This window comes from Schistocerca nitens, chromosome 8 (genome assembly GCF_023898315.1).
Source record: "Schistocerca nitens isolate TAMUIC-IGC-003100 chromosome 8, iqSchNite1.1, whole genome shotgun sequence".
NCBI lineage: Eukaryota > Metazoa > Arthropoda > Insecta > Orthoptera > Acrididae > Schistocerca > Schistocerca nitens.
Genome location: NC_064621.1, coordinates 456610408 through 456754586, shown reverse-complemented (window position 1 = coordinate 456754586; position 144179 = coordinate 456610408). Strand labels below are relative to the sequence as shown.

At 41.0% G+C, this 144179-nt stretch overlaps 1 protein-coding gene across 1 annotated transcript; it reads right to left on the bottom strand.

Moving 5' to 3' along the window:
• Positions 1-68704: 68704 nt before the first annotated feature.
• On the bottom strand, positions 68705-139432 carry LOC126199613 (angiomotin-like). Its single transcript, XM_049936540.1, has 5 exons — positions 139429-139432; positions 136096-136296; positions 97087-97278; positions 78042-78176; positions 68705-68850 (listed from the first exon to the last, which is right to left on the bottom strand). The coding sequence occupies exons 1-5, from the start codon at positions 139430-139432 to the stop codon at positions 68705-68707; spliced, it is 678 nt and encodes a 225-aa protein (XP_049792497.1).
• Positions 139433-144179: the final 4747 nt, after the last annotated feature.

Genomic DNA, 144179 nt, shown 5'->3' with positions numbered 1-144179 from the left:
GCAATCTGGCATTTAAATGCCACACCATCCTTTTTGCGCCATGCAGAGATAATGCACAGCTTTCTTTAACTACCTGTGTATTATTTCATACTTCTTTGTTTTATCGCTTCAGTGTTTCCTAACCTGTATCTACTATCGATACTCATTTCTCTGATCGTGTTTGTTATTGTTTTCGAGCGTTACTGGTTGTACTTAGAGAAGTTTGTTTTGAGTGCAGTACGTGTTGATGTGTATTTACTTTCGTTCCGCTTGTTTTCATTAAAATGCCGCGAATAAAGAAATTCTCGCCTAAGATAAAATTCAGAGAAAATAAGTACATGAAGGTAAATGAGGTTAGTGGGTCAAAAGACCCAAGAATGTTACACATAAAGAAAATCAACACATCAAAAATAGAAACTGCAGGGTCTTCAAGGCATTTCCTCCCAGTCAGCTTGTGGAGATGAACGTTCGTTTGGAAATGTTATGGTGAACCGTAGCATGCTCTGGGATTTCATTTCCAAAAATACTGTTTGCAAAATATGTGGTGGTGACGTATTTCTGGGTGAGAATCAGCATCTTCGTAAAGGGATTGTGTCAAACCTGACATTGAGTTGTACAAAATATGGTGCCATTGCTACAACAATTACATAAAAAATAGCAAATAATAATTTATATGAGAACAACATAAGGCTAGTTTATGATCTCAGATCTATTGGTAAAGGGATGGAGTCAGGCAGACTCTTATTTGTATTACTTGACATTCCAAATCCTCCTATAAATTTATGACTTACAGTAATGTTATTGGTAGTGCTGTTTCTGAAGTTTGTAACATCTCAATGAACGAAACAGCTGAATAATCACTGAATGAAAGTGATGACAGTGAAAGTGGTGATATTTGTCCATGTTTTGATGGCATCTGGCCGAAACGTGGACACACTTCACTAACTTGTGTCGTGATAACTACATCATTTGACACCGGCAAGGTAATTGATGTACAGATTCTAAGCAAGTAATGTCAAACTTGTGGCGGTGGAACTGAGGAAGAGCATGAACATAACTGTCAGGTGAATTATACTGGTCCAACTCGTGGAATGGAAGTAGCAGGAGTTCTCTGGATTTTTAATCGTTCAGTGACAAACAGAGGAGTCAGATACACACAGAAATTATAGGATGGTGACAACAAGGCTTATGACCGGGTATGTACCGAATTACCCTATGGTACTGATGTCACAATTTCTAAATTAGAGTGAATTGGGTGTGTCCAGAATGGAATGGGGTCCAGATTGAGAAGATTATTGAAAGAAAAGTAAAAAATAATATTGGAAGATGGTAAGAAGATAGGTGGTAAAGGTCGCCTGACAAATGTTGAAATAGATAGATTACAGAATTATTATCGCTCGGCCATAAGAAGAAAAATAGAAAATCTAGAAAACATAAAAAAAGCGGTATGGCCTATTTTTTCCGTAAGCTTTCCACAAATGAAAATCCAAAGCACAATCTTTGCCTGAATGATTCTGACACTTGTTGCAAATACAAGGGAAGTGCCAGATATGACCACAAACATTCTTTACCTGCATTAGTAATGAATGAAATTAAACCCATATTTGGAGACCTTTGTAAAGAAACCTTGTTGAGGAAATGTCTCCATGGGAAAATCCAAAATTTAAACGAATTTATGAATTCCGTTATTTGGAATGGGTTACTGAAAACTGTATTTGTTCAGCTTCAAACCCTCAAATTTGGTGTTTATGATGCTGTTTTATGCTTCAATGGTGGTGTAATTAGAGAACCGTATGTTTTGGAATATTGGATATAAGATCTAGTGGATTTAGTGCAAAATCCTTGGTGCAAATAGATAAGAAAGAATCCGCAAAATGCATATTGCAAATTTAAATGCACAAAAGAAGCCAGACAGAAAAGAAGAGGGACCACGAGAAGAAAAGAAGATCAGTATGATTCAGATGATGCTCAGTATGGTGCAGGAAAATACTAGTGGTAAGTATTTCGCATCAATAACTATTCTAGAATTGCAATATTAAACTTTAAATCGATTTATCTCAAAACTACATGTTCTTATTTTCAGGTACCATTATTTGATAAACTAATGGGGTTAGAAACATGACGTTTGGTCAACTTGTACGGCAGATAATAGTTAAGTTATTATAAGTAAATTGAGAACCACCAAACAATCAGAAACTGTTTTACAATAATTAATGTCCAAAACTAGTTAAATTTTGCAAGTGAGAGAATAAAAATTTTTTTTCTTCGAAACCATTATAGGTATTATGTTAATTTTACTTTTAAATCAAGGCACATATATGTTACATATATGCAGTAAAAATTTCATTGTTTAGGCAATTACAGTTCTTTTGAAAAGTGTACCTATTCAAAGGGTAAAACAGCATTGGCAGAATAGGGACAAAAATTGCGTTCCATCTCCCCTTAAGCAAACATTACGTTAAAGCAATCTTCCGGAGATGTACAAGAGCTTGTGCTCATCACGATTCGGTAAAGGGTAATTGGGATCACGGAACACTTGAATCTACGGAATTCCTTGGCAATGTGGCAAAGTCGCATAAATTCTAGTGCCTGATTCCACTCGTCGTATCTAAAGCAAAGCCGATACATGTAGGCAATCTTTGAAAGCAAAGGAGCATAATCGTAAACAAAAGAACGTAGCAAGCGATAAAATTACAATCACGTTTCACGCAGTTATTTACTTAGTAATGAAATATATTTAAGCTAATTGAGTATAGAGAAAATAAATAAGAACGTGGGTTAGAAATAAATTCTCGGGTCTGATAGCACTTGTTCTCGTAATTTATGCGAGTAGAAAAGCATATAGGACCTTTAAATTACATTATAGCAAAGCGCATGGTGAAGTTATACTATTATAAAATAACGTCAATTTTAGTAATAATTATTGAATCTAGCGGAAGAAGCCTTTTGGGCAGGAAGAAACTACACTATAACAGAAAAAGGGGAATTGGAGTGAATGACGACAAATACCAAATAGCAGCATGAAGTGCGGAGAAACCGACACACTAAATTCTAAATGAAAAGTCAGATCACAACTAACGAAAATATAGAAAAAAGAACGAATATTGGAATCGATAACTAGAGTCAACCTGTATAAGTACATTCTAGTTACCGATTCCAACCGTTCCATGATTCGTGGACAAATTATTTTTACAGGAGTTTTATGCACTGAAACGTAGTAGTATTTTTACACTAGTAATTTCTCTTTAAAACTACTGCCGTGAAATAACAGAAACAGGAATCTGTAACTACAACTGACCGTCTATATAGGTCAATTCAAGTTACCCATTCCAATATTAGTAACTATTTCGTAGTAGTTAAGAGTCCGCAGCTCGTTATCTCGCGGTAGCGTTCTCGCTTCCCGAGCACCGGGTCCCGGGTTTGATTCTCGGCGGGGTCAGGGATTTTCACCTGCCTGGAGATGACTGGGTGATGTTGTGACATCTTCATGATCATCATTCATCCCCATTACGGTCGGAGGAAGGCAATGGCAAACCACCTCCGCTAGGCCTTTGCCTAGTACAGCGATGCAGGTCTCCGGCATCGTCCCCTACGCTCTGTCAAGTAGTATGGGACTTCATATGTTCCAGTGGTTAAGAGAGAAATTGCAGGGGCAGCTATCCATATAGGTTACATTTTATTGCATACACCTGCTGAAAAAACTAGCTAATTAATGAACAATCGAATGGTTGGAATCGGTAAGTAGAGTTGACCTGTGTAGGAGGTCAATTCTGGATACCAATTCAAACTATTCGGTGGCTTGTAAGTTTGGACACTTTCGCAGTAAATCTCTGTACTAGGTTCTTGTAGAGTTTCTAGATTTCTTATTGATCTCAGAACTACTAAAAAAGTAACAAATATGGTATTACAGATTTCAAATTTTTCTCTTCTTCATAGCAGTAAAGAGAGTATTACCAAATGTAGAAATCATGTAACACTTTAGTGCACACTCTTGTTGGTAAAACGGCCCAAATAACGAACCGTGGAATGGTTGGAAACGGTAATTAGAATTAACCTATTTATGTCGTTCTAGTTACCGATTCTAATATTAGTAATTTTTTCGCACGATTTCGGAGAGCAATTAAAAATACAGAAATCTTATTACGCTTCAGTTCACATAAGTGCTGAAAAACGAACTAAGTAATGTACCGCGGAAAGGTTGGAATCGGTAACGAGAATTTACCTATGTAGCTTCATTATAGTAAACAATTCCAATATTTGTTAGACCCTTCTTTTTGTGAATTTTCGTTACTTTTTTACTAGTCCCGTTAGATTCAATAACAATTATTAAAAATTAACGTTATTTCACAATACATGCGCTACACAGAGATGGATTTAGAGGTTCTCTGTGTCTTTCTTACTCGCATAAATTACGATAATTTACTCCATACATGCATACTTCTCTTTTTCTTTTCTTATTTACTCTCATTACCTTCAGTTCTTTTCTGTATAATTTACGGCTAACTAAAATTAGAACTGTGAATGTAATTTTACCCTATGCTACATTCGTTTGTTTACGAATATGATCAGTCGCCGACGAGCGGAATCGGAGAGTAGAATCCACCCGCAAAGCGTACGTTCGTCAGACCACATGCTCAGAGCGTGAGGCCTGGCCAGTCCGTTCTGTCCCCTGTTAACCGTTCCAATTCCCTGTGATATACTACGTTATCAGTTTGCATCTGAGCTGTTGAATCAGAAACTGAATCGCTCCCCTGGTTGGCACGTTTTCACTAACAGACATTTTGCTTGTCTGTTATCACCAGAAGTATATGGTATGCCCTTGCGGAAATTAAAGGAAAGGTAGAAAGCAACAGTACGGACTCATAAAGTTTAGTTTCAACACTTACTTGGTTTCCTCTAGTTAATACTGGTACTGGTGAATCACTGCCGTTTGAGACGCCCCCTTATAAGCCACTTAATATTTTAACAAAGAATTCCGTTTTTTAAAAGTAATTCTGCATTTATATCATGAAGATGGATGTCGCCAAGAGTGATATAACTTTTGTACAGTGCATTTTCGTCTAAGAGTAACAACACAGGAAGGAGCCAGCGCTACTGATTTTTTTCATTCTTCATTCTACGAGGTGTGGCTAGAAAAAAACCGGACTAGTACTGGTGAAACAATAAAACGAATGCAACAGGGCTGAAAGTCGCGTGGCCTGTCACGTGACTCTCGCTCCGCCTACTGCTCGAGTTTCATCTGCCTCCTGCACTCAGTCTGCCCGTGGCGTCTGTTTTAAGTAGTTGACGTTTTGTCTGTGCGTCGGAAAATGTTGAGTGTACAGAAAGAACAGCGTGTTAACATCAAATTTTGTTTAAAACTAGGAAAATCTGCAAGTGAAACGTTTGTAATGTTACAACAAGTGTACGGCAATGATTGTTTATCGCGAACACAAGTGTTTGAGTGGTTTAAACGATTTAAAGATGGCCGCGAAGACACCAGTGATGACACTCGCACTGGCAGACCCTTGTCAGCAAAAACTGATGCAAAGATTGAAAAAATCGGTAAACTTGTTCGACAAGATCGCCGTTTAACAATCAGAGCAGTGTCTGAGTTAACAGGAGTTGACAAGGAAAGTGTCGAACAAGTTTACCGATTTTTTCAATGTTTGCATCAGTTTTTGCTGACAATGGTCTGCCAGTGCGAGTGTCATCACTGGTGTCTTCGCGGCCATCTTTAAATCGTTTAAACCACTCAAACACTTGTGTTCGCGATAAACAATCATTGCCGTACACTTGTTGTAACATTACAAACGTTTCACTAGCAGATTTTCCTAGTTTTAAACAAAATTTGATGTTAACACGCTGTTCTTTCTGTACACTCAACATTTTCCGACGCACAGACAAAACGTCAACTACTTAAAACAGACGCCACGGGCAGACTGAGTGCAGGAGGCAGATGAAACTCGAGCAGTAGGCGGAGCGAGAGTCACGTGACAGGCCACGCGACTTTCAGCCTTATTGCATTCGTTTTATTTTTTCACCAGTACTAGTCCGGTTTTTTTCTAGCCACACCTCGTATGTATTTAGTTACGGCAATGAATCATTCATCGTAGTTTTTTTCTGATGAGATTACATATGAATGCACTTTTTTTATTAATGAATTTAAGTTTCTTTCTCTTACTGGCATAATATAAATCAGAAGAGCTTTATTTAACCCTTTAACTATCTTAAGGACTTAAAGTTAAATGTGGCCACCGTAATTCTACTAGTGGAAGCTAACGTGGATTCGCGTATTACAGTTAAAATTATTTTTTTCTTCGATAGCAATTTCTTGTATCTACCGTTTTGCTGAACCTGCACATAGTTTTGTTGCTGTGAAGTACCATGTTTTTATTAGGTCACGAGATCTAAATTAATTTCCAGTAAGTATATTTTTCAGACGCAACCACACTAGCCGGAGTTACTCACTAACTTCGTATTGAGCAGAAAATCTGTGTGTTTTGGGAAAGAAAGATATTAAATTAGTATAAGAGTGAAAAAGGGTTTCTTACCTGTAATAATTGCTGATAATTCAGTGATTCCGTCGGAAATATCATTTAATTCAAATCATTTTCTCACTTGCGACGAATTTGTAGCTGATCCTCACGAAATATTACAACAGCCAAATAAAATAAAGTTTTCTCTACTTTCTTGTAAGATAAATCAGATATCAAAAGAGGTCAATTACAAAGTGACAACCGTTCGAGTACACGAAAAACGGACAGAGCTTTCGAGGACAGGAAAAACGGACAGACACAAATATAAGACGTATGTGTGGTGTACTCTTTGTGAAATAATTTGTTTCTGTTTCTTGTAATACAGCACACGAGAATTGGACTGAAAATGAGTGTGATAGTCATTTGAGACTAGGAACAAGAATACGATTTTGGAATTGTCCAATAATTTCACTATTTCCACGAAACTGCAACCACGCATACGGTTTGTGATAAAGTTAAAGATATCAATGCTTGGCCCTTTGTGTTTGCGAACCGTAGATAAGGATAAAGTAACAGAAGATCAGTGGTGCATAGTGCTTTTCTCACAATTTTTTTCTTTTTACAATTCTGAACTTCGGATTCGACGCAAACACAAGATGGCTGTTTTCTGCTTTTGTTTCACAAAAATGGAAAGGATAGTGAATATTGATCATTGAACCTTTACCACCTATATTTTGTAACATTAGAACATCTATTATGTCTCAGTAAGCATTTTTAACACTGTACAATAAGGTATACTGCTTGTGTATATTTAAATAGATTATGTTAAAAGTGGTCCAGTTGAGAAATATGGACTCAGCAATTGAGGATACGAACCAACATTTTTTAGCAGAGGAAACTAGAGGAAAGGAAACGGAAGCCGGCAATTCTAATGGCTCTGAGCACTATGGGACTTAACTGCTGAGGTCATTAGTCCCCTAGAACTTAGAACTAGTGAAACCTAACTAACCTAAGGACACCACAAACATCCATGCCCGAGGCAGGATTCGAACCTGCGACCGTAGCGGTCTTGCGGTTCCAGACTGCAGCGCCTTTTAGCCGGCAATTCTGAAATGATTCAAATAAAGTAACTTGTATTAGACCTATTTGAAAACTTTCTACTTGAATTCTACAAATGCCATAGGAAGTTGTTAGGACAGTTGGATAAAAGTAGAAAATAAACTCCTCAGAACATTGGTAGACATCAAAAGGAACATTCCGAGCAGCGGATAAGCGTACAAATACCATTTTAATAATCTTTGCTAAATAGCAAAAGGGAAGTTTAGAAGAATTTGTTAAAAAACGGTAGGAACATATAAAATAATCCAAACACATTTTTGAAGGTATCCAGGGCTAAATCACCCATCTCAAACAACCTGAAAAGTAGTACATCTGGACACTGAGCTGCAGAATGTGCAATCAGCACGAGAGAAAGTTGTAAGGGACTTACCTGAAGAGATACAAACTTCATCATTAGAAAATATCCAACAAATTCAAAAGCCGTTTGAAGAACATGAACAGAAAGTGGTAATTGAATTCGATAAATGGGTAGCACATAAAGACACACAGCTAGCTGAAAAGTCATATAATGTGTTATCTCTGGTCATACAACAAATTAGTTCACAGACAGTTCTACGTACAACAGAGAATTCAGAAAGCATAAAAACCAAATTATATTAAGTTATCAGTAAAGTAAAAGAATTACAAAAGGACGTACTGGAAGTTAAGAAAATAGGATACGGATATACACCCATACTTAAAAGTATAAATGTACATTACGGTAGTGATCATTTTCAACATATTGAAGATGCAGAAAATCTAAACGTGTCAAGTAGCCCTTCTTGTGGTACTGTGAGTGATATGCCCGTAGTACCCAGCGCAGTGGCGTAGGAACGTTTGCTAAAACACAAGCTGTTTCGCGTATTTACCCCAGATCAAAACGGTCCAAATCCTGTTGTAATCATACAAGCATTTCAAGGTTTCTCACAAAAAATATACCGAGGAGCCAAGATTTCAATCGCTGCAGCTTACATGCATTTTTGTAGAACATCTTAGTACTAATTAATAGCCGACCGCTGTGGCCGAGCGGTTCTGGGCGCTTCAGTTCGGAACCGCGCGCCTGCAACGGTCGCAGGTTCGAATCCTGCCTTGGGCGTGGGTGTGTGCGTTGTCCTTAGGTTAGTTAGGTTCAAGTAGTTCTGAGTCTAGGGGACTGATGACCTCAGCTGTTAAGTCTCATAGTGCTTTGAGCAATTGGAACTATTTGAAATAATATCCAGGAGAGATAGTGGATCATGTTTTCCTAACCACCAGGGAGTTTCGTGGAGTTAGACACGTTGCACATAGAACTGAGAGGACTAGGTATATTAATAAGTACTGGAGGACCGATAGTAAAACAAAGATCGTCTGTTGGGAGCCTAAAATGACACGTTCGCTAAGAATTAGGCAAGCTCATTGTGTTCGTTATTGGGGCAGGGCCACATTAAGCATGACTGTCGAGGGTAACTCGGCAAAAGTGAATCAAGGAAACGGCACCGTAAGGGCACAGTTTGGTTGAGTGGGTCAGTCGCATTGTTGGGTGAAGGCAAACGTATGAAATCTCAGTGAAAGTGTTACACACTGTTGAAGTGCTGCGAAATTATTGACGAGGCACTTGGTGCCCTTTTGAATACAGGTACTTCTGTTACTGCCTTGGGGGGGAACTGCATCCACCACATTAGTCTGTGTGCGGATGACTGGAGGTATACCCGGATTTGGTCTTATTCATTGCTGCTAGGTCCACTTCATTGCTTCTTTTAGGATTGGCAAGGACCAAATTACGAATCAGTGATTTTAACTGGGAGGATAAAGTATGAGGAGCGCAGGAATTGTCTCCAGATTCCATCCTAGGTCCGAATGTTACCCGTATTACAGAGTCCGTCCCGAGACGGGGGACGAGTACTTCACATTTAAATTTTGTACAAAGCGTACCTTTTTCGTTCTGCAAACATGTGGGATTCCTGTTAGTATCTTCCCAGGTAAAGAAAGAGGACTCATAAGGAAAGGTTCAGCGAATTATGTAATTGATTTTACTGACGTGTTCATTATTGTAAGTCATTCAGCATAGGATTGAGTTCACGGATGCCGTTCCTTTGAGGAGAACACCGTATCGGTTGCTTCCTCTGCGAATGAAGGAACAGAAGATACACATACAGGAAATAATACAAGAGACCGTGATCTGATCGTCCAAATCTCCCTATTTGGCACCGATGTTTAACATGCTGGAGCTTTCTGGTAAATCTCGACTGGTATTGGGTTACAGTGTGCTGAATAAGGAGGTGATTTTAGATTTTAATTTGCCGATTTGCTCAGATTCTTTGGTTGCCTGATGGATATGCAAATTTATACGACATTTTAACTCAGCAAAGCTTAATATCACATATTGCTTAATGAGCCTCGTTCGTGACTGATTGGAATCTGTTCAAGTTCAAAGGAACACCGTTCGGCACTGCTACCGGATCCGCCGTTCTGCTCCATTGAGTGGACTCAATATTTCCGGATATCAGACTTAAGTATGTGTACCATTACCTTGATATTTGGGTTACTTTTAGCAACAAATGGTCAGAGCATGCGTATCACGCGAAGAAAGTATTCATTTGTTAAGCAGAGCAGGTTTATCAGTAAAACCTAACACGGCTAAACTTGTGTTCTCGGAAATCACTTTTCAGGATATGTTGATGTAATTAGGGCTGACCCTAATCAAACGCAGACGGCTGGGGATTATCCATCCTCAAGAAAGCCGAAATATTTGGCGAAGTGTACTGATGTTTTTTCATAGAATTCAGTCTCAGTTTTGCGCAGCAAGCCACGCCCCTGAACGATTTGAGAAAAACAGACCCAAATTACACAGGGGGTGGGGGGTTGTCAACGAGCTGCTTTTCAAGGAATTTCGGAAGCTCTGGTGTATGTTCCATTGTTGACAGTCTCTGATTTGGATACATAAATTATTGTTCAGACTGATGCTACACTGACTCGCGTGGCATTTGGTTTGCTGGAAGAAGTGCATGGGGGAACGCAGCCTGGGGTCTCAAGGGTATAATAGCAAGATTGGCTGCTCGAATATCTGCCTTCCAGCGTGAACACAAGCATGTGAGACACGCAGACAATGCTATCGCCAACGGATTAAGCTGAATATTTCAGGATTAAACTCAGGGTGATGGGTGCGGCGGATTATTCGAATGGCTCACCAATTCTCAAAATGCTAACGGCATTTTGGGACAGGTTCCTGCTCATTTCAAAGATATCAGTAGGTGCCAGACATTAATCCCTGAGGCACACAGGAAACGGCTAGTGAGTGGGGTAGGTCTTCTACCGTACTGGCAGAAACATGTACTGCAGGCTCAGAAGCGATCATCCCTTAGAATCGTGGTTTTCATCAAACGAATCTTGATACTTTTTGCTACTGTCATGAGTCGCTGGTGGCCAGACGGCGGATATGTATCAAACTCGAGCGAGTTTGCGTGAGGAGTTTACTTCCAAGGACATGGACTGCAGCATTTGGACAACAGTACAGCCTTGCGAAATGTTTTCGACTAGCCACAGAACACTAAGCAATGTGTGTTAGCCACGTATCCTACAGAAAAACAATTGGAAAATATTTATATGGATTTTGTTGGGCCATTTTTTTCGGTTGTATGTGGGAATCAAATACGCATTTGTTTGCACTAATGTGTTTCCGAGGTTTTCTTGGCTGTTTCCCTCCTGTGTAATCATGCTCAGAGGGCTATTGGCAGTTTGAAACGCTTGTCTGTTACCTTTAGTCCTCTCAGGTTCTGCAATCAGATGACGCTACGGCGTTCACTTCTAGGTTTTTCAAACAGTGCTGATATTCCAGAATGATATTTTCAATCTGCAGCGGAGTGTGCGCTGATATGAAACTTCCTGGCAGATTAAAAATGTGTGCCCGACCGAGACTCGAACTCGGGAGTTCGAGTCTTGGTCGGGCACACAGTTTTAATCTGCCAGGAAGTTTCAGTGCTGATATTATTTTGAATTAGGGGTGAACGACTTGGTATTATCTAAACCCGTTATTTGTTGAGAGTGTCAGTCGAAATTAGTCACTGTTAATTACATTCTGTTCGAGATACCGCATGACGTTAGAGCTCAATATGTTCTAAAATTGTACGAAAATGTATGTTATGGATAATGGACGCTAGTTCTGCAGATCAGTAATACTGCCATTTTCTAGACGCGTATGGTCTGCTTTCTTCCCAACTACTGGGCTATGCTTTTCTCCGGGAGGTCTATGGTAGATTATTAATTATAAGGGCTTTTTCAGACGAAAATTGTGTATAGAATCTGACAGGGTTCCATCGGGCACTGGATCTTTATTCGGTTTTAACGATTTCAGCTGTTTCTCAACACCATTAGCACTAGTATCTACGAGTATTTCACTCATCTTTTCATTGGTACTAGGGTTAAAGTGAATCATTTCTCCTGGGTTTTCCTTTCCAAACGAACATCTGAAAACAAAGTTAAGCGTTCCTACTTTTACATTTCTATCCTGTATTTCAGTCCCTTTATCGTCCGTGAGTGACTGGGCGCTAACTTTTGTAACATGTACAGCCTTTATATGTGACTAGAATTTGAATTTTGTGAAAGAACCTTCGACAATATTCTGCTAAGGCAATCACTGAAGGCTTCACGCACCACGGTCTTGACATCGAAACGCGTTTCATTCAGATTTCTATTTATGGCCGTCTGCTTCGATTAAACCCATTATGCAGTAATCTTTGTTTCCTTAGGGTTTTATTTACAGTGAGTGTATACCATGGAGGGTCACTAATTGTTCTACATGTACATACCTGCCCATTGCATGGTCAACTATTCTTTTAAACTGGAGTGATAGTTCCTCTACGTGCTTCTGCACTGAGCTAAGGGTTACAGGTCGCTCAGTAACACGCGACACTACTGGTTTATAGTCTGTTTTATTGAACATACAAATATTTCTAATCGTATTCGTTGAGCTTTGCAGTTTGGCAGTCGCTGTTACTACAGCTGCCTCGTGGTCACTGATACCACTTTCGATGTCGACATCCTCAAAGATATCGTGTATAGTGGTTGCTATTACATCTAATATGTCTCAGTCTTGAGTGGGCTTCCAAACCATATACTTGTTGCCATTAGATTTTATACATTTCAGTCATGAGTGGGTTTACGAACTATCTGTTCTAGGTATGTTTTAGAGAAGCTATTTAGTAATGTTTCACAGGTTGTCTTGACACGCCCACAACCAACAAGAGTGTTGCCACACCTCTTGATAGTTGGATGATTAAAGCCTCCTCCGAAAACCAGTGTTCTATTGGGGAACATATGCGATAATAAACTATGATTTTCTCTAAAGTTTGGGAATACATCAGGAGGTGAGTGCGGTGATCGAGAAAAGGATGCAGTTACAACGTTATTGGCTTGTCACTTTCTTATGACCTGACGTTGTTTATATTTTCGGGTAACATGGGTGTATGAAAGGGATGCTTTGAGTTAGTCGAGCATTTTGATTTAAGCCAGATGTGCAGTGTGAATGGTAGATTACGTCGTTGTTAATTTGTGAGATTAACATTTTAATTTTAATATTATTCTACGCTTCTTACGTTAAGATTTTAGTGTTACCTTCTTCATAACTCTCTGACTGAGAGTTTCGGGTAGTATTGAGTTAGAACTCATTACAAATTATGAGACTGTGTCGTATGTACTGAGAGATTTTTTTTCCATGGCTAGTGAACTACTGGTAATACTATTTCGCCCAATGAATCTATATTATTGTTTTGGGAATTCTTTTTCCTTATTTTAAACCAGTAAGAAATTGCTGCTGTTACTGTTATCTTTTAAGGTAATTGTTTCTAAAAATCTTATGTACTCGGAGAGTGACTGTGATCAATAGTAGTGTCTTAATAAACGGTAACACTGCGAAACCGTCGTTAGATCTTCACAACCTCCAGCTTCCTCCAATCCATTGACATTGTTGCTGCTGACGCCAATTCCTCGGCATCAACCGAGATTTTTCATTATTGTACTAACGATTGAAATAGTGGTCAAGGAAGTCAAACACCAATATTGATAAATAGGTAAAATGAGAATAATTCGTGGGGATTTGTACTCTATCAGTTTTATATCGCACGTAAATGAAAAGAAGTCGCAGAATGCTAAAACATTTTTATTTTGTATAACTTTTTGAAAATTGTGTGTTATCAGCAACAGTCGTCGTTGACTGATAAATTGCTCAATGTGGGAGAGTCTCTATGTAATTTTGTAAGCCGTCTGCAAGCTGTCTTATTAACATCTCCAGTTCGCCGCCCACCAATGAGCTGAAGCTACCCAGGCCTGTGTACGAAAGTTTTTCACAGACCCAGTTATTCACATGTGACCCGTAGTTCTTCAATATCTCGTTCACCATCTTCGCAGTCAATTTCACTCCTTGTCGCACCATGAAGTCTTGCGTCCTCGGTGACATGTTCAGATATTTGTCGATGACGGATCTCACAAGCTGGTACTTCGCAATGAGATCCTCGACACTCCTCCGACTTCGCGTATGCGGGTCATCCAAGTGTTGTAGGCCCTCTAGTTCAAACGAACGTGTTATTAGTGACTACGGTAACGGTTAAAGTGTAAAGTTCTCATCAGTGAAACACCTACAACAACGCATTTACTCACCAGGTGAAGGGTAATTCACATCTTCAGTGAGAGGTTCGGTGTTATCTTCCGTGTGGAAGCTTCTACCAGAACCGAATAGATATTTCGGTTTGTATTGTAATTTATTCAGCAATAAAGCGCTGATGGGTGCGAGGTACTGGTCCATAGGAATGCCCGGTGGTAAATGCGACAACGTTTGAATAAGATCTGTAAAAAACAACACCGCTTTAGCATCACCTGATGTCAGTATGAGGCGAAATGAAATTGGACACAAAGGGTCTAGTTTAATATCATCTACTGTGTAACATTTGCAAGTTAACGATCACAGAAGCCAATTCGGAGAGACATGACAGAAATGAGAAATGAATGACGTTCCAGGCGACATATGGCGACAATCTTCTACATAGGTGCTCAGCAGCTTGTAACAACTGACTATATCTTCAGGTTTTATTCCATCAGTAACGGCGAATTTCACGAGCGCATTAATGAGATCCAAGACAGAGGGAAGAGCGTCATAAGCAGTAAATTTTTAAAGTGTTTAATGACGATCGATTCCAGTTATTGTATAGCTATCTTCGCTGCAGTCATATCCAATGCATGACGACTGATAGTAAATAAAATCGCACGTGGCACCAAATTGCCATAACAGATAACAAAAAGTTAAACTGGATGAGTTTAACTGTTTGTTATCTATAACGGCAATGTGGTGCCACGTGCGATTTTTCTTTTAAGACGAGCAATCTTGACTTAGATATAATTGCACTGAAAGTAGGTACGGACAGCTGAAATCTATATGCATTAAAGTCAACGAGAAATGATGCCTTTCCTCCTGTCTTGGCTCTGGTTGAAAATATGTAAGTTTACGTAAGCTTCCCAGATGACAGAATTTTTTCTATTGGTTGTTCAGCTAGTATCGGGTGCACGTGTCCATCATTAGCGAAAAGTTATACATTGACTGACAAAAAAAGTAAAGCAGAAAGACGACATGGGCGGATGTCAATGAAGCTTCGTATACGTACACATCATCGGCAACAGTGCAAATTATTATAGAGTTCTAAACACATATAACAATGCATGTACTCACCAAGTGAAGGATAATCCATATCTTTAGTCAGAGGTTCTGTATTTCTTTCCGTGTCAAAGCGTCTTGGAGAACTGAATCGATACTGTGGTTTATTTTGTAAACCATTCAGTAATAAAGAGCTGGTGGCGGGTGCGAGGTACTTATCCTGAGGAACGCTCGGTGGGAAACGTGGTAATATAGGAACAAAATCTGTAAAGAACAGAACCGCTTTAGCATCTCCTAATGTCCTTACTGGATGAAATTAAATTGAAAACAAAGACTATGGTTTAATATCCCGTACTGCGTAACATTTAAGAGTTAACGACGACAGAAGCCGGTTTGGAGAGACATGACAGTAACTAGAAATGAATGACGTTCGAGGCGAAATGTGGCGACAGTCTTCTACATGGGTGCTCACCAGCTTTACAACAGAAAAAACAAACAGGTTTCATTGCATCAGTAACTGTGTAATCTACGACAGTATTAATGATATCCAAGATAGGAGGAAGGACATTATGAGTAGCAAAATTTTTATCTGTTTAATGGAGATCGATTCCAGTTACTGTGAAGCTATCTTCAGAGCAGTCATATCCAAGACATGATGACTGATCGTAAATAAAATCGCACATGGTACCACTTTGCCGTTGTGGGCAATAAACAGTTAATCTCAATGAATTTAATTGTTTGTTATCTATAACGGGAATGTGGTACCACGAGCGATTTTTATTTTTAAGATGAGTGGCCTTGACTTGGATGTAATTGCAGTGAAGATAGCTACACATAGCTGAAATCGATCTGCATTAAAGTTTATGACAAACGGTGCCCTTCCTCCTGTCTTGGTTCTAATTGCAAATATGTAAGTTTACGTAAGCTGCCTAGTTGACAGAATTTCTTTCTATTGGTTGTTCAGGTAGTATCGGGTGCACATGTCCATCATTAGCGTAAAGTTATACATTGACTGACAAAAAAAGTGAAGCAGCCAGTAGACATGGTTGGATTTCAACGAAACTCCGTATACGCACACACCAAAGGCAGTTGTGTAAATTATTATGGAGTTGCTATCCTTTGTTAGAGGTATATTTATTAAATGGACAGTACGCGGTATCAGTCGGCCGCAATCGTAAACAAACCCCCCTCCCTCCTCAAGGGCTGCCATCGTACGTCCGCGTTCTGTGGTTCCACAAAAGCTAAACTGACCTGACTGTCATAGGGAGCGGTGATTCGTTTTGTTGTGGCGAGAGTCACATTCGAATCCCTTTATGCTCCAGAATTAGTCTCTTCACTCATTTCAAAATAAGGAAAAAAGCTGGCTGCAGTTAAAATCAAATTTGAGTAACAACGTATTTGTTAGCAGCTATAGTGCAACTGTTTGGTGCGGTTGGCATTGGTAGTTTAGGACCGACGTCTACCTTTATCTTATCCAACAGTAGTTCAGAACACTGTACACCTAAAACTGCCACGGAGTCCGTATAGCAGTCTTGTTCACGTTTACTGTTGTTACTAAGCCTGGAAGGGTGTATGTATGTAGGGTGTGATCCGCGTCAGATGTTGAGCGGTCATTGTGAAGATTGCGTAGGAGCTGCGTACTCGTTTGAGGCAGTATTACCAACAACTGACAACGATTGAATGAGGTCTGATTGGGAATCTCCAGTTGGCTGGCTGGTCCAGTAGTCCAGTATGAAGCGTTCGGATGTGATAGTGGTCCTATTTTCGACTGCGTGGGAACGTGAATCAAAGTTGCGGGCTACCGATCGTGGTGGCCCAGTGATTAGCACACTGGATTCCGCTTCGGGAGGACGATGGTTTCAAATCCGCGTCAGGCCATTCTGAATTACTTTTTCCGTGATTTCCCTAAACTGCACAGCCAAATGCTGCGATGGCTCCTTTCAAAGGACACGGGCGACTCCCATCTCCATCACTACCCAATCCGATAGGACCGATGACGTAGCTGTTTGGTCTGCTCCCCCAAATCAGCCAAGGAAGCAACCAAGGCTCCAGTCGACCACATATGATCACGACAAGGGGGTATAGCATTACTGTGCACGAGCATATCGTAAGCCCTTCACACTGGAGCTTTCATCCGATAACAGGTGAAGGCCATGGGTGTGTGAGTGTTGTAATTACTAAACGTTAGATTAAGCAGTGTGTTAGCTTAGGGACCGATGACCTCAGCAGTTTAGTCCCATAAAATCTTACCGCAAACAACCATAAAATGCATGATTTCCATGATAGAGACCATTTGTCCAATCATCCTTTGTCACAGAGACTACGGATTAGCACGCGCTGTATTATACAGCCACAGTTACAGTATGCATCATTTCCTCCTGGAGGGTGGTACTACTCCTCATGCGTCATGCCCTAGCGTTCTCTCGTGCCATGGTAATTGGCAATGTTGTGTGCAATTCACTTCTCTGGCTGACTCATCCTGTAGTGGATGTGATGCAGCGCTGTACACAATGGTTCCGTATTCGAATCGAGAGATTACCGCCATGGGGTTCACATACGGAAAGTCAAATGGCAACAGACGGTGTGTAAGAAGACCATATCAGGAGACTTATCGCAGCCGACAACAGCCGCATCATTCCACGTTTGCTGTATTGTTTCGCCGTTGGTCAGAGTCAGGGTCGTTTCAGGTAGCAGGAAATCATGTAGGGCGTACTGAAATGGTCGGACACCAGACTCAGAGGAAGGCGATCTTCGTGCCAGTACCAGGCAGTTGCTCTGCCAGTACAAGGTAAATCAGGCGACCGTGTGGAACATTCTCCGTGACAATTGTTACCACCCTTATCACTTACAGCGTGAGGGCTTCCTAGCGACAGAGTTTCCTCATCGGGAGCAGTTTTATCACTGGTTTCTTCACCGGCGACAACGATTCGGGGTCTGTGCCACCCATCCTATTCACAGATTCACGGACTGGTATCTTCAACATTCATAACAGTTATCTGTGGTATAGCATGCAGAACCCCCATGGTATGGTGACAGCATCAGTGCAGTCGGACTGTGTGGACCGGGATGATTGGCGACCGTATTTTGGGACCAGCTACAGTGCATATCAGGCCGAAACTATCAGCGTTTCTTGTGGGTGGCTTTGCGTCCCCTGCTGGAAGAAGTGCCATTGATGATTCGAAGGGTTATGGCGCTGCCACATGACAGTGCTCCTTTCCACTTCGCCGTTAATGCCCGTACGATGTTCAAATGTGTTGTAAGACGTCGTGGTCTCCTGACCTTCATTGCTTACATATTCCGCCCTCACAATCATATTCCACACATCAAGACGCTTCATTCGAACCTGAACTTGATAAGATAAAGTCAGTGTTGTATGAATTCATGTAAACGATATGCAAATAACAAGTGTGCACCAGGGTTGAAATACTCGAGGCTGGTGTACACACATACAATCCAGACACGACGGTCACAGGAGCCTTTAGTTCGAGAGAGGCAGACGACACACCGGGAGGGCGGTCCCTTCAGATGACGAGTCAACCTCGGCCACCTGTGGAGCAGACAGTGTGTGCCCGAGTGAAAGTGGGAACGACCCCATGTTTGGCTTAAAAGCAAATTCCACTACATTGTGTGGGAGCATTCAACACATAGCACGCACTTTCAGAGATTTTCACAGGGAGACAGCAAACGCCAAACGCTGATACTACAGATTTCCGGATTGGTCACCTTAAACGAAACGTCATTCTCCCGTTTTAGAAGAGCAATGCTGATTGGCAGACGATATTTCTGACGCCTTGAGCAGAGGGAGTAATGGAAGAGACTGAAAGATATACCCCTTCACGTCTGGCATGGAGAGGCGCCGTTCCATTGTTGCTCTTGGAGCGAGGAACAAGTCTCTCCTCAGTACTTCACTGGGATAGCACCTCTGTCGAGAGCGAATCGAAGTGCAGCTCTATATTGAGTCCTGGCAATTAAGCGTTGTTCACTTTGTTGGCCGACACACTTATTGTGCGGTGTGAATGGACAGAGTTATAGTTAAACGCCTGTGAGTGAATTTTTGAGTGGCATCGCGGTGGACTGGTTATCTGACCAGAGTACCACGCCAATAGTTAGAATAGGGGCGAATAGGAATCATTGACTTCATCAAGGCGTAGGGAGAGTTTGATTGGCGAAGGTCAATCCAGATAGAACGAGAGTTATCTTATTTGTCAGCAGCGAGTGGCGCAGACAGCAGTCATCGCAGCTTACAGTACTGTGCGCTACAGCTATTGCGAGCCCCATATTTCCTACACAACAGTACACTTCACTGTATTTCACACATGACAGCCTCAACCGTATCTAGCAACTTTCTAAAGGGTAATTATTCAAATTGAGAAGGCGGGCCTCTCAGCCATTCTGCAAATTTGATAACAATCTTAAAATTTGTATAGAAATTTCATTAGCCAATCCTATCCTTGAGAGGTAACTTCACATTCGAAAAAGAACCAGGATATAACTTGTTCAATTCATAACTAAAAGTGCCATTGTGATTTCTCAAAATTTTTAGAAAATAAATTATAATTTTCGTTAGATTCATGTTTTTCTTACACTAACAAGCACTACTCCAGTACTCAAGTATCCCACTAGTTACGTAAGAAATTTTGTGAATTTTGTGTCATTTCCTTACAGTGGACGACTCCAGAAGATATTTATTGCTGAACGTTTTCCAGGCATTTCTCTTTAGAACGTTAGGAGCGTCTGTCTGACTTCTGTAGTAGTGTGGGGGTGGAAATTGCATCTTGCAGGAGCCACAGGGTAAAGGGTACATCTCAGATTAATCCGTTCCGCAGAATAACAGAATAGCAGATCAACCCCACACCACAGAGTGTGTGAAACCTTATGGGACTTAACTGCTAAGGTCATCAGTCCCTAAGGTTACACACTACTTAACCTAAATTATCCTAAGGACAAACACACACGCCCATGACCAAGGGAGGACTCGAACCTCGCCGGGATCAGCCGCACAGTCAATGACTGCAGCGCCCGAGACCGCTCGGCTAATCCCGCACGGCAATGCCCGGACGCATCTAAATCGTGTCTTCCCAGGTCGATGGATAGGACGAGAGGGACCAGTTGCATGGCATGCTAGTTTACCGGATCTCAACCAGTGTGATTTCTGCTTAGGGGGCCATCTCAAAGTAATCGGGTATGCAGAGCGCATTCCAGATGTGGAGACACTGGAGCAGCGTATTCATGCTGCCTTTGACACTATTCGGATGCAACCTGGTCGATGTGTACGCGTGAGATAGAACGTGCCATGGCGCATGCAGACATGCGGTGAGGCATATGCAAACAATTTTCGACACATACTGTAACTGTGCCTTCAGGGTAAAGCGCGTATTAGACCACGGTCTCTGTAACAATATATGACTGAATAAATTGTCTCTAGCATGCAAACCATGCATTTCCAGACGTGACTTCATAGGCCTTGTTTGTTCCGTATTCTCTTATCGATCAATCCCTAAAGTTTGTACGCGGTGGAAAAAAATCACTTTGTATGTTATGTAGTGACGGATATTCCTGATTTTCTATAGAATGACATTACAATATCATGTAGTCAGACTTTAGTGATTAGGTTGCCAGTGAGAGGGCAAAAATTTACAGAGGCTGACAGACGGAAATAATTGTTCTATGCATCAAGAAGCAATATGTGCTAAATCCGCAGGCATGGAGGACGTTAACAAATTAGTGTTACAAATAGTTAAGTTTATAACGACGCGCCCATTATTCCACTATCAGTGGTAATAGTTTTCGATGGAACAAAACAATGGGTATGGAGACCATATACTGCTGCAAAGTATGTTTGTTAAGTCAAGCGGCATGCGTGGAGTGATTATTCAAGTTAAAACACGCTACTGTTGATTTTATTATGGAAAAAGGAGTGCAGAAACGGAAATGAGAACATCCGGAATCGATTGCCAACCTCGCCCTGAAGTGGACTTGACCACACCGTACCCACGTAACACATTGCAAGGAGAGAAACAAAAAAATTTCTGATTTGATGGAGATGCATTTAAAAACAAAATCGTGATGTGGAAGAAACACATTGAGACACATAGTCCAGTTCCCTAAGTTCACTGGCGTTAAAGGAAATACGAGATTTGAATAATTCATTGTGGCCTCAAATTATTACAAGGATAGTTTAATAAACGTTTTGAGGACAGTGCCAGTCTTATATCATTTTCTAATTGTTTTCGAGACATTTTTGCGGTTTCAGTTGAAAGCACCCCTGCACATGCGCAGATGTAATTAATCGGTCTGCAAGGCACACGCCATTCCTTATCTTTAAAAATGACAAATCCCTTTAAAGATAAAACTGTCTAGGTTGTCTACGTAGCTATCCTCAAATACATTTTCCACGTCGTAATAATGAGGTTGCAAAGTTGCTACATAATTTCGATCGATGTATGTGTGTGGTAGAGGTTTCAGCGATTATGAAACTAAATAAGAAACAATTATGTGGAACCTGAGGGAGAAAACATGTGAAATTTCCCGTGTCTGTCCGTGTGCCTACAATTCGCACCAGATCGAAATTATGTGTCTGCAGGGCACCAAATCAAGTCTTATACAATGCGATTGCATTGCCATTTAAACGCGGCGCGTTCGGAGTCTTCGCCTCCCCCCCCCCCTTTCAACCTCATCATGCTCAGACAGACTGGGGTGACAGTGGGACAAATGTGCCAAGCTGGCTGAGTGCTATGAATCTCACTCTCGTGCCAGGGTAGAGCCTGCAAACGAAGTTCTTGGCCACACCTGCTCTAAAACTTTCTTCAACTATTTCTCCATTTCACCCGCAGGTCTCTGAAACAAGATCCCTAGAAACTCGCTTCAGTTGCAAAATCATCTATCTTCCGTTAGCTTAGTAAATATCAGCACTCTGTGATCATTATTAGTATCGGGCTTGATCATACACTGCAGAGTCAAAGAAATTGGTACACCTGCCTAACATTGTGCGAGTACGCAGAAATGACGCAACTCGACGCGGCATGGACTCGACTAACGTCTGCAGTAGTGCTGCAGGGCTGTCCATAAATCCCTAAGAGAACGAGGGATTGGAGATCTCTTCTGAACAGCGCGTTGCAAGGCATCCGAAGGATTCTCAATAATGTTGAGTCTGGGGAGTTTGGTGGCGAGCGGAAGTGTTTAAATTCAGAAGAGTGTTCCTGGAGCCACTCTGTAGCAACTTTGGACGTGTGGGGTGTCGCACCGTTCTGTTAAAAGTGCCCAAGTCCGTTTGAATGCACAACGGGCATGAATGGATTAAGGTGATGTCACAGGATTCTTGCGTACATGTCACCGGTCAGAGTGGTATCTAGACGTATCACGGTTCCCATACCGCACCAATTGCACACGCCCTACACCATTACAAAGCCTCCACCTACTTGAACAGTCCCCTGCTAACATGAAGGGTCCATGGATTCATGAGGCTATCTCCATACCCGTACACGTCCATCCGCTCGATAGAATTTGAAAGAAGACTCGTCCGACCAGGCAATACGTTTCCAGTCATCAACAGTACAATGTTGGTGTTGGCGGACCCAGGCGATGCGTAAAAGATTCGTGTCGTGCAGTCATCAATGGTACACGAGTGGGCCTTTGGCTCCGAAAGCCCATATCGATGATGTTTCGTTGAACAGTTGCACGCTGATACTTTCTGATGGGCCATCATTGAAGTATGCTGCAGTTTGCGAAACGGCTGCGGTTTCGTCACGTTGAACGATTGTCTTCAGTCGTGTTTGGTCCCGTTCTTGCCAGATCTTTTTCAGGCTGCAGCGATGTCGGAGATTTGATATTTTACCAGATTCATAATATTCACGGCACACTCGTGAAATGGTCGTACGGGAAAATCCCTACTTCATCGCTACCTCGAAATGCCGTGTCCCATCGCTTGTTCGAGTTAAAGCGCACTTCAGTCTTGATAACCTGCTATTGTAGCAGCAGTAACCGATCTAACAACTGCGCCAGACACACTTCGTCTTACATAGGCGTTGCCGACTGCAGCGCCGTATTCTGCCTGTTCACTTATCTCTGTATTTGAATGCACATATCTGTACTAGTTTCTTTGGCGCTACAGTTTATATCTGTCTTTGTGTGCTAAGCAACCGAGTATATATTCCTTTACCTAATGATGATGTAATGGAGGCGAGATCATACCGCAACTCGTACTATTCTTCATCACCAGTAATATCAATAGATGATTCGCACAACCAGATGGAATTTGTCACAGACCTCGAGAAGCTGTCATCTCATTTATTTCCCTGAAGCCTGCCTACATTCATTAAACATTGTGCCATTAACTCTCTTGTTTGTTACGAGTTCCATCATTTCTGGCGAATTATTGTTATTCAGTTTTCTCTGTTCTCTCATGGGTACTGGAGGTAGAGAGGAGGACCACTATGTCATTAGAGACGGATCACAAGCTCGGATTAGGGAAGAGTGGAGACGGTAAGCGGCCGTGCCCTTCCGGAGGATTCATCCTGGCATTTGACTTAATCGATTTAGGGAAATCTCGGGAAACCTAAATTAAGATGGCCAACTGCATGTTTGAACCACCGTCTCCCCGAATGCGTGTCCAATGAGCTAACCACAGCGCTAACCTCCTCTGTCTCGTGATACTGTACAAATCAACAAAGATTTTGCATTAGCATTATGTCGGGTGTTTGTGTTGCTATTGTGAATTCCTGTACTGATCGGATGGGCACACCTGACGTACGTAGTTTCGAAACACACATACCGTTTCCTTAAAGGCCTAGTTCGCGTAGAACGCTGCCCTCGAATGGATTGCAGTACGTCAGTTGAACGTAAAGCACCAAGAGGAACGCATTATAGACACCTGTGGAACAATATAATGAACATCAATAATGCCACGAAGGACAGTCACCGAGCGAGGTGGCGCAGTGGTTAGACACTGGACTCGCATTCGGGAGGACGACGGTTCAATCCTGCGTCCGGCCATCCTGATTTAGGTTTTCCGTGATTTCCCTAAATCGCTCCAGGCAAATGCCAGGATGGTTCCTTTCAAAGGGCACGGCCGACTTCCTTCCCCGTCCTTCCCTAATCCAATGAGACCGACGACCTCGATGTCTGGTCTCCTTCCCCAAAACAACCAACCAACCAACGAAGGACAGTTCCGAATAATGACGGCGTCCACATCATCAAGTAATGCGTAGTACGCTTGTCAACCACTAAATTTGATCGAGGTATGCACGGGAATCAAAGTGATGTATTACAGCCATGGAATGGTAGCAATTCACAGGTGTTGTTGAACACTTAGACGTCACAGTTCGTTCTCGTTCGTCCACATTCGACTGGTGCACAAAACGATCGATATCTACAACTTTTGATTCACGGCAAGCCTGGGCTGATCGCTCAAGAACGGCTTTCGGCATTCTGTGAGACTACAGGACGTCATGTATCTTATCAAAGTGTTAGACGATACGACGTTGCAAATCTCTATTCCACACGGCTATGGAGAGCACCATGTCGTGCACTACTCCACCATGGACTCAGAGATGGACAAGAAAACGTGCCGAATATACGCCCCAATACTGGCGCACTGATTTGTTCACGTCTGACACTCGGAAGTGTTTGTACCCTGATTATGGCAGACAGTGTGTTTGGAGACAACCTGGTAATTTCTGACACCTACAACTATATTTTTCACGTATGATACAAGCTGGTACTGGGCTGATGTTCGGGGTTGGCATTATCTGAGGCCACCGTACATCTCTCGTCGTTTTTGAGGGAAATTTTACTGCTCGAGAATACAGGGACGAGTCTGTGTATCCGATAGTGCCATCGAAGCACCAACATTTTGCTGACACCTTTACCTTGATGGATGGTAACTCGCTTTGTCTTCATCATGTTCTCGTAAAACTTACCTAGGATTACAAGAACGGAGTGCTTGCGTATTCTCCGGACAAGACCCCAATCAACCACGTGTGGTATCGATTAAGACGAGATGTTTTTGGATGCCAACAGCGACCATGTACACTGCGCTACTCACGCAGAACAGACACTGAAGAGTGGACAATTTGACGCAGGGCTCTAACTTGACGATGTACCACGAGAGATTCAAGTCAACATCCGAGCAAGGTGACGTTCTGCCACGTACTGACGTTTCTTAGGAGTGCTGTAAAACCCCTGTCCTGCCCCCACGATTCTTCAATTTCACACATGTCAAATGAATATATACGCAAGCCTCACAGTCAGTTTTAGTTTTCTGTGCCATGAATATCGAAATATAGGAAGGATGCAAAACTTTTGTTGCTGTGTGTATTCCTCAAATGCAGTTTGTGATGTGGGTATCATGCCCTGGCGTATCATTGTCACCAAGATGAGGAAAGTGAGTGCTACGCTGTAGAATGTACATAAAACTAATTAAAATCTGAGTTTGTATCCTTCGCCATTGGTAGTGGGAGGTAAGAGACGAAGCTGATGTAGAGCTTACTATAAGATTCATACGTAATGACATTAATCATTGCAAGAAATGATACTTATTGTGGTCAGTGAGTGAGCCTTTAACTATTTCATGTGGTACCTGGTTTACGCCCCTGTGGCCGTAGTGGAAGTCCTAATGTTGCACCTTCAGCCGACACTAGCGATGATGGCCTCGCAACTCCAGCAGACAATCCAGGCCGATTATGAGAAGTGTGTGTGACTTTACCTGTAACTAAGAACATAAAAATTTGTTATTGAATCCTTCAATTATTGCCGAGTCTATACCTTTCACAGTTTGCAGACGAGACGAAGTTCAAACAGAGTAAAATTAACAACACTACTATACAAAGCTTAACGTCGAAACAGATCAAGTAAGGTAAGTTATGAACAACTAGCCGGAAATTCATGACACTCCGGCAGAAAGTTGCCAGTGGTCTCCCACTCGTGCACAGAAAACTGGATGACTCATGGCGTGAGGTCATACTTAAAATAGTGCCAAACGGGGCTGGCCCCACAACAAAAGGCAGTAGAAGGAACAGGGAAAGACAGTGTGTGTCATGAGCGAGCAGATGCGGTGTACTGCAGTGGTGTTCATTAGAAAACGGCCCGGAACAGCATTTGGTTGACTTAACGTGGGGAAGAATCATCAAGAAGCTAGAGGAAGGACGAAGTGTTGCGGGTGTCTCCCAAGAAACTGGTATTGCTCAAATTATTTTTGTTTCACATGCATGAGCAGCGTTCCAAATTGAAGGCACTGCTGCCCGAAGCAAACGAGGTGGTCGGCTGCTGTTAATTACAGTGGCGAATGATCGCTAATTGTGCAGCGGGCATAGAGGAACCCACGCCAAACCGTGGGTGCAACTGCAATCACAACAGAACCACAAGGCACTCTATGTCATTTGCACGGTGACTGCGGCGGTCGGTCTCTCTGCCCGACGACCTGTAGGTTGTGCTCCAGTGATACCCGCGTATCGGTGACACCGGATGTGATGGAGCGAAGTGCTTGGGGACTGGACCAAAGGGGACTGGATTGGCATGGGGATCACATACCCTGTTAAGCACAATGTCCCTCCTTCTGCCGTGTACAGGGGACCACCATTAATCCCGGTCACTTCAGTATAATTAAAGTCTCCGAATAAAAATATCATTTGTGTTCGTCTCGTTCTCCTCTACTATAATGTAGCTGGTCTCTCTATGTATGATACGAAGTTCATCGAGATATGTTACTTGGCAGTGACACAACAAGTGAAAATTACTTTCATCCCTGAGTTCCGCTATCCACCGTATTTACTGGAGATTACATTAATCATGGGACGAAGTGCCACATTATTACAGGATGGTGGACGAATATAAGACTATTTAGTATCATACCTGGACGTGGTTTTTGTGTGCGTTTTCCTTGCTTTGATGGACCCAGTATAATGTCTGCACTCGTCAGTCGTGATGGCTTTGCCATAAATCCCGGAATAATTTCAGGGATTTTCGCAGATGTCGGGATGGTGATATCTGAAATAATGCATATCACATATTAAAAATAAATACTTGAATACGGGATTAAACACACCGAAAATCCGCGGCATCCTATATTATCACGTAGTCACCGCTTCTGCAACATTCTACGACCGATAAAATGTTAGGAAAAAAGTTTGTTTCGACATTTTCTCGTTTTCGACAGTAGTCCTTCTAAATGTATTTAATCCATGAATTGTCACAATGATAATCCATTTTTTACTTTCAGTGTCCTTTTAGAAATTATAATTACGTTGCCAGCATTTGTTGAAAGCGAGAACAGTGAGGTATTCGTTATTAGGTAGAATGCAGCTCTCCTGATCTAATCTCATAAAGAATGACATGAAATCATGGCAAGCTTGGCCTTAGACCATTACTAGAAACAGCTGATTGAAGTAACTGACCTATATCAGTCAAAGCAGAACTTAGAGGCTCCACAATTTACCACCTAGTTTCCCACAAATAACGACTCTTTAATTAACATGAATCAAAATTGTAGAAAGCATTCTTTCACTGGCCAATAGACAGCGATCGGTGAAAATATTTTAAGAATTTAGTGAAACCGTTTTCATTGCCACCGATGTTTACTTTGGTTGACAGAAGGCTTGCGTCTATAATTTAGACCATCTTCAAACAGTAGGCACCATGATGGCGGATGGTGGCGGAAAATGGAGGAAGATCCGTGAGAACACGGATCAAAAGAAACATCCTTTCTGGTCAAGACTGTTTTACTAAATTTATAAAATTTATTAATTAAAAGACTCTGTAGAAGTACTGATTAATTTTCTTATACTTTGAATTGACGAAATATGACAGCCGATCCTAATTTCTTAGTGCACTGTTTCGTTAGATATGTGTGGTATCGTCCAGAGTCGTGGTGCTAAGCCAGACTTGGCAAAGGGAATTGATATCACAGAATTTATCGGGGGCTCACCATATTCCGCAACAACCAACAGGAGACACTTCAGAAGACTTCCATCCAGTCACTCACTGATCAGACTGGCCTGGCAACGGAAGACAGCAAAACGAAAGCTGAAATTTTAAATTTAGCATTTGAGAAATCTTTCACGCAGGAGGATCGTACAAACATACCACCGTTTGAGTCTCGTACAGATTCCTGTATGGAGGACCTAGTGATAGACAACCCTGGGGTTGTGAAGCAGCTGAATGGGTTGAAAATAAATAAATCGCCAGGTCTTGATGGGATTCCAATTCGGTTTTACAGACAGTATTCTACTGCATTGGCTCACTACTTAGCTTGCATTTATCGCGAATCTCTTGCCCAACATAAAGTCCCGAGCGACTGGAAAAAAGCGCAGGTGACGCCTGTATATAAGAATGGTAGAAGGACGGATCCTCAAAATTACAGACCAATATCCTTAACATCGTTTTGTTGCAGGAGTCTCTAACATATTCTCAGTTCGAATATAATGAATTTCCTTGAGACAGAGAAGTTGCTGTCCATGCATCAGCACGGCTTTAGAAAGCATCGCTCCTGCGAAACGCAACTCGCCCTTTTTTCACATGATATCTTGCGAACCATGGATGAAGGGTATCAGACGGATATCATATTCCTTGGCTTCCGAAAAGCGTTTGACTCGGTGCCCCACTGCAGACTCCTAACTAATGTACGAGCATATGGGATTGGTTCCCAAATATGTGAGTGGCTCGAAGACTTCTTAAGTAATAGAACCCAGTTCGTTGTCCTCGATGGTGAGTGTTCATCGGAGGTGAGGGTATCATCTGGAGTGCCCCAGGAAAGTGTGGTAGGTCCACTGTTGTTTTCTATCTACGTAAATGATCTTTTGGATACGGTGGATAGCAATGTGCGGCTGTTTACTGATGAAGTTGTGGTGTACGGGTAGGTGTCGTCGTTGAGTGACTGTAGGAGGATACAAGATGACTTGGAAATGATTTGTGAATGGCAGCTAACTCTAAATACAGAGAAATGTAAATTAATGCAGAAGAATAGAAAAAAGAATACCGTAATGTTTGAATACTCTATTAGCAGTGTAGCGCTTGACACAGTCACGTCGATTAAATATTTGGGCGTAACATTGCAGAGCGATATGAGGTGGGACAAGCAAGTAATGGCAGTTGTGGGGAAGGCGGATAGTCCTCTTCGGTTCATTGGTAGAATTTTGGGAAGATGTGGTTCATCTGTAAAGGATACCGCTTATAAAACACTAATACGACCTATTCTTGAGTAATGCTCGAGCGTTTGGGATCCCTATCAGGTCGGACTGAGGGATGACATAGATGCAATTCAGAGGCGGGCTTGTTACCGGAAGGTTTGATCATCACGCGAGTGTTACGGAAATGCTTCAGGAACTCGGGTGGGAGTCTCTGGAGGAAAGGAGGCGTTCATTTCGTGATTCGATACTGAGGAAATTTAGAGAACCAGCATTTGAGGCTGAGTGCAGTACAATTTTGCTGTCGCAAACTTTTATTTCGCGGAAAGACCACAAAGTTAAGATAAGAGAGATTAGAGCTCGTACAGAGGCATATAGGCAGTTACTTTTCCCTCGTTCCGTTTGGGAGTGGAACAGGGAGAGAAGATGCTAGTTATGGCACGAGGTACCCTCCGCCACGCACCATATGGTGGTTTGCGGAGTATGTATGTAGATGTAGATGTAGAAGACAAGCCCTCCCTCTCAGCAACTTCTGCCTGAGATCAATATACCGTCGAGCATTCAAGAGAATTGAATCAACATTATAGTATAGTACTGACGAGATGTTAAAGTTTCTGTTGAACTTACGCTTTATTAATGTTGAACAGTGTACCTCAAGAGAACAGTTTGTTACCTTTTGCACCAAGTGATGCTTTGCTAGCCAATAACAGTTGTAAGCTACCCAGTGCTCCTGCGGCCAAGATGTGCGTCAAAGTTAAGTACATCTTTTATTCATTAATGCAATAAAATGAACTAATGTTTCATAAGTTATTCCGGTCTACCACGGCGGATGTCATGAAAAACATTAGAGCCCAAGCTTCTAGTCCTCCCAAGCTGTACGGAATATCTAAAGACCACTAAGGAAATATTCCAATGTAATCAACCCTTTGCGCTATTGATTGTCCTACCTACAGGCTAGCCAAATATTTAACTGCGTCGATGACTCCGATAGTTGGCCGCTGCGAACTTTACATGAAAAACTCTCAGGCATTTATTGAGAAAATTGAACAGATTAAAGCTGGCCCAAACCACTTATAGTCAGCCTGGATGTGGACTCACTATTTACAAAAGTTCCTGTGGAAGACACGTTGAAACTATTAGCAGAGCATTTTCCTCTTGAAACGATAAGGTTGATCCGAAATATTATGACGACCACGTGTTTCTTGTATAGCGGTAAATTTTTGAAACGACGGGTCTAATGGCTATGGGTGCTCCGTAGTCGTCATCAACGGTCAACATTTTTATTGAACGTTTTGAGGAGCATGGATTAAATTTGGCTTCCCTTCGTCCATCTTCAATTTATAGCTACGTTGACCACAAGTTTATTGTCAGACCACAAGGCGTAGCAGCCCTTGCGCACTACCAGGAACATACGAGCACCATGCATCCAAGTATCCAATTCATTGCCGACATAGAGGGAAAAGGAACGCTGCCACATTTTAGGATTTTTAGTACAACAAAAACCGGATGGACGTCACGGCCACACAGTTTACCGCAAGCCTATGCAGACTGACTTACATCTTAGCTCCCAAGATTTTCATCATACAGTCCAGAGGAGGCCAGTTTTAAAAACTGCTACTGACAAGAACCACTTGGATTCCGAAATTAACCATCTGAAGTGTATGTTCCGAAAGAACGGCTATGGTTCTCGTGATGTGAAGTCGGCGTTCTCCAAGAAAAGTAAATGTACAAATGTCGAACATTTGCCTGATGAGCCACCCACTGTATTCCTTCTTTACTGTGGTGCTACATCCAGCACGGGGTAAAGTCCTGGGTAGACGAGATTAATTTTCCGACCTCTTAAGAAGATAAAGGATATGCCAGGCACTGTAAACGACGGTCACAGCTTCAGTATCACTGACACTGATAACATTCCTTGTGAGTGCTGAAGAAATTACATCGGTCAGTCCATCTGTACTACACTACCGGCCATTAAAATTGCTACACCACGAAGATGATGTGCTACAGACGCGAACTTTAACCGACAGGAAGAAGATGCTGTGTTATGCAAATGATTAGCTTTTCAGAGCATTCACACAAGGTTGGCCCCGGTGGCGACACCTACAACGTGCTGACATGAGGAAGGTTTCCTACCGATTTCTCATACACAAACAGCAGTTGACCGGCGTTGCCTGGTGACTGTTGTTGTGATGCCTCGTGTAAGGAGGAGAAATACGTACCACCACGTTTGCGACTTTGATAAACGTCGGATTGTAGCCTATCGGATTGCGGTTTATCGTATCGTGACATTGCTGCTCGCGTTGGTCGAGATCCAATGACTGTTAGCAGAATATGGAATCAGTGGGTTCAGGAGAGTAATATGGAACGCCGTGCTGGATCCCCACGGCCCCGTAGCACTAGCAGTCGAGATGACAGGCATCTTATCCGCATGGCTGTAACGGATCGTGCAGCCACGTCTCGATCCCTGAGTCAACTGATGGGGACGTTTGCAAGACAACCATCTGCACGAACAGTTCGACGACGTTTGCAGCAGCATCGACTATCAGCTCGGAAACCATGGCTGCGGCTACCCTTGACGCTGCATCACAGACACGAGCGCCTGCGATGGTGTACTCAACGACGAACCTGGGTGCACGAGTGGCAAAACGTCATTTTTTCGGATGAATCCAGGTTCTGTTTACAGCATCATGATGGTCGCATCCGTGTTTCGTGACATCGCGGTGAACGCACATTGAAAGCGCGTATTCGTCATCGCCATACTAACGTATCACTCGGAGTGATGGTATGGGGTGCCATTGGTTACACGTCTCGGTCACCTCTTGTTTGCATTGACGGAATTTTGAACAGTGGACGTTACATTTTAGATGTGTTGCGACCCGTGCCTCCACTCTTCTTTCGATCCCTTCGAAACCTTACATTTCAGCAGGATAATGCATGACCGCATGTTGCAGGTCCTGTGCGGGCCTTTCTGGATACAGAAAATGTTTGACTGCTGCCCTGTCCAGCACATTCTCCAGATCTCTCACCAATTGAAAACGTCTGGTGATAGGTGGCCGAGCAACTGGCTCATCAGAATACGCCAGTCACTACTCTTGATGAACTGTTGTATCGTGTTGAAGCTGCATTGGCAGCTGTGCCTGTACACGCCATCTAAGCTCTGTTTGACACAATGCCCAGGTGGTTGTTCTGGGTGCTGATTTCTCAGGATCTATGCACCCAAACTGCGTGAAAATGTAATCACATGTTAGTTCTAGTATAATAAATTTGTGCAATGAATACCCGTTTCTCATCTGCATTTCTTGTTGGTGTAGCAATTTTAATGGCCAGTAGTGTATTTCCGACCACTGTGCAGAAAAGTGCAAACTGCTGAGCGCGGCCTTAAAAGCAAACATAGAATATTGTTCGACAAAACGAAAGTTTAGACCCGTGCGGCTAGATACTGAAATTCTGTATTGGAACAGACTGTGTAAGAACTTCAACCGTGACAGCGGATGTAATCTTAGCGGTGCCTGCAAGCGATAATTATGTCTATGGAAGAGAAGAGGCAGAAACATCTGTCGCAATGTTTAAACTACTACCGGAGCGGTGGTGCTACCAACTCAGACGTTGACGCCATCTGCGATAACATTACGCAATTGTCAACCAATCACAAGTCGTCTATGGACTATATGATCCTGCCACAGCAGCAGTTTACAGTCAATGGCTCCTGACGAATTCGATGACGGTAATCGTCGAAAGCTCAAATTTTTACCCCGAACTGAAGCAGCAAGTATTCCGAGAATGTTTTACACAACAGTGCCGTCGCGAAAGACTTTATTTTCACTGCAGATTCAGGTAAGTCGAAAGTTTTGTTAGGATAGACTGAGAAACACCTGTGGGGCATGATATTCTTTCCGTTTCTTCCTTGTCCACTTTACCTGAAAACTCGTCAGAAATCTGATCGTCTTTGAAAAAAAAAATCCTTCATTGAACTGCTCATCAGTCGTCTTAAAGTACACTGGATATCGACGAGTCAAGAATTAAATTAGTTACCCAAGCTTTAGGTGCAGGTTCTAGGATTTTTACGTGCCGCTATTTTAAGACTGTATTGTGAGTTCTTCAATTCGAAGAAAACTGACACCATCAGCTGAAAATGCCGTAAAACGCTACGAGTTGCTGAGATGGGTCACCGTCAGCCATCCCAAACTCTGACTGCCGGGAGACATGCCACAGTGATGACATTTCATTGTTTGGTGACAAGTAGTAATGGGTAACCGTACTCTTCCGAAACATCGCGCTACCGGGTGTAGATGCAACTCACCGATCTTCTTACGGCTCAAAGCCAAGTAAGAGTGCACGACCATTTCTAGAGGTCCTCGAACCATGGAAAAATGTCACTGCATTGCATTTCGGTAAACACTGTTGGTAGGACACTAGTGCCCCGAAAACTTCATCACCTGAAAAATAGGCAGCTGACGTTGCTGCGCTCTTGTGGAAGACATATACACTGCGTGTTTTCGGGTGCTACTTACTGTATGTATAGCTACAGGGGTAGGATCCAAATATGGAAACACTGCAAGAAATACATGCTTCACCATAAATGCAGGTATAAACCAAGCCTGAAGGTTTCACTACGAACCGCACTTGTGCAGTATCCTCAGCACGTTGCAATTGTGTCAGTCGTGTACAGAACACTGATGTCTGCATTTGAGAGTGTATTATATCACTTTTAAGTGAATTCCAACATGGGCAAATCGTTGGGGGTCGTACGGTGGGTGCTCCCGTAAACAGAGTAGCGAAAGTGTTTTGTGTTTCAAGAGACGCCGTACTGTGGATCTGTACCGCATTCAGTGAAAGCGGAACTGCATCATCCGCCTGGTGACCACGCGGACGAAAGTATGTGCTGAGAGACCGTGACACAGTGTCATTGAAGTGAATTACGGTAAAAAACAAGAGGACGACAGCTGCAAGAGTCACTGCAGAATTCAATTTTGCTCTTCCGGAACCTGTTTTTTTTTATTAATATTAAATAAAGTAACGGCAAAGGGAGTTCCAGAAGCAGGGAACTGGTGGGCGAGCTGCAAATGCCCCCAATAGGAAGACTGACTGTCGAAGGCATAAAATCTGAATTAAGGAGCAATGAAAGGCGGTAACTTGGTTGTACCAGTATTGTTTCATATTTTTCCCACATCTGGCCGTGTTTACGTCCCAACAGTGAAACATGCGGAAGTTCGGTGAAGAATTAGGCAGCCATATCGTCTTATTCCGTAGACTACGTGGTTATTCTCCAAGGTCACATTACGGCCACGGATTGTGGGATTATGTTGTCTGACCAAGTGCATCCAATGATACAACCTCTGTTCCTCAATGGCGAATCTTTGGTCTAAGACGACAGCGACCCGGTTCACACAGCTCTTCCCATTTCACCACAGCCCACAGGATCGCTGTAACATTGAGATCTGTTGACTACTTTTAAGAAGGGTGAGTGATTGCTGTACACATAGATCATCGTCACCTGAATTTGACGCTATTTGGCAGAGACAATGATACTAGATTCCCTAAACTACACTACTGGCCATTAGAATTGCTACACCAAGAAGAAATGCAGATGATCAACGGGTATTCATTGAACAAATATATTATACTAGAACTGATGTGTGATTACATTTTCACGCGATTTTGGTGCAAAGATCCTGAGAAATCAGTACCCAGAACAATCACCTCTGGCCGTAATAACGGCCTTGATACGCCTGGGCATTGAGTGAAACAGAGCTTGGATGGCGTGTATAGGTACAGATGCCCATGCAGCTTCAACACGATACCACAGTTCATCAAGAGTAGTGACTGGCGTGTTGTGACGAGCTTGTTGCTCGGCCACCATTCACCAGTCGTTTTCAATTTGTGACAGATCTGAAGAATGTGCTGGCCAGGGCAGCAGTCGAACATTTTCTGTATGCAGAAAGGCCCGTACAGGACCTGCAACATTCGGTCGTGCATTATCCTGCTGAAATGTAGGGTTTCGCAGGGATCAAATGAAGGGTACGGACTAACGTATTGTAAGCTATTTCCTTTGTGGAAGGACTGCATCGCTTCAGGATTCTACCAATAAACCTCACTCTAGAGTTAGCCTTACCCATTACTTGTGTAATCTAATCATACCATTTGAGATAATTTCGAATAGTCACACCCAGAAACTTGACTGATGTTACCGCTTGCAAAGACTGATCATTTATTTTTTACTCATACATTAATGGGGATTTTCGACTTGTTATACGCAGGACTTTACACTTACTAATATTGAGAGATACCGTCTGAGCCAGATGCCTTTCTGGCGTCTAAGGATCTTAACCAGTTTACAATCCTAGATACACTAAACACTATTTCAGCCACCCTTTTGGCTGTTCGATAATTGCAAGGGGGAATGGTGCTGTAGTCCTCTATCGTAAACTAGTTTTTGAAAGCTAGGTTTAGAATTTCAGCCATCTGTTTATCATCATCAGTTATATATCCCGTACTGTCAGCAAGAGAAGGTACTGAATTATTTGTAGCGTTCATAGATTTTACGTACGACCAAAATTTTTTGGGATTATTTTTAGAATCTGCAGATAAAACATTGCTTTCAAAGTCGTTAAAAGAGTCTCTCATTGTCCAGCTGCTTTCATTTCGCATAATTTCTGTTTGTCAGCGGGGCAGTCACTACGTTTAAAACGACTGTGCAACATTCTCTGCTTTCTCAGCAATTTCTAAATATGTTTGTTGTAGCAAGGTGGATCCTTTCTCTCCCCTATGCTTTCGCTAGGCACATACTTCTCTAACAAATGGTGGACAATACCTTTATATTCCAACCAAAGATGCTCAATAGCTTTGTTTCCCATGATGAATGCTTGGAGCTGACTATGAAAATATTCATTACCCTAATACCCTCTTCTAGATTCAAAATGTTCAAATGTGTGTGAAATCTTAAGGAACTTAACTGCTAAGGTCATCAGTCCCTAAGCTTACACACTACTTAACATAAATTATCTTAAGGACAAACACACACACCCATGCCCGAGGGAGGACTCGAACCTCCGCCGGGACCAGCCGCACAGTTCATGACTGCAGCGCCTAGACCGCTCGGCTAATCCCGGGTTCTTCGAGATTAACTACCTCAAAAAGATCAGCTCTGTTTGTCGCCAAGATATCTAATATGTTCCCATCTCGAGTTGATTTTCTAACCAATTGCTCAACGTTGTATGTTGAAAGCGCTCCTAGAAATACTTCACACGAATCTTTGCTTCTGCCCCCTGTAATAAACGTGTAATTTTCTCAGTCAATGGATGCTAGATTAAAGTCTCCACCTATAACTAATGGATAATTTCATTATTTACTTCCTATGTACTCAAGACTTTCCCTGAAACGTCCTGCGACGTTTGTTGTAGATGCCAGTGGTCTATAAAAACATCCTACTACAGTAGTCAATCCTTGTCTGATTGAGAGCTTCATGCAGACTTTTTCACAGTCCGACACAGTATCGATCTCAACTGCGTTTAAGCAGCTTTTAACTGCAATGAACACACCATCAGTCCTATCCTTCCTGAACATTGTCCAATCAGAGTTCAAAATTTCACTGCTTTTTATGTCTGGTTTCAACCAGCTTTCGGTACCTAATACAATATTGGCACTGCTACTGTTTATTTCGGAGATTAGCTAGTGGATCTTGGTACAGACACTTCGACAATTTACTAACATGAGATTAGGCATATTTAAATTCTTTGGAATGACTTGTTTAGGCGTACTAACAATTTTTACAGTTGGCACACCCACATCACTGTCATGAACCGGTAATTCTTCGGGCCAGCGGTTTGTTTCCCATGGCGAGGAACCTAATCTAAAAAACCCCAATGTGCACGCCAGAAGTACTGTGCTACCCATCTAGCTCTTCCTGTGTCTAGTGCACCCCTGATATATCGAGGGGCGTCCTACAACCTTCCACCCCATAGCGTAGGTCAAGGAATCTACAACCATTTTTGTCACATAGTCGACGTAGCCTCTGGTTTAGATTCTCCACTCGATTCCAGACCAAAGGACCCCGGTCCACCCTGGGTACGATGCTGCAGATCGTCTGCTTGACTTACACTCCTCGAAAGATGGAGGCCTCCTTCACCAGTTTAGCCAGCCGTCGAAAGGACCCAAGGATTTCCTCGGAACCCCGACGACAGGTACCGTTGGTTCCAAATGCGCAACGATCTGCAGCCGGCTGCACCCCGCACGCTCGATAGCCGGCGGAAGAGCCTCTTCCACACCCTGGACAAGGCCCCCGGCAAGCACACCGAGTGAACGTTGGACTTCTTCCCCGCCCAAGCCGCTATGTTCCTAAGGGGCTCCGTGACCCGCCTAACATTGGAGCTCCCAATAACTAACAAACCCCTACCCCCACGTGCCTGTCCGGACCTTGCTGAAGAAGCAGCCACCATCCTGGATGAAGGTTCAGTCTGATCCGGCTCTGCAACCCCCCCCCCCCCCCCCCCAGCATCACATAGCACACTGAATCAATTAGCAAAGTGCATGGGATATGGCAGGAGCCTGCTTCACCCATGCAGCCTTTGCCTTGAGGCTCCTGACCTCGACACAGTCCGCCACCCACACTTGAGATGAGAGTGGGCCAGCCGGCTCAGTCGCACCTGAGGTCAGCTCAGTGACAGAGAGCTGTGACATGCCCCCCTGCACACTGCACATCTAGTACAGCAGAGGCTGCCCCAGGTACCCCATCCCCACCGCACCTCAAGGTGGCACTCTGGAGCTTGTTGACTGTGGCCAACAAAGCTTCCTGCTGCGTTAGAACTTTAACCAACTCCTCCTGCATCCGCACACAGCAGATGCAGTCCCTATCCATCTAGCTACTAACACATTTACTATAAAAACTTAAGGAAACCTACTGTCACACAAGGTTAAAGGCTACACTCTAGTTGGCAGAAAGAACACTCAATAATTAAAATAAAAAATTACGTTAGAAACGAGATCTGGTGCTTATTTTTCTGCTAGGAGCTATTTAGTTAATACTAATGAATAAGACAGTGGCCTACAGTTAACTGCTAGGGGTTATCTAGTGAATATTATAAACGAATTAAATAGTGACCTACGGTAAGCTGCACCTTCTGCTTTCTGTAAATTATAGAAAGTGAAAGCTAATTTCAGTGTAAACTGAGCACAACTGAGTGACTCGGCCACTGTAGGTTTAAATATTAAAATCGCAAATATGAGGACACAATATTTCGCACATCTGTAGTTGACTGTAAGGAAGATAGCCGAGTTAAGTTTTTCATAGTTCATCACACATTTATGATCACATACACTTCTTTTTCTCTTTTAAAACCATTTTCAGTAACAGACAGACATCATGATCGATAACTACTAACTAATTCAGGATGGGTCGATCGCGCGCAAAACAAATATGGAACTCGAAGAAGACGTTAAGGCTCCGCCAATGACTTCATCAAAGTGTCCACGGTTTTTAACAATCTAGAAGTGAGCCTGGAGAGGAAGACCAGACAAATCACGTGTTACACTCTGGTAAACACCATTTATCGCGGAATCTCTGAGCCTTTTTGCATGTATGGGAATGTTAGACATGGGGAGTATCTCTTCCCCCACTGTAATTTTTCTGCCAGTGCTCTCATGTGGAAGATACGTACATGATTAGGAATCAGGGTCTCTGATACGTCAGGGACGAGCTCAGCCCCGAAGTTTTTACACAACAATGGGCCACCAATGTTCCTTAGAAGCGCCCAGCAGATACATGTGTACTTTCAGAAAGCTAGTGCAAAACCTTGCACTTTTAACTTTGTGTTAGAATTGGTTGAGAAACGGCGGTCGGGGTGGCCGATCGGTTCTAGGCACTACAGTCTGGAACCGCATGACCGCTCCGATCCCATGTTCGAATCCTGCCTCGGGCATGGATGTGTGTGATGTCCTTAGGTTCGTTAGGTTTAAGTAGTTCTAAGTTCTAGCGGACTGATAACCTCAGAAGTTATACAGATTGAATAACATCGGGGAGAGGCTACAACCCTGTCTCACTCTTTTACCAACCACTGCTTCCCTTTCATGCCCCTCGACTCTTATAACTGCCATCTGGTTTCTGTACAAATTGTAAATAGCCTTTCGCTCCCTGTACTTTACCCCTGCCACCTTCAGAATTTGAAAGAGAGTATTCCAGTTAACGTTGTCAAAAGCTTTCTCTAAGTCTACAAATGCTAGAAACGTAGGTTTGCCTTTTCTTAATCTTTCTTCTAAGATAAGTCGTAAGGTTAGTATTGCCTCACGTGTTCCAACATTTCTACGGAATCCAAACTGATCTTCCCCGCGGTCTGCTTCTACCAGTTTTTCCATTCGTCTGTAAAGAATTCGCGTTAGTATTTTGCTGCTGTGACTTATTAAACTGATAGTTCGGTAATTGTCACATCTGTCAACACCTGCTTTCTTTGGGATTGGAATTATTATATTCTTCTTGAAGTCTGTGAGTATTTCGCCTGTTTCATACATCTTGCTCACCAGATGGTAGAGTTTTGCATGACTGGCTCTCCCAAGGCCATCAGTAGTTCTAATGGAGTGTTGTCTACTCCCGGGGCCTTGTTTCGACTCAGGTATTTCAGTGCTCTGTCAAACTCTTCACGCAGTATCTTATCTCCCATTTCATCTTCATCTACATCCTCTTCCATTTCCATAATATTGTCCTCAAGTACATCGCCCTTGTATAAACCCTCTATATACTCCTTCCACCTTTCTGCCTTCCCTTCTTTGCTTAGAACTGGGTTGCCATCTGAGCTCTTGATATTCGTACAAGTGGTTCTCTTCTCTCCAAAGGTCTCTTTAATTTTCCTGTAGGCAGTATCTATCTTACCCCTAGTGAGACAAGCCTCTATATCCTTAAATTTGTCCTCTAGCCATCCCTGCTTAGCCATTTTGCACTTCCTGTCGATCTCATTTTTGAGACGTTTGTATTCCTTTTTGCCTGCTTCATTTACTGCATTTTTATATTTTCTCCTTTCATCAATTAAATTCAATATTTCTTCTGTTACCCAAGGATTTCTATTAGCCCTCGTCTTTTTACCTACTTGATCCTCTGCTGCCTTCACTACTTCATCCCTCAGAGCTACACATTCTTCTTCTACTGTATTTCTTTCCCCCATTCCTGTCAATTGTTCCCTTATGCTCTCCCTGAAACTCTCTACAACCTCTGGTTCTTTCAGTTTATCCAGGTCCCATCTCCTTAAATTCCCACCTTTTTGCAGTATCTTCAGTTTTAATCTGCAGTTCATAACCAATAGATTGTGGTCAGAATCCACATCTGCCCCTGGAAATGTCTTACAATTTAAAACCTGGTTCCTAAATTTCTGTCCTACCATCATATAATCTATCTGATACCTTTTGGTATCTCCAGGATTCTTCCAGGTATACAACCTTCTCTTATGATTCTTGAACCAAGTGTTAGCTATGATTAAGTTATGCTCTGTGCAAAATTGTACAAGGCGGCTTCCTCTTTCATTTCTTCCCCCCAATCCATATTCACCAACTATGTTTCCTTCTCTCCCTTTTCCTACTGACGAATTCCAGTCACCCATGACTATTAAATTTTCGTCTCCCTTCACTACCTGAATAATTTCTTTTATCTCGTCATACATTTCCTCAATTTCTTCATCATCTGCAGAGCTAGTTGGCATATAAACTTGTACTACTGTAGTAGGCATGGGCTTTGTGTCTATCTTGGCCACAATAATGCGTTTACTATGCTGTTTGTAGTAGCTAACCCACACTCCTAATTTTTTAATCATTATTAAACCTACTCCTGCATTACCCCTATTTGATTTTGTATTTATAACACTGTAATTACCCGACCAAAAGTCTTGTTCCTCCTGCCACCGAACTTCACTAATTCCCACTATATCTTACTTTAACCTATCCCTTTTTAAATTTTCTAACCTACCTGGCCGATTAAGGGATCTGACGTTCCACGCTCCGATCCGTAGAATGTCAGTTTTCTTTCTCCTGATAACGACGTCCTCTAGAGTAGTCCCCGCCCGGAGATCCGAATGGGGGGACTATTTTACCTCCGGAATATTTTACCCAAGAGGACGCCATCATCATTTAATCATACAGTAAAGCTGCATGTCCTCGGGAAAAATTACGGCTGTAGTTTCCCCTTGCTTTCAGCCGTTCGCAGTACCAGCACAGCAAGGCCGTTTTGGTTAATGTTACAAGGCCAGATCAGTCAATCATCCAGACTGTTGCCCCTGCAACTACTGAAAAGGCTGCTGCCCCTCTTCAGGAACCACATGTTTGTCTGGCCTCTCAACAGATACCCCTCCGTTGTGGTTGCACCTACGGTACGGCCATCTGTATCGCTGAGGCACGCAAGCCTCCCCACCAACGGCAAGGTCCATGGTTCATGGGGGGTGTAAAAGAATATAATGTGAGAATACAAAGTCACGACCTAACTCACCTCAAATAGCAACCTCGAATTTAGCACAATGAAATAACATTGAACAGTTTCATCGCTAATTTTGCGCTATGGATAAAGTATTGAACATCACAGCTTTACAGAAGGGAATGATAATTTCATTAGAATAGTACGTTCTATCAAACGTATTCGAAAACTAGCCGTGCCTTAACGCTGCTAACACTGTATGCGGGAGATGCAACTAGAACCAGAATTAACAGTTAATAAAATAATTCCAGGCTATTATAACGTGGTCAATTGGATTACTCTTTAAAGCGCAACGTTTCGTCCCCACGTGCGTTGTCGGTTGCCGTCATCCAGTGTTGCTGTCACCCCGGGTTGGGAGACTAGTACAGGTATTAATATGCTCCGGGATCCAGATGTCATTCAATTACTCGCCAGCCTCCATCTTCCCGAAATACTTGGTGTGTTTAATAATCTCTATACAGCCTTGCATGGTATCGGCTTCTAGCTGCCACTACTTGCGGCTGATGATCAGCTGATCGTCAGTTCCGTTGAGGGCAGCTAAAGGAATATCAGCTCCTGCTGTGAAACCAGCCGACAAGACATATGCCTTGATCGATAACCATGGTCCTATGAGCAGCGACGAAAAAGAAACCATTAGAAGTGGAAGACTTTTAGAAAGTCACAGAGGAGACAACCGTATAAATCTCAAAATGTCACATATGTATACAGGGTGGTCCATTGATAGTGACCGGGCCAAATATCTCACTAAATAAGCATCAAACGAAAAAACTAAAAAAGAACGAAACTCGTCTAGCTTGAAGGGGGAAACAAGATAGCGCTATGGTTGACCCGCTAGATGACACTGTGTAGCGGGACTTGTGATTAAGCGTCTCGCTGCATAAAGTGTGTGCTACTTAATAAAGTATATAAATATTTAATGTAAAGGTTCAATAGCATAGAAGTCGTAGTGGTCATAAGGCGCTGTTGTGCAACAATCATGAGACGCAGCTCGTATAGTAACTAAAGTTAAATACATATATATATGGACCTCGGTACAAAATAAAGTTTACTCATAGATCTGCAAATGACTCCCAAACTACTACACGCCGTACCCAATGCTGGTTTTTGTCCCAGTGTTTCTTGTTGTGAAGAGCTTGCTTTAAGGTTTTCAGTCGGAACCAGCGGTTTTGCTACCGTAAGTACAGGAGCTAAAACTGGGATCTCTGCAGATAACAGTCCCGTTGCACCTGAAATAAGAAAAATTAAATATTAATTTCAATTTTATTAAAAATGGGAAGGAACTCTTCCTAATGTTGGCAAAACTGCATTAATTTGCTCACGAACTGGCTTTCCGCTTCTCAAGCCACCTTCACGTGACTACTGAATGTCGCAAACATCGATAAATATGATGTGCGACGTAAGACAGACATTATTAGTACAGAAGATACAAAAATGACAGGGTGTTTACACTGGAAAACGCTACAGTACTTGTCACATAAATTTAAATACGTTAACGAAAAAGGAAGTAAACAAAGTTATCACGTGGAAGTAAATTTATAACTGAGAAGAAATAAGTTGAATCCAATATTCGTAATGAAAAATTAATTGAACAATGGATAAAATGTAAATTGCAGCTGATCATGTAATACTATATTCGCTGACTTCCAGTATTTCCAACACGGTAATGATGTTGAATGTGAGGTTTAACATTCTATCAAGAAAAACAGAAAGATGCACCTGCAGGATATACTGAAAATAAACAAACATGTGACGCACAATGCCACATGTTGTCACCTGAAGATTGTCTGAAAGACAAAAGGCGTTTCATGACCAAATGAGTATAATTTAATAGAACTTTAGAAAGATTTTTCCATATTGTCTGAAAGACAAAAGGCGTTTCGTGACCAAATGAGTATAATTTAATAGAACTTTAGAAAGATTTTTCCATATTTCTTTAATGTTGTTATGTTCTGCCAAGCACCGAGCGAAAATTAAGTTTATAAATATTAACTGCTGAATCCTTCGAATCAAGGGACAACGTATAAGCACCGCTAAACATTTTGATAAATTATCAGAAATTCGCAGCTTTTAACATTCGAAAATCGATAACAAGTTTCTGTTCGATGTCTGATTGACAGGTTCTGATGAAAGCGTCTCTGATACTCTATTCATGAGTTAAAACTTCGTTTTCATGCTATTTAAGAAATTCAGTCGACATCTAGATTTTATAGTTGGATGCAAAAAAAATTATAACGGCCATGAAAGAATTACTAACCTATACACATAGCCCACACTTTCAATCTCTTGCGTGCAACAGGTAATAAGGGGCCTGCATGTCTATTGTCATTTACAGTATACGTATATCAAGGGATTCATGAAAGCACCCGGGTGCCACAAATTTGTGTTAGCTTCACGGTTATAGCACTCCGCAGCTCGACGAGGCCTCTTAGTAAAAATAACATTTACTCACAGAAAATGCAATTGTTAAGCATCATCATTAAAACCATTCCGATGCCCTTCCAGATTTCTCTCACGGTAAACGAATAGAATTCCCTGTTGCTGTGTCACTACACGTAAATACGTAACTCACAACATGTAGTCACATATGTAGCAACGGGAACCCTCGTTACCTTACTTTATTTAATGGCTGAAAATAAGTAACTGCTTTGCAGAGATGGTGCCCCAATACCTATCATTTGTTATTTGCTTGGATTCTTGGTATGTAGCTAGAACAAAGAAACATTCTTTTTGACCAGAAATAGTCCAACCTTAAGTCGACAGAATGGCAGCGCCGTATGTTCAGACAATTTAAACACAATTTGGAAAAACAAAATCAACTGTCTAGAAATAATCCTGCAACACGCGCTGTTAAAAACGAGAATATTGCTCCTCATAAACATTGACACAAATTGCAAATTTGCTATTTAAAATGTGTGCATATTCAGTATCACTAAGCAAACGTAAGTCATCGGAACCACAGTGCAATATAAACTTACCTCCTCTTTCACAAAAAAAGTTATAATGTAAAAATTAAAAACAAAACAGAATGACAATAATTTATAATTGATGAAGTAATTAACTTCGCAATGCTTGATAAATTCGCACCCTCTCTCAGCCAATAACACTACAACTGAAGATGTGTGAAACAATACAGTGTGAGAATACAAAGTCACGAACTAATTCACATCAAATAGCATCCTCGAATTTAGCACAATGAAATAACTTAGAAAAGTTTCACCGCTAGTCATTGGCAATGAACGAAGTATTCAATAACACAGCTTTACGTCAGGGAATGATAATTTCATTAGAATATTAGGTTCTATCAAAAGTAGAACGAAAACTAGCCGTGCCTTAACGCTCCTAACACTGTACACGAGTTAATAAAAAATTGCAGGCTGTTATAACGTCGTCGACTGGATTACTCTTTAAAGCCCAACGTTTCGTCCCCATGTGCGTTGTCGGTTGGCGCCATCAAAAGTTGCTGTCACCCCTGGGTGGGAGACTAGTACACGTCTTAGTCTGCTCCAGGATGCAGATGTAATTCAATTACTCACCATCCTCCATCTTCCCGAAATACCTGTGATGTTTAGTAATCTCTAAGTTCTTTCTGTATAGCTTCGCATGATATCCGTGTGTAGCTGCCAGTACTTGCGTCTGATGATCAGCTCATCTTCAGTTCAGTTGAGGTCAGAGAAAGGAATACCAGCTCCTGGTGTTAGACCAACCGACAAAACATATTCCGGCTGGTGTGGCCGAGCGGTTCTAGGCACTTCACTCTGGAACCGCACAACCGCTACGGTCGCATGTTCGAATCCTGCCTCAGGCTTGGATGTGTGTGATGCCCTTAGGTTAGTTACGTTTAAGTAGTTCTAAGTTCTAGGGGACTGATGACCTCAGAACTTAAGTCCCATAGTGCTGAGAGCCATTTGAACCATTTGAACAAAACGTGTGCCTTGATCAATAACCATGGTCCTATGAGCAGCGACGAAAAAGAAATCATTAGAAGTGGACGCCTTTTAGAAAGTCACAGAGGATACAACCGTATAAATCTCAAAATATCACGTATAATCTGGGAAGCTCGTATACCTTCAGTGCATGAAGGTTGGTAATAGAATGGCAAGTTTCCGTCTGATGCCCATATTAGCCGCTTGGGTGCTGATGGACCCAGTGGTGCACGTCTAATGATCCATAATACTGCCACCAGCTCTGTACTGTGAGAGCCCTTTGCGTGTAGGATGGCCGGCGGTACCTGATCAATCCACTTGCGCTAGTAGTCACTACACTAAGACCCCTTCGTTCATGCTTCATCCTGGTTGACATTGAGGTAGCTGCACTTCATGTCTTGTTGCAATATTTAAATCTGCCCTCTTACACTCTGACAAATACAAGTTAAGTATATCTTCTATTTGTTATTTTAACTTTATCACTAACCATTTCTGCTCCTGTCCAGCATTTCTACGGCAGTTGCAGTACCACTCTGTAGCCAACATATCCTTACCATTGTATATGGAGTCATACATAACACATAGAGATGGAACCAGAAGACGATGTTAACGATCAATGCGTTTAACGGCAGGATTTCCACCCTCACGTATCCCTCTGAGTCTATCGATGGATAGACCGATTTTGACACATCATACAGCTGAAATACCACAGGAAGACTGGGGAACTAATGCGAGTCACTTACACTTACGACTGTGGGCGCTTATGGATAGCGAAAATCTTTCCGGTTAGGCGGCTGCACTGGATTTCGTAGTCTACCTGCAATTCATTCCATATGAATTTCTATATATATGTCTCGAAAATATGAAAATGAACGGTAGTGAATAAGGTTTGCGTATTGACGTTCATGAATATTTATGAGAATTAAGTCGGAATTACACCTAACTGAGGCCTTCTAAAATAATGGTAAACGAATGGACCTGTGCTACGAGTAAAGGAAATTTTCGTTTTCAATAAAATTATTAATTTCTGTAAGTTATAGAAAGTGAAATGTAATTTCAGTGTAAACCGAGCACCACTAAATGACTGATTACTTTATTCTACCACTGTAAGTTTTAATATTAACATCGTAAATATGAGGACACATTATTTCGCACATCTGTAGTTGACTCTAAGAAAGTGAGCCGACTTAAGTATTTCATAGTTGATCACACACTTATTTTCACAAACCTTACTTTTTCTCTTTTAAAACCATTTCCAGTAACAGACAGACATTATGATCGAAGACTGCTAACTAACTCAGGATGGGTCGATCACGCGCATAACAGATATGGAACTAATATGTTATACACTTGTAAACACCGTTTATTGCGGAATCTCTAAGCCTTTTTGCATCTATGGGAGTAATAGACACGTGGATTATTTCTTCCCCAATCTGGAATTTTTCTTCCAGTGCTCTCATGTAATCAGTGTCTCTAATATGTCTGGGATGCGCTCACCCCCAAATTTTTTACACAACAATAAGCAACCAATGTTCTTTAGAAGCGCCCATCAGACACCTGTGTACTTTTCGAATGCTAGTGCAACACTCTGCACTTTTAACTTTGTGTTAGAATCGGTTAAGGATCATTTCTGGCTTAAATCCAACTGAGAAATTGGAATTCCACCGTGTGGAAAGCCATGGTTCAATAGCCAAGCCAGGTTTGTGAATTGGGATGGATGTTTATGTGACTGCGATTAAGTGTCTGGTGGCACAAAGTATGTGCTATATACTGCAGTGTACAGATATTTAACGTAAATACTCAACTGCATAGAACTCGTGGTGCTCATTAGGCGCTGGTGTGCAACAACCATATGACGCAGCGCGTACAGAAACTAAAGTTATATATATGTATGTTATCACATTAACCTCCGTGCAAAATAGATTTTACTTATAAATCTGCAAATGAGTCCCAAACTATTACACGCCATACCCAATTCTGGTTTTTGGCCCAGTGTTTCTTGTTGTGAAGCCCCTGCATTAAGGTTTTCAGTCAGAACCTGTGGTTCTGCTACCGGAACTACAGGGTTTAATACAGGGATCTCGGCAGATAACAGTCCCGTTGCACCTGAAATAAGAAAAAATAAATATTAATTTTAATTTTATTAAAAATGAGAACAAACTTTTCCTAATGTTGGCAAAACTGCATTTACTTGCTCACGAACCTGCTTTCGGCTTCTCAGGCCACCTTCAGGTGACAACTGAATGCCGCAAACATCGATAAATATGACGTGCGACGTAACACAGATGTTAATAGTACAGGAGATACAAAAATGACATTGGAAAACGTTACAGTCTCTGTCACATAAAATTAAAATAAAAAAAGTAGGTAAATAAAGTAATCCTGTATAGGTTAATCTATAACTGGCAAGGAATTAGTTGAATCCAATATCCGTAATGAAAAATTAATTGAACAATGGGAAAAATGCAGATTGCCGCTGATCATTTAATGCTGTATTCGTTGACTTGTATTTCCAACACAGCAATGATGTAGAATATGAATTTTTACATTCTATCAAGAAAAACAGAGATGAACCTACACGATATACTGAAAATAAACAAACACGTAACGCACAATCCCACATGTTGTCACTTGAAGATAGTTTGAAAGCCAAAATGCATTTCGTGACCAAATGAGTATAATTTAATAGAAGATTAGAAATATTCTTCCCTAATTTTGTTTTGTTATCATGTTCTGCCAAGCACCGAGAGAAATTTAAGTTATTAAATATTAATTGCTGAATCCTTTGAATCAAGAGACAACGTGTAACCAATGCTAAGCACTTTGGTAAATTCTCAGAAATTTCCTGCATTTAACATTCGGAAATCAACAGCAAGCTTCTGTTCGATGTCTGATAGACAGGTTATTATGACAGCCTCTCGGAAAACTCTAGTCTGCCTTTAAAATTAGGTTCTCATACTAATTAAGAAATTCTTTCCACATCAAAAAAGATTACATGGACTTGAATTTAAAGTATATATGTATAAATGACTATCAGAGAAAGTGATGAGCGAATCTTGATTTTATAGAGATATGAAAAAGAAAATTATAACGGCCATGGAAGATTTATTAAACTATACACTCGAACTAATCTGCTAAGCTGTTACAAAAACATCAGAAGTAATGTTCCTTAGTGATGTTACACTAAAAATGTTTTACAATTTACCGGTATAACCATTCAGTTACCAGCTAGTCAACAACATAGTTGTTTAAGCTGAAGCACTACATGCGTCACAGTCCATACTTGCTGGAGGGCAGTATACAATTACAGGCATTGAAGAAAAGAAAGGAAACTGGGAAAAAAAGGAAGGAAACATTGTTTGGGAAATGGAATTTTTATGATGAGGAGAGGATCTCACCACTGAAAGTAAATTAATGACTTCTGCTCAAAATTGGCTGGTTAGTAAAAGCTAAGAAAGAGTTATTAGACTTGAACTTAACATAAGGAAACATATTAAATCTCACAGCCTTTGGAACACTAATGCCGATGAGCAGATTCATGGACAAGGCTGCTAAAGGAGAGGCGAAAAGTAACTAGAAGAACGGTAAAAAAACCTTGATGAGATTTCGGGAGGATTAGAAGGCTGCAACCATCAAGCTGAATGGCAACAAGAACTCTCCTTATTCGAAGAAAATAAGTAAATAAATAGAAATAAAATAACTCTCTATTCTGACACGTAGATTCCCAGAAAAATGACACCATAGTAAATGTGAATTAATTTAAACTCTAACCCCGCTAGCCGGATCAGGCAGGTCACCGCCTGATGACAGCATAACCGCTGCAATCACTGCAAGTAGATGTTTCAACATTACGCCACTTATCAGCACACAGATCGTTTGTACAACCACCATTGGACAACCAGCGGATATTTGGGCTGCCACTTCAGTATTACGACAGGGTGACAATGTGAATGCTGAGATGGTCTACAGCAGAATATTCCTCGTAGGTTTAGCGTCTTTGATCGATAATAGAAACTTTTCGGTCCCGGGTTCGAATTCCACCGCTGCTTAGTTGTGTATTAATAATAAGTATTGTCGGTCAAAGACTTCCGGCATAAGAAGTCACCCTCGTTCTGCCAACGGCCTTTTCAAAGAGGGTGGAGGAGCGGACAGAGGATCAGGGCACTCTCTTGTCTTAGGGGTGGGAAACTGTCCCTAAAGGTGGAAGAATCAGTAGTAATCAACGGCATGAAGATGCAGATGGCAATGAAAACCACTGCATTAAAGGAACGTAACGTGTATCCACAGAACATGAGGCTTGTAACTGAAAAATATCATTATGATCTCTCCACTGCCAGAAGATCCCAGAATAGACCCCCATTCGGATCACTGGTAGGGGACTGCCAAGGGGGACGTGACCATGAGAAAAATATTGAATAATCAAAGGAATGATAACGTTCTACGAGCCGGGGCGTGGAATGTCAAAAGCTTGAACGTGGTAGGGAAACTAAAAAATCTGATAAGGGAAATGCAAAGGCTCAATCTAGATATAATATAGGCCAGTGAAATTGAAAGAAGACAAGGATTTCTGGTCAGATGGATATAGAGTGATATCAACAGCAGCAGAAAATGGCTTAACATGAGTAGGATTCGTTATGAATAGGAACGTAGGACAAAGAGTGTGTTAATGTGAACAGTTCAGAAACAGGGTCGTTCTTATCAGAATTGACAGCAAACCAACACCGACAACGATGGTTCAGGTATACATGCCGAAGTCGCAAGCTGGAGATGAAAAGATAGAGAAAGTGTATGAGGATATTGAAAGGGTAACACAGTATGTGAAGGGGGATAGAAATCTAATAGTCATGGGGGACTGTAATGTAGTTGTATGGGAAGGAGTAGAAGAAAAGGTTACAGGAGAATATGGGAATGAGACCAGGAATAAGAGAGGACAAAGTCTAATTGAGTTCTGTAACAAGTTTCAACTAGTAATAGCGAATACCCTGTTCAAGAATCACAAGACGAAGAGATATACTTGGAAAAGGTCGGGTGATACGGGAAGATTCCCGTTAGATTACATCATGATCAAACAGAGATACCAGAATCAGATACTAGATTGTAAGGCGTACCAAGGAGCAGATATAGACTCAGATCACAATACAGTAGTGATGAAGAGAAGGCTGAAGTTTATGACATTAGTCAGGAAGAATCAATACACAAAGAAGTGGGATATGGAAGTCTAAGGAATCACGAGATACCCTTGAAGTTCTCTATAGATACAGCTATAAGGAATAATGTACAGGAGACTGGAAAAAAAATTGAGGATGCGCTAGGTGACGATCAGTTTGGCTTTAGGAAAAGTAAAGACACGAGAGAGGCAATTCAGACTTTTCGGTTAATAATGGAAGCAAGCCTGAAGAAAGATCAACACACGGTCATAGGATTTGTCAACCTGGAAAAAGGGTTCGACAATGTAATTTGGTGCAAGATGTCCGAAATTTTGAAAAAAAGTAGGGGAAAGCTATCGGGAGACATGGGTCATTTATAATATATATGACAGCCAAGAGAGAATAATAAGAGTGGACGACCAAGAACGAAGTGCTACGATTAAAGGCGGTATAAGACACGGATGTAGCCTTTCGCCACTTCTGTCCAATCTTTACATCGAGGAAGCAGTGATGGAAATAAAAGAAATGTTCAGGAGTGGAATTAAAAGTCAAACTGAAAGGATATCAGTGATACGATTCGCTGATGTCATTGCTGACCTGAGTAAAAGTAAAGAAGAATTACATGATCTGCTGAACGGAATGAACACTCTAATGAGTACACAGTATGGACAGAGAGGAAATCGAAGAAAGACGAAGGCAATGAGAAGTAGTAGAAATGGAAACTGCGAGAATCTTAATATCAGGATTGATGGTCACGAAGCAAATGAAGTTAAGGTATTCTGCTACCTTGGCAGTAAAATAACCAATGATGGACAGAGCAAGGAGGGCATCAAAAGCAGACGAGCAATGGCAAAAAAGGCATTCCAGGATAAGAGAAGTCTACTGATATCAAACATCGGCCTTAATTTGAGGAAGAAATTTCTCAGAATGTACATCTGGAATATAGCATTCTATGGACTGCGTGAAAACTGGAACATAAAGAATCTAAGCATTTGAGATGTGGAGCTACAGACGTCTGTTGTAAATTAGGTGGACTGATAAGGTAAGGAATTAGGAGGTTCTACGCAGAATCGGAGGGGAAAGGAATATGTGAAAACCACTGATAAAGAGAAGGGACGAGATGACAGGACATCTGTTAAGCCATGAGGGAATAACTTCCATGGTACTAGAGGGAGCTGTAGAGGGCAAAAATGGTAGAGGTAGACAGAGATTGGAATACATCCAGCAAATAATAGAGGACGTAGATGCAAGATGAAGAGGTTAGCACAGGAGAGGAATTCGTGGCGGGCCACATCAAACCAGTCAGACTGATGACAAAAAAAGGGGGTACGTATAAACAATAAACAAAGCCGGCCTACCTGGATACCGACTGACCCTCGCTATGGTCCGGAATAGCATCGCCTCTCGATCGCAATCCGATGGCGCATCGTTTAAGCTGCTGCCGAGGCTGCCTGCTCAGCAAGCGCATTCCGCTCCTAGTCACAGTGTGTTGTTTACAAGCGTAGCTGGGATTGCTTCAACATACCACCACGAAGGACCTTATGTTCGACGCCCTTTCTGCCTCCTCGGTGCGAGTCTGGAGCAACACTGTACTCACTTGGAATCTAATGAATACGTAGGGTGTGTCACAAAGGGTTTTACACTGTTTTAACTTTAATAACTCGAAAAAAAACTGAGAATTTTTTGTCTCGTTGGGGTCACGATATTTCTAATACTGTTTTACTACTGAAGATGTTCAAAATGTTCTCCTCCGGCAGCAAAACATCTACTGAAAAGCTGCGGAAAGACTGACGCGTATGTGTTATTGTTGCCATTTGCAGGCAGTCACAGTCGCCCATTTCCTGTCACCCGTCGTATGTGGCCTCATGCCGTAGATGATGTCCGCGCAGTAGGAAACCTGACGGCGGTTAGGCAAGGACGCTTCCTCGTCGGCCTTTCCACCTCTCAACAAATGTTTCATCCGGGAATTGCCGCACGTTTGGATGATATGTGACGGTGCACCATCTTGATGAAACAAATAATTTTCATCTCGTTAAACTTGGTGAAGAATTGGTATCATTTGTTCATGGAACATGGTAACATAAGTTCATGGAACTTTACACATGTTAGTTCTCCTTCGAAACAGAACTATCTCTTTCCCAGTACACACAGTTATGACGATTGACACTTCCATTCCGTTTTAACGTCGTCTTATCGGTCCAAACAGTTCATTACCACCAATCCATTGATAAAATTCAAGGTGAATATCCAGATCATCCTCATGCATAGCCTGAGGCACCCTGGGGTTCTCGATTTTCCACACTGATTGCTTTAAGTGCGATGTATACTTGATTGCAGTCCACTGATTAGGGCACCGACATCGCCATCTGCCACATAAGACAATATCCGGTCAATCAAGGAACGGGTTCGTGGCAACAGGAGATTATTGTTCGATCAGAACTTTCACACCGGGATTTTCGAATGGCTCCAATATCAAGGTGCGGATTTGTAGTGTCGAGAAATTGAACAATAGGCAGAATGTTTCAACTGCTTCTTTACAGAGACATCGTGACTGTATCGAAATTTAGTGTAATGTGTCTGTGTGAGTTAGAAGCGTAGAGCTGAATCCAATTAAACTTATCTACCCTGTCAAAATGTTAAGTAACTTCCTTTTTGAAATAACCTCGAATGAAAAATTTAGTAACTGAATTTCGATATCGAAATTAAAATAAAGTTTTGTGGTGCTTACATACATATATTAATGATTTTCAGGTATAAGCTCTTAAATAAAATCCATCACAGTGATCCCTGAAAACCAGTCATTAGTAGGAGTTAAAAACTGTTAGGGTTCAAATGTGGCGTGGGTGCTACTAGCCTAATATTTTGATGAACCGTTACAACTTTAAGTATAGTGTTTTTGTCTTAGTTGATTCCAGAATTTCGCATTGGCTACCAACATACACTTTTCATTCACAAAGTGTAACCTTAGGACTGAGGAGGATAAGAAATCATCAATCAGTAACTTTAGAGTTTCTCTTCAAATTCACCTTTGTTCTCTATCAGAATTTTTTTAACAAAAAATATATAACAATTTGGTCTCAGTGTTCTGCACCTATATTTGTACTAATATGGAATAATGAATGTTATTTTCCTTCTGGTGTTTTGACCATGTATATCACTGATGCGTTTGAACTGTAGTGGTATGTTTGGAATAAAGATTATGAGGAAAAAATATAGTGTGAAGCCGTATCCAAAATGCCGAAAGCCTTGAACAATAGTTGCAATGAAAATATACTTCTGTTAAGATGAGTTATCGCAGAGCATTACTCCATAAGATACTGCTGAATGAAAATGCAGAAAATATGTTAACTTTGATATTTGTCTCTCTCTAAGTTTTCCAATAAATCTAAGTGAATTTGTGGCTGAAGTGTTTTATCTTAGGAGCCGAAAACTGTAATTTTTTAAGTTAAAAGTCTCACCACTATGAATGCCTAAAACGTTTAAAATATGCACCGTCATTATTTAACCATGTGTAATATTTATCTTTGGTATAGTACTTCCGTATGTGTAGAACTGAATATATATCTTTGGTATAGTACTTCCGTATGTGTAGAACTGAATATGTCATGTCCTATACGAAGTTAGAGTGAGACCATTTGCAGAAAAATACTCAATATAACTTTAAGAACATTATTTAGCATTCCTTCTGTTAGTGTCTGCATGTTAAAGTTAATTAGAATATTTGTTTCCTCTGATAAAAGAACAAATTATGGTTGTTGTATATTACGTGGAGGATTGTTTACATATTTAAAAAAGAAAAATGGTCCTAAGATTGAGGTCTGTGGAAACTCGTGGGTGATAACTCTTCAATAAGGAGAACCTCTCCTGTTTTCATTGGTTGAATTATTAAGCAAAATTTTCTACTTTCTTCTGGTCAGTATCACATTATCCATTTTAAGCTATACTACTATTACCAATAAAACCTAAGTTGGTCAAGAGAGTGATTGTGATTCACACAAACAAAATCCTCGGATAGGAGAAAGGAATTACCAACCGTTTCCTTTTTGTAGCTTAATTCTAGTAAAACGTGGTAAAAGAACTTGTAAAGGTCGTTACTAAGTGTGAAGCTCCTCTGAAATCCTGAGAGAGTTGGTGTCAGACTGGAGCCCAATTTTTTATTGTGCTATATTTAGTGATAAATATAATTATGCCCAAGTCAAATGATATAAAGAAAGCAATAACAGGTAATGTTTAATTAAAATATTCTTAGGGAATATGTGAAGCTGAAAGAAACTTGAATCGGTCGTTGGAGAAAGGAACTAAGTTATTAATCACATAATTGTATTAAAGAGTCCAAGACACACCTTACTGTCATCAAAGGAACTATGTTTGGCTTCTTCCTGTGGGAATGACACGAGGTCGATTTGTTACGTGCTGAAGAGAACCGAATGAAGTCAATGATTTAGTTCCTTTCTCCGCCACACGTCGCGTCCTACCAACAGACAGTACTGTCGGTAAGCCTGTACTACGCCACATTCGAAGTAAATGGCGTTGGCTTGTATCGCGCAGGCGCAGAAAGCGTAACAAAACACTAGCCCGACGTCAACTTCGTGATTTGTCACGGTTATTGTTGATTGTTGTTGTAAGTTATTGAACGCCATCTTTCGAAATGTCTCCCAAACGAATGCGAAATAAAAGTGAGTACAAGAAGAGAATCAATGGGGCTAGAGTTCACAGGTTGCCACATAATGACTACAATGGGAAAGCAGCTTCTGGAAAATTTATCGGTGCTAATTGCAGGTAAAGTATCATGACTGACATTCACCCATTCAACAAGTTCAGTGTCATATAAATTCCATAGCATGTGCTACATGCTTTGCGATTACATCATAAATTACAGATGCCGAATGGAATGTTTGCAACGTATCAGAGAGGATAATCGTATCGAGATACTTTCACACTTCTTAAACCAGGAAAAAACAACAGTGAGGATATTTATCTTCAAGGGTTAAGGGTGGCGGCTGTCATTACGGAAAGACGCCCAATAAAAGTTGTCAGTGATATCTATAGCATCAAGAAACAACATTTCTTTGTTTACCATGCCATTGTTTGTGGTAGAAGAGTTCGTGTCTGCAAAAGTGCTTTTCTCAGTCTTCGTGCTAATTACCAGTAAAAGGTAAAACTCCAAAGGACTTGCGTGGATCAAATCCATACACAATCAAAATTTCGGATAATGCAATAAATTTGATAGATACTCACATCACATCTTCCCAACTCAAAGAAAACCACAATGCTTGGAAGGATATGAAACACCTGGACGAATGCATGGATCTGTAAACTACGCACGAAATACTCCTTACGAAGTAACCATAAGTAAATGTGAAATACCACTTCTACGGCAAACATTTTCGTGAAAATTATAATTTCCCACTCGGTCGTTCCAAAATTGATATACGTGGCAAATGTGAGGAACTTCAGGCAAAGTTAAAAAAGTCCGTATATCTCTGACAACAGTAGAAGATTTCCAGAATGATATTTTCACTCTGCAGCGGAGTGTGCGCTGATATGAAACTTCCTGGCAGATTAAAACTGTGTTGGTAGAGCACTTGCCCGCGAAAGGCAAAGGTACCGAGTTCGTGTCTCGGTCCGGCACACAGTTTTAATCTGCCAGGAAGTTTCAGTAATAGAAGAGTCGCACAACTTGAGTTGGATATTCACAAGTGGCGCAGCAGGACATTTTACAAATTCATTAAAATAACTGAGCTAGAATGTATGGGCAGGGATGACATTGTTGGACTAGCTTTCGACTTCACGCAAAACGTGCCTCTGCCAAATATACCAGTGTTGGAAACATTCTAGTTTCGTAAGCTGTGGGATAACTATTTCTGCATTTGTGACAAACTCCTGGCGTTCCACGGTGTGCCTGCGTTCTGAAGGTGAAGCGAAATAAATGACGTCTCTTCATACCTGTATCGCTACATTGAAACTATGTATCGAAGTATGTTACAGAAGTACACCTGTCCTCAGACGGAGCAACTGGTCAAAATAAAAATAATAGCATAGTAAGGATGTACCTTGCATTGACAGATACTGAAAATTTTTAAAAAATAGCTCACAGATTTTCCGAGAAAGGTCACTCGTTTCTCCTTTGTGACCGTGTATTTGGAACACTGACGAGACAAATACGGAAATGTGACCGAGTTTGCACTCCGAAAGAATAGGTGGAAATCATAGCAAACAGTTTTTATGAAGTTACAGTCGTTATGGTGGCAAGTGAAGACATAATGGTCTTTGATACGTGGTGGTCTCGTCATTACAACAACAAAAAAAACGCAGTCTAGGGAAATTGCACATCTCAAGGCGCCTCGTCAAGGAAAACTAAATTTTTCTTTGGCAGTATTCAATGAATTTCGTTATGAAATAACGAAACTGAGTCGTGACTGCCATCTCTTTCATAAACCGTTGTGTCAGTAACTCCTTTGATCTGGCAAAAACTAAACTTGTTTCGTTTCAAATTGGTTTGCAAAGCCTATGTGAAGGGGAAAAGGTTAGAATGAATAAAGAAACTGAAGAGATCCAGAAACTGGTTAAGTACATCCATGAAGACGGTGATATTTTTTTACGAGGAGATATTGCAATGGCCGACTACGATTTATAACTCACTATGAGAAATTATGAACTCTGCAGAACTTTGAATTCTATGTAGTTGTTTTCATGTTCAGTAGAAGATCATTTTCCATTAGTTAATCAATAAATTTGAAATTTAGGCCAGAAATATGTAATTTTAAATGTGTTATACTCACGAAAAGTGCTAAAGTCCGTTGTTAACTGGAGTAAGGAACTATGTCATAAATTTTCAATTTTTTTTTCGGAAGACACTTTTTACAATACGTGGAAAGTATTTTCATTCACAGCATGTATGGTTAGCCTGCAACCAATGTCGAAAATATCAATATTACCTGTCAATTAATTTAACAATAAGACAATTTCTTGTTTCTCCTGAAAAGTAAGGAAAAGTGATATAGTTCCTTTCTCCATCGACCTATTCAATTCTAATGGTATCCGAATGATATATTTCATCGCTACTGACGCCAGAGATCAGCCATCAGATGGAAGATGCGAAATTTAAAAGAGGATGCACGAAATGAGTAGCAAGACTGTTAATATTTCAATGCATCGTAACTATTTTTAAAAGTTATAGGAGAATCTTAAATAACATCTGTAGAAAATAATATTATCAGTCGTTTTTTTTAAGATATTCTGCCTCGTTTGAGAGTTATATCGGTGGTCAGGATATAATGTTTTAGTCTGCTGTATTTAGTGATAAATACAACAGCCCCTGTGAGACCCAGAAGAAGACCGAAACGTTGATAATTCTCCAACAACAGTAATTTTATACGTTATGACGCGGTACTACACCCAGAAAACTTTTACGTCGACTGACTCCGGCCGCAAAAGCCGACGCATCCTTAATATAATTATGTCTTAGCTAACGGACTGGCCGCAGTGGTGTCACCGTTTCCCGTCAGATCAGCGAAATTAAGCACTGTCGGGCTTGTCTAAAATGTGGATTAGTGACCGTCTGGGTCTATCGAGCACTGTTAGCAAGTGGGGTGCACTCAGCCCCTCTGAGACTTTTTGAGGACCTACTTGACTGAGAAATAGCGACTCTGGTTACGAAAATTGACAATGGCAGAGAGAGCGTTGTGCTCACCGTACTCCCCGCATTACCTCCATCCAGTCACGCCTGTCGGCTGAGGATAACACGGGGGTCGGTCGGTATCGTTGGAGATGGAAGGAAAGCAGTAACAGGTAATGTTTACATACCGCAAATTGTTTTATGAACTATCTGTAAACTCCGAACATCTAAATGTTGTCTTTCATTACTTGTTTATTGCCGTGAGTAATTTTTAAATATATCATTTAAGATATCTCTATTTAATGATAAAATTTTCAATTTTAAGGAAAACGATCATAAAGTTAATTTATTCTTAAAAGAAAGATACATTAACTGGTATTACAGCATTTTTCCAAGATTTTGCATGATAACTGTAGGTTTAAGATCCACTGCATTTCTTTGTATAGTTGTCTAAGAAGGTTCTTGATAGGAAAGTTAAATTCCATTCCTAAATTACGGAACTGGTTTTCAGTTTTAAATTTTCAATATCTTTAATACCAAAGTAACATCGGATTTTTAGCTTTAGCTCACCCAATACTTTCGTAAAGTGCGGAACACAAATTAATTGAGGATTAGCAAAAATATATTCAGTTTGTTAATAATTTGAAATTACTGAATTTACTAAGAGAGATGACTACAATAATTTGTGGAAGACGCACTAAAAGACGTGAAAAACGCTGATTACTTGATTGAACCCGACGTGAAACAATAGCACAAATCCATGTGGGACGTGTGGTAAACGTATTCGTTATGGCGGTGGGTTAAAATTTGCGTTTATAAGCTAGAGGCGTGTTCTAGGCGTAGCGTCTTTGATTGGCAATCAAAACATTCTCGTCCGTGGGTTCAAAACCCGCCACCGCTTAAGTTCTGATTAGTGATGAGCTTTGGTGGCCGAAGACTTACAGCAAGAAGTTACTTATTCCGCCGAAGGTCTTGTCAAAGATGGAGGAGGAGTGGACAGAGGTTCAAGGCACTCTCTTGTCTTTGGGATGGGAAACTGCCCCTAATGGCGGAAGAATCAACCATGAACAACGGCATGAGGATGCAGAGGTCAGTGCAAACCACTGCATTAAAGACACATATCGTGTATCCGTAGAACATGTGGTCAGTAATTGAAAAAAGTGCTATGACGATCTCTCCCTAGGAAAAAGATTCCGTAATATTCCCCATTCAGATGTCCAGAAGCGGAATGCGAAGGTGGACGTGACAGTGAGGAAAACACTGAATAACCATCGAAAGAATAACGCTCCACTAGTCGGGGCGTGGAATGTTATAAGGTAGAACATGGTAGGGGTCCTAGAACTTTTTAAAATGTTCGAACTAGATACAGTAGGGGTCAGTGAAGTGAAATGGAAAGAAGGCAGGAATTCCTGGTCAGATGAGCATATGGTAATATCAACAGCGGCGGTAAATGGTGTAACGAGAGTAGGATTCATTATGAACAGGAAGATAGGCGACGTAGTATGTTACTCTGAACATTTCAGTGACAGGATTGTTCTTATCAGAATCGACAGCGAAACGAACACCGACAACGATAGTTCAGATATACATACCGACGTCACATGCTGAAGATGAAGAGATAGAGGAAGGGTATTGAAAGGGTAATACAGTACGAAAAGGGACAAGAAAATTTAATAGTCATGTGGGACTGGAATGCAGTTGTAGTGGAAGGAGTAGGAGTAAAGGTTGCAGGAGGATATGAGCTTGGGACAAGGGATGAGAGGAGAAAGATTAACTGCGTTCGGTAATAAATTCCAACTAGTTATAGAGAAAATTCGGTCAAGAATTACAGTTATAGCAAAAGTTGGTCAATAATTACAAGAGAAGGATGTATGTTTGCAAAAGACCGAGTGTTGCGGTAAGATTTCAGTTAGGTTACATCGTTGTCACACAGGGTTCTGAAATTGAATACTAGATTGTAAGGCGTACCCTGAAGCAGGTGTATCCTCAGATCACAGTGTAGTAGTGATGAAGAGTACAATAAAGTTCAAGAGATTATTCAGGAAGAATCAATACGCAAGGGAGTGGGATACGCACGTACTAAGGAATGACGAGATACGCTTGAAGATCTCTAATGCTGTACATACAGCAATAATGAATAGCTCAGTAGCCAGTGGGGTTGAAGACAAGTGGACATCTCTAAGAAGGCCAATCCCAGAACTTGTAAAGAAAAACATAGGTACAAAGAAGGTAACTGCGAAGAAACACTGGCTAACAGAAGAAATACTTCAGTTGATGGAAGAAGGATCCAGGGAAATTCAGAAATTTAGAAATACAAGTCGCGGAGGAATGAAATAAATAGGATGTGCAGTGAAGTAAGATGAGATGGCTGCATGAAAACAGTGCGAAAATCGAAAACGAAATGGTTGTTGGAAGAACTGATTCAGTATGTAGGAAAACCAAAACAACCTTCGGTGAAATTAAATGCAAGGGTGGTAACATTAAGAGTGGAACGATAATTCCACAACTAAACGCAGAGGAGAGAGCGGTTAGGTGGAAAGAGTACATTGAAAGCCTCTGTGAGGGGGAAGATTTGTATGATGTGATAGAAGAAGCAAAAGGAGTCGATTTAGAAGAGATAGGGGATCCCGTATTAAAATAAATATTTATGAGAGCTTTGGAGGACTTAAGTTGTAATAAGACAGAAGGGATACATAACATTCCATCGGAATTTCTAAAATAATTGGAGGATGTGGCAAAAAACGACTGTTCACGTTGGTGTGTGGAAGGCATGAGCCGGGTGACACACTATCTAACTTACAGAAAAATGTCATCCACGTAATTCGGAAGGCTCCAAGAGCTGACAGGTGTGATAATTATAGCACAATCACCTTAACAACTCACGCATTGAAGTTCTTCACAAGAAAAATACACAGAAGAACAGAGAGGCAACTGTGCAAAAATGGTTCGAATGGTTCTGAGCACTGTGGGACTTAACTTCAGAGGTCATCCGTCCCCTAGAACTTAGAACTACTTAAACCTAACTAACCTAAGGACACCACACACATTCATGCCCGAGGCGGGATTCGAGCCTGCGACCGCAGCGGTCTCGCAGTTCCAGACTGTAGCGCCTAGAACCGCACGGCCACTCCAGCCGGCGAGGCAATTGTGACGTTGAGGTTGATAATGGAAGCAAGACTGAAGAAAAATCAAGACACGTTGTTAGGATTTGTCGAACTGGAAAAAGCGAATGACCGTGTAAAATGGTGAACGAAGCGCTAGGATTAAAAAGGGTGTAAGACATTTATATAGTCTTTTGCCTCTATTGTTCAGTCAGTACATCGAGGAAGCAACGATGGAAATAGGAAAAGTGCATGAGTGGAACAAAAAATTGAGGTGAAAGGATATCTCTGATATGGCTCGCTGGCGACATTGTTATCCTGAGTGAAAGTGAAGCAGAATTACATGATGTGCTGAATGGAATTAACAATCTAAGGAGTACAGAATACGGATTGATAGTAAATCGCAGAAAGAAGAAAGGAATGAGAAGTAGCAGAAATGCCAACAGCGAGAAAATTAACATCAGTATTGATTGCCATCAAGTAAATGGAGTTAAAGAATTCTATTTCCTATGTAGCAAAGTAACCAGCTATGGACAGAGCAAGAACATCAAAAGCAGATTAGCACTGGCAAAGAGAAGTACTAGTACCAAACATACGCCTTAATTTGAGGAAGATATTTCTGAGGCTGTGCGTTTGGAGCACAGCATTGTATGGTAGTGAGATATGGACAATGAGAAACAGAAATAGAAGAGAATCGAAGCGTTTGAGATTTAGTGCAATAGCCGAATGCTGAAAATTAGGTGGACCAATAACATGACGAATGAGAAGGTTCTGCGCAGAATCGGAGAGGGAAAGAATATGTGTAAAACACTGACAAGTGGAAGGCGCAGGATGATGAGACATCTGTTAAGACAAGGACTGCCTTCCATGGTACTAGAGGGAGCTACAGATGGAAAAAACTATAGAGGAAGACGGATATTGCAATACATCGAGCAAACAATTGAGGACTTTGGCTGCAATTGCTAATTCGTGGCGAGTTGCTTGAAACCATTCAGAACACTGATGGCTGAAAACAAAAGAAAAAGGATAAGGCAGCAGATGACAGGCACAAGTACCTCTGCTAACAAACAGCACAACGCTTGATGCGCATCTCCTGGCTACGCACCAATCGGTTGCAGCCTGGAAGACTGAAAAGCGGTGTCCTGGTCAGATGAGCCCCGATTTCAGTTCGTAAGAGGTGATGCTAGGTTTCGAGTTTGAGCAGACCTCACGAAGCCGTGTACCCAAGAGCACCATGCAATTTGGTGGTTCAGATGTGTGTAAATTCCTATGGGACCAAACTGCTGAGGTCATCGGTCCCTCGACTTACACACTACTGAAACTAACTTAACTAAGAACAGCACACACACCCATGCCCGAGAGAGGACTCGAACATCCGGCGGGAGTGGCCGCGTAGTCCGTGATATGGTGCCTCAAACCTCGCGGAATTTGGTGGTGGTTCCATAACGGAGTGGGCTGTGTTTACGTGGAGTAGACTCGGTTCTCTAGTTCAACTAAAGCGATCACTGACTGGAAACGTTTATTTTGGGGTGCTTGGAGACAACTTGCAACCATTCATGGATTTCACGCTGCTTAACAATAATGGAATTTTGAGGGATGCCAATGTGCCATTTTACCGGACCAAAATTGTTCGCAATTGGTTTGAAGAACATTTTGGACAATTTGAGGGAGTGATACGGCCGTCCAGAATATCTTACATGAATCCCATCGAATATTACAGGACACAGCAGAGGTCAGTACCAGCAGAAAATGCTGCACCGGCAAAATTTTCATAATTGTGGAAAAAATACAGAGGTAGTGTGGCTCAATATTTGCGCAGGGTACCCTCAGCGCCTTGTTGAGTCCATGCCACATCGAGTTGCTTCAGTATACCGGGCAATAGGAGATCCGACGCTGTATTAAGAATTATTCCACTGCTTTTGTTCAAATGGCTCTAAGCAGTATGGGACTTAACATCTGAGGTCATCAGTCCCCTACACTTAGAACTACTTAAACCTAGGGACATGACACACATTTTGACCCAAGACAGGATTCCAACCTGCGACCGTAGCAGCAGCGCGGTTCCCGACTGAAGCGCCTAGAACCGCTCGGCCACAACGGCCGGCATGGCTTTTGTCTCTTCAGTATATATGCTAAAGTAAACAACGAAACACGGGTACGAAAATGTCCACCGGGTTTTGCTAGCAGTCATTATCTTAGGAAAATAATTTACATGCACAAAGATAGCTTCTCTTCCCTCTCATTCCATTACATCGCAATCCATATATTCACTTACTGAAATAATGTTCATACGTTTGAACTATTTCTTGATATAATCTCGTTGCTTATTACCAGATCCGGGTTTTGGCAGCTGAACTTGTTAAATGGTCCTCAGTGTTATCTAACTTTTAATTTACAATTTAATAATTTTATCACTATTAAGCTCATAGTAACTCATACTGTAAACAAAATTTCAGCTTATGAAAAGTCATCATTTATTCATATTGTAAGTATAACCCATACTATCTGAGCAGTTATTTATGTTCACTAGCTTCGTTTGCTCTCATCCGTTCCTTGTATAAATTCCTCGTTTTCCCTGATATGTTGCAAATTTCCCACAAGAGCCCTTTTTCTACTTTACTTGGTCGGATTCGTGAAAAGTTTGCGTATTTTGTTGTTATTTGGCATTGTTAAAAATGGAAACAATCGATAGGTAATTTTAAAATGCGTGGAGTAAAAATCCTTGCTCCAGATCGCTAAAATATTCATATCGATAACTAGTTCCATCTCACTGACGAACCATCTTCAAATCTAAAAAACAGAAACAGGCCTATAGGAGATTACCAATAACAAGATTCATTTGATAATTGCACTTACATTGTACAATACATAAGAATGTGAAATTAATATTTTGTTCAGTGTGTGTAATATCCAGCAGGCATTACATATCGTCATAATCTGTTCAGCTAGATCACTCTTATTGAACTGAAAGGCGTATGGGTTTTTACATACAGAAAAATATATTAAATCGTGACAAAAATAGAGAAATACAAACGTATATTTGGCAAATGATAAATTATTGTCTTACCTAAAGTAAAAGTTTGTCATTGGCAAATGATAAATTATTGTCTTACCTAAAGTAAAAGGTTGTCATTGGTTACAGTCTCTTTTTTACGACGTTTGCCATTTGTCATACATAGATACATAGCTCTTATTGCCACATTTGTTCGTTAACACACGGCGATTGACAGCGGTAACAGTTACATATCCCGTATGGGGCTGTAAAGACGTTGGCTACAACAAGTACAAAAACTTGTCCGTAGTTAGCGTTGCTAGAGAAGTGTCTTTTTTACAGCCCCATATGGGATACGTAACTGTTACCGCTGTCAGTCACTGTGTATTAACACACAAGTGTGGCAGTATCGACAAATTCAAATGGCTCTGAGCACTATGGGACTTAACATCTATGGTCATCAGTCCCCTAGAACTTAGAACTACTTAAACCTAAATAACCTAAGGACATCACACAACACCCAGCCATCACGAGGTAGAGAAAATCTCTGACCCCGCCGGGAATCGAACCCGGGAACCCGGGCGTGGGAAGCGAGAACGCTACCGCACGACCACGAGATGCGGGTGCAGTATGGACACTGGGTGTATATACGGTAAATGGCAAACATCGTGCATTTCTCTCTCTCTCACTTTTTTATTGTTATTTTTTAGGTATTGACAACTTTTTACTTTAAGTAAAGTACCTAGTATAATAGTATAACGTAGTATGTCTTATTTTTTGTCTCAGTGTAATATATTTTGCAATATCTCCATACCCACAAGAGGGCTAGTTTAATAAGAGAGATTGACAGTGGCAACAGATTATGACTACGTGTAATGTATGCGTGCTAATACACAAGGAGCCACATAATAATTTCATTTTGTATTTATCGTATGGTGCCATATCATATATTAATGATGTGTTGTTATTATTACTCTCTTATGTGAAAGTTCCTGAATTTTAGATCTGAAGATGGCTCGTCAGTGACCTGAAAGAAATTATCAATATATTTTTTGTGATCTTGACGTAGGATATGTAATAAACATAATTTTCCTCGAAGTTGTTGGATTCTTAACAAACCACATCGTGACTACACTTACAAAAAGGTTTCAGCGAGACACTATGTCACTTCCGGAAGGTTTTATGAAGGAAATGGTCCTTATACGAATGACGCAGATATCATAAAACGTTTTATTATTAGCATACTGTTTGTTTCCTCGATACGGTTTAGTCTTCCTTGAAATTCAAGGTACCTGCGAGCAAATTTGATAGCCTATTTTGCCTCTCACAATACTGGTCTCCAATGCTCTTGATCACTGACGCACCGTCCTCATTTAGGAGCAGTACTCGTTACATAAAAAATATTTGACCGCCTTAGTAAGGGTTAAATTAGAATTGGTTAAAATGGAGCAAGCTGTCTCCTGATTGCACTCATATACGCTAACTCAATAGCCACTACCCCCAACTAATTAATTTTATAACGTTAAGCACTTGCGAAGCATTGCTTTTCGTCTTCAGTGCAGCAATCACGTATTCTAAAGCAGACACACGTTCATTATTTACATTCCTTCTTCAATAAAGAGTGACTTTCCGCATCAGGGCCTCTTCTGTAGCCGTAACCAGTCGTACTAGCGATACTCGACCGAGAAATCAGTAATGTAAACGGGATATCATGATATTTATAATTTGAGTCAGAAAGAAAATCGAACACATATTACCCAAGAGGCCCGAAACCTATCCAGTTCTTGAATGAATCATATTCCTGTAGACTGCGCGATGTTTTTGGAACTTTCTGCCACATTAAAACTGCGTGCCCGACTGCAACTCGAATAAATAGTCTTCCCATTCGGTGCGAGTGCTATAACCGAACGATCCATCCACACACTGTTCACCATCCGTTGTCACAGCTTTACTTCCATCCAGACCTCTCCCATATCGTTCAAAATTCACCTACGTTCACTTGCACCCCTTGCTGTTCTATCGCGTACTCGTGGATCCGTATTGGCAGCTTGAGTCTGGTCTCGTTGGTGAGAATTTTGCTGGACAACAGCATGGCCCGAGCTTACAATTCCAGTCCGACAGAGAGTTACGATCTGCGAGGAAGTTTATTACGTACACTTGATTCTGCATGCCCAACAACGGTGTAACTCCATTTGAGGAATTCCTCTGGTACTGGGGTTTCTACGTTCTACTCCATCAAATGGGTCACGAGTACCTCCGTACGAGGAAAAGTGTAGCTGTTTGAGTGACGTGCCGTGATATATAATTTTTGCTTATAGTGGTCGCCGACATCTGTCTTAGGTAATTATTGTAGACAGACAGTCCACATTGTTCCTAATCACTCACCACTTCAACATATGGGTAATCGTAACATCATGTATCCATAAATTTATAGAGGGTTCAGACCATCTTGCACATACCACAAAGATAACATGGGTGTACGAACACTACCATAGGACGCTGGAAGATTAGACAAAGACCAATGGGCTTCCCATTGGTGCAGTGTTCAGAGATGGTACATGATGATGGCACGTTACGAGCACCTAGGAAACCTTATGGCACGCAATTAGCACACTGTACTCTGAAACGTAGACGTTTACGGATTCTCGTAAAATCGCCTATATGCAAGCACTGGTTGGAGAAGTTATCCGGCAGATGGACCCTATTGCGCTCGTTGTGTGCATTTGATAGCCACTTGATCTGCCACGTACCTGTCACCGTTTCATAGGCTATGGCCAGGCTGTGGGTTTCTAGGGTCTCAGTTGTCTTCCCATTCCCCCCCCCCCCCCCCCCCCCCATAGCAGGGCACAGCGAGTGTAAAAGCGAGTCTTATGACATGATACAAACCCATTTGCCGAAAGGTGGAGGATGTCACATTAATGCGGTCACCTGTCAAAAAGCTAGATTGTTCACCGTTTGGAGCTCGGACTAGCAGGAAAAGAATCCACGAGTTCCGAAGGTACCGACAGCGATGTAGAGCCATTGTGGCTCCAGTGCTGCTGCCAGCTGTACTATGCTTCTTGGTTGAGGATCCGTTTTGCGAACAGCCCCATCGAGGTGGTCCAAGAGATTCTCAATTGGCTTTAAATCCGAGGAGTTTGGTAGGCAGAGGAGTACGCCACACTGAACCTTGCACTCTTGAATCCACGGTCAAACATTGAGAGGTGTGTTCGTTCTGAACCCATGGGGCTGCATAGCTGAGACATGCTGTGATACCCGGCTGCTTCAAGCTCCTTTATGATAATCTCTCATTTATGGTCCAGACAGAACTATTGTTACCTCGTCATCGGTATAGGACGGCTCCATATTGCTATCCGCGGTGTACTTCAACCACAGCAGCATGCGAACCATTTACTAACTCAGCCATTTTGGAAATGGTTCCACCCTTGCGCAGAAAGCCAGTGTTCATGACGTTTTTGTCGTCAGACAGATCGTTGCGTTCCCTCATTGCAAAAACGGCTGCGCCGTATTCAATCCCCCACCGCTAGTGCTACCACCAGTCGTCTGTGAGTGGCTCATGCACATTGACGTCGAACATTTACGGCAGTGACATTAATGTGACTAGACCATGTATTATCTGGAATATAATATGTGCATGCTGTGAAATAGGCCTTCTGTTACGTTTTCCGTTGAATGTCACCACAGAACAGTAAGGGCATTCGATGAGGCGCAAGCTGTCGTCCTCAGCAGCACCCTGCCGTGAGCTGTATCTACAGAGAGATAACCGCAGTAATTAGGTAGAAACGTATACGAAACACTGAACATAACGTTTCGTCTTCTCCTCACTAGGAACGCAACGTCATTTACATTGACATATTTTCAAGTCATCGAGTGATAGGCCGAGATCCTATTACCGATCTAACATTTCCTACATTAGCAGATATTGAGATATCATGGATTAGAATATCTATACATTGGCTGTAGGTGTTTCATATCATGTTACGTCCCCATTGCCACCGGAACAAAAATGAGTGTTTCACCGTAAATGTAGATTTCTATAATTCCAATTGTCGTAAATACTTAGAAGAACTCGAGATTACGTATGTGAGTCATTGTGAAATATTTTCACAGTCAGAACGGATATAGATGCTGAAAAGCGAAGCAAACGCAATGATATTAGTCCTTGAGAAAGCTAGGGTTGCTCATTGCTGCTAAATGAGTCACAAACTATACTATGAGGTATCTGATCCTGGTTCTAGTCCAAGTGTGCCTTGTTGTGGAAGTCCTGGTGTAGTGTCTCCAGTGAGCACGGGGGACGGTGCCGCCACAGCTCCAGGAGTAGATTCGGGAACATTAGCGGGTGATGGTGTAGCTGCATCTGAAATAAAGACTATAGTAATTAACTTTACTGAATACATGTACCTAGAATTATGTGCGTCGACAAGGCGAAGTACTGTGATAAATCCTTCCGATTTCCACGCGCCATTACTTACTCGATTGCTTCAAGTTTCTTTACTTCTTTCACCTAAATTGATTAATGTCTGCAAGTGTACCTCAGGGTGTTAATTCAGGTACATTTGCAGATTCCGGCATGATTGTAACTGATACGTGCAATAATAAATCTTAATAACTGAATCCATGAACTCAGGATTAGGCACATTAACAGGATGGAGCATTGTGATAAATTCGCCCGATATCACAGCTGCTAACATTCGAGGTCCAGAAGCATGCACTCGATCAACATCTGTACAGCTTCTGTTAACTGCTGTAATTTTTTTCTCTGAGATAAATTTTCATGTTTTATTATGTGGTTCCAGTGTTATGTACGTAGAATAGACACTTTCGATTATAAAATGGGATGTTTCTTTCAATGAGCAAATTTTGACTACATTTGCTAAATGAGTTGTCGTTATATGATTCAAATATTTATTTTGATTTCTATTGTAGCTTGTACCAAATGTTGTTAACCTTCATTGAGAAGCATAATAATATTTTATTCGTCGTAGGATAATACACTTGGGGAAGGATAGTGCCTAGTTCTATCCTCTTCAAACTGGAAACACACTGAAACTCGAAAAAGATGGGTTCAGACAATTTTTATATATTATTGAGTTAATTACGTAAACCAGTCGAAGTTTCTTAGCATTCGTCCACTCTGGAATTATGTTGTGGTATGACGACACATGTCAATAATGACAACGAATCTTTACCATTTCTCCTTCAATAACTTTTTATTCAATGCAGTATTTTAAATCACAAATAAATCTAGGATTTTAAGAGGAGAAGCTCAAACAATGTTCAAATTGCAATTAAACTTCTTGACAGACTTGTACATCCGATGAAGCTGACGCTATGCGAAAGTAATATAGCTGAACCATCCTCCCTGAGAAATTGTATTTGATAACCCAAAGGTTCTTTAATAAGTATCGTCTTTTCGTATGTGAGATCAATTTCTGAAAATACTTTAAAGCATATTCATTACTGATTTTCCAATGATGCCAAGAAAACGGCTTTATGATGAAGGCTATTTTTTTATGAATCACTGGAACTTGAAATGAGTGAACTGCAGGTCCTTTTGTTGTGGAGAAAGCACTGCAATATCTGAAGCAAGTTATCATTTCTCTGTCATAGAACTCGTATCTTTATCAGAAAGTTTCTCTATCTTTTGCTAATTGTTTGGGACTGTATCTAGCCTTGAGAAAAGAGAAGAGTCTTGTTTCTTTATTTCTACTTTCTGTTTGAGAGTGCCGGCATTTTTGCTGAATCCTAACCTTATATAGGTTGCTAGATGCCTGATCAGTTATAATTGATTGTGATTCTCCACTGCTAGCGCTGGCTCGCCAATCTTTCGGATGTAGTGAATAAGCCTAGAATTTCAACTGCCCCCACAGAGCAATTTTCTTTGGACAAGTGTATGGTGTTATGTTGCTGACGGCGCAAAGATTCTCCTTAAGTGAACCCCTCCATCTTCTTCAGACCAGCATCCAACGACAGGTTGATGGCTGCCTTCAGTCTTCTTACGAAAGCAAGTGAGTTTTGAGTTCACCATGGAATGGTACGTTCAAGGTAATTAAATTTTATTCAAGTGATTCATTGCTCTTATTATAGATTTCATTTCAGTGTTAGCATCGTATCATCAACTTTCTTTGTCAGTTTGATCACATTTGAGTGTGTAAATACGAATTATAGGAATTTCTATAGCAGACTGCTTTCAACTTCGTTCCCTTCCAGCATAAAGTTACCATACCTTTGATTACTAATATTCAAACTAATTTCACTATCAGTGCACAGAGGAATCTAAACGAAATAACTGCTGTTACCATGGTATCTTGATCCACGACAATTTCGCGTAATGGGGAGCTTGGGAGACTAGGACTTTCTTCAATCCGATTTTCACCTCAGAATATTAGAAGTCACGGGGTGTGATTTTAAAATCAGTAACAAGTGGTCTATTTTTTACGTTTGTGAGTTGAGTGTTTGCATATCCGTTTTTAACGTAGTTTTGTGGTGAATACATTAGTTGCTGTATTTCTCAGACGCTGATGCGCTCCCACATGTCCAATAAAGTTTGTGTAACCATCAACAGTGGCGTCCGATAATTAGATCACAACATTCTGAGCATATCTAATACCTGCATTCCTGACATTTTTTTATTGATTTCTGACATACGAAATTAAGACTGTTTTCATCCAGTTTTGCTCAAATTCTCGCACATGTCCATACAAGCTCATGTAGCCTACAACAGTGTTGCTAAATGAATATATCTCAACTTATTCAATATATCTAATACGTATATATAAGCCCAATTTCATTCGTTTCGTGATTTTTGAATTAATGAACTCTTTTGCATCGTGAAACTTGTCAGGGAACACAGGTCAGTTTACTGGCGAAAGTACTTTAGTGTTCTCCTATTCCGATCTGAAGAAGGGAGAATGCCCTTGCAGTTGAGTTTCTTGAACGTATGTTTGTATGACTGTTGGCTACTTTTCGACGTCAATATACTCGTATGTTACCACATGGCTATCCTAGAACACACGATGCAGTGTGGTACTCTGAATGAATACGTGTAATTTAGAGGTACATTCCAAAAATTTTACTGACTTCTTGATTGTTTATTCCCACGTTGGGAACAGAATTCATTACATGACTAACTACTGTTTTTTTTTTTAAGTCTAGATATGCTACTTTTATGTTCTTGCACATGTTGCCCCTTCTTTTAACTTACTGATTATAGCCGGATAGAGATGTAAAGCGGATTTTTCACGACTATCTATTGCCTTCATGAGGTCAGTGTGTAAGTCGTTATCCTTTGCCTCTTTTAGATTACACTGTATTCTCACTAACTGAACTAGCGAGTCCTATTACAGTAGTTGTGCATTTGAATTTCGGTCGTAACAGTCAAGCTGTTCCGAAAACATCTATTCTCTTTTACGAGATCTCACAAATAAGTCAAGCATAATTGTCGGTTACGTTTTATTTGTAAATGTCTCTTTGGATAGACTTTTTTCATACAGTCTACCAATTGATTCCTGTCTTTGACTTTGCCTTACCCTGTAACGTTTCGTATTGTTTATGTGGCAGCAATTTACGTGTCCTGCCAGAATCTTCCGTAAGGTAGACGGTCCTCATCGTTAGGAAGCAGGTATCTTTTACTCTTCATGTGATGGCTATCTTAAATTTGTCGAGACGTGCCAAGACGTATTATACCTACCAAAATGAAATCACTAGTTATGTTTTCTTGGACACTCAGCCAGGAATATGCGGTTATATCATTCAGTTCTTCTAATAAGCAGCCAGACACAGACGTATCTATATGTGAACAATATATAGCTAATTCCTTTTCAGATGTATATGAGCGTTGTTTATTTTTTGCAATGTTTTAATGTGATTTTACGTGTCTTGGCGTATATGTTGCTAAAATATGGTGGATTTTGTGTAACTGAGGGGGAAATTATATGTGTGATGAATTTTAGAAGTGAGAAAAATGTGGTTAGGATAATTCTTAGGAAATGGCTTCGACAGCTTTTTCTCTTAGAGAACTAGTTGAGGTTTTACAATTATTTTTCTTTTTCTGTGACTAAATTGTTTGAGATGGCCTTTCATCATAGGTTAAAGAGCAGCTGTAGAAAAGTAAGAGATGGGGATGAGGAAGAGATTGTAGGCATTGAAGTAGGGGTTGCGTGAACCCTCGGGTACGTATGAGTAGAGCTGTCTGTGTTAACAGACAAACAACACTACGTGAAACAACCGGATAAATCAATGTGGGTCATATAATTAACGTATCCGTTATGAGAGGGCAGCGAAATTTGACGTTAACAAGCCAGCGAATGGTCTAGGGGTGACGTCTTTGAATAATATTCAAAACGTCCTCAGTTCCAGGATCGTAATCCACCGCTGCTTAATTTTTCAGTAATAATCAGATTTGGCGGCACATCTGCAAGACCGAGAGCTCCGGCACAGAAGTTACCATCATTCTGCCAACGGCCTTGTCAATGAGGGCGAAGGAGCGGTCAGAGTTTCTGACCACTCTTTTCTCCTTGGGTTCGATAACTGCCCCTACACGCTTAAGAATCAACAATGATCAATGGCAAGTCGATTCAAAAGGCTACGGAAACCACAGCTATAAAGACACGTGCGTGTATCCTCCCAGCGTAGCATTTGAGACCAACGTTCTCAGTTATTTGCTGGATGTATTCCAGTCTCTTTCTTCTTCTACTCCGAGGATATTGACTTCTACGTTACTTATGTTGGCAGCTGTTCTCGATTCGAATTTTGGAATATTCGCTTCGTCTTCTTTTATGGACGCATTTCACTAGGCTGTGTGTAATAACTCTGCTTTGGCAGCACTGTCTTCGATAGTATCTCCATTGCTATCGCGCAGAGAAGGCTTTGATTGTTTCTTGCCGCTACCATACTTCACATAGACCAGAATCTCTTCGGATTTCCTGCCCCGTTTCGAGACAAAGTTTCGTTGTGGAAGCTGTTATAAGCATCTCGCATTGAAGTCCGCGCTAAATTTTGAGCTTCTGTAAAAAATCTCCAATTTTGGGGATTTAGCGTCTGTTTGAATTTGGCATGTTTGTTTCCTTGTTTCTGCAACAGTGTTCTAGCTCGTTTTGTGTACCAAGGAGAAACAGCTCCGTCTTTTGTTAATTTTTTGGTATAAATATCTCAACTGCTGCCGATACTATTTCATTGAATTCAATCCATATCTGGTCTACACTGATACTATTAGTTTGGAATGAGTGGAGATTGTCTCTCAGAAAGGCGTCAAGTGAATTTTTATCTGCTTTTTGAACAGGTATATTTTTCGCTTATTTTTGTAGGATTTGGGGATTACAATATTCAACTTCGCTACGACAACCCTGTGTTTACTAATCCTTGTATCGGTTTTGATGTTCGTTATTAACTCAGGATTATTTGTTACTAAGAAGTCAACTGGATTTTCACAATCGTTTACTATTGCGTGGGTTCCTGAAGTAACCGCTCGAAATAATTTTCAGAGAATGCGTTTAACACAATTTCGGATGATATTTTATGCATACCTCCGGAATGAAACATGTATTTTCGCCAACATATCGAGGGTAAATTATAGTCACCACCAACTATTATCCTGTGATTCGGGTACGCGTTTGAAATCAAACAAGTTTTCTTTGAACCTTTCAGCAACTGTACCATCTGAATTGGGAGGTCGGTAAAAGGATCCAATTATTATTTTATTCCGGTTGCCAACAATGACCTATGCCCATACTAACTCACAGGAAGTATCTACTTCAATTTCGCGCCAAGTTAAACTACTTCTAACAAATACGCCACCGCCAACTGTGTTTAGCCTATACTTTCGGAACATCGTTAGATTCATCCCAAAAATTTCGGCTGAGCTTATAACCGGCTTGAGCCAGCTTTCAGTGCCTATGGCGATTTAAGCAGCAGTGTTTTCCATTAGCTCTTGGAGCTCTGGTACTTTCCCAACACAGCTACGACAATTTACAACTGTTATACCAATGGTTCCCGTATCTACGTTCTTCCGGTGTTCAGCCTGAACCCTTTGTGACTGAGACCACTCTTGTGTTTTCCCGAGATCCTCTAACCTAAAAAAACGCCCAGTCCACGCCACACAGCCCATGCTACTGATAATTTGGAGGTGACCAAGAGAAAAAGATTGAAGCACCCACGTAAGGATAACGTTCTATGAGTCGGGGCGTGGAATGTCAGAAGCTTGAAAGTGGTAGCGAAGCTAGAAAATTTGAAAAGAGAGATGCAAAGGCTCGATCTGGATATAACAGTGGTCGGTGAACTGAAATGGAATGAAGACCAGGATTTCTGGTCAGATGAGTGTAAATTATTATCAACAGCAGCTGAAAGTGGTATAACGGCAGTGTAATTCGTTATGTATGGGAAGGTAGAGCAGAGAGTGTGTTACTGTTAAGAGTTTAGTGATAGGGTTGTTCTCATCACAATCGACAGCAAACCAACACCGACAACAATAGTTCAGGTATACATGGCGACGTCGCAAGCTGAAGGTGAAGAGGTAGTGATAGTATATGAAGTTACTGAAAGGCTAATACAGTACGTGAGGGGAGATGAAAATCTAATAGTTATGGGGGCTGGAGTGCAGACGTAGAGGAAGGAGTAGAAGAAAACAGGTTACCGAAGAATATGGGTTTGGGACAAGGAATAAGAGAGGGGAAAGACTAATTGAATTCTGTAATAAATTTCAGCTGGTAACAGCGAATACTCTGTTCAAGAATCACAAGAGGAGGTGGCATACTTTCGAAAGACCGGGTTGTTCGGGAAGATTTCATATACGTTACGACATGGTCAGACAGAGATTCCAAAATCAGGTACTGGATTGTAAGACGTAACCAGGAGCAGGTATAACCTCAAATCACTATGTAGCTGTTTTGAAGAGGAGGCTGAAGTTTGAGAAATTAGTGAGGAGGTATCAATACGTAGAAAAGTGGGATAAGAAAGTCTAAGGAATAACGAAATACGCTTGAAGTTCTGTATGGCTACAGATACAACTGTAAGGAATAGCTCTGTAGGCAGTATAGTTAAAGAGGAATGGACACCTCCAAAAAGGGTATTACAAAAGTCTGAGATAGAGACACAGGTACAAACAAGGTAACTGCGAAGAAATAATGGACAACAGAAGGAATATCTCAGTTGATCGATGAAAGAAGGGAGCACAAAAATGTTTAGTGAAACTGAAGAATACATAACTGTGATTGACGTAGGAAGCAAATGCGAAATTGCTGTGTGAAAAGTGAAGATATGATTGTCGGAAGGACTGCCTCAGCATAAGAAAAAATTGAAACAACCTTCGAAAGAAATTAAAAGCAAGGATGGTTAACATTAAGGCTGAAATGCCTCTCTTAAACCCAGAGGAGAGAGGAGAGGTGAAGAGATTACACTGAAGTCCTCAGTGAGGGGGAACACTTGTCTGATGACGTGATAGGAGAATAAACAGGAGTCGGTATAGAAGAGATAGGGGATCCAGAATTAGAATTAGAATGTAAAACAATTTTGGAAGACTTAAGGTCAAGTAAAGCAGAAAGGATAGATAACATTCCATCATAATTTCTAAAATCGTCGGAGAAGTGACAACAAACTGAATATTCACATTGCTGTGTAGAATGTATGAGTCCGGCGACGTACTATCTGACTTTCGGAAAAATATCATCCACACAATTCCGAAGACTGCCAAAGTTGACAACTGCGAGAATTATGGCACAATTAGCTTCACAGCTCACGCATCCAAGTTGCTTACGAGAATAATATACATAAGAATGCGAAAGAAAACTGAGAGTGTGGTAGATGATGATCAGTTTGGCTTTAGGAAAGGCAAAGGCACAAGAGAGGCAATTCAGACGTTGGGATTGATAATGGAAGCAAGACGAAGGATATGTCAAGACACGTTCATAGGATTTGCCGACTGGAAAAAACGTTCGACAATGTAACATGGCGCAAGATGTTCGAAATTATGAAACAAATGTGGGTAAGCTATGGGGAGAGACGTATGATATACAATATGTACAAGAGCCAAGAGGGAATAATCAGACTGGATGAACAACAGTGAAGTGCTCTGATTAAAAAGGGTGTAAGAGAAGGATGTAGTCTGTACATCGAAAAAGCAATCATGGCAATAAAAGAAAGGTACAGTACTGGAATTTAAATTCAAGATGAAAGGATATCAGTGATACGATTCGCTGGTGATAACGAAAGTGGAGAAGAATTACATGATCTCCTGAATGGAATGAACAGTCAAATGAGTATAGAACACGGATTGGGAGTAAATCGAAGAAAGTCGAAATTAATGAGAAGTAGCAGAACGAGAAGATCGAGAAAGTTAACATTAGTACTGATGGTCACCAAGTAAACGAACTCAAGGGATTGTACTACCTAGGTAGAAAAATAACCAATGACGGACGGAGCAAGGAGGACATCGAAGGCAGACTAGCACTGTTAAATAGGGAATTCCTGGCCAAGAAAAGTCAACCAGCATGAAACCTAGGGCTTAATTTTAAGGAAGAAATTTCTGAGAGTCTGCGTTTGGAGCATAGCCTGGTACTGTAGTGAAACATTGACTGTTGGAGAACCGGAACAGAAGAGAATGGTAGCGTCGAAGGTGTGGTGCCATAGGCGGATGCAGAAAGTTAGGTGCGCTGGTTAGGGGACGAATGTGGAGGTTCTGCGCAGAATCGGAGAGGAAAGGGATATATGGAAAACACTGACAAGGAGAAGGGACAGGATGATGTGGCAGCTGTTATGAGTATGACATCATTGATACTAGGTGGAAATGCAACGGGAAAAAACAGTAGAAGAACAAAGAGACTGTAATACATCCAGCGAATAACTGAGGACGTAGGTTGCAGATGCTACGCTGGGAGGAGGTGGTTGGCACAGAGAGGAACTGGTTTCGTGAACCATCAAACCAGTCAGAATACTGACGGCTCAAGTTACAAAAACAAAAAAAGAAAAGGATTTATGTGAGTAGACCATGCATTATGCGGAATATAAAATGTGCATGCTGTGAATTCGGCCTTCTGATATGTTTTCCAATGAATGTCACCACACAACAATAAGGGCAGTCGATGAGGAGTAATCTTCCGTCTTCAGCAACACTATGCCGTGAACTATACCTACAGAGAAATATCGCAGTAATTTGGTAGAAACGTATACGAAACACTGAACATAACGTTTCTCCTTATCCTCAGTAGGTACGCAACGTCATTTACGTTCAGATATTTGTATGTCAAAGAGTGATAGGCGCAGTCCTATCGGCGATAACTGTTCCAGTATTAGCAGATACAGAAATATCATGTATCAGAATATATGCTTTTTCGCTCATCCTCACTGTAATCGGGTCGAAAGTGACTCTTTCAATAACGATCTAGATCTGTATCATTCCAGTCGTCATAAATATATAAGTGAGTCATTGTGAAATATTTGCACGGGCAGAACGGATACAGATACTGAAAAGCGAACCAAACGCAATGACATTAATCCTTGAGAAACCGAGGGTTGCTCATTGCTGCTGAATGAGTTTCAAACTGTACTATGAGGTACCTGATCCTGGTTCTAGTCCCAGTATGCCTTGTTGTGCAACTGCTGGTGTAGTGTCTGCAGTCAGCACTGGTGAAGGTGTTGCCACAACTTCAGTAGTAGGTTCAGGCAGATAAGCGGCTGACGGTGTAGCTGCATCTGAAATGAGAACTATAATCATTAACTTTACTGAATCCATGGACCTAGAATTATGCGTATCGACAAGACGAGTACTGTGATAAATACTTCCGATTTTCCCGCACCTATTACTCGCCTAATAACTGCAATATAGTTTACTTCTGTCATCTAAATTAATTAATGCCTGCACGTGGAATACTGTTCCATAACTCAGTGTGTTAATTTAGGTACATTTGCAGATTCCGGCAAGATTGCATGTGATACACGCAATAATAAATCTTAATAACTGAATCCATGAACTGAGGATGAAGCATATTAACAGGATGGAGCATTTTGATAAATTCGCTTGATCTCATAGCTGCCAAGATTCGAGGTCCAGATGTCAACATCTGCTCATTTGCTGTTAACTGCTCTAATTTTATTTCTCTAAACTAAGTTCTTGTATGTTACTATTTGGTTCCAATGCTATATACGTTGAACAGACACTTCCGATTATGAAATGGGATACCTGAATGTTTTTTTTTTCTTTGAATGTCTAAAATTTGACTACATTTACTCAGTCAATTGTCGTTATAAGATCCAAATATTTATTCTGATTTCTATTGAAATTTGTACCAAACGTTGGTAACCTTTATTGAGAAGCGTTGTAGGATAATAGACATGGTGAAGGATAGCACCTAATTCTATATGACCGAAACAGGAAGAACGTGGGTTAAGATAATTTTTATATATTACTGAGTAATTTAAATATACCAATAGAACAAATTTGTTAAGGCTTTCGTGGCCACTTGTTGACAAACTGCCTATTGGCTTTTGTCTCGAGTTCTTCTGCCGACGTTCATCCAACGATTTTACTGGCGTTCCGCCAGCACGAGTGGGTGGCATTGTCGAGCTTCACCCTCCATTGCCGGTGGTGAACTGGAGCCGAGCTCGTGGCCGCAGACTATATGTACCTGGCGCGCCAACGTCCGACGGCTTCTCCGCGGTCATTTACAGTGCGGTTCTCCTCTTGCTACCTGCGACGGTCGTTCGCTGCAGTACGGAAAGCCATGATCCGTTTACCTTAAGGCTTTCCTCTTTCTTGTTGGAGCTGTTCGCGTGTTTTTGTATTTCTACAGCTTCTCTGAACACGCGCGTGTGATAGTGCTTCTCTGTAGTCAGAACTTCCGTGTCGGCGAATTTTGTTACGTGGTCCGTCTCTCTCAGTGCGTGCTCTGCCACGGCCGATTTCTCCACCTGCCCCAACCTGCAATGTCGCTTATATTCTTTGATCCTGGTATACGGTACATTCTCGACATTGAAAGTGGGTCCCTTTTCTCCTTTGCCGTTCTAAGTCACCCTTTGATCTTCCTCGCCGGTTTGAAAATCGTCTTTACGCCATGTTCGCGCAACATACGGCCGATTCGTTCCGTCATTATGGGAATGTATGGCAGGAAGGCCGTACCCGAGATTTCTTTTTCGGATTCCTTACTTTGCCAAGTGTTTCAGTCTGTTACACTTCTAATATAATTTGTGGAGTACCCATTGCTCCTCAGAACACTCTCAAGGTGTTTTATTTCGCGTCTTTGGTGCTGCGACTCACATATTCGTCCTGCTCGCGTTTCGAGCGTATTAATCATGCCTCTTTTCTGGCTCGGGGGGGTTTGATAGTTTGTGCAGGTATCGGTCCGTGTGTGTCGGTTTTCTATACACGCTGTGTCCCAGGTTTTCACCATCCCTTGTGACCAGCTTTTCTAGAAATGGCCGTTTTTTGTCCTTTTCTACTTCCATGGTAAATTTTATGTTTATATGGAGGCTGTTAAAGTGTCTTAGGAAGTAAGCGAGCTGTTCTTCAACATGGCTTCACACAACGAAAGTTTCATCGACATATCTGTACCACACCTTAGGTTTGCAAGTCGCCCATTCCAGTGCCTGTCCTTCGAATTGTTCCATGAAGAAGTTAGCAACCACTGGATTAAGAGGATTGCCCATGGCGACGCCTTCCTGCTGCTCTTAGAAATCATCATACCACGTGAAATAGCTCGTGGTGAGACATGCATGGAAGAGCTTTGTGATGTCTTGCGAGAAACTGGAACCAATATGTTCCAGTGCGTCACTGAGTGGCACTTTCGTAAACAAAGAAACAACATGAAAGCTGACCAGGATGTCGTTTGGTGCAAGTTTCACTTTCTTAAGCTTGTCAATTAAATGTCCTGAGTCCTTTATGTATGCGTCGGTCTTCCCCACGTGTGGCTGGAGTAGAGGGGCAAAGTGTTTTGCCAGCTTATTTGTCGGTGAGCCAGGAGCGCTAACAACCGATCTTAGTGGAACGTTGTTTTATGGATCTTGGGTAATCCATAAAGTCGAGGTGGTACGGCTTCTGTGTTGCGCAGGTTTCTCTGTATGTCAGCCGGCAGAGAAGACGCCTTGATTAATAGATTCGTATTCCGTGTGATACGCTGCGTCGGATCTGCGCTTAGTTTTCGATACGTCGTCGGATCTAATAGGTCTCGGATCGCCAGTTTCGTAAGATTTTCATGCAAAAGTTGAAACTAATATAGTTGAATCATCATTGCTGAGCTCTGGTAGCGGATAATCTCTGCAGAGTGAAAATCTCATTCTGGAAACATCCCCCTGGCTGTGGCTAAGCCATGTCCCCGTAACATCCTTTCTTGCAGGAGTGCTAGTCCTGCAGGGTTCGCAGGAGAGCTTCTGTAAAATTTGGAAGGTAGAAAGCTGTGAGGACGGGGCGTGAGTCGTGCTTGGGTAGCTCAGTTGGTAGAGCATATGCCCGCGAAAAGCAAGGGTTCCGAGCTCGAGTCTCGGTCCGGCACACAGGTTTAATCTGGCAGGAAGTTTCATATTCTTTAATGATTTTCAGATGGTGCCAACAAAATTGCTTAATGATGAAGACTAATTCTTGTAACTTCACTGAAACTTGGACGTAATGAGTGAACTTCAGTTACTCTTATTCTGGAGACAGCATTGAAATATTTTAAATATATCTATCAGATTTCTTTCACAGAATTCGTCCAGTTTTCGGAGAAATTCTCTGCATTTTGCTAACTGTTTGAGATTGTAGCTAATCTTTAGGAAAGAAAAGAACCTTCCGCTTGAGAGTTCCAGCATTTTTGCTGATTCCTAACCTGATGTGGGTTGCCAGAGGCCTGATAAATTTTAGTTGAATGCGACTCTCGCATTGCTTGAGCAGGATTGACAATTTTTTGTGATGTAGTGAATAGGCATAGAAGCTTAACTGCACCTACAGGGCAATTTTCTTTGGTCTTGTGTATTGTGTTAAGGTGCCGACGGTGCGAAGATTCTCTTTAAGTGACCCCATCCATCTTCTTCAGATAAGCATCTAACGGAAGGCTGTTGACCAGGTCAAGTCTTCTTACGAAAGGGAAGTAAAGCAAGTGAGGTTACAGTTCATCATGTAATGATACGACGAAGGAAATGAAATGTTATTTAAGAGATTCATTACTGTGATTAACGATTTCAGTTCAGCGTTAGTATCGTAGCATCAACTTTATTTGTCAGCTGGAGCACATTTGAATGTGTAGATACTAATTATAGGAATTTCTGTGGGAGACTACTTTCAACTACGTTCCGTTTTAGTGTAAAGTTACCATGCCTTTGATTAATGATTTTCAAAATAACTTCACAGTGATTGTACGAAGGAATATAAAAGAAATTACTGCTCTTAACACGGTACCTTAATCCCTATTTTCCGGTATTGGGGAACTTGGAAGGCTAGGACTTGGTGCCAATCCATTTTTTACTTCAGAATATTAGGGGTCATGGGGTTTGATCTTAAGATCAGTAACAAGTGGCCGTATTTTTTGCGTTTGTGAGTTGAGTGTGTGCCAATCCGGTTTTAACGTAGTTTTGCGGTGAACATGTCCACCAAAGTACGTTTAACCACCTACAATGATGCCACATAATTAGATCATAATTTTCTGAGCATAACTGATACCTGTACTCCTGACAATTTTTTTATTGATTTCTGACATACGAAATTATGACTGTTTTCATTAAGTTTTGCTCAACTTCTCACACATGTGCACCCACCAAATGTAACAATCAATATTGTTGCTAAATGAATACATCTAAACTGAATATATATATATATATATATATATATATATATATATATATATATATATATATATACGCTCAATTTCACCCATTTCATGATTTTTAAATTAAATTAATGAAATCTTCTGCACCCTGCCACTTGTCAGGAAACAAACCAGGTTACTGGCGTTCTTATTCTGGTCTGGAAAACGGAAAACTCCTTTGCAGTTCACTTTGTAGAACTTATGTACGTATGATTGTTTACTAATTTTCGCCGGTAATACACATTACCACATGGTTATCTTAGAAGACACGGTGCAGTCTGGTACTGTGAATGATAATGCGTAACTTGGAGATAGATTCCCCAAATTTTACTGAGTATCTGTTTATTTCCATGTTGGGAACAGACTGAATTATATGGCAAACTACTGCTTTTTTATTCTGCAAACTCGTTTATTGTTTAATACATCTTGTTTGAAATTTCTTGTAAATCGAGATCACCTATTTTCATGTTCCTGAGCCTGTTGCTCCTCTTTTTTCAACTTTTAACTGGCTCCAACCGCTTTGTGTAGTTTGAAAAGAATGTGAATTCAGAGACTACTGGCTGGTCTAGAAGAAAAGCAAATGTTTCAGGACTACATCTTGCCTCCATGAAGTCAGTATGTAAGTCATTATCCTTTCCCTCCTTCAGATTCATTAAGGTGAAGCTGTAGTAACTGAACTGTCGAGTTCTGTTACAGTAGAATTGCATTTCCATTTCGGCCATAAGGGTCAAGCATTTTCAAAAAAATCTTTTCTCTTTTATGAGATCTCACAAGTAAGTCAATCTGTTTGTCGGTTACGTTTTATTTCTCAAGCTCTCCTAGAATAGATTTTTTGCATTCGGTCTACCAAGTAATTCATATATTTTACTCTGGCTTATGCTGCAACGTTTCGGTATTGTATGTATGGCAACAATCTTTTATTTGCGTGTCCTGCCAGAATCTTCCGAATGGCAGTCAGTTCTCACCTTTTGGAAGCAGGTATCTTTTACTCTTCATGGGATTGCTGTCTTACATCTGTCGAGACGTGCCGAGACACATTATATCTACAAAAATGAAAATAATAGTTCTGTTTTCTTGTATACTCAGCCAGAAATAGACATTCAGTTCTTCTGATAAGCAGCCAGATACACACACATATATATGTATACAATGTATAGCCCATAAATTCTATTTCAGATTTAGATTAGCGTTGTTTATTTTCTCCATTGTTTTGGTGTGGTTTTATATGTCTTGGTGTAAATTTTGCGAAAATTTTGTCAATTTTGTGCATTTGTGTAACTGAGGGGATAATGATATGTGTGACGAATTTTGGAAGGGAGAAAACTGTAGTTATAGTAATTCTGAGGAAATAGCTTCTGCGTCTTTTCTTTTAAAGACCTGATTGAGGTTTTGCCTTTTGTTTTCTTTCTCTGTGGCTAAGTTATTTGGGACGAATTTGCATGTCAGATAAGTCGCCGGAGACTACTAACGGGACAATGTGGTTCCGACTACCTGACTATAATCCATAACCAACACCCAAAGTTACCTTAGAACTGAATGGTACGCAATTTCCTTTCGAAATTCAGCAAATAGTATAAGTAATGTATCCGGGTTTCCCGTCCTCACTTCCTACTCCCAGACTATACAAATGGGTATGCAATATGTCGCAGCTAATGGGTTTACTAGTCACGAATCCTTAATTGGATGTTTCCGGAGATTTGCTGTTAATATTTTCATTTCAGTCATCAGTGCTCTGACTGACTTGATATTTTCGGCAGGAATTCCTCGCCTGCGACAGTCTCTTCATCTCAACGTGCACCTTGCGTCCTCAGTTATTTGTTGGATGTATTCACTCTTTATCTTCCCCCATAGTTCTCGCTCTCTAAGGTTCCTTGTAGTACCATGGAAGTTACTCAGAGCAGGGCGCAACAACGAAACAAGCCTGCCAAATTTAAAAGAACATAAAATCTCCAAGAATGGTGATGTTTTACTGACATTCGAAATTTAGCGCGAACTTCAACGAGCAATGCTTTCACTACAACAAAATCTGACGGAAAATTCCAAGAGGTTTTGGTCCTATGTAAAGTACACCAGTGGCAAGAGACAGTCAGCACCTTCACTTCGTGATACCAATTGTAATATAACCGATGACAGCGCCACTAGAGCGGAGTTATTGACCAAAGTTTTCCGAAATATCTTCACCAAAGCAGATAAAGAAATATTCCTCAATTCTAATCAAAAAAGCTGTCAATGAGTAACTTAGAAGCAGTTGTCCTCGGTGTACAAAAAATTGGTTCAAATGGCTCTGAGCACTATGGGACTCAACTGCTGTGGTCATAAGTCCCCTAGAACTTAGAACTACTTAAACCTAACAACACCCAGCCATCACGAGGCAGAGAAAATCCCTGACCCCGCCGGGAATCGAACCCGGGAACCCGGGCGTGGGAAGCGAGAACGCTACCGCACGACCACGAGATGCGGGCTGTCCTCGGTGTAGAAAAGCGGCTTAACTCAGCTAACAATGACAAGTCATCTGGTCCAAACAGTATACCAAGTAGGTTCCAATCATAGTGTGCTGACACAATAGCCCATACTAAGCAATCGTATACAATCGCTCACTCCACGAAATATCCGTACCAAAGGAAAGATACTTGCACATATCACAGCAAATCTGAACAAAGGAAATAATAACAAACCACTGTATTGCAGACCCATATCAGAGACGTCGAATTGCTGTAGAGTTCCGGAACAAATACAGTATTCGAAGATAATGAATTACCTCGGTCTATTGACACGTAGACAACACAGATTCATAAAGTATTGTTCTTGTGAAAGACAGCTACCTCTTAATTCACGTGATCTAATGAATGCTATAGACAGGAGATCTCATATCGATTCCACATTTATTGATTTCTAGAAGGATTTTAACCCCTTTCTTATCGAGACACGTGTAACCAAATAGCCTGCCTACTGGGTACTGCTACGTTCTGCGACTGGATTCGTGATTTCCCATCGTAAAGGTAGCTGTACGCAGTTAATGACGGAAGATCATACAGTAAAACACAAATGATAACTTGCCTTCTCCATGGAAGCGCTATGGGCCCCTCTGCTATTCCTAATCTACGTAAATGATTTAGAAGAAGATCTGAGCAGCCCTCCTCGAATTTTTGCCGATGATACTGTCGTTCATCGTCTAGTTAAGTCATCAGAAGATCGAAAACAACTGCAAAATGACTTATACAAGATATATGTATGGTGCGAAAAGTGGCAATAATCTCTGATTAAGGAAAAGTGTAACGTCATCCACACGATTACGAAAAGAAATCTGGTACATTCAGGCCACAAGATAAATCGCCACAAATCTGTCAATTCAGCTCATATCAGACAAATCTGTCTATGCAACTAGATACCTAGGAATTACAAATAGGAGAATTTAGATTGGATGAACAACCACATAGATAATTTTGTGGATAAGGTAAACCGAAGACTGCGTTTTATTGACAGGACACTTTGATAACGCAACAGGTTTACTAAAGAGACTGTCTTCATTACACCTGTCACTCCTCTACTACTGCTGTACAGTGCAGGATCTGCAGTAGACACAAAACTGACAGAGACCAACGAAAATTTCGTAAGATGGGCAGCTCGTTTCTCGTTTTTACTATTGCGATTCAGAAGAGAGATATATGATAAACAAGTGTGGGTGGAAATCATTAAAACAAAGGCGCTCTTCGTTGCGGCGAGATGTTTTTTTTTTCCGGTCTTCTGACTGGCCTGGTGCTGCCCGCAACGAATTCCCCTCAAGTGCCAACCAACTCATGACAGAGCAGCCATTGCAACAAACGCCGTCAGTTATTTAGTTATTTGTCGGTTATACTCCAGTCTCTGTCTTACTCTGCAATTTTCGCCCACTACTGTTCCTTCTAGTACAACGGAAATTATTCTGTGATGTCTTTAACAGATGTCCTACAACACTGTCCCTTCTTCTTGTCAGTGTTTTCTACACATTCCTTTCTTCGCAAATTCGCCAGAGAACCACCTCATTCCTTACCTTATCAGTCAACCTAATTTTCGACATTCTTCTGTAGAATCACAACTCAAATGCTTCGATTCTCTTCTTTTCTGGTTTCCCACACTCCATGTTTTTCTACCATATAATGCTGCGATCAAGATGTAAATCCTCAGAAATTCCTTCATCAAAGTTAGACCTATGACTGAGACTTCTCTTGGGCAGAAATGCAGTGTTGACAGTTCTCATCCTCGTTTTATGTCCTCCTCGCTCCGTTCGTCAATGGTTAGTTTGCTGCTTAGGTTGCAGTATCCCTAAAGGTTCTTCTATTTCGTGATCACCGGTCCTAATGTTAAGTTCCACGCTGTTCTCATTACTCCTATATCACATTACTTTCGTCCTTCTGAGATTTACTCTCAGTGTATATTCAGAAATTATTGGACTGTTGATTCCGTTCAGCAGTTCCGGTAATCCTTATTCGTTTTCAGTGACGATAGCAATATCATCAGGGAGTGTTATCAATCATATCCTCTGAATTTTAATTCCATTTTTAAAACTTTCCTTTATTGCGTCTTTGTTTCTTCGATAGACTGATTGTATCTACATAAAAAGAAATGATCATCGAAATAAGGAAGATAAATCAGAGGTCGTACAAAATGATTTCAGTGTTCATTTCCCTCACGCAATGTAAGACAGTGAAAAGGCAGAGAAGTAGCCTGCCGATGTTTCGAAGAACCCCCTGTCAGGCATTTAAGTGTGAGCTACAGCGTTATTCTTTGTAGATGTATAATTGCTTATATTGCTAGTGCTAGTGAAAATTTTACATCTCCTATATTTCGAAGATCGTTACTTATTTTTGCAACCCAAGAGACAAAACACATATCCTATTTGTAGAGTCTCCTTCCGTAACCTAATGCCATCACCAGCTCTGGATTAGTTCCACTATACTACATTGCCTTTTTTCGTTTTATTGACCTTCACCTTATAAACGCACTCTTCATTCCGTTCAGCTGACTTTGTAAGTCCGTTGCCACGTTTGACAGGTCTGTAACATCATGGACAAAACTAATAATCTTAATTTATTCTTCCTGAACTTAGGCGATTAGGCTACAACCCTGTCTCACTCCATTCTCATCGACAGTAATCTTTTCACGGTCTCATAAATGTCGCATGATATCTGTACTAGTTGAAGACAACTTCTCGTGTCCGGCAATTTATCTCTAAGCTATAAATGTACGGTTTTCGTCAGACAATCGTCTAATATTACTAGCAAATTCACTAATTTCCTCGTGTTTTGCTATAACTCCTCAAAGCTGAATTGCTCTTCACTGAGTTCAACTTCTGCTGCCGTTTACATACTTACAGAAGTAATTCTTGTCAGCATCTCACAATCATGACTTACTAAACGTGCTTTCGTAGCATTCAAACGTTCCAGAAAACCTGGAATAAAATCAATGGTATAGTTGGATGGTCCGAATGGCAGAATGCCTTATATATGATACCTGGTTCTTGTGCCGCTCTGCAACTGAGGCTATACCTACACCTGGAAATACCGTCTGGAAGAAAGCGCTACCTAATTTTCCTCTGATTCTCCTTTGAGGTTTGATGGCTGACCATGCTGATGAGCCTCCGAGTTAGCTGTCTGTGAATCAAACCTTACTGATGGTGCCGAGTCTCTCGCTGAGATTGGACCTGGACATCGTGACGTCACTTCATGCTATATCACGGTGAGGAGCCTTTTCGTGACGTGAAACACAAAACAAGTTCTGCGATATTTTGGCGACGTGTGACGTAAAGTACAACCACTAGGTATCCATAACGTTCCCTACGTCTGAAACAAGAAACTTGAGGCCCGCTTAAAGCAAGACGCCGTATTATAATTGTCGCGTTTGGAAGAAGCCCGTATTCGATAGGTTTTACATTACACCCAATGAATATACGTTGATTGTATGCACAGCACGTTCAAAGTGGGAACGTATCCCTATTGGTTTGATCTTTTGTAACAAAAAGATGGCGTACTAATGATTTAAGAAGTTTCGTATTTACCTGTTACCGCGTAATTACTCGCGTCTCATTAGAATAAGCAGTTCTAACGCAATGGCACATTGAACATCCGCAAAAAAGCGTGTCGTTCTTTTCAGGATTTCATATAATTAAATGTAAATTCATAATATTTCGGCATTAAGTCCTGTAGAACACAAAAAGCCAAAATAAAACTCGCCTGTAACGGAGGTACAGCATAGCATAGTGAGCAGAGTCACCAACTTTCAGAGCAGAAGTTAGATCGATACAGCATCCTAGGCGTATTATATGCAATTTTTTTAAAACTTCACTTTCTCCAAAACGTTGTTTCTTACGAAGCTAACAGGAAGGATTTCTTTAATACTTTATGTTATGTGAATATAACAGCATTCTCTGTCAGGCGTGTGTTTGTTTGATCTGGTGAACGTTTATAAACTGATGTACTTGCTGACTGGACTCGTATCTATCCTTTCTGTCTGATTACTTGTCCATGAGTACTAAAGTTTATATTTATGTATACCACAGACAGAAATACATGAATTGCACTTGGACAAGGGAGGAAATGTGCTTGTTAGTGGAGCTAATGTAAGAATTTTACGTGTGTCCGTTTTCGTAAACAAACTTTATCGTTTGTGAGTAAAATGAAATGAACAACTGCCACCGGAGGGAGCTGACAGTGTAAAATCACGTTAACAAGATCGTCCCGTGTGGCGATGGCGCTGTTTCTTGTGACTCGGCACACCACTCTCATTAAACTTTGGAAATACCCACTATCTAAATTTCAGAACCCGTAAGAGTTTTCCTTCCAGCAAGAGCATAACATATGAAGACCTGCAGGTCGAAGAGGTTGACAGTTAAAATTTCTGGGATTACAACTCGATAATAAATTCAGTTGAGAAGGGCACATAACTGTATTGCTGAAGCACCTAAACCAATCTGTATTTGCAATGAGATTGTTGTGAGATTTAGGACATACAAAAAACTTGCACACTTTACCGTCTTACATTCTATTACATGATACGGGATCAAATTACCGGGTAACGCATCGAACCGAGCAAATGTTTTTAAGGTGAGAAAGCGTGTAGTAAGAATTATTTGTGATGTAAATTAAAGAACATCGTGTAGAAACCTGTTCATGGAACTTTTTGTTTCAAACCCTGGTTATTAATGAAATTTGTTGCAAGTAATAATACTCTATTTCCAAACAATAGCTCAATACATAGTATCAATACTAGGGACAAGAACAATCTACATGAACACTTAAAATAACTTTCCTTGATCCTAAAAGGGGTCCAATATTAAGGAACACACATATTTAATAAACTGACAGCAACCATTAAAAACTTGTTTTCAGATAAAACACGTCATAAACCGAGTAGGGAAGACTTTCTCATTGGCAACTCCATCTACTCTATAGATCAAAATCTTAACTGAGACTGTTGTACAGGCTCAAGTAAAATGGCTGTTACATTTCAGTTTCGACAGAACTTCGTCACAGTTTTTTGCGTGATAGATTTATTAAAAGTGCATTCCAATGTTTCATTCTGACAGTGAATTATTTCTGTAAATATTATCGGTTCCAGTTTAGTGTAGTATATTCATCAATTATAACAATCTCCTGGAAAATTATCTGAGTCGTAACCATTGTATACAAATGTTTTCTGTTTTTCACGTTATACTTTCTGACATGTTAAACAACGACGAGAATCATCTCTACAGCTACATCTACATCTACATTTATACTCCGCAAGCCACCCAACGGTGTGTGGCGGAGGGCACTTTACGTGCCACTGTCATTACCTCCCTTTCCTGTTCCAGTCGCGTATGGTTCGCGGGAAGAACGACTGTCTTAAAGCCTCCGTGCGCGCTCTAATCTCTCTAATTTTACAATCGTGATCTCCTCGGGAGGAATAAGTAGGGGGAAGCAATATATTCGATACCTCATCCAGAAACGCACCCTCTCGAAACCTGGCGAGCAAGCTACACCTCGATGCAGAGCGCCTCTCTTGCAGAGTCTGCCACTTGAGTTTGTTAAACATCTCCGTAACGCTATCACGGTTACCAAATAACCCTGTGACGAAACGCGCCGCTCTTCTTAGGATCTTCTCTATCTCCTCCGTCAACCCGATCTGGTACGGATCCCACACTGATGAGAAATACTCAAGTATAGGTCGAACGAGTGTTTTGTAAGCCACCTCGTTTGTTGATGGACTACATTTTCTAAGCACTCTCCCAACGAATCTCAACCTGGTACCCGCCTTACCAACAATTAATTTTATATATTCATTCCACTTCAAATCGTTCCGCACGCATACTCCCAGATATATTACAGAAGTAACTGCTACCAGTGTTTGTTCCGCTATCATATAATCATACAATAAAGGATCCTTCTTTCTGTGTATTCGCAATACATTACATTCGTCTATGTTAAGGGTCAGTTTCCACTCCCTGCATCAAGTGCCTATCCGCTGCAGATCTTCCTGCATTTCGCTACAATTTTCTAATGCTGCAACTTCTCTGTATACTACAGCATCATCCGCGAAAAGCCGCATGGAACTTCCGACACTATCTACTAGGTCATTTATATATATTGTGAAAAGCAATGGTCCCATAACACTCCCCTGTGGCACGCCAGAGGTTACTTTAACGTCTGTAGACGTCTCTCCATTGATAAAAACATGCTGTGTTCTGTTTGCTAAAAACTCTTCAATCCAGCCACACAGCTGGTTTGATATTCCGTAGGCCCTTACTTTGTTTATCAGGCGACAGTGCGGAACTCTATCGAACGCCTTCCGGAAGTCAAGAAAAATAGCATCTACCTTGGAGCCTGTATCTAATATTTTCTGGGTCTCATGAACAAATAAAGCGAGTTGGGTCTCACACGATCGCTGTTTCCGGAATCCATGTTGATTCCTACATAGTAGATCCTGGGTTTCCAAAAACGACATGATACTCGAGCAAAAAACATGTTCTAAAATTCTACAACAGATCGACATCAGAGATATAGTTCTATAGTTTTGCACATCTGCTCGACGACCCTTCTTGAAGACTGGGACTACCTGTGCTCTTTTCCAATCATTTGGAACCTTCCTTTAGAGACTTGCGGTACACGGCTGTTAGAAGGGGGGCAAGTTCTTTCGCGTACTCTGTGTAGAAACGAATTGGTATCCCGTCAGGTCCAGTGGACTTTCCTCTGTTGAGTGATTCCTGTTGCTTTTCTGTTCCTTGGACACTTATTTCGATGTCAGTCATTTTTTCGTTTGTGCGAGGATTTAGAGAAGGAAATGCAGTGCGGTCTTCCTCTGTGAAACAGCTTTGGAAAAAGGTGTTTAGTATTTTAGCTTTACGCGTGTCATCCTCTGTTTCAATGCCATCATCATCCCGGAGTGTCCGGATATGCTGTTTCGAGCCACTTACTGATTTAACGTAAGACCAGAACTTCCGAGGATTTTCTGTCAAGTCGGTACGTAGAATTTTACTTTCGAATTCACTGAACGCTTCACGCATAGCCCTCCTTACGCTAACTTTGACATCGTTTAGCTTCTGTTTGTCTGAGAGGTTTTGGCTGGGTTTAAACTTGGAGTGAAGCTCTCTTTGCTTTCGCAGTAGTTTCCTAACTTTGTTGTTGTACCACGCTGGGTTTTTCCCGTCACTCACAGTTTTACTCAGCACGTACCTGTCTAAAACGCATTTTACGATTGCCTTGAACTTTTTCCATAAACACTCAACATTGTCAGTGTCGGAACAGAAATTTTCGTTTTTATCTGTTAAGTAGTCTGAAATCTGCCTTCTATCACTCTTGCTAAACAGATAAACCTTCCTCCCTTTTTTTATATTCCTATTAACTTCCATATTCAGGGATGCTGCAACGGCCTTATGATAACTGATTCCCTGTTCTGCACATACAGAGTCGAAAAGTTCGGGTCTGTTTGTTATCAGTAGTTCCAAGATGTTATCTCCACGAGTCGGTTCTCTGTTTAATTTCTCGAGGTAATTTTCGGATAGTGCACTCAGTATAATGTCACTCGATGCTCTGTCCCTACCACATGTCCTAAACATCTGAGTGTCCCAGTCTATATCTGGTAAATTTAAATCTCCACCTCAGACTATAACATGCTGAGAAAATTTATGTGAAATGTATTCCAAATTTTCTCTCAGTTGTTCTGCCACTAATGCTGCTGAGTCGGGAGGTCGGTAAAAGGAGCCAATTATTAACCTAGCTCGGTTGTTGAGTGTAACCTCCACCCATAATAATTCACAGGAACTATCCACTTCTACTTCACTACAGGAGAAACTACTACTAACAGCGACAAACACGCCACCACCGGTTGCATGCAATCTATCCTTTCTAACCACCGTCTGTACCTTTGTAACAATTTCGGCAGAATTTATCTCTGGCTTCAGCCAGCTTTCTGTACCTATAACGATTTCAGCTTCGGTGCTTTCTATCGGCGCTTGAAGTTCCGGTACTTTACCAACGCAGCTTCGACAGTTTACAATTACAATACCGATTGCTGCTTGGTCCCCGCATATCCTGACTTTGCCCCGCACCCGTTGAGGCTGTTGCCCTTTCTGTACTTACCCAAGGCCATCTAACCTAAAAAACCGCCCAGCCCACGCCACACAACCCCTGCTACCCGTGTAGCCGCTTGTTGCGTGTAGTGGACTCCTGACCTATCCAGCGGAACCCGAAACCCCACCACCCTATGGCGCAAGTCGAGGAATCTGCAGCCCACACGGTCGCAGAACCGTCTCAGCCTCTGATTCAGACCCTCCACTCGGCTCTGTACCAAAGGTCCGCTGTCAGTCCTGTCGACGATGCGGAGGATGGTGAGCTCTGCTTTCATCCCGCTAGCGAGACTGGCAGTCTTCACCAAATCAGATAGCCGCCGGAAGCCAGAGAGGATTTCCTCCGATCCATAGCGACACACATCATTGGTGCCGACATGAGCGACCACCTGCAGATGGGTGCACCCTGTACCCTTCATGGCAACCGGAAGGACCCTTTCCACATCTGGAATGGTTCCCCCCGGTATGCACACGGAGCGCACATTGGTTTTCTTCCCCTCTCTTGCTGCCATATCCCTAAGGGGCCCCATTACGCGCCTGACGTTGGAGCTCCCAACTACCAGTAAGCCCACCCTCTGCGACCGCCCGGATCTTGCAGACTGAGGGGCAACCTCTGGAACAGGACAAGCAGCCATGTCAGGCCGAAGATCAGTATCAGCCTGAGACAGAGCCTGAAACCGGTTCGTCAGACAAACTGGAGAGGCTTTCCGTTCAGCCCTCCGGAATGTCTTTCGCCCCCTGCCACACCTTGAGACGATCTCCCACTCTACCACAGGTGAGGGAATTTTGTGTCTATGGAACGAAAAGTGAATCTACTCTAAAGTAATCCAAACCCTTCCACGTGCACATCAGAGTTTACGGCCTTGTCCCGATTGCTGATTGCTTTAGTTATAAATGCCCTAAGTGTGTCTCTGACACATTGCTCGGAAACTGGAGGATGCTGGCCTTGTTCCATTTATTGGTGTTTTATGCTTCTTTAGATTAGTGTTTAATGCTGCTTCTGTGTGTTTTACAGGACACTTGTTATTTAACACATTGTTTACTGAAATCAAGAGTCAACCTGAGAACTGTCCACACCGAATGCACTAGTTGCTCTTGTGGCTTTCATCAGATCATTTTTGATAAGATAATTTCCCCATACATATAAGGGAAAGATATCTACTTTAGATTTTTGTAAGAAATCTGGCCAGCTGATTCTACTGAATCTGCTTCACTTGTTAATAGCCGTTTACTATACTAGAGACCTGTGTAATAATGTTAATGTTATTTACTTTTTTACCATTTTTGCCTTCCAAGCTTAACTAACTCATACTCTACTTGTCACTGGCTATTGCTACTGTTTCCTTCCATGTAACCCCTTGATATTTAAGTGTCGACCTACCTTTTTTTATCTATATTTCAAATATATGATACTGTCCATGTGGCCTTTATATTTATAATTAGTTTACCTTATGATTTAACGTCTCACAAACTTCACTACTTGTACTTGGTGTGTTTGTTTGACCATTGCTGCATAAGGGTGATATTGCTTATTAGTCACATAGCCAGCCTGCCGCCTTAGGTGGGTTTGGACCTAACCTTAAGTTCCATTACAATAATTAAAATGGTCATCTTGTATTCTTCATCAAACTTAGTGTCAATCCTAAAGCAGCTTCGCCCATTTTAAACTGGTTTGCATGGTCTCTGGCCATTTATTCTGCTATCCTGTACCTGTTTCAAATGTTCTTAAATTTTTATTCCTAAGATTTGTATTAATTGATGTTATGAACCTTGGGTGTAATGACTTATTCAGTATTCATCATTGCTCCCACTGTTAAATTGTGGGTCTTAGTATTTTTAAAGAATTAATTTGCTTTTGTCACTGAACTGCTGTTTACATATTGATAATTTCACTCCATAACCAGCTCCCTTTCACCTCAGAGGTACTTGAGTGTGGTTAGATATTAATGGCAGATTTCTGATGCCGCGTAGTTGTAGGATATGTTAATTTTATTGCATGCTTTGTGTTTTGGTTTTTATGTTCCAGGTAATGATCAAGAGGTGAACAGTCATTGATCACAGATGTGTATGGCCAAACCCCGTAACCCCATCTTACAAAAGCGCAGCTACAAGAACTAAATGCCAACTGTATTTGGGGGAGGGGGAGGTGGAGGGGGCGAGAGGAAACGGAAAACGGCCGTGCACAGGTGGGACAATGCTTGTGAGGCGTCCTGGGAGTTGGTGTTGTCATTACAGCTAAGATCATGGGTAAGGTTACCGATGCTTGTACAGTTTATGACAGCCTCCTTTCTGGTCTGGAGCCCATCGCTGACATGCAGCAGCGGAGTGTACCCATCCACACTCCACTGTTCAGAATCCAGGTTCATCTCCGTCAACTAGGTTATCTAGTGCCAGACTTCACAAGTATAAATACAGGCCCTAAACAGGAGGTAGCAACCGAATAATTTCCTGCTCAAGTAATGCGTTTGAAGCTCGAGACCAGCTTGATCTCTTGGACTGCTGCATTCATCATTATTGATTCTTAGGCATTCCGATCATCACTCACCGACCGAGTCAACTGGGTGAGACTAAAAAGAGTGGTGGAAATTATAAAAAAAAAAAAAATTACTGAAACCCGTATGGTGAAGGAGTTATGTAATTGTCTGACACTAACGAACAAGTGGAAGGCGTGTTACGATTAACATTGCATTTGCAAGACCAAGCGACCATCGACTATTACTGATTCTGTATTTTTTTCAGGTTATCTATCCTCTGACTCGCGGGAGGCTACGTAGAACTAAATAGAATCCTTTAAAAAGCTTTTAGTGTGGATGATCCATTAAATGCGTTCCGATGGAGGTTGTTAGAGATGCCTAGTCGGAGTCGCAATGATCTAACGGGTGACGAATTTCATCAGGTTAGGGGACATGACGCAATTTTGGTACTGTATAACGATGATGTCTACATTCCGATGACAGCTTTGAGCCCTGACGTCACTGGTCAGCTCAATGATTAACCAAATTCGACAGCATGGGGCGTTGTTGAGGGATTGCCAGGTACTGCGACAAAAGGTATGGCAGTGTAGGTGGCGCGTCGATGTAGGTCATTGTATGCGCCTGCACAGGTTGATAAAACATTGGGGTAAGACCAGGGCTCTTGCACAGGCTGACTTACGATTCATATGCATAGCCATGGATCGTGAACCATTTTGTGTGCTGTTAGATTCTTATAGTAATGCGTCACTTGCGAACTAGCAATTGTACATTAAATTTTCTTGTATTTGTTAAGTTACCTAACATTCTGAGATGGAGTATGGTGTTCTACATTCTGAATGGGAGTCAATTATCGATGGTTGTTAAGGTGAGATTGTAACTTGGCATTCACGGGCTCTCTTGGCTTACTGGTTTCACCATTACTGATGGGTTAAACACTGATGGGCTACTAGGGTGCGATTTCCTTGAGCACATCGGTTGCATATTTCGGAAAAGTGATTATTTTCAAATTTAGACCAACGAAACGCATTTTTTCGCAGTTTCTGGTCCGTGCGTGGGGTGCGTTGTTCAGTCGGGTGCTGTCACCGTTTGATACATCCAGTTAGAATACAGATGCGGGATGTTGCTATTTGTAGGTGATGGAACGGTACCCAGAAATACTCACTGATAGACTACGTGCCACTGACAAAATCCAGTATAAGATTTTGCTAATGGATTAGATGCCGGTTCAACAGTCAGTTATAATTTACCAACACCAAGCTTGAGGTAATTAAGAAAACCTGTTGATCAGCTCTTGGATGAAGGTATAAGTAGGCCACAGGTTTCGCCCTATGCATCAGCAACAGTTTTGGTACCAGCCAGTAGTGGATTATGAGGTATTCAGTCAGAAGAAGGTGAGTCAGGAATTCGTACCACTGTGCAACACTGTATTCTTTACATGGTCTCATAAATGCAGAGTGATTTCTGTGCTAGTTGAGGAAAACTTCTCGCGGCCTGTATTTCATCATTAAGCTATAAATATACGGTTTTCTTCAAAGAATCGTTTAATACAAATCATAAATTCACTAATTTCCTTTTGTTTCGTTACAACTCTCCGAAAACTAAATTAATCTTCACAGAGTTCAACTTCTATTACCGTTGCCATTCTTCCAGAAATAATTTTTGGTGGTATTTCACAACCACGACTTTTAAAAGATGCTTTGGTAGCATTCAAACGTTCCGGAAACCCTGGAATGAAATCCCTAGTGCAGTTTCAAGATCCGAATGGGAGAAAGACTTACCTGACTCTAGTGCCGCTCCTGCCACTGAGGCATTTCCTTCAACTGGAAGTACCTGCTGGGGAGCAGGCGATACATCATTCTCCTCCGTTTTTTCTTTGAGGTTTACTTGTGGAAGACGCTGAAGAGCCTCCAAATGAGCTATCAGTGAATCATGCGTTACAGACGACAGCGAGCCACCTGCTGAGGTTTGACCTGGACATAAAAGCGGAACATAATTGTAATCTAAAGAAAACTTTAGCATTAAAACATCAGAATCTGCCGGCAGTCTTTTTATAAAGTTTAAAATAGTTCAGAATGTGCTGTGCACTCGTGACTTTCTTGGCTCTTAAGCCGTCGGCAAACGGGACGAGTTAGCTAACGTGGACCAGGCAGTCTACGAGTTTGGTGACGTCACTTCCTGCTATATCACGCTGAGGATCCTTTTCGTGACGTGAAACACAAAATAAGTTCTGCAATATTTTGGCAACGTGTCATTTACATGACCAGTAGGTATCAAGAACGTTCCCTACGTCACAAACAGGAAGCTTGAGGCCCGCATAAAGCAAGACGCCGCATTATAATTGTCATGTTTGGAAGAAGTCCGTATTCGATAGGTTTCTTGTTACACCCCATAAATATATGTTGTTTCTAAGCACAGAACACTGAAAGTGAGAACGAATCTCTATTGGTACGATCTTTTGTAACAAAAAGAAGGAAACATTGTACTAATGGTATAAGAATTGTCTTATTTACCTATTACCGAATTATTACTCGCGTCTCATTACAACAACACATTTTAATGCAATGGTACGTTGAAGATCCGCATTTAAAAAAAAAAAATAAAAAAAAACTTGTCGTTCTCTCTAGGATTTGATTTAATTACATGTAACGTTATCCAAAACGTTGTTAGACTTTCTTACGAAACTAACACAAATAATTTTTGTAACAATTCATGTTATGAAAATATAACTGCGTTTTCTGTCTGCAGTGTGTTTGTCTGATTGGTAAACGTTTATAAGTTGTTGTCCTTGCTGACTGGACTCGTATCTTTCCTTTCTGTCTTATTACATGTCCACGAATACGGGAGTTTATATTTATGTATACCACAGACAGAAAAACATGAGTTGCACATGTACAAGGGAGGAAATTTGCTTGTTAATGGAGCTAATGTCGGAGTTATACTTCCGTCCGTTTTCGTAAACTAACTGTATCGTTTGCGAGTCAAATGAAGTGGACAACTACCATCGGAGAGAGCTGACAACGTAAAATCAAGTTAACGAGATCGTCCCGTGTGGCGATGGTTCTGTTTCTCGTGACTCTGGATACCACTCTCAATAAACTTAGAAAAGACCCATCACAGGAATACCAGAACCTGAATGAGTTTTCCTTCCGGCATGTGTATAACATATGAAGACATGCAGGTTGACAATGTTAAATTTCTGGATTACAGCTCGATAATAAATTCAGTTGGGAAGGGCATACAACAGAATTACTGAAGCTGCTAAACAAATCTGTATTTGCAATGAGAATGATGCCAGATTTAACACATATAAAAAACTTGCATACCTTACTTACTTTCATTCTATTACATCATACAGGATCAAATTATGGGGTAACCAGTCATATCAAGAAAGAGTTTTTAACGTGTGAAAGCGTGTAACAAGAAACATTTGTGGTGTAAATTAAAGAACATCATTTTGAAACCTATTCGTGGAACTTTTTATTCCAACCACTGCTTCACAATGAAATTTGTTGCAAGCAATATAATCCTATTTCCAAACAATATCTCAATACATATTATCATTACTAGGAACAAGACCAATGTACATAAAGACCTAAAATCCGTTTCCTTGGTCCAATATTAATGAAAACACGTTTTGAATAAATTTCCAGCAATCATTAAAAACCTGGTTTCAGATAAAGGACGGCGTAAACAGAGCATGAAAGACTTCTTGAGAGGCAATTCCTTCTACTCTATAGATAAAAATCTTAACTGAGACTGTTGTACAAGCTTATGTAAAAATGTCTGTTACATTTCAGTTTCGACAGAACTTCGTTACAACAGCTACGATTAGCAATTTTTTGTGACATATTTATTAAAAATGCATAGCAATGTTTCATTCTGACAGTGTATTATTTCTGTAAATATTATCAGCTCCAGGTTAGTGAAATGTATTTCCAATTACCACAATCTCCTGGCAAATTATCTGGGTAGTAACTATTGTATTCAAATGTTTTCTGTTTTTTACGTTATACTTTCTGACATGTTGTACACCCAAGAGAATCAACTCATTTTTGGGTCTATGGAACGAAAACTGAATATACTCTAATGTAATCTAATCACTTCCGCGTGCACGTCAGAGTTATCTGCCTTGTCCCGAATGCTGATGGCTTTAGTTATAAACGCCCTGAGTGTATCTCTGGCTCGTCGGTGGAGACTTGTTTCATTTATTGCTGTTTTCTGCTTTTTTAGAATTGTGTTTAATGCTGCTAGTGTGTGTGTGTGTGTGATTTACAGGACAGTCGTTATTTAATACATTGTTTATTGAAATCAAGAGTGACCCTGAGAAAAGGCCTCACGATATCCATTAGGTCTTGTTGCCTTCATCAGATCATTTTTAATAACATAAATTCCTTATACATATTTGATAAAGATATCTACTTTACGTTTTTGTAAGACATCTGGCCAGCTGATTCTACTGAATCTGCATTACATGTTATTAACTGTTCACTATATTAGTGACCTGCGTAACAGTTTTATTGTTATTTACTTTTTTACCTATTTTGCCGTCTACACTCAACTAACTCATTCTGTACTTGTTACTGGTTATTGCCATTGTTTGCTTCCATTTAACCCCTTGACATTTAAGTGTACACCTACCTTTTCTTTTCTACATTTCATATATATGATACTATATATGTGGCCTACATATTTATAATTCGTTACCCACATGATTTAAAGTCTCACAAACTTCATTGCTTGTACCTGTGTGTTTGTTCAACCATTGCGCCATAAGGTTCATTTTGCTTATCAGCCACATAGGTTGCCACAAAGGCTGGTTTATAAACGACCTTTAGATCCTTTACAATAATTACTAATAGGCATCTTGTATTCTTAACCAAACTTCGTGTCAATCCTAAATCTGCTTCACCCAGTGTAAAACTTAGTTGCGTTGCCACTGCCACTGGACTTTGATTCTTCTGTCCTGTACCTCTTTCTAATATTTTTGAATTTTTTATTTCTAAGATTTGTGTTTATTAATGTTTATTGATTCACTGTTCATCATTGCTCCCAGAGTGTAATTGTGCTGTAATTATAATAACCGCCTCATTGGTACCAGTGTGTGGTTGCTTATTACTAGCAGACTCCTGAAGCAGTGTAGTGGTAAGATATGTAACTTTTGTTGCAAGCTGTGAGTTTTGGTTCCACATTATGATCAAAAGGTGAACAGTCGTGGGTCACAAAAGTGTATGGCCAAACCCTATCTTACAAAAGTGCAGTTACAAGAAGTACATGCCACCTTGATATGGGGGGAGGGAAAGGGAGGACGTCAGTACACAGCTTTGACAATGCTTGTGAGGGGTTCTGGGCTGTTGCCTTATTGTTATGGCTAACACTATGAACGAGGTTGTTGATTATTGTTCAGTTTGTGACAGCTGCCTTTCTGGCATGAATTCCAGCATTGGAAAGTAGCAGACGAGTGTACCCATCTACACTCCAGTGTTCAGAGCGCAGATTCAGCTCAGACATCTAGGTTATCTAGTGCCATACCTCACAGTACAAAACAAAGGCCCTAAACTGGGGGTAGCAATTGAAGAATTTCATGCTATAGTAATCCGTTTGCAACTCGAGACTAACTTGCTCTCTTGGCCTAATGCATTCACCATTATTGATTCATGGGCAGGCCAATCAACACTGAATGATCGAGTCAACTGGGTAAGGCTGTAAAGAGTTGTGGAAATTATTTAACAAATTACTCCAACCACCATGGTTTTATGTTGAAGGGGATATCAATCATATAAACTGATACTAATAAACAAGTGGAAGACGTGTTAAGCTCAACAGCACATTGAAAGATCAAGGGACCATCGACCATTACTGATTCAGTATTTTTATCAGTTTATCTATCCTCTGACTTATGGGAGGCTAGGTAGAACACTTCCGAAAGATCTTGGTGTGGCTGATCCATTAAATGCGCTCTGATGGAGGCTGTTAGAATTGTCTAGTCTGATTAGCAATGACCTAACGAGTGAATAATTTTTTAAGGTTGGGGGACATGGCGCAATTTTGGTGTTGTATGTTGATGATGTCTACATTGCGATTACAGATTTGAGGCATGACGTTACTGAATCAGTAGCTCATTCGATGAAATATGTCCAGAGAACATTTTGGGGCTATTATTTTCTACTTGGTCCTAAGCCTTCTGTGAATTTGATAGGTGGGTTTTGCACGATTGGAAATGCCCTCTTCAATGATGAAAATCATGTTTTGGCACTATTTACTCCTAGAACACAAAAGCGAAATCAAAACTCAAGAGCGAAGCCCTATATAGGCTGCTCAATGGCCAACCAAAGATCAGGGCTCTTACAGAGGCTGAATTACCATTGATGTCTGTAAACATGGATCATGAACAAATGTTTGATCTGCTAGATTCTGATAGAAATGTGTCTCTGGCGAACTGGCCATGGTACATTAAACTTTGTTGTATTAGTTGAGTTACCTGATATTCAGAAACTGGGTATAGTGTATCACACTCTGCATGGGAGGCAATTACCGATGGTTGCCAAGGCAAGATTTAACTTGGAATTCACGGGCTCTCTTGGCTTACTGGATTCACCATTATAGCTGGATTAAATACTGAGGGGCTACTAGGGTGCGATTTCCTTGAGCACATCGGATGCATATTAAACTAAGTGGGAAAAGGCATTATTTCCAAATTTATACCAGACGAAACTTATTTTTTGTGAAAGCTCTTGAACAAGCACGAGGTGCGTTGGTCAGATGAGAGGTGTCACCGTTTGATACATACAATTTGAATAAAGATTCGGGGTGTGGCTCGCTGGAGGTGATGGGACTATACACAGAATTATTCACTGATAGACTACAGGACACGGACTAAATCCAGTATAAGATCTTACTAACGGATCAGGTATTGATTCAGCAGTCAGGTACCATTTATCACCACCAAAGATGAGGGAGTTAAGAGAAACTGTTGATCAGCTTTTGCATGATGGTATAAGTCGGCCATAGGTCTTGCCCTATGCATCACCAACGGTTTTCATTCCCCAAAAGCACTGCAGAGGGGCCCCAGCCAATAATGAATTATAAGGTACCCAAACAGAAGGTGAGTCAGGAATTCGTACCACTGTGAAACACTCATAATTCTTTTTGCTTGTTTTACCAGCGCACAGTATTTTACCATTCTTGACCGGAATAAGGCTTAAATCAGAAGCCTCCTGCGAAAGAATCTTAGCCACCTAAACCTATTTATATGGGTTGCAACATCTTTGAATGTAATCGAGTCAGTTCAGGTTGGCTATCACAGCACCTGTGTTATGGTATCTGCTGGAATCTATGTTGGGCGAGTTAAAATGGTGTCTACATAATGTGGTAGTTTGTAGTAATATCTTCAGTGAGCACCTGGGTCTTATAGGCCATGTATTTCACAGTTTCCGGGTAGTTGGACTAACGGTAAAATCTGCTAAAGTCAACATGTGCCGAAAAGAGATCTCGTTCCTTCGTCACCTTGTGTCTCGTGAAGGTTTGGGGTTGGACCTTCATCAAGCTAAGAATGTTCATCTGATCCCCAAGCCTAAGGATGATGATGATATAGGGCGATTCGTAGAGATGGTGAATTTTTTCCGCTTTTTCTTTCCCAACTTTGCGTAGGTGGCTGGCCCTCGTAACGAACTGTGGAGAAAGAATGACCACTTTCAGTGGCATGATAATCCACAGCCATCTTTGGATGCATTTATGGAGGCTCAGGCAAGTACGCCCATCCTAGCTGTACCAGATGTCGACAGAGAGTTTATCTCGAAGATCGATGTTTGCTAATCAGGTGTTTTGGCTGCCCTCCACCAAGAGAAGAAGGGAGAGAGGAGGACTATCAGTCACATCTCCAGGTAATTATCTGTATCTTTGGAACCCAGAAACTTTCAGTTAGCGTCTGTACGGCATTTAATGCGTCCTGTGAATTTATAGGAATTTGCTCCAACAGCGCTATTTTGCACTTAATCATCACTTGTTTCCACCCACTACGCTTCTTTGATGTGTGTGAACCGCAGTCCTAAGTCATCCTTGATCATTTACCACGGGACGTTGCAAACAGTGTGGGATTAATTAACTGGGCAGCTTAATTTGTTTTCAACGGTGCTGTGGTGAATCTCTTCAGAACGCTCTCCACAAAGTTTTGTACGTATTCTATTTTAAGTCGCCACTTTCCAGTCTGTGGTCGATCAATGACCTCCTTCATCAAGGCAACGATCCTAAGGTCATCAAGGAGGTCTGAGAATATGCGAGAAATATCATCAGGCCTGCACTCCACCGGAAGGTTGCCTGGTAAAACAAGGGTAGGCGTCCGACCTCGCTACGGCGCGGGGGACTGAGTCTACTTGATGAACTTTTGGACGACAGGGAAAAGAGGGACAGATGGTCACTTATAAGATGTTCCCACAGTTTGTGGGGATGTTCAAAATAGTCCAAATCACTTGCCCAGTGAGCTTCCTAACCCAGAACCTACCAGTGACAAATTAACCAGGGTCTTATCAGCTTGGTGAAGGTCGCTATTGGGGGTGTCTTCTTTTATCTTGCCGCTGCTTGTCCCATCAGTTCCAGCTTAACAGATGGGGGAGGCGATTACGCCGTGTGCTCGCGACATCCTTAGTGCCCAGTTGTTGCCCTGTGTGTGTGTCTATGTCCCGTTACTGGTTGACTCCCGAACCCGCCAGCACGCAAGAAGGTGACTGCGCTATTGTGTTTGATAACAAACTGCAGTTTGTAAACTCGCCAGTGTAACACCCCCCAACCAGCCCTCTAGCGACTCGAAATAGTCCTAGTACACAGCCTTCTCATCATCGGATGGTAGATATTATTGCTTCCTTGGTACATCATATGTAGCCAGACACTGGTGATACGTAAACTGATTGTAGGCTCTGTGTGGGACAACGGCTACCTAAGCATTCTATCTTTTCGCTAAATAAAACTGATACTAGTACGTGCATTTCTTATCAGGTCTTAGGACGTCATTTAAATGGAATACTGATACAGCTAGCAGCTGTAATCATTTACGCATAAATACCATGTGATTATGGTCTTGGAGTAGAGCGGAATGTGGCTAAAGGATAATAAGTTAAATGAAAACTTTGAATACTCCTGGTTGCAGAGAAATGTCAACATGTTTCTTTTGAAGGAAAACCAGAGCATCGCAGGTATTCATAGACGCTTGCAGAATGTGTACAGAGACCTGGCAGTGAATAAAAGCACGGTGAATCCAGCAGCGCACATCAAAGCTATTCGAGTACAGCTAAATGAAGAACTGTTCCACTCCATAGTAGTTACAGAAGAAACCTGGGAGCTCCAAACAGACATTAAAATTGTACTACAGTGGCATTGTCAAGGAAAGCGTCTGCAGAAAGATATGAACAGTACAGGAGCCTCAGTTTGGTAACACATTCGTACAGATGCAGTGATCACGGAGGAGGAATTTGGCTTTATAAGAGGTGCACCCAGTGATAAACAGTACTCGGCTTACCATGAATTTTTGAGATAAAGCTAAGGAGAGCTCAAGACACATTTATTGCTTCGGTCGACATAGAAAAAACATTTGACAGTGTAGGCGGTCGACAACTTTATGAGATTTTCAGCGTTCCACAAATTATATGGACAGTAGCTTAGAGCAGAAACTGTATCAAAAAGAACTGGCTGTGATATAATATGGAGAACATGAAAGAGCAGCTACGATTAAGGACGGGGTACGACAGAATAGCTTACTCTCTCTTGTCTTGTTCCATGGATACACTGATAGTTTAGAAAGTATTAAAGCCACTTTCCCATTAGCAGAGATGTACTGTAGCTACGCCAGTCAAGAACTAAAGAAATCTGACCCAAAAGGAAAAATCCATCCGTTGATATTCACGGATGTGTGTAGGAAACTGATCCCTCCGGAACTCCCAGAAAGGAACCAGTTATTAATTTCGTAAACAAAACTCGGAGCAGAGACGCTCGTAAGTGGGAAATTCGTGGAGGACAACGTTGTGGAACATTAGAAGTATTCCACAGCTGGATTCTTGTCTCACAACAAATAGAGCGAAATACACCAGCAATTCCTGAACGCATTTCCTAAACTACCAGGTGGAGGAAACAATGTGAGGTCTTACTGCTAAGAACTGTGCAGAAAATTTGGGAACGCAAAATGAAGCGATTGATCACATGCCATCAAAACATATAAAATCACTGAGGTACGTGGCAACAAAACGACTATACACGTTGGTGTGTAGTATGTATGACTCAGGCGATATGCGATCTCATTTTCTGATGTACATCTTCCACACAATCCCCAAATAGCAAGAAGTGACAAATGTGAGAATTATTGCACAATATGCTTAGCAGCTCTTGAATCAAAATTGATGACGAGAATAACACTCAAAAGAATGGGAAAGGAAATCGATGATCTGTTAGAAGACGATCAGTTCGGCTTTAGGAAACGTTGAAGGGCAATTACGATATTTCAGTTTATAGTGGAAGCCAGGCTACAGAAAAATAAAGACGCGTTTATGGGATGTGTCGGTCTGCAAAAAGTGTTCGATAATGTCAAATGGTCGAAGATGTTCGAAATTCTGGGAAAGAAAGAGATAGTGTCTCAGACATGATACGTGAATAGGAGTGTCAATCATTAAAACAAAGGCGTTTTTCGTTGCGACGCGATCTTCTCATGAGATATCAATCACCAGTTTTCTCCTCCGATTGCGAAAATATTCTGTTGGCACCCACCTACATAGGGAGAAATGATCATCATGATAAAATAAGGGAAATCAGGGATCGCACAGAAAAATTTAAGTGCCCGTTTTTCCCGAGTGCCGTTCGAGAGTGGAACGGTAGAGAGACAGCCTGAAGATGGTTCATTGAACCCTCTGAAAGGCACCTGATTGTGCACAGCAGAGTAATCACGTAGATGTAGATGTAAAGTATATGGGAAGGCAGGTAATATACATTATTTACAAGGGCAAAGAGGGAACAATTGAAGTGGAAGACGTGGAACGAAGAGCTCGGATTAAAGTAGTTTGCAAGAGAGGCATGTAGTCTTTCGCCGTTAACCGTTCAATCTGTACATCGGAGAAGCAGTCACGGAAATAAAATAAGCGTTCAAGAGTGGAATTATAATTTAAGGTCATACGATATCAATGATAAGAATCGCTCATGACATTCCTGTTCTCTGTGAAAGTGAAGGATAAATGCAGGATGAGTTGCATAGACCGAACAATTTACTGAATAATAATAATATGAAGTGATAGTAAATCTAAGAACGACGAAAGTAATGAGAAGTAGCGGAAGTGAAAACAGTGGGAAAGTTACCATCAAAACTGATGATAAGAATTTAGATGAGTTACGGAATTCCGCTGCCTATGCAGAAAAGTAACCTATGTTTGACAGAGAAACGCGGACATTAAAAGCAGACTAGCACTAGCATAAAGTGCATTCCTGGACAACTGAATTATCCTAGGAAAAACATAGGTCTTCATTTCAGGGATAATTTTCTGAGAATCTACATTTGGAGCACAGTTTTGTAAGGCAGTGAAACTCGGACTGTGAGTCAACCGAAAAAGAAGAGAATCGCAGCATTTGATATACGGTGCAAGAGAACAATTTCGAAAATTATGTGGACGGGTTAGGTAAGGGATGAGGAGTTTTTCCCGAGAAACGGCGGGAAAAGCGATATGTGGAAAATTCTAACAACAAGAAGGAATTGGATGATAGGACATTAGTTACGACAACACGGAATAACTTCCATGCTTCTAGAGGGAGCTGTAGAGTGTCAATACTGTAAAGGAAGACAGAGATTGGAGTACATACAGCAAATAATGAAGAATTTAGGTTGCAAGTGCTACTATGAGATGAAGAAGTTGACATAAGGTAAGAATTGGTGTCAGGCCCCAACAAACCATTCAGAAGACTGTTAAACAGGATGTGGATGTCTAGTAAGGAACCAACAACAAAGGGTATAATAATGGCAATAATGATATAATAATAATAATGCAATCAGATAAACTACGAGTTTATCTTGCACAAATGATGCATCTCTGAAAATAATTTTACGATATCCAACAGCAACAGACGAATCTGTCGTCAATAATGATGAATCTGTGGAGGTAATGAATTGACAAATGCAAATAAAATTCTGTCAGATATATGATGGGCTAGAACAATGCGATAAAAAGATAAGAAAGAAACACAGTAGGCTGAGTGGTGAGAATCGACAACTAAGAGGTTGGAGAAACAAAACTGGCGAACAGTGTAAGAACTACGCTACGCAGTCGCAATAACATTGTCGAGTGCAGTCGGAATGAGGATGCACGAAAGATGCAAATAATTCCATGAATGTTTCCCATACGTGATGAAGCTAATAAAATTGTGGGGACCGGAGGAAAATGTAATACGGGCAAGAAAATTATACTTTAATAACCATATCAGATTAATAGAGGGAAAAGTAGATTGCAATGTACATGAAGTGGAGACAGAAGTTACACGCTCGGATCTGAAGGGAAAAGAGTGTGCAAGTACTACCACGATACTTAAATCGAAAGTGAAGCTTATCTCAATTTTTAGTAAACAGTGGAAATGTAACTAGCTTCACATCTCAGCCATAGAAAAAGAACAGCACGGAGTAGTCTATCGAGTGGCCTGCGGTTAATAGATGGTGCAGGAGTTTGTTGCAAGTCTTTTAGGACACAAGTTTTTGTATGTTTCCAAGACAACGTTATTATCTTTAAATATTATTTTTAATGGTACCTCTGTTGAAACAAAATAGGTTGGTGAAGAGAGGCTGGAAAACATCGAGATAAAATATCGGAACATGATGGTGTTTTGTGGAATGATTTAGATCGTGTTCTATTATGGAAGGATAACGATGCTGTATCAGATATATGTCAAGAAATTATGACCCACATGGAAATTTATGGAATGAATCTCAGTTTTTAGTAAACAGTGGAAATGTAACTAGCTTCACATCTTAGCCATGGAAAAAGAACAGCACGGAGTAGTCTATCAAGTGGCCTGCGGTTAATAGATGGTGCAGGAGTTTGTTGCAAGTCTTTTAGGACACAAGTTTTTGTATGTTTCCAAGACAACGTTATTATCTTTAAATATTATTTTTAATGGTACCTCTGTTGAGTACAGAAATAATTGTAGCTATGGGTTGAGTGTTGAAAGACAACACTGTAATAAAGGAACAACAACTTGTTCAGTTGGAAATGAAAAAGCTGACGTAAATTTTGATGAAGTTAATGGATGTACATATAGCTACGATTCATTCCGTTGTTTAAATATAATAGTTTAACTGACTGATCCAGTTAGTTTATTAGTCATATGTTCCATAAGTAATTTGAATGACATTTTTTCAACATGATACAGAAAGAAACAATTTACATGATATATGTACCAAAGTGAATCTACTCAACATATAATCGTTAGTTTCAGGTAAGAAAGATGGCGCTTCTTCTACGTGCTTGTACTTTTGTGGGCACTTATAATTTTGTGGTTGTTATCATGCAATTACATTTAAAAACTTGGTTTCCTTACAAGTTATCAGTTTTCTTAAAAAAAAAAGAATAGTCCATGGAATGTACGTAGTTGTCAATGAGAAATGATTTTAGGGTAGCTTTCAAAATTAGTTCATTACCTGTTATGAATATTATGCTCTTGGACAACATACCAAAAAATTTCATTGCTGCAAATTCAGTTTATTTCTGAACCGATAACTGATTTAACCATGGGAAATATCCACCGTTTCTTCCTCTATAGTTAGACATCACTATTCTTCTCAAATTTTGAGGGATTATGTATGACGAGTTTCACTGTGGAATATATGTACTTTGATGCTTCCTAAATGACATCTGCTGGTGAATATCATATATTATTCTTACTACTCGCTTTTTGCAATAAGCTGCTCTCTCTGTCTTTCTCTAATGACACTGATTATAACAGTACTATCACCTCCAATAAGTACCAGTTCTGCTTGATGAGTAGTGAGTGGAAGGTAATTCACATTTTGAAGGCAAATTATTGGCCCCTAAATTTAACCTTGTGGAAATCCGTTGGTGAAGTGTCCCTAGTCACTAAAATTTTCTCTCCTTTCACCTTTGTTTGATTAACTCGGCACAATAGGTTTTTATTTTTGGTTTTTAATTATGGCCAAAACCAGTTGTGTGTAAAGCCATCAATTTCATAAAGCGTATGTTTTCTTAAGACATTAAGACTGTCTTCATAACAAGTGTCTTGGACAGGTTGGAAAAATGTCAATTGGTGATCTTTTATTATTTAAGGATTGTTATATTTGGTGAGGAAATGTATAAACACCGTTGTCAGTCGAGTAACCCTTCAGGAAACTAATCTGTGGTGTACTAACTAAGTTATTTTTACTTAAATGTGAGACTACTCTTGAGTACTTTTTCAAATGTTTTGGAAAAAGGCGGCAGTGAAAAGACTGGATGAAAATTATCTGAATCTTTGTCGTCAATGTCCTTGTAAAGAACTGCAGGAATTACATATTTCAATGTGCCTAGGAAAATTTCCTGGGTCAATGATGCATTAAGTACATTTTTAAGGACAATAGTTATGAAGTTGAAGTAACTTTGCAGAACTATGTTTTTTTTAAATCCCACCAAAACACTACAATCTTCTGTTTTCTAGAATTTTTATCGAAATCGTTAATTTCAGGTAAGGAAGATGGTGCTTCTTCTACATGCTTGGACTTTTGTGGGCACTTATAATTTATCCTTTTGTTTCATACAACTGAATCAATTAACCTTTTTCATACTACATTTACCAAGTGTTTGCTAAAAGTGATTGCACCATGAGAATTATCTGTCACAACATTGTCATTTCATCTAATTAATGTGGTACCTTGTACACTGACTGGTTGTCCTGTCTGTCATTTCACAACATCCCACATTGTTTTAATGTTGTTATAAGAATTGCTGATTTGTATCAGGTCATGCATTTAGTTGATTTTCCTTAAAATATCACAGTATTTTATCTGTTTAATGAAAGTAAGTCTTATCCCAGCATATTACTGCATCTACATGAAATGTTGGACCCTGTATTTATTTATGGATTATTCGTTTTCTTAACAGACTTTCTAAGACTCAAGTGTTTAGGAAAGCTACTTTCAAATACTTGCACAAATTTAGTATGGAATAAAATTAATTTCTTATTACCATCCCTTTCTATTTATATGTCAACCCAAATCAACCCCTTTTATCTCATTTATCAAACAGCAAACCCTGTACACATTAATAAGCCTCACTGCTCTGCATGAACATGTCTCACATCGGCAAGCTGCTACATTGTTTAAACTCGTTAAATGTGCATCACAATCAAATCATCCATTAATAGCTAGGTGCACATTTATTGTTTTAACCAAGCATTCTCTATAAAAGTGTTATCAATTTGGGTCTGACTGTATCTCTGCACATGAGCTCGAAAATTTATTATTTAAATAGAATTTAAACATCCAACGAATGATTCCAGTTCATTTTACCTGTCAGAATCTTTTAATAAGTGCACATTAATCTCCAGAAATTGGTAACTACTTCTTCTTGTCTAACAGGTAGCTCAATAACACATCTGAATTTCTCATAAATTGTTTAGTTTCATAATGGGAATCTGTAGACTGTTACTATTATGACAGAAGTAGTCTGCACTAACCACTCACAAACCCATGCTTCTAGGCACTCATCGACATAAAACCTATTTGTATCAATATTTTTGATTTCGTGTCCAACTTTTACACTTGTTACAACTACCCCTCCCTCTAAGTTGACTCAACATGAAAATAATGCTAGTCTATAATTCCTCCTCTCTCTCAGAGTACTACCACATTTGAAACCTAAATGGCATTTCATATTCTGAGAGAGATGAAAAAGATGTATTAGATCAAATTTCAAGGTTATAGTCGGAAAAATGAGACGTTTACACAAGATCATAGTTCAAAATAAAGAAGTAGTTTCAGACAAATTGGGCTTAGTCCACAATGAAGAGTATAAAATACATGAATCTCTGTCAAATACTGTTATATAAGGAAGAGATGGTGCAAAACGGAAGAGGCGGAATGGAAGAGTGGAGATTAATCGAGAGACGCAATAACTACTACAATAACCAACCAGTTGTTGTAGATAAAAAACGGCAGAGAAATTAGAGTGAACACAATCACAAACTATAAAAAAAGAAAAATATTAAATTGGGAGGCCCACATCGTCTGGAATGCATGGATGTGGCATTACAAAAATTTCACACTCTGCAGCATGTAACGAGTGCAGATTTGAGTGTGTACTGCTTGTAAACATCTTTGGAAGTTCAACCAGTAAATTGACTGCTTTCCTCTCTGCTGCGAAATGTTATCAGTTCAGTGTTGTTCCATTTTGGCTGAATACATCAGTATCCATATTCATCTGAGCTGCTTATAGCATACTGGGAAAAGAACTGAGTGCTAGAACTACGAGCTAGATCGTGATATGGTGGAGAATTGCATACTAATGAAAGAAGGTTCACATGGATTGAGCATGGTGTTCATTCATGTATCATAATAAAAGCTTCCTTGTATGTAGTTGCTGACATATATGTTGCAGAGTGGCGCTGCAAAATCACCTGTCGATTGTTTACAGCTCAATAGAATCTCAAGAGTCGAAGGAGTTACAGTATGCAGAAACAGGTCACTAGAAGATGAAACTGGCAACCATTCTTAATAACATACCATCGACAGTGATGGTAGCGCTCAACATTTTATGCTTCAATGATTCCAAAAAGTTTTACTGTGGGATTTATGAGGAGTGGCTGTTAAGATTTGTGCCATTGTGATTGAGCTTTGGGTACTCATATGGTTATATTATGTACTGACGAAATATGTCTGTAGTCAAGACATAATCGGGAGTTAGCATGCAATTATTGTAAGTCTACTATAGAAACAATGACTTCCAGGAACTTTTGTTGCTTTTCGGGTTCTTCTATTAGGAAACTAGGGTTCCCATTAAAGTTGTTAGATATGGTTACAGATGCATAATAGCACTGTAAATGTGGGGAGATTTTGTGAAATAACTGTATAGAGGGCCAGTGTGTATCAATTCTCAAATTACTGCAGCTTTGTGCTGATAGAACTGTCTCTTGAATAAGCTATTATTGTTGATAGTTTGGTATGATGATATGTTGAGACTTGACTGAGATTAAATTTTTTTTTCCATATCTTTCGACTAGTGGTCCAGTTCCGCACCTTCCAAGGTTACTGAATGGTTGCTTTATTTGTGCTGAAGATCAGTTTGCCCTGCATCTTCTTAGGTTGGTTTATTTGTACTGGATATAGGTTTAGTGATCTGAATCGACTGAGATATTAACTAAGTGGCAGGATATTGGGTATAAAAGCCAAATGAGCTTTCAAGAACGGATCTTCATTGTGCTCATACATTGCGAATGTCGCCTGACAGTTTTCAAAGATCTTTCCCTAAGTTGTTAAGAAATGTAACTGTAAAGAACCATTAATGCCATCTTACTGCAGATTGTTTTCACGAGTGACCACTATTACAGGAAACATTAGTCAGATACATTTGCCAACATCTGAAAAGCCAGAATTTTTATTTCAATGTTTAACTTGAGGTCCTAAAGTTGAAGTGGCATCAAGTCTTTTTATTCGATTTTGTTTTTAATTATTCACTACCAATTGCTGATTTGGAGCTGTAGTTTTGCTAACATGCATTCACATCCAACATCAAACTGCTGTAAAGATTAAAAAAGCTGATAAATATGATTAGGCAAAAATGAAATATGAATTCCAAACTTCTTGCAATTAACAGAACATTTCCTTAAATAATCTTTAGACCCAGAAAGAGAAAGGAAGACACATTAATAGTATACAAGAGATGTAAGGAAAGTAAAAACTTGCTAGCAAATGTCTGTTACATTCATTGGAATGAAATAGCCCAAATACACAATTTACATATGCTATGTCTGTCTAGGCAGTTATCATCATTTGTAGCATGTGAAGCAAAGATAAAAAAAGGAGAAAATAACTAATTTGTGAGTGCAATAACATGTAAAAGAAATATTAATAGCCTTTTTAAGAAAGGGGAGTAACGTACAAAACAGTTTGTAACTGATAAACGATAAGGAATCGATTAATGTTACATCTCTGACTTGACAGTCAGTTTGAAATCGACATAAATTTGGAGGAATATTGACGTCATTTGATTATTTCTTTTATGTATTAACATAATGGTCCAGAACACGTATTACCATACATGTAATAAAGGGTACTCAAGTCTGCAGAGAGTAAAATTTAAGACTTCATTTTCTGAAATCTAGCACATAAACACAAGACCAGAAATTTTGTACTATATGTATGTCCATCACATGCAAATTTTCCAACTTCTGATGTACATTAGTAATTAATATGTGTACTATAAAAGAGTAATATAGACCAGACATATGCAAGACATATGCTCACTGTTTACATACGTAATGCTGACTGCATATGAACTGTTTCTAGAACAGAAATGTATTCACTGCATGGATTGGTACTAGTGAGCATTGTACAAAGAGTGTCAGAGTGTCAGCGCGACCTTGTCATAAACTGCACAGGTGCTCCCTCATTCTGTAAATTAATTACTGTTTTGTGTAATTGTATACATTGCTTTTTCCAGTGTAGTGGTTTATTTTAGAGGCACGCCAGTAAATATGTTGTTGAACATTGTCAGGGATATCAGTGAGTCTGATTACATGTACAAATCTTATTCACATTAATCTGCAGTAATAGCTGCTGACCATAGCTTTCCAGGATGTGTTCAAAGAAATACACGTTTACAAGCTACAATTCAGAATTTTTGGTGAAGGACATTAAGCAAAGGCTTGATAATTTATTGATATACTGACCTTCTTTCTAATACACCAGTAAGTAAGACCATTGTATCTATGGATTGACGTGTGCAAGAGAATGTAATGATCATATACGTTATGGAACTAGTTCTGAAAATAGATAAGAAAGCATATGATTTCTCCATTTTGGTGGTAAAGACATAGTGGTATTGTTCGTTTAATGTACTACCAATCATAAGCATCGGTGGTCTTCCTTAGGGGACAGATTCATGAGACCTTACGCATTCATTCTGCTGCGGCATCTCAATATGAATGAGACTGGAATCTGGAGGAGGCATAACCAGTGATATTTATAAGTATGATTTTTAAGATTTTATGCATATATACATATTCTTTGGAAGAACTGGAAAGACTCTTTAACTATAGTAGTTACTGGATTATATCAGATTTAATGGCTTGTTTTGCTATGTGGATGCAAGATGTAACGTAGAAGAATCGCAAACATTGGATATTAACAATAGATGTAAGCTTGTGTCGCATCAGAGAGTCGCCATTTCGGGAACCTGCCTGAAGTAAACAACGTCCTACCTACATAAAAGACCCTTTTCTCGGCCGACACAATTTGTAAAAGACTTTCCGTACGCAAACTACCAGCTGTTGACGGGTTTGTTCCCAGTATGTCTTATCAAGAACCTCCAATGGATGGGTGGGAACCCTCGCGTATTCACCCCCAGAGTGGAGGCCTGGTACGCTACCATGGAACGTGCGGGCCGCCTTGGATACATCACGAACTTTGGCAAGCAAAGCATTCGCAGTCATGTGTTGTCCAGAGCATCCGGCAACAGGGTAGACCTGCAGCAACTTGTAGTGCGAGGCGCCAAGTTTCCGTAGCTTAAAACTGGTGCGTTGCCGAACTACACAACATTTCTAATTTTGGTTCCTACTGACATCAGGCATTCTGAGGCATCAAGGGATCACCAATTTAGTATCGGAGGGCAGCGTGGAGGGTAAAAATCGTAGGGGGAGACCAAGAGATGAATACACTAAGCAGATTCAGAAGGATGTAGGTTGCAGTAGGTACTGGGAGATGAAGAAGCTTGCACAGGATAGAGTAGCATGGAGAGCTGCATCAAACCAGTCTCAGGACTGAAGACCACAACATCAACAACTGACATCAGCTATCCAGTGTTATAATTACGTAACACAACTTTTCTTCACCCCATATATATATGGCGCCAGTGGCGACACCAACAACATGCTGACATGAGGAAAGTTTCTAGCCGATTTCTCAGACACAAACAACAGTTGACTATGGCGCGGGATTAGCCGAGCGGTCTAGGCGCAGCAGTCATGGACTGTGCGGCATATCCCGGCGGAGGTTAGAGTCCTCCCTCGGGCATGGGTGTGCGTGGTTGTCCTTAGGATAATTTAGGTTAAGTAGTTTGTAAGCTTAGGGACTGTAGACCTTATCAGTTAAGTCCCATAAGATTTCACATATATTTGAACATTTTTGAACAACAATTGACCGGCGTTGCCTGGTGAAACGTTGTTGTGATGCCTCGCGTAAGGAGAAGAAATGCGTACCATCACGTTTCCGACTTTGATAAAAGTCGGATTGTAGCCTATCGCGATTCAGGTTTATCGTATCGCGACATGGCTGCTCGCGTTGGTCGTGATCCAATGACTGTTAGCAGAATATGGAATCGGTGGGTTCAGGAGGGTAATACGGAACGCCGTGCTGGATCCCAACGGCCTCGTATCACTAAAAGTCGAGATGACAGGCATCTATCCGCATGGCTGTAACGGATCGTGCAGCCACCTCTCAATCCCTGAGTCAACAGATGGGGACGGTTGCAAAACAACCATCTGCACGAACAGTTGGACGACGTTTGCAGCAGCATGGACTATCAGCTCGGAGACCAAGTCTGCGGTTACCCTTGTCGCTGCATAACAGACAGGAGTGCCTGCGATGGTGTACTCAACAACGAAGCTGGGTGCACGAATGGCAAAACGTTATCTTTTCGGATGAGTCCCGGTTTTCTTTACAGCATCATGATGGTCGCATCCGTGTTTGGCGACATCGTGGTGAACCCACATTGGAAGCGTGTATTCGTCATCGCCATACTGGTGCACCACCCGGCGTGATGGTATGGGGTGCCACTGGTTACACGTCTCTGTCACCTCTTGTTCGCATTGACGGCACTTTCTACAGTGGGCGTTACATTTCAGATGTATTACGACCCGTGACTCTACCCTTCATTCGATCCCTGCAAAAAGCTACATATCAGCAGGATAATGCACGACCGCATGTTGCAGGTCCTGTATGGGTCTTTTTGGATATAGAAAATATTTGACTGCCGCCCTGGCCAGCATATTCTCCAGATCTCTCACCAACTGAAAACATCTGGTCAATGGTGGTCGAGTAACTGGCTCGTCGCAATACGCCAGGCACTACTTTTGATGAACTGTGGTATCCTGTTGAAGCTGCATGGGCAGCTGTATCTGTACACGCCGTTCAAGCTCTGCTTGACTCAATGCCCAGGCGTATCAAGGTCGTTATTACGGCCAGAGGTGGTTGTTCTGGGAACTGATTTCTTAGGATCTATGCTGCCAAGGAAAGATAATAATAGTACAAAAACGGATTTGGTGAAGTAGGTTACGGGGACGTTTACTGAATCATCTATTTAAGCTAAGAAAGGAAAAAATCATATAGAAGAAGTATAAACAAGGAATGACCTTGTGTTTGATTAGAAACAGACTACTTGTAGATTGTTAAGAACATACGCTGAAGACGAAAGACCTGGTATAATTCCTCAGGTCCCCTTTTCTTACTGCCTCAAGTATACAGGAAGCAGTCAGGAGTGAAATAAACTAAGAGTGCTAAAGTTTGAATCTGACAGAGTACTCTTTGTCTACAGTAATTAAAGAGTTGAGTAATTCCTGGATGAGGCCAGCATTTTAATTGTACCTTCAATAACAAAAGAATGAAAAACTGTCTCAGATTCGGAAGTATAAGGAAAAAATGAGTGCTAGTGAAAGGAAATAGGAAATTTTATAAGGTTTTGGCTAACAGTAACAAAAGATGTGAGGTGAAGGTATTTGTAATTGAAAGAAGGAAGCCATATGTATATCAGAACGGCTGAAGTTTATTATGGTTCAATAGGTACTGAGATGACTTATTAAAACTATTAGGCACAAGGTACAGGCAAGGTACCTTTTCAGTTGAGTGAGTTATCTCATAATTGTTAGAAGGATTTATAATTTTGACGTTTTATTAAAAGTTGCTTTAAGATGCTGGTCTGCAAACGGTGCATATAGCACTTGGTTGATAATGTGAGTAATTATGTTCATGGTGAAAGTTAGTTGATTTTGGAAATATGATGGGTGAGAAGAAAGTTTTGGTGACATGTATTGGGACCACTATACGATTGGTTGGTTATTTGGTAACATTTTAGATTGGAAATGTCACAGAGTTAAAGGGGCCAGAGACCAGGTATTTTTCTCTAAGTAGGTGAACTGTTGGGAACAGCCATTTTGTATGGAGAGTAATAAATGGAAGATGAACTTTGACTGACACTAGGTAAAGTATGTAGGAATAATCTTTTAGGTTTCTGTGGAAGAACCTGATGAATGGAATGAATCGCCTCAGAGCATTAGTTCGTTAATGAAGTTTCATAGAGTCAGGGAACTTATTGGAAATTGGAGAAGGAAGAACTAACTCTCAGTAAAATGAGAGGACGTTGAACTGAGCCTTAAGTTTTGTTACTGAGAACTTTATATGATCTCTGGATCCCTCGAAAATGTTATTTTGCAGTTGTGTGTAAAGTGTGCTTCTACACAATTTTTAGGATAATGAGGAAGAAGAAAATTTAACTGTTCAGAGTTTGAAGTTAAATAATCTTCCTTAACAAAAATTGAACTATCTTACCTTCTCAAAAACTAATTTCTCTGTTAGTAATTAAGTTATTTACACTTAAAATTTAAATTTAAGAAAACGTGTTGAAAGACATAGTATCTATAAGCAGAAATACAAAGGAAATTAAACATTGTTCATTAAAATATTGTTAATTACTAGCTGCTTTACAATGAGTTAAAGTGAGGAGTAGGCTCTATGATGGTCCACAGATTTGATGATATTTGTTGTCATGGTAATACTGTTACCTTAAGTTATCGACTCTACACCTGTATGCATATGGTATTCAAAAAGTGTGTTCTTTCATGTGTTAATTTAGATACTTCCTTACTTGTTGTTGTTAGGATATATGTTGTAAAAGTGTACCAGCACCACTGCAAAATCATGAATCGGTTTTCTACAACCCAACATTATCTTGAGTGACAAAAATGTCACAGCATGCAGCTGCCAGTTACTAGGTGATAAAATGGCGGCGCTTTTTAATCATATGCTAATTGTCACAACTGACGTTAGCGCCGTACATTTGACTGTACCAGTGTTGAATAGGTTTAACGTTAGTCTTATGAGAAATTTCAGTTAAGATTTGAGCGCATGCTGATGAGCATTTCGTACTCACAAGGTCTAATTAGATACTAGCTATGTAAATTTGAGCGTCCAGGTATAGTAGACAGCTAGCCAGAAAGTGTCGTAAGTCAACTATAGAAAAATCAGATAAAAGAAAATTATGTAGATTCCTGCGTTTTTCTGCTATTAAAATAAGGTACAGCAGGTTCTGATCATCATTGTTAGAATTGGTTTTGAATGCATGATAGCACTGCTAATAGGGGAAGATCATGGGCAATAATGATATAGACAGCAGAAGTATATGAATTGCTAGACTACGGTATGGATTGCTAGACTACTGCACTGCTGTACTAATGCAACTGTAAAGTAACCTGCATTGAGCGCGGTATTCAGTCAATAGCAGGATATTTGGATAATCGAGCACAACAATCCTTAAGATGGAACTACAGTTTGATCATACAGTCTGCATGTTGTCCAAACGTTCTCCAAGATATTTCCCTAAGTTGTTTCAAGGCTGTACCCCAATGGAACCATTAATACAGGCTACCAATCGTTAAATGTATTCACTACTCAGTATTATTTTGCAGGAATATTGAAGCCATTTCAAAAAAAATTTTTAAGTATTAAAAAAAAGGTTGCAGTACTTGTGTTACTATACATATAAAAGATGTGTCTTGATTTTGGTATTTGAGTCTGCATAGAGTGAAACACAAATTTCAGAAATTAAGAATTGTACAAAATCACTTGGCGATATGTGCATATTACATTACATATGTGTGTTAAAGTCAAAACCATATATAGAGTGTTGGAACGTGTAGTCAGGAAATACTGAAGTGATTTTACATTCTGTCCTTCTTGGGACTATACACAGACATTTGACCGCTACAGTGATTTATTTTTGGGACCACCAATACATATATTGCTGAACATTCTCAGGGATGTCAACAGATGTAGGTTGTGCGTTGAAATCCTACTCATGTTGTTCCACGACAACATAAGGTGAAAACTTTTCGTATTTCAAATGTCATTCAGTTCTCCGATCTGGACAGATAAGTGACAAGCAGCATTCGAACAGTTAAGAGAAGATCTCATGAAAAAGCAAATATTCCATAAAAGTGATTTCATATTTCATTTCCATCTGCGAACGGATTTATGTGACTTCAGTATCACAGTTTACATTTTATAGAAGTTGAAAAAGAAGGCCGGCCGGAGTGGCCGAGCGGTTCTAGGCGCTACAGCCTGGAGCCGTGTGACCTCTACGGTCGCAGGTTCGAATCCTGCCTCGGGCATGGATGTGTGTGTTGTCCTTAGGTTAGTTAGGTTTAAGCAGTTCTAAGTTCTAGGGGACTAATGATCTCAGCAGTTAACTCCCATAGTGCTCAGAGCCATTTTGAAAAGGAAGGTTTGAAGTGCCCCTGATGGAATTGTAACTCAGAAGACATCCAGTGATTAATCAACATTTCAGGTCTTTTTAAGAGTGTTCGCTGACGATGCGGTTGTCTTTAAGAAGGTAGGAACGTCACAAGATGGTAATGATTTGCAGTAGGGCCTACAGAGGATTGCCGGCAAGAGTGGCCGTGTGGTTCTAGGCGCTAGAGTCTGGAACCACGCGAACGGGACTTAACATCTGAGGTCATCAGTCCCCTAGACTTAGAACTATTTAAACGTAACTAACCTAAGGACAAAACACACGTCCATTCCCGAGGCAGGATTTGAACCTGCGACCGTAGCAGCAGCGCGGTTCAGGACTGAAGCGCCTAGAACCGCTTGGCCTATATTCCTTTCCTCGCCGATCCTCTGGGGAACCTTTTCATTCGTTGCCTCACTGATCCACCCAACTTTCAACATACTTCAGTCTCACAGCGTCACAAATCATTCGATTCTCTTCTTTCCGGGCTTCCCCACAGCCCATATTTCACTACCGTACTGTGTTCCAAACGTAGGTTCCCAGATATTTCTTCCTGGAATAAAGTGTTATGTTTTATACCAACAGATTTCCCTTGTCGCCGAATGCCCTTTTCGCCTGAGCTACACTGCCTTCTATGCCGTTCTTGCTCTCTCCGTCATGGGTTATTTTGCTGCCTAGATATCAGAATTCCTTAACATCATCCGCTTCGTGATGACCAGTCCTGATGTTAAGTTTCTCGCTGTTCTCATTTCTGCTGCTTCTCATTATTTCCAACCTTCCTCAATCTACTCTCAATCCATATTCAGCACCCATTAGACTTCATTCCATTCAATATATCCTGTACTTTTTCTTCACTTTCACTGAGGACAGCAATGTCGTTGACGAATTATATCGGTGACATGTTTCACCTAGAACTTTATTCCGACCTTGAACCTTTCTTTTATTTCCGTAATTTCTTCTTCAGTGCATATATTGAACAATAGCACTGGTAAACTACATCCATGATCTCCACACTTTGTAAACCGAACTTCGTCTTCCAGTCTTGTTCTTCCGCCATGGCTGTAGTACATATTGTATATTACCTGTCTCCCCTATAGCTTACTCAAATTTTCCTTAGAATTTCGAAAATGTTGTACCATTTGATCTTGTCGAACGCTTTTTACAAGTCACCGGATTGTATGAATGGGTCCGGTTTTTTCTTTAGCCTTTCTGCCATTATCGATCGCAACGTTAGAATTGCCTCTCTGGTGCCTTCACCTTTCCGAAAGCCAAACAGATCGCCGTCTAACACACCCTCAATTTTCTTTTCCGTTTTATGTATATTATGCTTGTCAGCAACTTGGATATATGAGGCGTTAAGCCGATTGTGCCGTAATCCTCGCACTTGTCGGCTCCTGCAATCTTCGGATTTGTGTCACAATGTTTGTTTGAATGTCATATGACGTACCGACAGACTCATACATTCTAAGAACGTACATGAACGGTCATTTACTTGCTACATTCCCCTTGCAGTTTAGGAATTCTGACGGAATGTTCTCCATCCCTTCTGCCTTATCCGCTCTTAAAAACTTCTAAAGCTCTATTAAATTCTGATTCTATTATTGTGTCCGCTTTTTTCCATATCGACTCCAGTGTCTGCTTTTATAATGCCATCAGACACAGCTTCCCCCTCATAGAGATCTTCAGTGCACTCTTTCCACCTGTCCGCTCACTATGCTGTATTTAAACAGTGGCAATCCCACGGCACTCTTAATGTTAACACAACTGATTTTAATCTCACTGTAGTTCTTTTGACTTTTCTATAATCTGACGCAGTCCTTCCGTCAATCATTTCCTTTTCGATAGCCCAACATTTTTCATGTAGCTATGTCACCTTATCTTCCATGCACTTCCTGGCACTTTGTTTCATTCCTAAGTGAACTGTATTTCTGTAATCCTGAATTGCACCTAATGTTCTCGTACTTACTTCTTCCATCGATCGATTTAAGTGTTTCCTCTGTTACCCATCGTTTCTTCACAGTTACCTTCTTTGTACCTCTGATTTTCTTTTCAACTCCTGAGATTCCCGTCTTAGAGATGCCCATTCCTCTTCAACTGAACTGCCTAATAACTATTCATAACCGCAGTATCTATAGCCTCAGAGAACTTAAAGCACATCTCTCCATTCCCTAGTATCCTACGTCTCTGAGCACTGATTCTTCCTCATTACTCAAACTTCAGCCTACTCTACATCGCTACTAAACTGTGATCTGAGTATGTATCTGTTCCCGGTTACGCCTTCGTCTAATATCTAACTACGGAATCTCTTCCTGACCAAGATTTAATTGAACTGATACTTTTCCGATCCTCCACATCTTTTCAAGTATTCCTCTTCCTCATGTGATTCTTGAAAGAGTATTCGCTATTACCGGCTTAAGTTTATTACAGAACTCAATTAGCCTTTCTCCTCCCTCCTTCCTAGGACCAGACCCATATTCTTCATTAACACTTTCTTCTACTCCTTCCTCTACAACCGCATTCGAATCTCACAAGGGTACTAGATTTTAATCTACCTTTATGTACAAGAACACCTGTTAAATAATATTCTCATATAATTTGTCTAACTCTTAATCTTCGACTTGCCACGTCGGCATGCATATCTGAACCACCGCTATCGGCATTGGTTTGCTGGCGATTTTGCTGACAGTAACAGTATCCTTGAAATGTTCACAGAAACTCACTCTCTACCCTATCTTCCTATTCATACCATTTTTTGCTGTTGTTGATACTACCTTGCACTCACTGGATCAGAAATCCTTGTCTTGCTTCCATTTCACTTCACTGATCGCTACCAAAGCAAGACTGAGCCTCATTATTTCCGTTTTCAAAGTTTTTATAATCCCTGGCACGTTAAGACTTCTGAGAATCGACGCCGCGAGTCATAGAGCGTTATCCTTTCATTAGTTATTCAATCATTCTCTCATAGTCTCCTTAACCTCGACAGACCCTCCTAGAGATCCGTCTGGAGGACGAAAGTCCGCTTGAAGTTAGAAAGCAGCCCAGTTTTCAGCCGTTCGGCGCAAACCCCTCCTCTAGCCACCGGCAGTCGATAACATTCATTCTCTTTCCGAGCGGCTAGCAGCGAGTTACAGCTAGGTAGCGAGAATCTCGCTCCTACATGCTGCACTGTTGCCGCAACTTGCGACAACCGAATTATTCAATCAAATGTCAGGTTTTTTTAATTTTTTTGCTTGTAGCACTATAGGTTTGAAAGTGTATCTGCAAATTTTAGAAGAGCGATTAAAAAAAAAAAAGCAAGGTAACGGCAATAAATGATAAGTGCTTCACAAGCAGTCCAGTGGGATTATCTACCGCATTTGTAACTTTTCAAACGTGAATTTTTAAAAGCAGGTCTCCTATACTCGACATTTGAAGACACAATAACGGACTCCAGAACCATGTGGTGTCGGCAAGAGAACTGTAAAGAGAATTGTAAACGAAAGTATCAGAATTGTAGGAACAATAGAAAAGCTTGGTTTCGCATAGTCTGGAAAGCATCGAAATCGCAAGGAACCCGTAACACAAATGGATGGTTTTAAGAACGATGTTTTAAAGTGCTCCAGGTGAATGATGAATGCCCGACATCACTAAAACGTGTTACAGTTATGCAGGAGAAAATTAGTTTCAATGGTAAGCGCTTCACCAATGTAAAGAATTTAAAAGATGTTGGTTTCTGATATGATAAGAAGGGAGATTTTATCTGAAAGAAGTGATATAGGTGCAGCACGAACTGTATCCCATATAAAGATTCACGATACAAGAGAAGGAGGTAGCTCAACATTGTATTACCTTGATGAATCATTGGTCAATTAGAAACATACCAGGAAGATGTGCTGAAAAATGAGTGATGGTACTTGCGGTTTTAAAGTTTTCATAGGAATAGGTTCTCGGATAATAATGTTGCATGCTGTGTCTTCTTGTGGTTTTGTTTCTGAAAGTAAACTTGCATTTACATGTAAGAAAAATTGCAGCGACTGCCATTCTGATACGAACCCTGTCAGTTTCGTGACGTGTTTCACAATTCTTGTCATACCTCGCTTCGAAGTCGGTCATTGCCAGTTAAAATTCAATTGTAACAGAAAAAATACCGAGTATAAAGACCATTAAAGTTTATGTTTTTCCCTGGCTGAAAGATAAAAATATTAATCACAGTGTAAACCAGACTCGTGCCGATCTCTTGCAGTTAGTTAATTTTTACAAGCCACATGACAGAACTTACAAACTTTTCTTTCTAGCACGTGAATGGAGTCACACAGGTTTGCGTTTACCCACATGTCACTGTCGGTTTAGCCGCATTGATTTAATTTGGGCAAAGGATAAGGCTATGTGGGAGACAAAAAAACATTCAATGTAATATTCACTGAATCGCAACATCCAACCTGTAGCGTGGGCAGAGTCTGTGCTGCATGCTGAAAAGCTTCAGAGAGAATAATTTGACAGGGAAGTGATGATGGATATAAGTCTTGAACCTGTCATCGTAAATTTACAATCAGCTTGTTCGGAAACATATTCAAATAGAACTGATGATGGTACTGTGATGTAGACTTTGGAACAAAGTAATATTATTTATTAGTTCTAAAGAATCGTGATTTAAAAAAAATGGGTTTTTCAACATATGAGTTGCGTACATAACATTGACAACTTCCTAGCCTTTTGGAGTAGGCCTTAGTATCCTTTGAATTATGTAGATTATGATGTTAAAGCTATTGCCCAAGGAGAAATTAAGCTTCTCCCACCGTGTTGAATATTCTAATAACTTTCGAGAATGCAGCTGGATAAATTCGTCAAAAGTCCGCTACTTCCATATGCCAACCCCTGTCATTTTAAAGGAACGATCTGGATAAGGTCCTAAAATGACAGTAACTGTTACTTGTCGAGGTATCGGTGGTTTTCAATGTTATCGGTCATCATTCCCTGGAGTTATTCGCAGATGATGGTTAGTTGTATCCTTGTTCAATGGATTATAAATGCAGTCTCTGACTGTAATGTCGAACGAGTTAGTTTATACTGATAATGCCCGTTAACAGCGAAAAATATGACAACGTACTGACAATTTTTACGATAGTCTTTTATTAGTCTTCTCTACCGCTAAATCTTTTTTATGCGCAGTGATTACACTTAACTACAGCCAGACACATCAACACCCACAACTTAAACACATTTTAGAAATCCCATTGAGTAGAAGTAGTAGTCCAGCAATTATAATGTTTTCGGTTTGTGCTTGAAGTTAGTTTTGTTGTGTATTAAATTTTTACTTATAATACAGTTCCAGTCGCAATAAATGATAATTGTTGCAAGCAGTTTCAATGATCTTGTCGTTGGACAATTGTCGTTTTGAGAAAAATTATACTTCACGCCTTCAGAAAGCTGTGTCAGTTGAGTAAATCTGTTGAGCAGGGGACGCAACGTTGTCAAATCGTGATAATATTTCTCTCATGACGACTGATCGAAATTGGTTTTAATATTTAATATTTCCCTCATAGATTTCAACGTATAATACGATGTTCCGTAGGCAAATGAGTCTGACTGTTGCCCGTAGCAACGCTGTTCGGCTACGATGGCTGTGTTTGCCCGCCCTCTGCTGCCGCTCATGCGCAGTTCTCATCCCTTCACTTCTCCGCCTTTGTACATTTATTCGTTCACCGTTGATTTTTTATCTAACTGTGCACACTACATGGATTTCAGATAAACAGAAAAAATCCACTACACCCACAATTATTACTTCAGCCTGATAAATTCATTGACTGCCTTATTTAAACTGGTTATTTGCTTCGACTTCCTTAGCTGCGTGAGTTATTAGAAAGTACCACATTAGTTGGCTGACGTGACGAGCTAATGATCTCAAGCCATTAAAGAGAGGGCAGAAAGGCTGAACCAAGTAAGGATGACGGAACTTGTTTCCGACCCAGGGTGGAGCCCCAGCACATGCGTCATTTTCTTGCGAGGTATGCACGTTATCGCAGCAAGTACAATGTCTTTGTTTTCCGTTTGTTTACTCGTCCCTGCCTTACTACTATGAAATAATTGAAAGTAAACAGTGATCTGTCAGTCCAACATTAGTGACTTTCTTTCAGTGTGTGTTTGTGTGTGTGGGTGTGGGTGTGGGTGTGTGTTTGTGTGTGTGTGTGTGTGTGTGTGTTTGTAAATTAGCTATACATCAAAATGCCGTACTATCTGTGTGCGAACTGAAGATTTTATTTGGAAATATCACGACTTCTGACACAGGAGAGGGAAACTGTGTTCTGAAGTTAGAAACTTTCTATAAGAAACGGTAGCAATTACACAAATATTCTCGGAGAACATCGAAAGTTCCTAACTAAAAAGAAGCAACACTTTTATTCAAAACCTTCACGACACTGCACACGCCGCACTATTGCAATGAATATCTTTACAGTCGAAAAAGATATCCAGATTATGGTCAGATCACAACTGAGAGGGGCGCCGAGGTTCATGCATGGAATCAATCAGCAGTTATTTGAGACAGAGAACTTCGGAGTGAGCGTAGGTAGCCATTAACAGACGAGGGTGAAACGAATACGAACTTCAGCAGTTCATTAATTATATGTTAATGTGCTTAAAAAGTAAATCATACACACAAACGTGTTTCAATCTAAAGAAAAATTTACGCGTATTTCAGTTAATTAACTTAGTACAGAAACAAACAGGAAAAAGGTGTCCATGAAACATGCTCAATAGGTCTTTAGATAAATCGATTGTTTCTTTACACCAGCATAAAGTATGACCACTTTCAGAGGTGCACGTGTTTTGATAGAAAACTTGTTAGAAAATGGTGTCTTATATTTTCCTTGCAGGAATAAGATGTATGAGATGATCATATTTATGGTTTTTTACTTAACAGCAAACACTCTTCTCGAAGGACTATCTCATGGACAATGTTTCCTTGCTCCAAGGAGATCCATAATGCGAGGTAGATGGCAAGAGTCTTAAATGTATTGGAAAGTTGAATTACGACAACAGGAACAGACTGTGTAATGTTCTGTTTATATTTTTCTTCAAAATATGTAAGTCGAAGCTTGACCTTGTGCCACTTCAGGAACAAAAGCACCATATTTGGAGTTCACAATTCTTCCAAAATTTTGTAATCAGGGTGACAACTATGAACTAAACATATCAAACATGTTTTGTATCACCCCGGTTCCCAGAACTCCTGAAGATGACTGTGGTTATTGTAACACGCACATAGTCTCTTTGTCTGTTCAGAGATGTCACTAAACGCGCCCAAAGATGTAAACAACCAGGCACCAGCCGCACCTATTAGCCGGAGGAGCTCCGACAGGCGACCGGTTCCAGTCATTCCACCGGGAAGGAGGTGCACGGCTAATGTTGTCTGTAGTTCAACCATGCCTAGACGGCCAATACCGTGGTTCGATCGCGTCCGCATTGTTACTTTGTGCCAGCAAGGGCTCTCAACAAGGGAAGTGTCCAGGCGTCTCGGAGTGAAGCAAAGCGATGTTGTTCGGACATCGAGGAGATACCGAGAGACAGGAACTGTACATGAAAAGCCTCGCTCAGGCCATGCAAGGGCTACTACTACAGTGGATGACAGCTACCTGCGGATTATGACTCGGACAAACCCTGACACCAACGCCAACATGTTGAATAATGCTTTTCGTGCATTCACAGGACGTCGTGTTACGACTCAAACTCTGCGCAATAGACTGCAAGATGCGCAACTTCTCTCCCAACGTCCATGGTGAGGTCCACCTTTGCAACCACGACAGTACGCAGCGCGGTACAGATGGGCACAACAACATGCCGAATGGACCGCTCAGGATTGGCATCACGTTCCCTTTACCGATGAGTGTCGCATGTGCCTCCAACTGTACAGCCGGCCGCAGTGGCCGTGCGGTTAAAGGCGCTGCAGTCTGGAACCGCAAGACCGCTACGGTCGCAGGTTCGAATCCTGCCTCGGGCATGGATGTTTGTGATGTCCTTAGGTTAGTTAGGTTTAACTAGTTCTAAGTTCTAGGGGACTAATGACCTCAGCAGTTGAGTCCCATAGTGCTCAGAGCCATTTTTTCCAACTGGACAATCGTGGGAGACGTGTTTGGAGGCAACTCGGTCAGGCTAAACGAGTGCAGCAAAAGTGGAGGGTCACTGCAGTTTTGGGGTGGCATTATGAGGGGCCGACGTACGCCGCTGGTGGCCATGGAAGGAGCCGTACCGACTGTACGATACGTGAATGCCATCCTCCGATCGATAGTGCAACCATATCGGCAGCATATTGGCAAGGATTTCGTCTTCGTGGACGACACTTCTCGCCCCCGTCGTTCGCATCATGTGAATGACTTCCTTCAGGATAACGACATCGATAGAATAGAGTGGCCAGCATGTTCTCTATACATGAACCCTATCCAACATGCCTGGGATATATTGAAAAGGCCTGTTTATGGACGACGTGACCCACCAACCACTCTGAGGGATCTACGCCGAATCGCGGTTGAGGAGTGGGACAATCTGGACCAACAGTCCCTTCATGAACTTGCGGATACTATGCCACGACAAATAAGGCATGCATCAATGGAAGAGGACCTGCTACTGGGTCTTAGAGGTACCGGTGTGTACAGCAGTCTGGACCACCACATCTGAAGATCTCGCTATATGGTGGTACAACATGCAATGTGAAGAAATAATGTTTATGTTGATCTCTATTCCAATTTTCTGTACAGGTTCCGGAACTCTCGGAACCTAGGTGATGCCAAACTTTTTTTGGTGTGTGTAAACGAATTAAAAGCGTCATAACTCCTGAACGGGAAGCGCTAGAACGTTCAAACCGGTCGGTTGGACGCGGGGCATGATGGGTATAAGTGTCCTCTATACGGTTTCATTTAGCGACGAAGCCCACTTTCATTTGGATGGATTCGTCAATAACCATAAAAGGGCATTTTGGGGACTGAGAATCCGCATTTCGCTACCGAGAAATCTCTTCACCCCCAACGGGTGACTGTATGGTGTGCATTCTGCAGACACGGAGTAATCGGTGCGATATTCCTTGATGGTACGGTGGCTACTGAACGGTAGGTGGAGGATTTCGAAGATGATTTGACCTCCATGATCCAATTTTAACTGATTTCGGCAAACTTGTGTAACAAAAACGTGGCTGCGTTGTGCATCCAAACAAGAAATAACAAATTACAAATGAAAGCCACTACTCTCAAAATCGTGCAGACTGTTTATTAAGAAGATGTCAGAAGGCAATAACTATGTTATAAACTGGAAATAAAACTTCTTCTGCCATATTTCCGGCACATACCCGTGGTCAAGAGGTAGTGTCTTTGGTTAATAAGAAAAACGTCCTCGGTCCCGGGTTCAAAAACCCCCAGCATTCCGGCGTAAGAAGTCACCCTCGTTCTGGCAACTGCCTTGTCAAAGAGGGCGGAGGAGCGGACAGAGGAAAAGGGCACTCTCATGTCCTAGGGGTGCGAAACTGCCCCTAGAGGTAGAATAATCAATACTGATCAACGGAATAGGGATGCAGAAGTCAATGGAAACCACTGCATTAAAGACACGTCAAGTGTATCCACAAGACATGTGGCCTGTAATTGAAAAATGTCATAATGATCACTCCATTGGCAGAAGATCCCGGAATAGTCCCCCATTCGGACATCCGGGAGGGGACTCCCAAGGGGGATGTGACCATGATAAAATACTGATAACCAACATAATGATACCATTCTACGAATCGGGGTGTGGAATGTCAGAAACTTCAACGTGGCAAGGAAACTAGAAAATCTGAAAAGGGAAATGCAAAGGCACAATCCAGATATAGTAGGGGTCAGTGAAGTCAAATGGAAAAAATACAAGGATATCTGATCAGATGAGTATAGGGTAATATCAACAGCAGCAGAAAATGATTTAACGGGAGTATGATTTGTTATGAATAGGAACGTAGGGGAGAGAATGTGTTACTGTGAACAGTTCAGTGATAGGGTCGTTCTTATCAGAATCGACAGCAAACCCACACCGGTAACGATAGTTCAGGTATATATGCCGACGTCGCAAGCTGAAGATGAAGATACAGAGAAAGTATATGAGGATATTAAAAGGGTAATGCAGTACGTAAAGGGAGACGAAAATGTAATAGTCATGGGAGACTGGTATGCAGTTGTAACGGAAGGAGTAGAAGGAGAGGTGACAGGGGAATATGGGCTTGGGAGAAGGAATTAGAGAGGAGAAAGACTAATCGAGTTCTGCAACAAGTTTTAGATAGTATTAGCGAATACTCTGATTAAGAATCACAAGAGAACCAGGTATACTTGCAAAAGGCCGAGCGATAGAGGAGGATTTCAGTTACATTATATCATGGTCGAAGAGAGATTCCGAAATCAGGTGCTGGATTGTAAGGCCCACCCAGTAGCATATATAGACTCAGATCACAATGTAGTAGTGATTAAGAGTAGGCTGACGTTTAAGACGTTAGTCACAAAGAATCAATACGCAAAGAAGTGGAATACAGAAGTACTAAGGAATGACGATTCCCCCATGAATCATGGACCTTGCCGTTGGTGGGGAGGCTTGCGTGCCTCAGCGATACAGATGGCCGTACCGTAGGTGCAACCACAACGGAGGGGAATCTGTTGAGAGGCCAGACAAACATGTGGTTCCTGAAGAGGGGCATCAGCCTTTTCAGTAGTTGCAGGGGCAACAGTCTGGATGATTGACTGATCTGGCCTTGTAACATTAACCAAAACGGCCTTGCTGTGCTGGTACTGCGAACGGCTGAAAGCAAGGGGAAACTACAGCCGTAATTTTTCCCGAGGACATGCAGCTTTACTGAATGATTAAATGATGATGGCGTCCTCTTGGGTAAAATATTCCGGAGGTAAAATAGTCCCCCATTCGGATCTCCGGGCGGGGACTACTCAAGAGGACGTCGTTATGAGGAGAAAGAAAACTGGCATTCTACGGATCGGAGCGTGGAATGTCAGATCCCTTAATCGGGCAGGTAGGTTAGAAAATTTAAAAAGGGATATGGATAGGTTAAAGTTAGATATAGTGGGAATTAGTGAAGTTCGGTGGCAGGAGGAACAAGACTTTTGGTCAGGTGATTACAGGGTTATAAATACAAAATCAAATAGGGGTAATGCAGGAGTAGGTTTAATAATGAATAAAAAAATAGGAGTGCGGGTTAGCTACTACAAACAGCATAGTGAACGCATTATTGTGGCCAAGATAGACACAAAGCCCATGCCTACTACAGTAGTACAAGTTTATATGCCAACTAGCTCTGCAGATGATGAAGAAATTGATGAAATGTATGACGAGATAAAAGAAATTATTCAGGTAGTGAAGGGAGACGAAAATTTAATAGTCATGGGTGACTGGAATTCGTCAGTAGGAAAAGGGAGAGAAGGAAACATAGTAGGTTAATATGGAGTGGGGGGAAGAAATGAAAGAGGACGCCGCCTTGTAGAATTTTCCACAGAGCATAAATTAATCATAGCTAACACTTGGTTCATGAATCATAAAAGAAGGTTGTATACCTGGAAGAATCCTGGAGATACTAATAGGTATCAGATAGATTATATAATGGTAAGACAGAGATTTAGGAACCAGGTTTTAAATTGTAAGACATTTCCAGGGGCAGATGTGGATTCTGACCACAATCTATTGGTTATGAACTGCAGATTGAAACTGAAGAAACTGCAAAAAGGTGGGAATTTAAGGAGATGGGACCTGGATAAACTGAAAGAACCAGAGGTTGTAGAGAGTTTCAGGGAGAGCATAAGGGAACAATTGACAGGAATGGGGGAAAGAAATACAGTAGAAGAAGAATGGGTAGCTCTGAGGGATGAAGTAGTGAAGGCAGCAGAGGATCAAGTAGGTAAAAAGACGAGGGCTAATAGAAATTCTTGGGTAACAGAAGAAATATTGAATTTAATTTATGAAAGTAGAAAATATAGAAATGCAGTAAATGAAGCAGGCAAAAGAGAATACAAATGTCTCAAAAATGAGATCGACAGGAAGTGCAAAATGGCTAAGCGGGGATGGCTAGAGGACAAATGTAAGAATGTAGAGGCTTGTCTCACTAGGGGTAAGATAGATACCGCCTACAGGAAAATTAAAGAGACCTTTGGAGAGAAGAGAACCATTTGTATGAATATCAAGAGCTCAGATGGCAACCCAGTTCTAAGCAAAGAAGGGAAGGCAGAAAGGTGGAAGGAGTATATAGAGGGTTTATACAAGGGCGATGTACTTGAGGACAGTATTATGGAAATGGAAGAGGATGTAGATGAAGATGAAATGGGAGATATGATACTGCGTGAAGAGTTTGACAGAGCACTGAAAGACCTGAGTCGAAACAAGGCCCCGGGAGTAGACAACATTCCATTAGAACTACTGATGGCCTTGGGAGAGCCAGTCATGACAAAACTCTACCATCTGGTGAGCAAGATGTATGAGACAGGCGAAATACCCTCAGACTTCAAGAAGAATATAATAATTCCAATACCAAAGAAAGCAGGTGTTGACAGATGTGAAAATTACCGAAATATCAGTTTAATAAGTCACAGCTGCAAAATACTAACGCGAATTCTTTACAGACGAATGGAAAAACTGGTAGAAGCGGACCTCGGGGAAGATCAGTTTGGATTCCGTAGAAATGTTGGAACACGTGAGGCAATACTAACCTTACGACTTATCTTAGAAGAAAGATTAAGAAAAGGCAAACCTACGTTTCTAGCATTTGTAGACTTAGAGAAAGCTTTTGACAACGTTAACTGGAATACTCTCTTTCAAATTCTGAAGGTGGCAGGGGTAAAATACAGGGAGCGAAAGGCTATTTACAATTTGTACAGAAACCAGATGGCAGTTATAAGAGTCGAGGGGCATGAAAGGGAAGCAGTGGTTGGGAAAGGAGTGAGACAGGGTTGTAGCCTCTCCCCGATGTTATTCAATCTGTATATTGAGCAAGCAGTAAAGGAAACAAAAGAAAAATTCGGAGTAGGTATTAAAATTCGTGGAAAAGAAGTAAAAACTTTGAGGTTCGCCGATGACATTGTAATTCTGTCAGAGACAGCAAAGGACTTGGAAGAGCAGTTGAACGGAATGGACAGTGTCTTGAAAGGAGGATATAAGATGAACATCAACAAAAGCAAAACGAAGATAATGGAATGTAGTCAGATTAAATCGGGTGATGCTGAGGGGATTAGATTAGGAAATGAGACACTTAAAGTAGTAAAGGAGTTTTGCTATTTAGGGAGTAAAGTAACTGATGATGGTCGAAGTAGAGAGGATATAAAATGTAGACTGGCAATGGCAAGGAAATCGTTTCTGAAGAAGAGAAATTTGTTAACATCGAGTATAGATTTAAGTGTCAGGAAGTCGTTTCTGAAAGTATTTGTATGGTGTGTAGCCATGTATGGAAGTGAAACATGGACGATAACCAGTTTGGACAAGAAGAGAATAGAAGCTTTCGAAATGTGGTGCTATAGAAGAATGCTGAAGATAAGGTGGGTAGATCATGTAACTAATGAGGAGGTATTGAATAGGATTGGGGTGAAGAGAAGTTTGTGGCACAACTTGACTAGAAGAAGGGATCGGTTGGTAGGACATGTTTTGAGGCATCAAGGGATCACAAATTTAGCATTGGAGGGCAGCGTGGAGGGTAAAAATCGTAGAGGGAGACCAAGAGATCAATACACTAAGCAGATTCAGAAGGATGTAGGTTGCAGTAGGTACTGGGAGATGAAGAAGCTTGCACAGGATAGAGTAGCATGGAGAGCTGCATCAAACCAGTCTCAGGACTGAAGACCACAACAACAACAACAACAAGGAATGACGAGGTACGCTTGAAGTTCTCTAAGGCTACAGATCTGGCAATACAGAATAACTCTGTAGGCAGTTGAAGAAAAATGGACAGCTCTTAAAAGAGCCATCACGGAAGTTGCAAAGAAATACATAGGTAGAAAGAAGGTAACTGCGAAAAAACCATGGGTAAGAGAAGAAATACTTCAGTTGATCAATCAAAGAAGGAAGTACAAAATTGTTCCGGGAAACTCAGGAATACAGAAATACAAGTCGCTGAAAAACGGAATAAATAGGAAGTGCAGGAAAGCTAAGACGATATGACTGTATAAAAAATGTGAAGAAATCGAAAAAGAAATGCTAGTCGGAAGGACTGACTCAGCATACAGGAAAGTCTAAACAACCTTCGGTAACATTAAAAGCAAGAGTGGTAACATTAAGAGTTCAAGGGTAATTCCACTGCTAAATGCAGAGGAGAGAGCGGATAGATGGATGAATAAAGTGAAAGCCTCGATGAGGGGAAGATTTGTATGATATTATATAAGAGGGAACACGGGTGGATTTAGAAGATGTGAGGTATTCATTATTAGAATCTGAAATTAAAAGAGCTTTGGAGGACTTAATGTTAAATAAGGCAGAAGGGATAGTTAACATTCCATCAGTATTTCTGAAATCATTGGGGAAGGGGCAACAAAACGACTATTCACATTGGTGTGTAGAATGTGTGAGTCTGGCGACATACCATTTGATTTTCGGAAAAGCATCATCCACATCATTCCGAAGACGGCAAGAGCTGACAAGTGCGAGAAGTATCGTTCAATCAACTAAACAGATCGTGCTGCTAACAAGGGTAACATACAAAAGAATGGAGAAGAAAATTGAGGATGCGCTAGATGACGATCAGTTTGCCTATAGATAAAGTAAAGGCACAAGAGTGGCAATTCTGACATTGCGGTTAATAATGGAAGCTAGACTAAAGAGAAATCAAGACACGTTCATAGGATTTGTCGACCTGGGAAAAGCGTTCGACTATGTAAAATGGTGCAAGATGTTGGAAATTCTAAAAAAAGTCGGGGTAAGCTATAGGGAGAGACGGGTCATATGCAATATGTACAACAGCCAAGAGGGAATAATAGGAGTGGACGACTAAGAACGCAGTGCTCGTATTAAAAACCGTGTAAGACAAGAATGTAGCCTTTCGCTTATATTGTTCAGTCTGTACATCGATGAAGCAGTGATGGAAATAAAAGAAAGGTTCAGGAGTGGAATTAAAATTCAGTGTGAAAGGATATCAATTATTCGATTAGTTGGTGACATTGTTATCCTGTGTGAAAGTGAAGAAGGATAACATGCTCTGCTGAACGGAACGAAGTCTAATGGGGACACAGAGTGGAATGAGAGTAGATCGAAGAAAGACGAAGGTAATGAGAGGTAGCAGAAAATAGAACAGCGAGAAACTTAATATCAGGATTGATGGTCACGAAGTAGAGGAAGTTAAGGAATTCAGCTAAATAGGCGGTAAAATAACCATGGACGGACGGAGCAAGGAGAACATCATAATCAGACTAGCACTGGCAAAAAGGCCATCCCTGGCCCAGAGAAGTCTACTAGTATCAAATATAGGCCTTAATTCGAGGAAGAAAATTCTGAGAACGTATGTCTGGAGTACAGCGTTGTATGGTTGTGGAAAATGTACTGTGCGAAAACTGGAAAAGAAGAGAATCGAAGTTTTTGAGATGTGGTGTTTCAGACGACTGTGAAAATTAGATGGACTGATAAGGTAAGGAATGAGGAGGTTCTGCGCAGATTCGGAGAGGAAAGGAATATGTGGAACACACTAGTTAGGGGAAGAGACAGGATGATAGGACATCTGTTAAGACATGAGGGAATGACTTTCATGGTACTAGAGGGAGCTGTAGAAGGCAAAAACTGTAGGGGAAGAGAGAGATTGGAATACATCCAGCAAATAATTGAGGACGTAGGTTGCAAGTGCTATTCTGAGATGAAGAGGTTGGCACAGAAATTGATGACCCATGACCCAAAAAAAATTCCAGTAATACACTTTGAATGTCGTTTACTGTTATTAGACAGTAGGTAAAGAGCTTGTCTAGTTGGTCGGTCGATAGGAATTGGTTGAATGTCAAATATATTGTGACAGTATGAAAAATAGAAGAAATGTTGTAGCATTTACGTAAATATGAATAACTGTAGCGAAAATCTAGTTGTGTTATTTGCTTCGTTTGATGAAATGGGTTCTATACATACCCCGTTGTTTTAACAGCAGTTCGAGGACTCCAGCAATAGCTGCTTCAAGAAGAGCATGTGGATATGGTGTTACCGGCTTTGATGGCGGCTGTTTTGTGACAGATGCTGATGGAATTTCTTGCGCGTTGTCCGGTGCTGGTGCCGGTGTCAGTGACGATGTAGGGGGTGATTCGGTTTCTGGTAACAGTTCTGTCGTTGAATCTGAAATTTTAATAATCAGTAAATGCGTTAAAATATATAGGATACAACGCAAATCATAAACTGAAAACAAGGAATTCTAGCAGGAGCATAATAATTTACGTTAATTATTTATCGTCATTTATGTAGAAAGTTACTTCCAGTCATGTAGGTAAAGTACAAAGAGTAATTATGAAACTAGGTACAACATTTGTAGAAGACGTAAAATCATATAAATTACAACCGAATGAAAAAGCAGTTTCCTTAAACTATTTAGTTGTATATACGACTTCAGAATGTTGCATAGCTTTTTTGTGTAAGGGTGGAAGCACCAGCAAGGAAGGTATGTAAGATGTGCGGAAAATATTGCAGCCCTCGTCGTTGTAGTGCGGAAACGGAGCGATTAATCTGACGTACCAAAGGGCATAAACATTGGTCTCAGGGCCAAAGGTGAAAGCATTTCCGAAACGGCTAAGTGTGTAAACTGTCCACGTCTCGCTATGGTGAAAGTATGCCGTGAACGGCGAAGTGGCACTAGTGTCGACGCAACGTTGGTGCACCATAGGAAATACGCTACTGGCAGTTAAAATTGCTACACCACGAAGATGACGTACTACAGACGCGAAAATTAAGAACATGCTGTGATATGCAAATGATTAGTTTTTCAGAGCATTCACACACGGTTGGCGCCGGTGGCGACACCTACAACGTGCTGCAATGAGGAAAGTTAGAATATGGAATCGGTGGGTTCAGGAGGGTAATACGGAACGCTGTCCTGGATCCCAACGGTCTCGTATCACTAGCAGTCGAGATGACAGGCATCTTATCCGCATGGCTGTAACGGATCTTGCAGCCACGTCTCGATCACGGAGTCAACAGATGGGGGAGTTTCCAAGACAACATCCAACTGCTCGAACAGTTCGACGATGTTTACAGCAGCATGGACTATTAGCTCGGAGACCATGGCTGTGGTTACCCTTGACGCTGCATCAGAGACAGGAGCGCCTGCGATGGTGAGCTTAACGACGAACCTGGGTGCACGAATGGCAAAACGTCATTTTTCCGATGAAACCAGGTTCTGTTTACAGCATCATGAAGCTTGCATCCGTGTTTGGCGACATCGCGGTGAACGCACATTGGAAGCGTATATTCGACATCGCCATACTGGCGTTTCACCCGGCGTGATGGTATGGGGTGCCATTGTTTACACGTATCGGTCACCTCTTGTTCGCACTGACGGCACTTTGAACAGTGAACGTTACATTTCAGATGTTTTACGACCCCTGGCTCTACCCTTCATTAGATCCCTGCCAAACCCTTCATTTCAGCAGGATAATGCACGACCGCATGTTGCAGGTACTGTACGGGCCTTTCTGGATAGAGAAAATGTTCGACAGCTGACCTGGCCAGCACATTCTCCAGATATCTCACCAATTGAAAACTTCTGGTCAATGGTGGCCGAGCAACTACTCGTCACAATACGCCAGTCACTACTTTTGATGAACTGTGGTATCGTACTGAAGCTGCATGGGCAGCTGTACCTGCACACGCCATCCAAGCTCTGCTAGACTCAATGCCGAGGCGTGTCAAGGCCGTAATTACGGACAGAGGTGATTGTTCTGGGTACTGATTTCTCAGGATCTCTGCAACCAAACTGCGTGAAAATGTAATCACATGTCAATTATAGTATAATATCCAGAATGAGATTTTCACTCTGCAGCGGAGTGTGCGCTGATATGAAACTTCCTGGCAGATTAACACTGTGTGCCGGACCGAGACTCGAACTCGGGACCTTTGCCTTTCGGGGGCAAGTGCTCTACTTACTGAGCTACCCAAGCTGTGGTAGCTCAGTTGCCCACGAAATGCAAAGGTCCCGAGTTCGAGTCTCGGTCCGGCACACAGTTTTAATCTGCCAGGAAGTTTCATAGTATAATATATTTGTCCAATGAATACCCGTTTATCAACTGCATTTCTTCTTGGTGTAGCAATTTTAATGGCCAGCAGTGTAGATAACAGCGGTCAACGACGGGTGCCGAAATGTATACAAGTGAATAGACTTGCAGCTGTTGAGAAACGTACCCTCAGATAAACAAAGGGCTACGACCGTTCAACGAACGTTACTGCGTATGGGCCACTACAGATGGCGCCCAGTTCTTGCACCTATATTGACTGCCGTTCATTGTCGACGAAGACAGGAATTTGTACGCCAATACCTGAAAAGGTCGTCCACTGGGTGGCAACAAGTCCTTTTTCAAATTCTTTTCAGAAGAATCACATTTTATCCTCCATCAGAGTGAAACGTCTGAAACAGAACCCCTGTTTGTCGGAAGCGTCCAAGTCGGAGGGGGAAGCTTTACGGTCTGGGAAACGTTTCTCGGCATTCCCACGGTGATCTCGTTATTTTCGAGGGCACAGTGGATGAACAGAAGTATCCATCCATCCTCGCGGACCATGAGCGTCCCTAGAGTCAGTCTATTTTCCTCAGCACGATGGCATCTACCAGTATGACAATGCAACGTATCACACTCCTCGCAGTGTGCAGGCGTGTTTCTAAGAGCACCAGGTCGAGTTTAGTGTAATCGCCTGACCACTACACTCCCCCGTATTTAAACCCAATCAAGAATCTGTTGGATCACCACAATTGGGTTGTTCGAGCCAAGGATCCTCAGTCGAGAGACCTAGCGCCGCTGGACTCAGCAATAAGAGTCGGTATGGCTCCACATCTCTGCTGATAAATTTCAGAACGTCAGTGACTGTCTTCCTGCACGTCTTGCAGCAGTCAGCACAGCAAAATGCGGCAGTTCAGGCTTTTGAAAGGTGGTCACATTAATGTGACTGGACAGTGTACAATTATCTTGAAGCAGTTTTCTGGGAGTTGTAGTAAGGAGAGGCTCTGCAGCGTAAACTGCCCGTTTCGAAAAATACAAACGGTTTTTGACTATGAATCATAGAATTACTTCGAAAATAAATTAAAAGTAATTCAAGAAATTGCTTAGAGCGATGATTATAGGTCCACGCTTAATTGGTAACATATTAGATCACATAGACGATAAACAAGACTCAAATACTGTAACTAGATTGGATATCATAGTTATTTGCCAGCAAACTAAAATCCAGGAAATATACACCATCTTTCTACACTAGGTGCAGACTTACCCATATTCCGTTCAACAGTAAAGATAATAACCCACCTTTAGAATAAGGTACATGTGGCAAATAAGGTCCGGTTCCTAATAAAGCCCATTCTCATTTTCTAGCATAGAAATTTGAAAACAGCGCGAAATCTTTTTGGTAATCACAGTTAGTGACATCTAGTGGCCAAGGCAACAACTATTTCCGCACCCGCTCTCGTGTCGGCCATTTTACTTTCAGTTGTGCTATGGCGTTCAGCAAAGGAGGGCTGCTTCTTATTTGCACGGTATGTTTCATCTAATGCAATCGTTTCGGTTATGAAGCATTTGTACTAGTAAATATGTATTTGTGAACAGAAAATTGTGCTATATTAAGATAGTTGCATTATCTTCCTAACAATAAGTTTCTTTTTAAACAATTAACGCACACGCGTTTTAAACTAGTTGTTCCCAATAAGGCCCATCCGTGGCGCTCCAAACAAGGCCCGGGCGGGCCTTACTAGGCATCTTGTTATATGGAGCTGTGCATAACTGCAATGCATATTTAAGTTCAGTGTATCCTGGGAAACCTCATGTAACACGTATTTACTATCTGTAAATTAAATCTAAATTATTTTATACATATTTACCGAGCTATTACTTGGTCGTTTCCAGAAATGTCAAAAGAAAACATTTTACATTCGTTCTTGGTAATCTTTGTGACAGTGCGATCTGCATTTAGATCAATAACGTTTAGTATCTACAACTGAAGTACGGTACTTTAAAGATATATATAATCACAGTTTTACAAACCTAGTTCAGGAACATCAGGCATACTGGTAATGTTTGTTTTTAGATGGAGCCACAGAAAAAACGAGTAACATGGGATGCAGATAATTTAAAATGAGCTGTAGAAGCTGTTGCTGAAGGGATGCCTGTCAGAGCCGCTTCAAAAATATACGGGATTCCTCGACGTACGTTACGCAACCACATACGTTCTGGACTAACAACCAAACGTTTGGGACGAAAAGCTTGTTTGGACGAAACTCAGGAAAGAGAACTTTGCCAAAGAATTTTTCGACTCGCTGAAGTTGGGTATCCGATCACAGCAAAAGTGCTCAGAAAATGTGTATATGTATATTGTGAAAAGAATAGTGTGCAGAATCCTTATACTGAGACGAAGAGATTGGCTGTACGGAAGTGGATCAAGCTCTTTCTACAAAGACACGCAGAAATTGCAAGAAGGAAGGCACAACACTTGAATCCAGCAAGGGCTGCAAAGCTGAACAAGATTATTGTAAATGATCATTTTTAGAACCTGAAACGGTCTTGTTCGAATTGGAGTTATTTGACAAACCCCATCTTATCTAGAATATGGACGAAAAGGGATGTAGCCTCGCACTCCACAGGTCTCCTGTTGTTTTAGCCAAGAAATGTGTGAAACGCTTGCATTTTGTAGCCCCAGAACATGGGGAACATGTTACCATTGTCTCATGTGGGAATGCAATTAGATAGGTTATTCCTCCTATGATACTTTTCAAAGGAAAGTGACGCAAGCCAGAATGGGGAGACTATTTGGCACCTGGAACTGCACTAGAAATGACGGATAAGGGCTCAATGAATACTGCGACATTCATCAAATGGATACATCATTTTGCCAAATACAAGCCTTGAAAAGATATTATTTTGATATATGATGAAGCATCGTCACATTTGGACCCGGAAATTTGCGACGTTGCTGAAGAGCACAATATCAGACTTTACTGCTTGCCCAGCAACACAACACATGAGCTGCAACCCAGGGATAAATCAGTATTCAAGCCGTTTGAGTCTTGCTGGGATGACGAAGTTCAACTGTACTGGTCTACACATGAAAGGGAAGAAAACAGAGCAATTAAAAGACGTGTATTTGGAAAAATCTTCAGCAAGGTGTGGCCAAAAGCAGCATCCCTAGTAAATGTCATGTATGGGTTACATGCAACAGGGATTGGTCCTTTTGACCCAGAAGTCATTCCAGACACTGCATTTGCTCCCTCTCGTCAATCAGAGCGTCCTGACCTAGAAGAGAACATGACAATGCCCCTGAAACAGGGAAACTGCCAGAGACTCAATCAGACCCAAAGACTTCCCGCAAAAAGGGGCGCCAGTCCACTGATTCCAGTTCATCAGAAAGCGAGGCATATTCAGTAAAGGATAGTTCAAGTGACTTCAGTCTTGAAGATAGTGACGCACCTGAAGATCTCGAGTGTTCTTTCAAGGAAATTTTGTAAACCGGAAAGCTGAAGATAAAAAACCAAACATCACGGAAGAATGCACTAAATTACAAGGCGCAAGTCGTATCTAAGGCACTATTCACGCAGACTCAAAAGAAAAATGGTACCAATGAAAGCACTGGGTCTAAGGCAGATTCACGTCGCCAAAAACTTTCACCCTCAGTAATGAATATTCAGAAGAAAAAAATGCAAAAATAAAAACTCCACTGAAGCAAGCAGCAGTTCTGCCTCTGAAGCAAGCAGTAGTTCTGCCTCTAAGAATGTGTTGCAAGAGGATGGCTGGTTTTGTCACATATGCTGTGAAGACAGGATATTCGACATGAGACTTTGCAGAAAATGTATGAAATATGTGCATGAAGATTGTGTAGGGTTGACACGAAAAGACAGAGTGCTAAATTTCCTGTGCCTCATCTGGAAAAAATGATTTAAATGAGCCAAACCAGTTTCACAAATCATTATTCATATGTTCATTGAAAATTTAATGATTAGAATTATTGTTCCTTTTACGATCAGGAAACTTACTGCTGTCAGAACAATTTTGATTGCTGATTGAATGTAAAAAACTGAAGAGCTTATAAGCAGTAAGTACCCACAGTTCTGTATGAAGCATTTGTAAAAACAAATAATTATAAAGGTCTATGTATCATCTCATTCCACTTATTTCTAAAACAAGCTTACGTTACAACTCTTGCAGTGTATTCAAACAGTTTTCCTGCCATTTACCTGCCCCAGAACGTTAATATGAATAGGTTGCGCCTACGGACCATATCAGGAACAAGGTCTCCTAACAAGGCCCACTTGCAAGGGTTAAACGTTTTCTTTAAAATGATGATATTATTTAAATAAACTTTCAATTTTAGTTTATTTTTTAACTCAATAGAGTTGTAGGATGTTGCACTTACGATCTCGGAATCTTACCACTTACACAAACTGAATACTAAAATTCTAAACGTTAGGTGGGCCTTATTTGGTACACGTACCTTAGAGTGAAATTTATAGGATTTTCTGGATTTATGTAGCAAATTATACGTAGATCCATCAGGCAGGACTGTAACTAGTAGGCTGGTTGAACATGAAAGAAGTGGGAGGCTGAAAATTAAAAATTCCACTGTTTCTGAACGTACTGTGAGCGAATATTTTCTTAGGACATCAAATGTTGGGCTCTCCATAGAGAATATAAAGGCAGAAAACTCACATTACTTGAAATTGTGGCTATAAATAAACATTACTCACTAATCCTGATTTAATCTTCAGTCATCAGATACAATCTTTTATTGATCTTTGCTGCTATAGCAGCAGCCAATTAAAGTTTTCCTCATCGTAAGATAATGCGCTTGTCGCAAACAGCACCTAGCGAGGTCGCCCAGTGGTTAGCACACTGGACTCGCATTCGGGAGAACGACGGTTCAATACCGCGTCAGGCCATCGTGATTTAGGTTCTCCTTGATTTCCCTAAATCGCTCCAGGCAAATGCCGGGATGGTTCCTTTGAAAGGGCAAGGCCGACTTCCTTTTCTGTCCTTCCCTAATCCGATGAGACCCATGTCCTCGCTGTTTGGTCTCTTCCCCCAAACAATCCCATCCAATCGTAAACAGTATAACAGTTCGCCATGTCTCCTGCCTTCTTCCACTGGCCCATTTTCTTGTCCCCAACATTCAACAGTTATTTTGTGAGTATAACATAGCAGTATGTGTCGGTATTCACTTGTGTTTTGGTTTGGGCTGCACATTATTATGTACGTTGAATCTTTATATAAAATGTAGCAATGTAATAATGATATATTTATAGCATCTCTGTGTACTTCCTAATGCTTGTTTCCGTACAGATGTATAGTCGTTAAAGGTCATACATCTTTAGGACACCAAGCTTTGTACAACTACAAACTATCGTTAATGTTGTGTGCGCTGTCTGCTTGGTCTTGAGTTGTCTAAGGATGGCCTAAAAACTCGTGAACAAGCAATTGAACTGTAATTTAATTTTATTCTGGGACATCTACACTACGTATTAAAATTTTAATATGTGTATGTTCTTCAAAGTACCGACAGAATATTACGTAAATATGCCACCCTTGCACTTTATTTCATTTCCTCCACCGTATTATGAATGAATAAATACAGGTGACTTTCAGGAGCCAACAGGCATAGGAAGACATTTTAGTTTCAAGTACAATCCGCTTGATACGTTTCAGTTATACATTCACTTGTTCCGTCGTCGTCATCAGGATTCTGTTGTGTTAGCAGGCCGGCGTCTCCATTTCAGTCTTTCCACCATTTTCTTCTCTAGGATGCAGTATGTCCTGCCGTCAAGCACGTTGTTGATGACCTGAAATCTCTTCATCCCTCGGTTCATCTTCCTTCCCATACACAACCTTAGGACTTTTTGTCCGCACCTTCTTTGTTGATTTACGTCCTATCCCACTCATTTTACTTCTCTTTAGAACGCCGAGGAATTCTTTCTGGCATTTAACTCTTCATAGCATTTGTTCTGTTTTCACCGAATACATCCCACTTATACATTGTGTCCC

Coding starts and splice junctions, on each gene's coding strand:
- LOC126199613 (XM_049936540.1), bottom strand. Junction 97,279..136,095: donor ACTGCTGTTAAAACAACGGG/GTATGTATAGAA, acceptor TTTTATGTCCAG/GTCAAACCTCAGCAGGTGGC. Junction 68,851..78,041: donor GGGACTAGAACCAGGATCAG/GTACCTCATAGT, acceptor TCTTTATTTCAG/ATGCAGCTACACCATCACCC.